This window comes from Myotis daubentonii, chromosome 5 (genome assembly GCF_963259705.1).
Source record: "Myotis daubentonii chromosome 5, mMyoDau2.1, whole genome shotgun sequence".
NCBI lineage: Eukaryota > Metazoa > Chordata > Mammalia > Chiroptera > Vespertilionidae > Myotis > Myotis daubentonii.
The window spans coordinates 107,953,042-108,094,041 of NC_081844.1; the positions used below are offsets into that span (position 1 = coordinate 107,953,042).

General features: G+C 50.6%; 5 protein-coding genes and 1 non-coding gene across 9 annotated transcripts; 3 read left to right on the plus strand and 3 right to left on the minus strand.

Annotated features, from left to right (window-relative positions):
* The first annotated feature begins 24,694 nt into the window (after positions 1–24,694).
* SIMC1 (SUMO interacting motifs containing 1) lies at positions 24,695–60,866 on the plus strand. Its single transcript, XM_059699256.1, is given in 12 exon segments — positions 24,695–24,995; positions 39,442–40,697; positions 40,812–41,481; positions 42,908–43,140; positions 43,904–43,973; positions 46,194–46,348; positions 51,315–51,467; positions 53,272–53,400; positions 55,225–55,381; positions 55,516–55,600; positions 58,857–59,096; positions 59,099–60,866. Coding segments are annotated over 12 exon segments (3,336 nt in total). The 5' UTR covers positions 24,695–24,866; the 3' UTR covers positions 59,158–60,866.
* LOC132236249 (U6 spliceosomal RNA) lies at positions 33,565–33,668 on the minus strand. The gene has a single exon (XR_009453210.1). It is a non-coding gene; the product is annotated as a U6 spliceosomal RNA (small nuclear RNA).
* On the minus strand, positions 59,768–72,112 carry KIAA1191 (KIAA1191 ortholog). 3 transcript variants are annotated; one of them, XM_059699282.1, is made up of 8 exons: positions 71,994–72,112; positions 71,652–71,737; positions 69,319–69,497; positions 65,779–65,905; positions 63,697–63,821; positions 61,537–61,643; positions 61,259–61,395; positions 59,768–61,156 (listed from the first exon to the last, which is right to left on the minus strand). In XM_059699282.1, the coding sequence occupies exons 2-8, from the start codon at positions 71,677–71,679 to the stop codon at positions 60,948–60,950; spliced, it is 912 nt and encodes a 303-aa protein (XP_059555265.1). In that variant the 5' UTR covers positions 71,680–71,737; positions 71,994–72,112; the 3' UTR covers positions 59,768–60,947. The 3 variants fall into 3 exon arrangements, 2 of the variants coding, with proteins under 2 accessions (XP_059555265.1, XP_059555268.1); XR_009453139.1 differs by having other exon boundaries at positions 61,018–61,156; positions 63,582–63,821; XM_059699285.1 differs by lacking the exon at positions 71,652–71,737 and having other exon boundaries at positions 71,994–72,109.
* A 5,557-nt stretch (positions 72,113–77,669) lies between these two features.
* On the plus strand, positions 77,670–86,703 carry ARL10 (ADP ribosylation factor like GTPase 10). Its single transcript, XM_059699286.1, has 4 exons — positions 77,670–77,960; positions 78,427–78,628; positions 81,862–82,037; positions 83,658–86,703. Exons 1-4 carry the CDS (start codon positions 77,778–77,780, stop codon positions 83,829–83,831), a joined length of 735 nt encoding a protein of 244 aa, XP_059555269.1. The 5' UTR covers positions 77,670–77,777; the 3' UTR covers positions 83,832–86,703.
* A 1,005-nt stretch (positions 86,704–87,708) lies between these two features.
* On the minus strand, positions 87,709–91,330 carry NOP16 (NOP16 nucleolar protein). Its single transcript, XM_059699288.1, has 5 exons — positions 91,132–91,330; positions 90,937–91,045; positions 89,967–90,033; positions 88,697–88,803; positions 87,709–88,165 (listed from the first exon to the last, which is right to left on the minus strand). Exons 1-5 carry the CDS (start codon positions 91,236–91,238, stop codon positions 88,022–88,024), a joined length of 534 nt encoding a protein of 177 aa, XP_059555271.1. The 5' UTR covers positions 91,239–91,330; the 3' UTR covers positions 87,709–88,021.
* Positions 91,331–92,311: 981 nt separating this feature from the next.
* Positions 92,312–103,350, plus strand: TMEM130 (transmembrane protein 130). Of its 2 annotated transcripts, none has more exons than XM_059699244.1 (8): positions 92,312–92,631; positions 95,414–95,719; positions 97,903–98,062; positions 98,772–98,929; positions 99,178–99,262; positions 100,344–100,546; positions 101,460–101,572; positions 101,989–103,350. In XM_059699244.1, exons 1-8 carry the CDS (start codon positions 92,547–92,549, stop codon positions 102,172–102,174), a joined length of 1,296 nt encoding a protein of 431 aa, XP_059555227.1. In that variant the 5' UTR covers positions 92,312–92,546; the 3' UTR covers positions 102,175–103,350. The 2 variants fall into 2 exon arrangements, with proteins under 2 accessions (XP_059555227.1, XP_059555228.1); XM_059699245.1 differs by having other exon boundaries at positions 92,314–92,631; positions 102,025–103,350.
* Positions 103,351–141,000: the final 37,650 nt, after the last annotated feature.

Genomic DNA, 141,000 nt, shown 5'->3' on the forward strand with positions numbered 1-141,000 from the left:
GGTTCGTTGAATTAAAAGTTGACGTGCCCAGCCGGTGTGGCTCAGTGGTTGAGCACCGACCTATGAACCAGGAAGTCAGGGTTTGATTCCCAGTCGGGTCACATGCCCGGGCTGTGGGCTGGATCCCTAGTGTGGGTTGTACAGGAGACAGCCGATCAATGATTCTCTCTCATCATTGATGTTTCTATCTCTAACTCTCTCCCTTCCTCTCTGAAATCAATAAAAATATATATTTTTTAATAAAAACACAAAAACAAACCTTCCCTTAAAAAAAAAAAAAGTTGGGGTAACCAAGATGGCGGCGTAAGGTACAGACCTGTGCATGCTTTCTCCCACAACAACATCGAGACTACCAACTATAAAAGAAACAGCTGTCATTCAGAACCATGGGAAAGCTGGCCCAGTGCAAGCTCTACAGCTGGAAGGAAAGAAAGAAGAGCATTGAGACTGAGTAGGTTGTGCAGAGGCTCCAAGAACGGAGGTACGGAGTCGCACGCCAGGCTGGCTGCAACTGGATGCGCTGTTTTTTTCAACCAGAAGGGGATGCGGACTATCAAATCCACTGAGCGTGGTTGGGGCGGGATACTAAGGTCCCAGACCCCTACGGGGGAAAGCGGGATGGCACTCGTAGAAGCGGAGATGCCATTGCCCTGGTGATTCCCGGGGACCCCGCCCTACTCAAATTACATCCCCAACCAAGCTGTGCTAGTGACACAAAGAGAACCACCGACGCTTTTGCAGCCCAGCCCAGCAGAATGCAGATTTCAACTCCTCGCATACATAAGGGACACAATAAAGAAGCAGAATCAGGTTCGGAGGAAGCCGGAGCCAGCCATGGCTGGGCCGGCGACGTGGAACCGCTGTACCAGCAAACGCACAGGCAGGCCCACCAGTTCCAGTCTCACATGGGACGCTGGGTGACGGCAGACAGGCAGTCTGTGCACTTGGTAGAAAACGAAATCCAAGCAAGCATACCAGATTTCAGCCACCAGGAACGCCTGGAGATTTTGTCCAGCAAGGAGCCGCCCAAGAAAGGACAGAATGCCAAACTTCATGTTGCTGAGACGGCCCCCATGAGGTCGAGGCGGCCCCCGTAGGTTGAGACGCCCCAGTGAGGTTGAAACAGCCCCAGTGAGGGTGAGACGGCCCCGGTGAGGTCGAGACGACTCCGGTGAGGTTGCAACTGCCCTGGTGAGGTTGAAACGGCCCCTGTGAGGCCGAGACGGCCCCTGTGAGGCTGAGACGGCCCCGGTGAGGCTGAGGCGGCACCGGCGAGGCTGGGATGGCCCCAGTGGGGGTGGGACGGCCCCAGTGAGGCCAATATGGTCCCGATGTGGTTGAAACGGCCCTGGTGAGGTTGAATCGGCCCCGGTGAGTTTGCACCTGCCCCGGTGAGGTCAAGACGGCCCTGGTGGGGTCGAAACGACCCCTGTGAGGTTGAAACGGCCCCTATGAGGCTGGGATGGCCCCTGTGAGGCTGAAACAGCCCCGTGAGGCTGGGACGGCCCCTGTGAGACTGAGAAAAATACCACATGAACTCACTCATTTATGGATAATAAGAAACATTATAGACTGATGAACAAAAATGGATACAGAGGCAGAGCAGCATTGAGCAGAATGTCAAACTACAGTGGGAACCCTGGGGAGGGTTGGGGGGAGTAGGAGATCAACCGAAAGACTTATATGCATGCATATGAGAATAACCAATGGACACAAGACACTGGGGGGCGGGGGAAGCCGGGGGAATGCCAAGGGGGAGAAAAAAGGAGACATGTGTAATACTCTTTGTAATACTTTAAGACATAAAAAAAAATAATAAATAAATAAATAAATAAATAAATAAATAAATAAAAAGGTTGACGTCATCTCATATTAGACTCATTCAAGCTCCTCTGGACTCACATGTCTACGGCCGACTGTACCAACTGCTTCTATATTATCTCCACATCAGGAAACTACCAAACAAAATGGCATGCCTCTCAGTAAATAGTTTACTTTTGGCCCAATTTGTCTTCAATATTTCTAGGGCACCACGCTTATCCTCCTCCTGTCCCTCCTTCCATCATCTCCTTGCAGCCAGGGAACCATGGTGTGTCCCTGGATTCACCTCAACTGTGGTCCTGCCTTGCTGCTTCACATTCTCAGGCTCGGCCTCACAAGAAGGGCTATGGCACCTGCATATATAGGCTTTAACCAGAGTGCGTGAAAATAGCAGGAGAGTAAGCCCATTACAGGAAAATCCCCTCACCACGCGAATTAAGGTCTTCCTTAGTTTCTTTCTCAGAGCTATTTTGCAGGATTTTGTGTACAGGTCTTGTACATATTGTGTTAAATTTATCCTTTAGTATTTCATATCTAATGATGCTATTGTATCAAGCCCGCAACCCAGGCATGTGCCCTGACCGGGAATCGAACCCATGACCTGGTTCATAGATCAACACTCAACCACTGAGGCACACCACCTGGCTTCCCTATTTTTGATCCCACTTCTAACTCAAGACTAACCAGAAAAAGACAAATATATAAGATGACCACCATATAAGATGCCCACTTCTAGTTTACCCTCCTCTAGCTCCCCTGTCCCAGTAGCCTCTAATCAGCGCATGACTGAAACCTTCCTTTATTTTTTTCATTATACGCTTTCCCACCCCCCTGCCTGACTTTGATCCTCTGCCAAATGCCAGTGCTAGTGGCTGGCTACCTGCTATAGAAAACTCTGAATAAACAGTCTCTGTTTTCATTTGGGTGGTCTTCATTTATTTCGACAAATTTGTGACTAAAGACAGTTTTACATCTTCCTTTTCAATTGGTGTGCCTTTCATTTCTTTTTTAACATTTATTTCTCAATTTCAGCTTACATTCTATATCATGTGTGCCTTTTATTTCTTTTCCTTACCTTCTTACTCTGGATAGGACCTCAAGGATGATGATTTAATAAAAGTGATGAAAGTAGACATCCCTATCTCTTTCCTTAGGATACTGAGGTATTTTTTAAATATGTTTTTATTTATTTCAGAGAGGAAGGGAGAGGGAGAGATAGAAACATCCATAATGAGAGAGAATCGTGGATCGGCTGCCTCCTGCACGCCCCCTACTGGGGATCGAGCCCACAACCCTGGCATGTGCCCTGATGGGTATCGAACCGTGACCTCCTGGTTCATAGGTTGATGCTCAACCACTGAGCTACGCCAGCCGGGCCTGAGGTATTTTTTTAAGTGAAATTAACTTGGTATGGTATTTAGATTTCTTTGGACACATTTAAAAGAACGGAGAAATAGTTTTATTTTTAAATGTCAATATATGCAGTATCTTAGTACATCTTCGGCAACTATTTAAACTTATGATGAAAAAGTTTAAAAGTCAACTAAAAATTGAGCAAGGAGGTATGCATATAAATGTTCAAAGTTCTTTTATAAGGCAACCAGCAAAGTTTGAAGCAGGCTCCAGCAAAGGCCATCACTGAATCTGGGGGAGCAACAGTGTCTACTTGGTCAGCAGAGGCCGACCAAGAGGACTGGGTCCAGCTGGCACTGGCTAGGAGGTGTCTGCCATTGTGCAGAATGAGGGTGCACAGTCAGAAATTAAAAAGGTACTAAAATAAAGAAAAGTGCACTTTATGCATACCTGAGGTGGTAACTGAATTTTAAATTCACACTGTGACTATAATAATAATAATGACGATTAGAAAGCTTCCTACGACAGATGCTGTGTTGGCTGGTTGGGGAAAATTACAAATCAGAAAGAACCTCTCTTTAGTTGGCACAATTCCTTCTCTCCTTGGGCATCACCCACTCACTGGAACTGAAGAGTCACATCTGTGATGCTAATACCTAGTCCCGGGGATGGCCCACGGTTGTCCCTCTGGCCTACTAACTGCCAAGAACTCAATTTCTAACTTCCCAAACAAAAAGCTACCCCAGTGTCAGCCACAGCTCCCCAAAGAGAAGAGGAGCAATGACCACCGGCTGGCGTCACCTAGAAGTGGGCCTGCCGGTTGCAGATAGAGCTCTAAGGAAATGCACGCGAAATAATCAGGGACAAAGCAGGGGAAATATCCAGCTCTGACCTTCCCCCAGGAAAACATGTCTTACCAAAATAAGGCACAATGTGCAAACTCGGAGAGCTGGGTGGCTCCTCCACAGGCCCCAGGAAGCTGGAGGAGGGGTTTGGAACAAGAGCCAGGAAACCCAGGTCCCCAGGGGACCTAGATCCTGGGAATGCTGAAGGATGGAGCCAGGACAAAGAGGTTGTTGTCCAGTTTCCGCCACTGAATCTTTCAGCATCTTAGCCCTTCCCCTGGCAGGAGGCTTCTCAGACTGTGCATTCCCAGCGCTGATGAAAAGCAGGATAAGATAAAGGGCTGTACCTCCTAACTGACTCGGCCCTGGCCCCAGGCCAGGATGAGCAGCGTGCAGACAGCTGGGGGTTCCTTACGACAGTAGAAATGGCAGCGGAAGCTGTCAGGACCAGAGCAGATGGCTTCCACGCGGACTAGCACCACCAGCACTAAGAACAAAGCAACACAGCTAAATAAACAAATTTAGTAGGATAGAAACCATTTCAGCAAGGTCACAGGATATAAGGTAAATATTTTAAAAAATGTTTTTTTATTTACTGACAATGAACATTCCAAAATGAAATTAAGAAAACAGTTTCATTTACAACATGTCAATAACATCAAATGCTTAGGAATAAATTTAACAAAGTATAAGACCTGTACACTTAAAACTACAAAATATTTGCTAAGAGAAATTAAAGATATATTTACTTTTAATCCTCACCCGAGGATATTTTTCCATTGATTTTTAGAGAGAATGGAAGAGAGAGGGAAAGACAGAGAGAAACATTGATGTGAGAGAAACACATCTATTGGTTGCCTCCTACACACACCCCAACCAGGGCCCAGGCCTGGGGAGGAGCCTGCAATGGAGGTATGTGCCCTTGACTGGAATCGAACCCGGGCCCTTCAGTCTGCAGGCTGGCGCCAAACCGGCTAGGGCAAAGATTTAAATAAATGGAGAGACATTTTATTTTCATGGACTAGAAGACTCAAACTTCTTAAAATAGCAATTCTCCCCAAATTGATCTATAGATTCAATATAATCCTATCAAAATCCCAACTGCCTATTTTTGCAGAAATTGACAAGTTGATTCTAAAATGCATATAAAAATGCAAAGGACCTAGAACAGTAAAAATACTTTTGAAAAAGAAGAACAAAGTTGGAGGACTTACAGTTCAAAATTTCAAAACAAATTATAAATCCACAGAAATCAAAGCAGGGTTCTGGAATAAAGATAGACATAGATCAATGGAACAAATTGAGAGACCAAAAATAAACTTACATTTATGGGCAGTTGATTTTCAACAAAGGTGCCAGAACAATTCCATGGAGAAAGAATATTATCTTCAACAAATGATTCAGGGACAATTGGCTATCCACATAACAAAAGATGAATTTAGGTACTTACTTCACACCATTTAATATAACTCAAAATGAATCATGGACTAAATGTAAGAGCTAAAATTACAAAATTTTTAGAAGTAAACATAAGAGAAAGTCCTTGTGACCCTAGTTAGACAAAGAGTCCTTAAATATAACATAAAAAGCACAATCCATAAAAGATAAATTGCATCAATACTAAAAATTTTTTAGTTTAAGAAGACATCATTTATAACAGAAAATAACAACCACAATGTTGTTGACCACAATGGGGAGAAATTGGAACCCTTGTGCACTGTTGCTGGGAATGTAAAATGGTGCAGCTGCTATGGTAACCAATATGGATGACTGCTCAAAAAAAAAAAATTAACTTCTGGAAATATACCTGAAGGAACCAAAAACAGTCTGTGAAAAAGATATCTGTGCTTCCCCCCTCCATGTTCATAGCCATAGTATTTACAATAACCAAGACACAGGAGAAACCTAAGTGTTCCTGAACGGATGAAGGGATACATTAAGTTGTAATACTAAGTGTATACACACAGTGGAATATTATTCAACAATGAAAAAGAAGGAAATCCTGCCATTTGTGACAACATGGGTGGACTTTGAGGACATTATTCTAAGCAAAATATGTCTGACAGAGAAAGACAAACACTATAGGATCTCACATATACATGAGAAAAAGAAACTTACAGAAAAACAAATCAGATTTGTGGTTTTCAGAGGAAGAGGATGCGGGGGGGTAGGAATTGGAAGACGGCAGTAAAAAGACACAAACTTCCAGTTATAAGATAAATAAGTAAGTACTAGGGATGTAATGTTCAGCAAGATAACTATAGTCAACCCTGCTGTATGGTGTATATGAAAGTTGTTAAGAGAGTAAATCCTAAGTGTTCTAATCACAAGGGGGCAAAACCCTTTTTAATATTTTCTTTATTGAATCTACATGAGATATAGACAATGTGGTAATTATTTCACAATATATATAAGTCAAATCAGTATGCTGTACACCTAAAAATGATGTAGTGTTATATGTCAATTATCTATAATAATAAAAGCATAATATGCTAATTAGACAGCACAGCCGAACTACCTTCCAGATGTCATTCTGGTCGTCCTCCGGGACGACCTTCCCAATGAAGCCATGGCGATGGGGGCTGAGGCAGAGGCGGTTAGTGGTGATCAGGCAGGCAGGCGAGAAGTTGGAGCAATAAGGCAGGCATGCAGAGTGGTTAGGGGCGATCAGGCTGGCAGGTGAGTGGTTAGGGGCAATCAGGCAGGCAGGTGAGTGGTTAGGAGCCAGCAGTCCTGGATTGTGAGAGGGTGCAGGCTGGGCTGAGGGCCCCCCCCACCCTCACCATGCACAAATTTTGTGCACTGGGCCTCTAGTATCTCAAGAAAACTGACAAAAAGAAAAGGTGTGAAATAAATAATTGTAGAGAGTGGGAAATCAAATTGATCAGAAACGTGGAGAATTACCCAAAAGTGTTGAGGGCTGATATGATGTTGATAATCATAGTCTGCTGGAAGTATTTTTTAAAAAGCCCTGGCCGGTATGGCCTAGTAGTTAGTTGGGCATCATCCCATGTACCTAAGGGCTGCTGGTTCGATTCCCAGTCAGGACACATGCCCGGGTTGCAGGTTGGATCCCTGGTAGGGGTTGTGATCAATGTTGTGCTCACACATGGATGCTTCTCCCTTCCTCTCTTTCTAAAAATCAATAACTATTCTAAAAACAAAACAAAAAAACAAAAAAACTCTGGAAAATGGAAAACAAATGGCATCAAATTGAAAGACAAAATCAGAACCTAAAATAAATCAGAAAAAAGACTGACTTGAAGGTTCTCCCACCCCAGAGGAAGTGGGCACGGGGAAATAGGAATGAGACCGGAGTAGGACAACTGATAAGATAACCAGCCCCGCTTCTGCCTCCAGGTAAGAGCAGTAAGTGGGAGGGTAAGCACCTGGGAGAGAGAGCCAGGCATCCCAGTGCCCATGGCAATAATGTGGTTGTCCCCAATCCCAGAAGACTAATAAACCACCCCCCATCCAGCAGCAAGTCTCTTTCCTAAAATTGCAGCAACAATATGCCATACACAGATCCTGCACTCACACGCGGGCTGATATGGAATTTCAAAAATTGAGATGAATGCCCAGCGCAAGAATGTCAAAACATTTGAGGAAAATTCTAACATCCAAAAGGAGAAACACCACATATCAAAAAAGAGGGAAATGCCCTGGCCGGTTTGGCTCAGTGGATAGAGTGTCGGCCTGAGGACCGAAGGGTCCTGGGTTCCATTCTGGTCAAGGGGCATGTACCTTGGTTGCGGGCTCGATCCCCAGTAGGGGGCATGCAGGAGGCAGCTGATTGATGTTTCTCTCTCATCGATGTTTCTGACTCTCTATCCCTTTCCCTTCTTCTCTGTAAAAATCAATAAAATATATTAAAAAATAAAAAGAGGGAAGTAACGCCTGAGGAAATAGAACTATCAGACCAAACAGAACATGTCGTGGTTCCCCTTGCCTCTGAGCGAGGGCGAAGAATCAGGCTCAGAATGCCTTACACTGAGCCTTGGCTTTGACATTCACGAGCCAAGAATTTGCCTCTATTGGATTCTGTGACAATGAGAAAGGGTTACATACTGGACAAAAACGCAGGGGTTTAAATATCAAAATATTTTCCCAGCATACCAAACAAAAGATTATGTTATAAATGTTACAATATTAAATGTAACAAACAGTAGAATTCAAGGTGAAAAGCACTAAGAAGGACAAATAGTGATATTTCATATCAATAAAAGAACAATTAACAAAGAAGTACTGAATTTTTACATATCTCACATCAGAGCCTATAAAGCAAAATCTAATATAAACATCAGACTTCTGAGTAAAGATGTATTTCCTCCTTCAATCCCTAACGAGATGAGCAATAAATGGTGACTACACACACACTGACACATCATTGTCAGCCAAGCTAGACTGGTGCCCAAGAAAATAACCAGATTTGTCCCGAGCCAATGGAGAGGTCCAACTTAGCTCAGATCCCGCCTTCCCCTCTATTCTCAGGAGCTTTACTGGTAAACTGATAAGATCCTGAGAAGTCTTGTTAATGCCATCAAACCAGGTGTGATCCAACCTGAACGAGAATCCTTATGTCTGACCTCTCCCGGCAAAGAGGTAGTACATATGGCTCAATTTTATGGCTTGTTTGATTCAAGATTCGAATGAGGTCTACACACAGCTATTTAAAGCAAGTAACAGGGCCTTACACATTAAAAACAAAAATATACGTATCCCTTGATCTAGTGAGCCTGTCCTAATAATCTAAGGATGAATCTGTCAGAATATGTATTGTGGCATTATTGGTAATAACCAAAACTTGAAAGCAACCTAAATGTCCATCAACGGGGGAAGATGAATAAATGTGTGTATCAAAGTATGGATAACTACGTTGCTATTAAAAAGTCAAGTTGGCCTCCCTGGTGTGGATAGACCCATGCAGGGGTTGTGGGCTTGGTCCCCAGTAGGGGGCGTGCAGAAGATAGTGGATCAATGATTCACTCTCGTTGATGTTTCTATCCCTCTTTCTCTCCCTTCCTCTCTCTGAAATCAATAAAAACATTTAAAAAAAAAAAAGTCAAGATGGGCTCTGGCCGGTTTGGCTCAGTGGATACAGCGTTGGCCTGCGGACTGAAGGGTCTCAGGTTCGATCCCGGTCAAGGGCATGTACCTTGGTTGCGGGCACATCCCCAGTAGGGGGCGTGCAGGAGGCAGCTGATCGATGTTTCTAACTTTCTATCCCTCTCCCTTCCTCGCTGTAAAAAATCAATAAAATATATTTTAAAAAATAAAAAATAAATCAATAAATAAAATAAAAAGTCAAGTTGGATCTCTAGCTAGTGGTCTGGAGGGTTCCCCTAATGAATTAAGCAAGAAAGAATAAAGTAACTGAGAAATACGATCTCACTTTTGCCTCTTTTCCTCCCTCCCTCCTCCCCAGAGGCGAGGGGAGCAAGGAGGAGCACCGCTGGGGGAGGATGGAGGGAGGGAAGGAGGCGCCGAGGAGGAGCCTGTAGCCAAGGTACGTGCCCTTGACCAGAATTGAACTCAGGACCCTTCAGTCCACAGGCTGACACTCTATCCACTGAGTCAACCAGCTAGGGGAATTTTATATATTTATTCATATGTGTATGTACATGTTTCTGAATACCTTTGTAGATATTTACATGATTATGGAGAAAAATTTGTGGGCTTACACACCTTTTCAAAGGACATTGGTTACATGATAGTGCATAAGGGAAGAGGAAATAAGAATAAAAGCAGAGTAGCAAAACAGAAAGTTATTTATGGTATGGGAAATGTAGAAATCAAAACTCTTGAAACTAATCATAGTGCATGCCAATTATAATTTTATAAAACCCTAGTCATAATATTGCTGCAAATATAGGAGAATGAATATGTAGTGACAAGGTTAAATAAAAACTCAAGTGTTAGATTTTTATCTTATACATTTTTCACAATAAAGAGTGGAAAAAAGAAAAAACAGATTAACATTATATATATGAGTGTGTATATATACACTCATAATGCTCAAATAAGTACATATTAGGACAATTAACAGCCAACCAATTTTTGTCTGTTTCATTTTGCCTATTGAAAATGCTAATGCAGAAAATGTCTGTTTGGAGAACTGTGTTGTACAAAATGGTGTTAGCAACTCCAGTTCTTTGCTAACACCAGGCAGACCTCATACTTGGTCCAAACTGCCCCCCACGCATTCCTGGGATGCCTGGTTTAGTGCAGTGTCACCAGAAACTCCTGTAAAACTCAGGCTGACATTGTGGCCCTTAATGCAATTTGGCCTGAAGTGTTCCTAGTCCAATTATTACTCAAGTCGGCAATGTAAAACTTCTCCACTCTACATTTTCTACTGCACTTACTGCTGCTGAACACGCTGTTAGGTACAAAGGCAGGATTGATGCCATTCACCCTCCCCCCAATCTTTGTCTACATTCCTCTGATTGAATGGATTGCTTTGTGCACAGATTCTTTTGAACTCTGCCTCCCCAGGCGTCCACCAGTCCCATAGGTGAGCTGGCTCAATTCTCCCACTCCTCCCCTCCATTCAATTTAAAGTCATAAGCTACCATAATGCCAACTGTTCTTCCAACAGTATGTACCAACTCAGACAATTGTAAACAGAAATATAAAACCAGTATTAACATTGCGTGGCCATAAAATGATTGCAAATGAGCGTTTAATTATTTTTTAACTACAGGCCTGGTGCACAGATTCGTGCAACAGGGGAGCGGGGGGCGGGGGGGGGGGTCCCTCAGCCTGGCCTACGGGGATAGGGCCAAAACTGGCTCTCCAACATCCCCTGAGGGGTCTCGGATTGCGGGTGGTTCTCAGATGACGCATCCCAGAATCAGGCTCCCTCCTCTCTGGTTCCGGGTGCCGTCACCTGAGAACCACAGCTGCCAAGTCACCCCAGAGCAGCAGCTCCTGCGTTGAGCAACTGTCCCCTGGTGGTCAGTGCGCGTCATAGCTGCCAATTGGAGCATTTGCTCCCAGGTGGCCATTGTATGTCATAGCGATCTGTCGGACAGTTGGATGGTCAGACGGTCACTTAGGGTTTTATATATAGAGATACTATTATTCACTTGAAAATTACAAAATTATTATTTTTCTTTTTTCCCCCCATAGAATTTTCAGACTCCAGGAGGTCTGAGTACCCAACCAGAGAGGGAGATTTAGGGTTTTCTGCACTTTTTTGATGAGAGCAGCTAGGATGGGAAATAACGACAATTGAGCCTGAGAGCTAAACTCTAACGTAAAGTCTATTGGCCTTGCAATTAGGAGCAACTATTAGTTCCTCCTTTATTCCTTCTCATTTTTCCCCTTGGACCATTCCCCCATTACACAAAACTGTTTTTAAAAGTTTGGCGAGAATTCCGCTTTAAATCAGCAATTCCACTTCTAGAAACCTAACTTAAAGAGATATTTGGTTCAGAGCACAAAGAAGTAAGTACAAGAATGTTTGAAACAGCAGTATGCTATTTAAGTATCCTACATGTTCATTATTAGGGACTAATTGAATAAATTATCCAAGCAAGGCAATACTTTGCTCAATAAATGTTAGCTATTCATACACATTCTACTAACAGCTATTGAAAAAAATGAACAGCCGAGGAGAAAAATAAATAAATGTGTATGAACAGACAATTAAAATAAAACTACAATTGTCCAATGAGCATTTAAAAAATATCCCAACTATATTCATAATAAATTAAATGCAAATTGGAACATGATAGCACTTTTTTTCATTGTTTTATTGCTTAAAATATTACAAAGAGTATTACATATGTCTCCTTTTTTTCCCGCCCTTGACAATCCCATGGCCTCCCCTACCCCCAAGTATCTTATGTCCATTGGTTATGCTTATATGCATGCATACAAGTCCTTCGGTTGATCTCTTACCCTCCCCTCCTGCCCCCCAACCCTCCCCGGCCTTCCCGCTGTAGTTTGACAGTCTGTTCGAGGCTGCTCTGCCTCTGTATCTATTTTTCTTCATAAGTTTATAATGGTCTTTATTATCCATAAATGAATGAGATCATGTGGTATTTTTCCTTCATTGACTGGCTTATTTCACTTATCATAATGCTCTCCAGTTTCATCCATGCTGTTGCAAATGGTAAGAATTCCTTCTTTTTTACAGCAGCATAGTATTCCATCGTGTAGATGTTCCACAGTTTTCTAATCCATTCATCTACTGATGGGCACTTAGGCTGTTTCCAGATCTTAGCTATGGTGAATTGTGCTGCTATGAACATAGGGGTGCATATATCCTTTCTGATTGGTGTTTCTGTTTAAGATAGCACTTTTAATTTATTTGATTGGCAACAACTAAAAAGATTGGTAACCAATGCTTGTGGAATTTTGGGAAACAAACATTCTCAACACTTTTGTTGGAATGTTATTTGACGCAACCTTTCTGGATGACAATTTGGTAATTTCTATCAACATATAAAACACATTTACCTTTGCCCTAAATGGTTTGGCTCAGTGGATAGAGCGCCAATCTGTGGACTGAAAGGTCCCAGGTTCGATTTTGGTCAAGGGTATGTACCTTGGTTGTGGGCACATCCCCAGTAGGGGGTGTGCAGGAGGCAGTTGATCGATGTTTCTCTCCCATTGATGATTCTAAATCTCTACCCCTCTCCCTTCCTCTCTTTAAAAAATCAATAAAAACAAACAAACAAACAAACAAAAACACATATACCCATTAACCCAGGCCCCAGGACTTAAGAATTTCTCTGTGGCTATGCTAGCAAGATTTGTTAAGATAAGCACAAAGATGCTCATATAGCCGTGACCGGTTTGGCACAGTGGATAGAGCGTCAGCCTGCAGACTCAAGGGTCCCAGGTTCAATTCCGGTCAGGGGCATGTACCTTGGCTGTGGGCATATCCCCTGTGGGGGGCGTGCAGGAGGCAGCTGATCGATGTTTCTCGCTCATCGATGTTTCTAACTCTCTATCCCTTTCCCTTCCTCTCTGTAAAAAATCAATAAAATATATTTTTTAAAAAAGATGCTCGTATAGCATTATTGATAATAGAAAAATAAAAACCACACAACAAACAAATATACAAAATCCTACGAACAAGCAGAATATCCATCATGGGGAACTCGTTAAATAAACTGCAGCACATTCTAACAAGTGACTTTTCATGCAGGGGTTTAAAAGAGAAAGATATATTTATCTTGTAGTTAGGGAATGGTTCCCAAGATATATTAAGTGGGGAAAAAGCAAAGTGAATAACTGTGTGTAGTGTGATCTTTTTTTTTCTGAAAACAAAGAGATAGAAAGAAATGCGTATAGATAGTAATTTCACATGTTTTGAAGGATTCACAAAAGCCCTATTGATTTAGGTAGTTAGCCTTGGGAAGAGCTAGGACAGGGAGGCTGACTTGCAGTTTTCACTTTTTATTTTGTAACTTCTTGCAGTGTGAATTTTCTAGTCTCATAGCTGTTTCTTTTACTTTTACAAACTGTTCATTGTAGGATATCAGGGATGGGAGAATGTGATAACTTTTGTTGGCTTCTTTGTGCTTTTCTATAAAAGAAGAGTAAATGTCATACTATTTTAAGAATATTTTTATGAGCCAATAACATGGATAATGTAGATCTATATTCACAGACACACAAAACTGTAAAGACATATTTCTCTTAATTTAAGAAAGCCAATTGCAGCCCTAACCGGTTTGGCACAGTGGATAGAGCGTTGGCCTGCAGACTGAAGGGTCCCAGGTTAGACTCCGGCCAAGGGCATGTGCCTTGGTTGCGGGCACATCCCCAGTGGGAGGTGTGCAGGAGGCAGCTGATCAATGTTCCTCTCTCATCGATGTTTCTAACTCTCTATCCCTCTCCCTTCCTCTCTGTGAAAAATCAATAAAATATATTTTTTTAAAAAAAAAAAAAGAAAGCCAATTGCAATACAACAGGCATAGTATGATCTCACTTCCATATAAAATGATGTACACACGTGCACCTGTGCAGACTGACCCTTCGGAGAGATCTGAAAAGGTGCTAGCGAAGTGTGATGTGTTTACACACGCTGCTTTGTAACCATCCTGAATTGCTTGAATTTCCTCAAAATTGGGATGATTCATCTTTGGATGTCGAAGATAAAGCGAAATTTTTACAAAGACTTTAACATCGACTTGAGAGCTTGGCAAACTAGAAGCTGGTAGGGGGATGGGGAAAGGAAAAGAAAGGAATTTATCTGAAATGATGTACACCGAGTGGCTCCCTACGAAAGCCGTCCAGAAACGCTGGTAGTGACGGGCAGTGGGAGATTCTACTGGAACCCGGCAGGGGACAGAGTGTTCCAGGGAAGGGGCGGGACTGAGCAGCCAGCTTCAGCAGAAAACAAAAGCGGGTCCACAGGCACCAACCTGCCATATAATGAAAAGAAGAAAATGAGAGAAAAAGACCTTTCTAAGATGCATATCTACTCAAAAAATCCCCATTAATTAGATAGGAACGCTTATTGCTTGGAACATTTTTACCGTAAATGATGGTTTCACATTTCTATACTAAAGCAGACTGAATCTTTGGATAAAGCAAAAAATATGTCATTTTGATAAGTACATATGAATACAGGTAAATATAAGAAAACTCTAGAAGAGCAAACACAGGAGCACTGAGGAGGGGGCATTGGATCCAGATGGAGGAGGTGGTCAAAGGGGCCTTTAACCTGTTCTATAATAATAAAAGCTTAATATGCTAATTAGACCGGACATCCTTCCGGATGACCTTCCAAATGAAGCCAGATGAAGCCTGGGTTCCAGGTGTCAGAGGGAAGGCGGTGCTGGCAGCCAGGGGACGGAAAGCCTACTCTTGCATGAATTTCGGGACTCTAGTTGTTTAATAAAAGGAAAGTAGTCACATATTTTTATTGCGTTAAAATGTAGATAAAACTTGCCATTATACCCATTTTAGGTGTACAATTCAGTGGCATTAGAACAGTCACAATATTGTACAGCCAGCACCGCTATCCATTTCCAGAACTTTCTTGTTGTTGTTGTTAGTCCTCATCCGAGGATATTCTTCCATCGATTTTTTTTAATTAAATCTTTATTGTTCAGATTATTACATTTGTTCCTTTTTTTTTCCCCCCATAACTCCCCTCCTCCCAGTTCCCGCCCCACCCTCCGCCCTCACTCCCCACCCACTGTCCTCATCCATAGGTGCACGATTTTTGTCCAGTCTCTTCCCACATCTCCCACGCCCCTTTCCCCCCCAAGAATAGTCAGTCCATTCCCTTTCTATGTCCCTGATTCTATTATAATCAACAGTTCATTCTGTTCATCAGATTATTTATTCACTTGATTCTTAGATTCACTTGTTGATAGATGCATATTTGTTGTTCATAATTTGTATCTTTACCTTTTTCTTCCTCTTCCTCTTCTTAAAGGATGCCTTTCAGCATTTCATATAATCCTGGTTTGGTGGTGATGAACTCCTTTAGCTTTTCCTTATCTGTGAAGCTCTTTATCTGACCTTCAATTCTGAATGATAGCTTTGCTGGATAAAGTAATCTTGGCTGTAGGTTCTTGGTATTCATCACTTTGAATATTTCTTGCCACTCCCTTCTGGCCTGCAAAGTTTCTGTTGAGAAATCAGCTGACAGTCGTATGGGTATTCCCTTGTAGGTAACTGAGTTTCTTTCTCTTGCTGTTTTTAAGATTCTCTCTTTATCTTTTGCTCTTGGCATTTTAATTATGATGTGTCTTGGTGTGGTCCTCTTTGGATTCCTTTTGTTTGGGGTTCTCCGAGCTTCTTGGACCTGTAAGTCCATTTCTTTCACCAGGTGGGGGAAGTTTTCTGTCATTATTTCTTCAAATAGGTTTTCAATATCTTGGTCTCTCTCATCTTCTGGCACCCCTATAATTCTGATGTTGGTATGCTTGAAGCTGTCCCAGAGGCTCCTTACACTATCCTCGCATTTTTGGATTCTTTTTTCATTTTGCTTTTCCGGTTGGATGTTTTTTGCTTCCTCGCATTTCAAATCATTGACTTGATTCTTGCGCTCCTCTGGTCTGCTGTCGGGCGTCTGTATAATATTCGTTATTTCAGTCTGTGTGTGCTTAATTTCTAGTTGGTTCCCCAATATAAGATCGAGGGTCTTATTAGTTTTCGTGTAGATCTCATTAAGTTTATCGGCAGCTTCTAAACAGTTCTTGAGAGACCTTAAAAGTGTGGTTCTGAACTCTATTTCTTCCATTGACAATTTTGTCCTGTTTCTTTGTCTCCGCATTTTGTTATGCTTCCTTGGTGCACCCCCTAGTGGTCTTTGTTCGCAGTCTTATAGATAAATCTTGATTGTTGTAGCTAATTCCAGGGAGGGTTTGACCTCCAGGCCAAGTGGCTATGAGAATCAGCTGTGTCAGCAGTGAGAGAACTTCTGTCCTCTAGGGAGGTGCTAATCTAGCCTTTGCCTGAGGCTATCCGGCAAATGCCTCTGTGCAGGGCTTGGGCGGGGCGGGTCGCACAGGATCAACAGGGTGGGCCGGAGAGAGCAGTTATGGCGGCTCTCAGTCCTGTCCCCAGGGGCTCTGCCTCTCTGAGTCCCAGCACCCGCTGCAAAGCTCGGAGAGAAAGCTGCACTCGCTCTGACCGAAGCCAGACAGTCCCGCTTCTCCCGTTTGAGTCTGGGTCCCTAAAGACTCGCCCGGATCTGGTGCTCAGAGTCTGCGACTCCCTCCCGATTGAAAACAACAACCGCGCCCTCCGCTGCCAGCCCGCTCCGCGCACTCCGCACCTCAGAATTTGACTTCAGCACTGCGCCTCCTCTGAGTGTCCGTATGCGTTTCTCTTTCCTCCTAGTTGTAGGACTTCCACTCAGCCAGCGTTCCTGTGGTTCTGGGTGATGTCCCTTCCGTTTTTTGGTTTCACTTTTGAAGTAGTTGTTCAAAGCAGCAAACTCCGGCGTTAACCTATGCTGCCATCTTGGTTCTCTCTCGGCCTCTCTTCCATCGATTTTTAGAGAGAGTGTGAGAGGGAGAGACAGAGAGAGAATATCGATGTGAGAGACACATCGGTTGGTTGCCTCCTGCACACGTCCCTACCAGGGACCGAGCCTGCAACTGAGGTACGTGCCCTTGACTGGAATCGAACCGGGGTCCCTTCAGCCCACAGGCCGATGCTCTAGCCACTGAGGGAAACTGGCCAGGCCATTTCCAGAACTTTTCATCATCCCAAATGGAAATAACTCTCCCTCCCTCCAATCCCTGATAACCTCTATTCTGTTTTCAGTCTCTATGAATTGCCTATTGTAGGTCCCTCCTATAAGAGAATCATGCAGTATGTGTCCTCTTGTGACTGGCTTATTTCCGTTAGGGACAACGTCCTTGAGTTTCACCCGTGTTGTGGCATCTGTATAATAAAAGCCCAGCGACCGTTATGGCGGAACAACCAGAACAACCGGTTGCCATGATGCACACTGACCACCATGGGGCCGATGCTCAATGCAGGAGCTGCCCCCTAGTGGTCAGTGCGCTCCGACAGTGGGAACACCGCTCAGCCAGAAGCCAGGCTCATGGCTGGCAAGCACAGCAGAGGTGGTGGCAGCTAAGTAGCAGCGAGCCTGCCCCAGCCAAGCGGCAAGGAGTGAGCAGGCAGGTGGTTAGGAGCGAGAGGTCCCCTCCCGCACGAATTTCATGCATTGGGCTTCTAGTATGTCATAATGTCCTTCCTTTTAAAGGCTGAAGAGAATTCCATTGTGCAGGTAGACCATGTTTTACTTATTCTTTCATCTGCTGATGGACACGGGTGACTTCCACCTTTTGACTATGATGAGTAATGCTGATATGAAGATTGGTAGATAAGTGTGTTTGCATCCTTGCTTTCAATGCTTTGGGGCAAATACCTAGGAGTAGCATTGCTGGGTCACATGGTAATTGTATGCCTGCCTTTTTGAGAACCTGCCAAACTATTCTCCACAGCAGCTGTACCATTTTACGTTCCCACCAACAATGCATGAGGGTTCTAATCTCCCCACATCATCACCAACACTTGTTTTCTGTTTTTTTAAATAGCCAATGGGTGCAAAATGGCAGCTCATTGTGGTTTCGATGTGCATTTTCACATATAATTTTCTCATGTATAAATTTTTAATTAAAATTATTTTAAAGCCTAGCTGGTTTTGCTCCGTGGATAGAGCATCAACCTGCAGACTGAAGGGTCCTAGGTTCGATTCTGTTTCAAGGGCATATGCCCAAGGTTTCAGGTTCCATCCTCAGTTAGGGGGGTGCAGAAGGCAGCCGGTCAGTGATTCTCTCTCATCATTGATGTTTCTATCTCTCTCTCCCTCTCCCTTCCTCTCTGAAATCAATAAAAATATATTACAAAAAATTACTTTAAAAAAGACAGTAAGGGATAAGGATTTGTTTTCTTCATTCACAAACAAGGATACCAGCTTCACTGCAAAGTTCTGTGAGGATAGAGGCCATGGCTGTCTTTCTCACTGTTACATCCTCAGCCTGAGCAAATCGCCTGGCACCCAGCAGGCACTCAATAAATCAATATTCATTGGATGAATAAATAACTGTGTTAGGCTCTCAGTTTACATGGGATTAATGTATGATGTGAAGGTAATAAGTCTATGAAGAAGACATGAAAAACACACACACAAATATTATTCAGCCATAGAAAAGAAGGAAATCCTACCATTTGCAACGACATGGACAGACCTTGTGGGCATTATGCTAAGTGAAATAATTCAGACAGAGAAAGACAAATACTGTATAGTCTCACTTATATGTGGAAACTAAAAACATCTAGCCCTGGCTGGTGATCTCAGTGGTTAGAGCATCGGCCCACACACCGAAGAGTTCAATGTATATGTGTACCAAAACATCACATTGTACACCTTAAACTTACACCATGTTATATGTTAATTATATCTCAATAAATCTGGAAAAAAATAAGTCATCCCCCAGAAAAAAAGAAAAGCAAAATACACATACATACTAATTTCTATAAAAGATACCATCATTTTGGAAGTCTAGAGTAAACAGCATATTTCAAGACAGATCCAGGATGGCCAAGAGGGCATAAGTGGCACTACTGACAGTTTTAAGACAAGCAACCTCAGGGCCGGTATTCATCCACCTGGGTTGCCAGATAAGGACAAGATACTTTTCAGGTGTACTCATATTTCACAACCAGGAACGCTGTCTTTCCTGAGTTTCAGGCAGGATGGCGGATGAAAATGATATATACAATCAAGCTATTGTACCCCTGACTTCATAACACTATTTTTATACTTGAAAGTCAGCAACTAATATTAATCACTTTATCATAAAATCTGCAAAAAAAGTAGATATTTGAATTGTTCTTTTTTTCAACCCTCACTTGAGGATATTTTTCCCATTGCTTTTTAGAGAGAGTGGAAGGGAGGGAGACACACATACACACACATGGGGAGAGAGAGAGAGAGAGAGAGAGAGAGAGAGAGAGAGAGAGAGAGAGAAAGAGAGAGATTGGTTGCTGGAGTATGTGCAACCCAGGTATGTGCCCTTGACTGAGAATCAAACTAGCTACCTTTCAGTGTGCAGGCCAACACTCCAACCACTGCCCAACGCTGCCCAGGGCTGAAATTTTCTTAATTAGTTCACCTCTCCATGGATGAACGTTACCTTTTATAGATGGCAACCATCCATTGCTTCTCTACAGCTGAAGAAGATGGGGACCATTCAACATGTTCCCCAGTCCCTTCTTCCACAAGTTTAAAGGGCAGCAAACAATTCCTCTCCCCACTCTGCAAGCTGAGAATTTGTCTGCAAGTCACTGAACCATTGACCTGGACAAGCCCCGATGCCCTTAGGGGTGAGGAAGGGAGAGGAGAGGTAGTTGGTGCTGAGAGAGGGGCACCAAGGTGGGAGCTGCCTGCATTTCCTTCTTGAATTGTGCATGGAACTCTCCAGGAGTCAGCTGGAGAACACAGAAGGCGTCAACTAGAGAGCACAGGAGGCGGCTGAGCCTTGAAGCTTCTGCTGGCACTCCCCAGGAAGCCCCTCCACACAGTGATCCCCAACAACAAGATTGCCCCTGGCAGGAACGGGTGAGGATGTCCAGGAGAAAGGGACTGAGGCTCACCTCTCCTGGGTTGAGAGTGCACAGGGGAGGCCCCAGAAAGCAATGATGTGTCCAAAATAAGAAAGCTGGCATCTGGACTCCTGACTCATTGGGAAATCTGTTACTGAAGTAGCAGTGAGAAGCAGAAAGAGAACAAACAACTCTTCATGGGCAGTCTTGCTGAGAACATTCTTTCCCCCTCCTCCTCATCCCTACTTGGGAGGAGCAAGAGCCAAGCGAAGAGGAAGGGAATGACATTACCACCCCCTCCACTAAAAGCTGCTGTAGCCAGGAGCCCACCTGCACCAGAATGAGAAGAGCTATGAATATGAAATTAAATATTTAAATGGGGCAGATGGGCAAGCCTAAGTCATCATACTTGGAATGAGACTGTAGTAGCTACTGAGAGTGACTGCACAGTTATGGGACCAGCGTAGGATATTTCTAAGGAAATCTGCTGTGCAGGGAGCAAGATGATTTGCTAGAGACAGTGGGGATGGTTAATGGAGAAAAAAAAATGAAATTGTTTCATATACTATATATATATCTCACAAGTTAAGGCATATAAAACTGGTTATATACTTATCATCTATATTATAAAGGGCCTGCGGCCATATACCATAATGCCGTAACGACCAATGATCGGACTCACCAGGTGCACTGATGGGTCCCGCGGCAGCAGTGGGAGGGAGTTTGGGGTCCTGCGGTGCGGTGCGGGGGGGGGGGGGGGGAGGGAGTCTGGGTCTTGCACAATTTCGCGCGCTGGGCCTCTAGTAATTTGTAAGTATTTACTAGTTTATTGTTTGTTTTTCTTATAAACTATCAGCACCATGGACCAGAGACCATGTCTATGTTGTTCACTATTATATCCCTTAAGAGGACAGCATATGTGCTCAAGCAGGATTTGTTAAAAGAATATTTCTTATCTTTTAAAGATACAAACTAAAATATCTACAGAATTAACAATGTGATGTCTAGGGTTCACTTTAAAATAACTCAGGAAGGCAGGGTTGAAAGAGTGGGTGGGAATATAAGTAGAACAGATTGATATTCTTGAAGCTGGATGTAGGGCACACAGGGTTCATCATAATCTTCTCTCTACTTTTTTTAACTTTTAAAGATTCTGACAAGATCATCATTAACTTTCTTAATTTAAAATTTTTTCTCAATGTAATATGAAAACATTCAAATATACGTAAAAGTTAAAAGTGAGCCCCCGTATAACCACCATGAAGACTTGACGATGCTAACATTTTGTTGTGTTTGCTTTATAGCTATCCATCTACACATTTATCCCTCTTATTTTTTGTGCATTTCAAAATAACTTGCAGACATCAGTACATTTCACCCCTTAACACTACAGCATGCATATCATGAGATTCACAATTTTTTTCCATTTCTTTAAGGTAAAATTTACTTACCACGAAATGATATATTTGCTGCATAGAAAAACATTCATTTGTGTAATCTACAAAAATACAAATATAGTCCTAGCCAGTCTGGCTGAGCGGATAGAGTGTCGACCCACGGACCGAAGGATTGCGGGTTTGATTCTGGTCAAGGGCACGTACATGGGTTGCAGACTCCATCCTCAGCCCCGGTCAGAGCCGGAGTGGGAGGCAACCAATCAATGTGTCTCTCTCACATCGATGTTTCCCTCTCTCTCTCTGACTCTTCCCCTCCCTTCCACTCTCTCTAAAAATCAATGGAAAAATATCCTCGGGAGGATATAGGGAGAAATCTGCAGCCCAAGAAGAGAGTCTTCACCAGGAACTGAACTGGCCAACACCTTGATCTTAAACTTTCCAGCTTCCAGAACTGTGAGAAAGTAAGTTTCTGTTGTTGAAACCAACAGTTTGTGATATTTTGTTATGGCAGCCTGAGCAGACTAAGACGTCGTGTTATTAGGAAGTCACCAAGGGGGATTGATTACATACTTTCTTAAAGATCACTTTGGCTGAGTGTGGAGAATGAAATGAAAGAGGGCAAGAATAGACTCAGGAAGACTGGACAGGAGGCTATTACAATAGACTGGGTCAGAGATGATCTTAGCTTATCTAGAATCAGCAGAAGCCAAAAGAACTGCATGGCTACAAGAAACATTTGGAGGTAAAACAGACAGGACTTGTTGATGAGAAAAAGATAGAAATAAGGCATAATGATCAGCTTTCTCACTTGAGCAATTGCCGGCTGGTGGTATCACCATTTACTGAGACAGGGATCACAGAAGGAGAAGCAAGCAGGCTTTGGTGGGGAAATTGGGGGGAGCACAGCGGGGGGAGTTCAGTTTTAAACATTCAACTTGAGATGCCTGTGAGATTCAACAGACATTTGGATATTTACATCTGGAGCTTTGAGGACAGACTGGGCTGGAAATAAACCTGTGGGAGTCATTGGCATAAAAATGGTCATTAAAGCCAGGGGAATAGTTGAGATTGTGTAGGGAGAAGTGTGTGAAGATGATCTATGACAGAACTCTGAGAGACATCAAGATTAACCCAAAAACGTATACACATATATGCATAACGCATAGACACAGACAATAGTGTGGTGAAGGCCTGGGGTGGGTGGTGCAGGCTACAAGAGTCACGGGGTGGGGGGCGGGGGGGCATCTGTAATATTTTCAACAATAAAGATAAATTTTAAAGAATATTTAAGAGGTGGGAAGAGGAGCAGCAGTCAAGTAAAGAGACGGAGAGAAGTTGTAAGAGTGGTGCAGATTCACCGAAGCCTAGAGAAGCAGGGAGTTAAATACACTGAGTGTTTCATGGCATTTGGTGAGGACAATGTAATGAATCCCTTCACAACAAGGATGATTTCAGCTGCTCGACTAGAACATCTGAAACCTGTAGGCCATAGATTCCCTGTCCACCAGACCTCTGGTTTTCAGCGTGTGGTCCCCAGAATAGCAGTAGAAACACCCACTGGGAACTTGTTTGAAGTGCAAATTTTGGGGGCCCCACCTCACAGTACTGAATTAAAACTCCAGGGTGGGGTCCAGAAACCTCTTTTTTTGTCCAGCTTCCTGGGTGATTCTGAAGCTCAGGAAAGTTTGGCAATCACAGCCGCAGACAGGGCTTAGCACCTGATCAGGACCCGACCCCCCTTCTAATAAACACACTTTCATTGGGATCTGTTAGTACATTTCACCTACTTGCTTGAGTCTAAGAGGCAGGACTTTGCCAAAACCCCCACATTTAGTGTAACACAGATCCCGTCCTGATTTTAATGATCCCAGCTTACAACCAACAAACCACCTCCCTTCTCCCTCTACTGGGTATATGTTTTTTCATTTTTGTAGCCTTGCTCATTCATAACATCTAACTAGTACCTCATGGGTTCTCTTTGTGCATTTTGTTTGTTTCCCTGATCCTACTACCAACTGAACAAGTCTCTACATCTCAGTTTATTTATTTTTTAACTAGAGGCTCGGTGCACAGATTCATGCACCAGTGGGGTCCCTCGGCCTGGGCTGCGGCCATCAGGCTGAAACTGGCTCTCTGACATTCCCCCAAGGGGTCCCAGGTTGTGAGAGGGCGGTTCTCGGGTGACACACCCTGGAATGGGGCTCCCTCCTCTCTGGTTCCAGGTACATTGCCCCAACACCGCAGCTGCTAAGTCACCGCAGCTCAGCAGCTCCTACATTGAGCGTCTAGCCCTGGTGGTCAGTGCACGTCATAGCTACCAGTTGGCTGGTCGCTTAGGCTTTTATATATATAGATATTTTCATTGATTTCAGAGAGGAAAGGAGAGAGAGAGAAATATCTATGATGAGAGAGAATCATTGACCAGCTGCCTCCTGCATGCCCCACACTGGGGATGGAGCTCCAACCCTGGGCATCGAACCGTGACCTCCTGGTTCATAGGTCCATGCTCAACCACTGAGCCACGCCAGCCAGGCTAAATCTCACAGTTTATATCTCTGAATTACATGGATTGTTGATGAAACTGCAAGTGAGTACAATTTAGAAGAGTAATTTGGCATCGTTTATTGAAACAACTAGGGCAGTGGTCGGCAAACTGCGGCCCCTTGAGTGTGGCTTTTCCACAAAATACCACGTGCGGGCACGCAGGTACAGTGCGATTGAAACTTCGTGGCCACACGCAGGGGACCAAAGAGCCGCATGTGGCTCGCGAGCCATGGTTTGCCGACCAAAGAGGAAATTCGCCTTTGACTCAGCAATTACACTTCTAAGAATTCCTCTTACAGATGTATTTGCACATGTGCAAAGAAGTGGGCCCCGACCCCCCTCAGTCCCGGGACTCAGCCCCACGCCAGGACCCCCGCCCTGGAGGCCCCCCCCCCGCCCCCGCCTCAGGCACAGGCCTGTTCACACCTCACTTCACACTGGAGTCCTGCAGCAGCAGCAGCGGAAGCCCTCGCACCTCACCACCGGCCCCGACCGGCTGCAACTTGACTTTCCTTCCTTTTTTCTTATCTTCGGTCAGGGAGGACGAGTGCCATCACCGAGCACGGTGACCACGGCCTTGACCCTGCCCGGGGCTGCCCGCGGCCTCGGGGACCGGGTCCAGGAGGGGCGGGGCTGGGAGCGGACTACGCGGGGAGGGGCGTGGTTAGGGGCGGGAAGGGGCGGGGCTTGGGCGGGAAGGGGCGGGGCCGCGGGGTGATGGCCTGGGTTGTCGCTGCCGCGGCTGCCGTCTCCTCAGCAGCAGGAACTGAAGTCCTCGCCGCCGCCGTCGCCCGGGTCGCCGCCGCCGCCGCCGCCGCCGCCTGGGTCGCCGGTCGCCCGCGCGCTGGCCCGGCCGGGGCCCGCAGCCATGGAGGACTTCATCGTGATCTCGGACGACAGCGGCTCCGAGAGCTCGGAGGGCACCCGCTCGGGCCGGGCGCGGAGGCTCCGCCGGGCCCTGTCCCGGACCCCGGGCGCGCTGCCCCGCCGGACCGTGGTGAGTGAGCGCGCTCCGCGGCCGCCGCACCGATCCGCGACCGTCCGCCCGGCCCCGGGTCCCCGCGTCCCCGCGTCCCCGGGTCCCCGGGTCCCCGCGTCCCCGCCGCCCGCTGGGTGGCGCCGCACAGCTGCAGGGGCTTCCCGCCTCGCCGCCTCCCGGCCCCGCGGAGCGCGGCGGGCCCGCACGGGGGCGGCCTGGCCTCCCGGCTCCGAGTTCAAGCCCGAGCGGCCGGGGGCTGGCGAGGGGCGGCCGAGCACATGGGCGACGTCCCACGGCCGGCGGGGGCGGGGGTCCCCGGGGCCCGGGGGCTGCCCCGACCGCGAGGCGGCCCGCGGGCGCGTGCGATTGTTTGGCTGCTGGTGGGTGCAGATGTGCGGGGCGGCCCCGGGAGCCGAGGCGGGCGGCGGGCGGCGGGCAGTCGGGCCTGGGCCGATGGGGCGGCGCTGCAGGCCCGGCGGCCGCGCGAGGGGCCGGGGTCGGAGCTGTGCGGGGGGCGACTCCTGTCCTGTTAGCAAACGTTCGCCGCGCCCCGGGGGGACCCCTGCCCGGTTTCTTTCCCCCTCGGCCTCCTCAGTCTTTGTCCTTCGTCCCGAGAAGGTGAATGAGACGTCTGCGGTCCCTGCTTTTCTAGAACCCTCCACAGAGACTTGTTGGACCCCCTCCCACGGGCCAGGTGTTCTCGGGGAGGGGGACACAATAGAGAGCACGACGTCCGGGTCCCGCTCCCAGGAGGTGGCAGAGCCAACAGGTGGCTCTGGAGTGCCCACGGGGTCGGCGGACAGGCTTCTATCCAAGGACGTCGGCCTCGGGCCTCCCCGCCTCCCGACGCCGCTCACCCCGAGGTAGAGGAAGGATCGCGCTCCTGTTTATCTTACGGGTCTCCCATGTGCCGTGCAAGGAAACCACCTTTCTTCACACGCCAATACCCCTTCCAGGCAGCTCTAGCCTCCACGCCTTCCTGCCCCTTCCCAGCAGCCAGTTTGACCCCTCGGCCGCCACGCGAGCCCCCTGTGACGGTCACTGGAGAACGAATGGCGTGCAAAACGAAGGGACGTACAGTGCTATGTTGCGTGGTTCAAGCCGGAGGGGTTCGCCTTAAATCTCAGTAAAGACTCTAGATGAGATGGACATACAAGAGGGTTTCACGGGAGAAGTGAGCCACGTGGGTAGGTGAATGGAAGTCCCCAGCACTGTGGCAGTGAGCGGGGCATCATAGGTCCACAATGCATTTTTTGTTTTGGTGGGGGGGAGCGGGGGGTGAAATAATGATTGAAGGAAAGGGAGAGCGAGTTCAAGGGTGGGAGCAGGCTTGATGTGGACGCGGTGCTGCATTCAGCGTGAACCTACTGGGCGCGAAGAGCAGCCGGGAAATGTACATGGAGGTGGCTGGCCCAGAGAAACCGGTCCGGAGAACCGGCAGAAGGGAGGGATTTGGTGGCCATCGTATAGAAAGCACCGAAGGCCTAAGAGTGACGGAGGAAAGAGGTGGGAGGAAAAAAACACGGCAGAATCACTCAGCTGCCCTCCCTCCTGGTTCTCCCTCTTTCCTGCTGCCCCTTCTCTCAGTCCCCCTTGGACTTGGTTCTTCCTGCCCGCTTCCCTCACCCTAGTCCGGCTTCCTTCTTCAAGCACACAGGTGGCACCTAACCCTAGGCCAGTGATGGTGAACCTTTTGAGCTCGGCGTGTCAGCATTTTGAAAAACCCTAACTTAACTCTGGTGCCGTGTCACATATAGAAATATTTTGATATTCGCAACCATAGTAAAACAAAGACATATTTTTGATATTTATTTTATATATTTAAAAGCCACTTAACAAAGAAAAATCAACCAAAAAAATGAGTTCGCGTGTCACCTGACACGCGTGTCATAGGTTCGCCATCACTGCCCTCGTCTGTTGTGTCTGTCGTGACTCTTCACACACACATGCGTCCACGCTCCGGCAAGAGCCTTTGGAGTTGAAGAGAAATGAAGGTCCAGTTCCGGAGAGTTATACCCAATTTAAATCTTGCTTCTCTGGATATTTTTTACTTCAGCTTTCTAAAAACTCCAAGCTTTTCTCCTTTTATCTTTCTTGCCAATTAGATAAGGGCAGTTGGATAACCGGATAAGGATAACCTGATAACTGTGTAAAAGACCAGGGGCATTGAGAGACTTGCAAGGTTTTAAAGCCTCAAGACCTTTTATCTCACTTTTCCTGAAGGCCCTGAGGTCAGAGAGACCTCAGCTGTGTGAGCTTTGGCCAGATCTGTCACCTCTCTCAGCTTTTGCTTTTGGGAACATGAATACCTTCCTGATAGAACCCTGAGAAGATTTGCAATGAGGCAATGCAAGGAAAATGCCCAGCATAGATGAGAACTTTTGCTACACTCTGTGTTGTTTCTCAGCCAGTCCTGACCTTCTCACACTTGGCAGGAATGAAATAAAAGGAACAAGTTTTACAATTATTTTTTCTTTTTTACAGTATGGACTGAGGGGAAGCAACGTGCTTAAATTCAGGAAATCAGAAAGCTATCTCCAATACTGTAGTTAATATTTTGAACTCCTGGTCTTCACCTGGGCTTTAGTGCTTCACTAAGTTGATGAAGTTTGTTTTTAATAATCTTTATTGCTTTTTCTTTTCCACGCAGAACATGTACAGATAGTCGATTAATTTTTGGTTGACCTATTACAAAAACATTTAGAAATGTATGTAAAGAAGAAAATTTAAATTGCCCTTAATCTCACTATCCACAGGTAATGAATGTTAACATTTTTTTTAATGTTAACATTTTGATGTTTGTCTTTCCAAACTTGGATCTGTAAATGTGCATGTATACTCGTACATACCCATGTATCCCCCAATATTTGTTTTTGCAAAAATGAAGTCTTGCTATATATGTGTGTTTTTTGTAGCTTGCCTTTTTCTATTTATGTACTTTGATCTCTTTCCACATTAATAAATACATGTCTTTACCAATATTTTTAATGTATTTTATTGTACAGATTTATAATTATATTTGTAATCTATTAATGGGTATCATGCTGGTTGTTTCTAAATTTTCTCTATTATAAATAACCCAGTGAGGAATTCCCTCATAAATAATCATTTCTTTGTTTCGGATAAGAGCCTCTTGGATGTGAGATTGCTGAGTCAAAAGGCATGTCCTCCTTTGAGAGCTTTTGACATATATTGCCTACAGAATTTCCTACAGAAATTGTGCATCAATTATAGTCTCATCATACCCCTTCCTTCACTGCCCAGTCACCCCTAGATATTGTCATTTTATTCAGTAAGTATTTATTGAATGCAGAGGGTCCAGCAATGAACAAACCAATTGAGATTTCCTTCTAGCTAACAACCAGCTAACAACCACACAAATGTAACATCGGGTTATATACAGAGTGTTAGGAAGAAAAATAAGGCCTTTTCATCTTTGCTGATTTGAGGCCCAGATTCTGTGAGCTATCATGGTTTTAATTTTTTTCCTTTGGTTGTGATTCACTCTTTCAATAAATATGTTCTCAAGGGGAAAGACAAGCAATACACAAATAAGTGAACAATATAATAGAGAGTACTTGGGTGGGATTGGATACATCAGATTGTATTTTCAAAGAATGCCTCTCTGAAGAGTTAATAATTGATCTGAGACCATAATGACAGAACAGATTTGTTATGAGAAGGTCTAGGAGAGTGGTCGCTAAACTCATTAGTCAACAGAGCCAAATATCAACAGTACAACGATTGAAATTTCTTTTGAGAGCCAAATTTTTTAAACTTAAACTATATAGGTAGGTACATTGTTATTAACTTAATTAGGGTACTCCTAAGGCTTAGGAAGAGCCCCACTCAAGGGGCCAAAGAGCCACATGTGGCTCGCTAGCCGCAGTTTGCCTCTAGGGGAATAAGGTAGGAGCAAAGGGTGCAGCAAAAATAAAGGCTTGGAGCCCGGCTGGTGTGGCTCAGTGGTTGAGCGTTTGACCTACTCTTTTGAAGGTTTCAAGACACCTGTGGGTTTGCCAACTGGAGATGCCAGGTGTGATGTTTGTACTGAGTTTATAGGACACGGAGGAAGTCCTCACTAGGGACACAAATTTGTTGTCATTAGCACATCACATAGATTATAGTGATTTGGATGTGATCGTCTAGGCTCAGAGGCCACAAGAAGAACATCCAGGGCGCCCTTGGCCTACGACCACAGTACTGCGCCCAGGTGAAGGCCAGGGGTGAAAGAACAGCTAATGAGGCTAGAGGTCAGAGAGTATGCTCAAGCAGGTTGCCTTTTCCTGGCCTGTTGGGGTGTAAATATTACGTACATATTAGATTCATTATGGGTTGAACTGGGTCCTCCCCAATTGAAGTCCTAACTTCTCACTACAGAATGTGGCCTTATTTGGAAATAGGGTCATTACAGATGTAATCAGTGAAGATAAAGGCATATGGAGTAGGGTGGTTCCCCTTTATCACCGTGTGAAGTCAGAGGAAGAACATCATGTGATGATGGAAGCAAAGATGGGAGTTATGCAGTAGCTGCACATTAAGGATTGCTGACAACACCAGAAGCTAAAAGAAAGGCATGGAACAGATTCTCCAATGAGCCTTTAAGAGAGCTTGCCCTTGCACACACCTTGATTTTGGGCTTCTAAACTTCCAGAACTGAGAGGATAAATTACTATTGTTTTAAGCCAGCCGGTTTGTGGTAATTTGTACTAAAAAACTGAATAATAACAGCCCTTTGTGTCGTACATGTTAACATTTTCCCCACAACTTTTGATTTTCTGTACAGGAGTTATATATATATATTTTTTCAATCCTCACCCGAGGACATGCTTAGAGAGAGGGAGGGAAAGAAAGACATCGATGTGAGAGAAACATTGACTGGTTGCCTTCCATACGTGCCTCAACCCGGGATCAAGCCCGCGACCCAGGTTTGTGCCCTGACTGCCAATCAAACCCTGAGTGGGAATCAAATCGGTAACCTTTCGTTGCACAGGATGATGCTCAACCAACGGAGTCACTCTGGCCAGGCACAACAATTACAAATTTTTGTGTAGTCAGTTCTGTCACTCTTTTCTATTATTTGATTTCTATCTTTGTTGTTATGCTTAGAAAGGCTTTCCTCACTCTTAAGGATATAAAAATATTCTTCACATTTAATTACTTCATTAATCTACCTGGAATTAGTTTTAAAAAAGGGATAAAATGGTAATCTAATACTTTTCTTCTAGATGGTTAGTTGTCTCCTCATCATTTATTGAATTATCCAACCTTTTACCCAGTGGCTTGAAATATTACTTTTATTAAATGGTAAAGTTTTACATATTTTTGTGTCCATTGTGGACTTTGTATTCTGGCCTTTTTACATGCTGTTTTAATAAAAAGTAGAAGAAACACTTCATTACTCTTCTTTTTTAGAATTTTTCTGTCGAGCTTTGCATATTTATTCTTTCAAAAGATAAATCATTTTGTCAACTTCTGAATAATTTGTACTTTTAAATTGGGATTACACTCAATTTAGAAATCTAGTGTGTGGTATTTTACTTAATAAAGCATAACATTTGTGTTTATGTATTGTACATCTTCTTTCTTTGCTTTATGTTTAGAAAAATCTTTCCTGTCCTGATTATTTTCCTGTTATTTTGCCATCTCTTTTTAATGCTTAGTCCTTTATTCATCTGAAATGTTTTATATGGCATGAAGTATGCCTAACGTTTAACATAGACTATATTGCCTTATTTCTAAGACAGCACTGAATGGAAGACTTGCCAATTTAAGAATAGCTTTTCAGGAAAAAAGGAACTACACACAAAATTTACACAATAACTATAAAATGCATCCTGATTGTAGACATATAGGGAAAACATTCTGGATATTAGAGTGTATGTTGTTAATCAAGTATGATGTTAATCAGTTATCCAGGAACAATTTTTTTTAATGTATTTTTATTGATATCACAGAGGAAGCGGGCAGGGGAGGGGGGGAGGAACATCAATGATGAGAGAGAATCATTGATCATCTGCTTCCTGCATGCCCCACTGGGGATAGAGCCAGAAGTCTGGGCTTGTGTCCTGACAGAATTGAACTGTGACCTCCTGGTTCATAGGTCAATGTTCAACCACTGAGCCACACTTTTGTGGGTTTTAAAATTTTATTTATTTTTGTGGTTTGATAATATTTTTGGTATCTAGGAGAGCAATTATCTGTCCTTCCTTCCTCTCCCCATCCACCCCCAAGATTTCTTGGCTATTGTGCCCACTTATTCCTCCAAATGAACTTTAGAATCATTTTGTCAAGGATTGAAATAGATTAGGGTTTCTTGGGCCAATAATTCTTTGTTGAGGCAGGCTGTCACATGTCCTGTGGGATTTTAGCAGCATCTTTGGTCTCTACAACTCGATGCAGTAGCAGCCCCCCACTTGTGACCACCAAGAATGTCTCTAGACATTGCCAAATGTCCCCTGGAGGACAAAGCAGCCACCAATTCAAAATCACTACATTAGATTTGTAAGCTAATTAAAGAATTAATATCTTTATAACATTGTCTTCCTAATTAGAAGCATAGAATAACTCAATTTAAAATATATATTTTTATTGATTTCAGAGAAGAAGGGAGAGGGAGAGAGATAAAAACAACAATGATAAGAGAGAATCATTGATCAGCTGCCTCCTGCACGCCCCCTACTGGGGATTGAGCCCACAACCTGGGCATGTGTCCTTGACCAGAATCGAACCCGGGACCCTTCAGTCTGCAGGCTGACTAGCCAAACCTACCAGGGCAGTATAACTCATTTTATGAGGTTTTCTTCTTGGCAATCAGACTTTGTTTGGGTCCAGGTCTTTCTTATCAAGGAGCTAGTGTTTTGATCCTGAATGACTATGTGTCACATAGGGTTGAATACGTTATCCGGATGAGCATCACCCCCACTATAGGTGGCATTCATGCCTCACACCTTGTTATGTGCTTTGAGTGGACTAACTCATGTAATCTTCACTACAGCGCCACGAGGTAAATACTGTTATTATCTCTATTTGGGGAAACTGAGGAAGCTTCAACCAGGTGCTAATAGGGAGAATAAGATTGAGACCAGTAGTCTCAATCTCAATATCCTGGGGTAAATTTGTGAACCTCTCACCAGGTTTCCAAGGGAACATCCTCTAGGGATGCTAGAAATGGTTGAGGGGGAGAATGCAAGTTGCAAACTACAATTTTTTTTGTTTTTAATCCTCACCTGAGAATATGTTTTTATTGATTTTAGAGAGAAAGGAAAGGGGAGAGAGAGAAAATTAATGTGAGAGAGAAACAGCGATTGGTTGCCCTCCATATGGGCCCCAACCAGTTGAACCCAAAACCTAGGTATGTGCCCTGATTGGGAATTGAACCCACAACCTTTTGGTGAACTCCAATCAACTGAGCCACCCAGAGCTATAATTCTGGTTTTTTAAATGTGTGTTTTTATAAGAATAGACAGACCAGGGTTTTTTAATTTAAAAATTACTTTTTAGCCGAAACCGGTTTGGCTCAGTGGATAGAGCGTCGGCCTGCGGACTGAAAGGTCCCAGGTTCGATTCCGGTCAAGGGCATGTACCTGGGTTGCGGGCACATCCCCAGTAGGAGATGTGCAGGAGGCAGCTGATCGATGTTTCTCTCTCATCGATGTTTCTAACTCTCTATCTCTCTCCCTTCCTCTCTGTAAAAAATCAATAAAATATATTTTTTTAAAAATTACTTTTTAAAACCCTAGCATTTATTTAAAATATATTTTTAAAAATCACTCTTCCCTGAAATAGTAAGTTCACTGCTGTACGCAGCCATATCCCCAATATCCACAGCAACTAGCTTATGCCTCAAATAGAGTGGGTGCTTAGTAACTATTTATTTAAGGAGAAACTGAATTCTTCTTGTTAGTATTCTAAGAAATCCTTTCTTTCTGATAAGTTATGTTATAACTAGAGGCCCGGTGCACAAAATTCATGCACAGGTAGGGTCCCCAGGCCTGGCCGGTGATCAGGGCTGATTGGGGCCTTCCTTCCCCACCTGCCGGCTGCCAGCCAGAGCCTTCCTTCATTCCACACTGCCTCCTGGGTGGTCAGCGCACATCATAGTGATCGATCAAACTCCCAGTCGAAATCCCAAGGGGACACTTTGCATATTAGCCTTTATATATATATACACTAGAGGCTCGATGCACAAAATTTGTGCAAGGGTAGGGCCCCTAGGCCTGGCCTGCGATTAGGGCCAATCTGCAGGGCGACCAGGGGGCCCCTGCTGGCACCCTCCTGGGCTGGCCTGGGGCCTGTGGGCTGGGGGCAGCTCCTGCATTGAGTGTCTGCGCCCTGGTGGTCAGTGGGCATCATAGCAACCGGTCATTCTGCGTTTCAGTCTGTTTGCATATTAGGCTTTAATTATATAGGATTATGTTAAAATACTCTCTGTGATGGGAGAGCCAAGGGATAAACACGGAATCTATCCCAGGCTAACTTATTTTTTTTAAAGATCAGGTGGGCGTCACAGAGAGCCTGGGCACGCCCAGAATGGGTCTCTGGAATGACTTCTCCAAGCCCAATATGAGGACACCAGTGCCCACCCAGGGCGATGGAACACTTCATGAATTTTCATGTCATCCTTGCACAGGGACCAAGCTAATCTCTGTACTGTTCCAATTTTAGTATATGTGCTGCCAAAGCAAGCACCAGGCTAATTTTTTTTATAAAGACTTTTTGGAATTAAAATATGGATATGTCATGAGTAGAAAGCAAAATTCACCTACATTTTGAATTTAAAACATCAAATGTCAAAATAATTTGGATCTTAAATCAAGGTCAGTTTCCCTTAAGGCTGAAAATGACTTCCTCATCTTCCATTAACAGCTTAATAGCTTTATTAAGATACTAGTGGCCCGGTGCACGGATTCATGCACATTGAAAGGAAATTAATTAGAAGAAATATTTTAATATCGCTATTCTCCCTTTCTCTATAATGGAAATGTCAATCAAATTAATGATCAACAATGACAGATAGAAACATGCATGTGATTGGTGCCAGTGAGAGCTTTATATGTATTGCGCATGCATGAGTCAACTTAGCCTTTTCTATATATAGAATAAACTTGCTTAATTAGACCTGCTTTCTGATTTAGCTAAAGTTTTTTCAGCCCAGGGAAGCACCCCAACTACTTTTTCAGGTAATTGTCAGCAACACAGCAATCAATATCAACATGAAGCAGATTATTATTGTAGATCACACAGGGAGAACAAAGGGTAAAATATTTAACTGCAGCAGTGTTGACTATATTCTGTGCAGTGAGAAAACCTGAAGTCATTGTCAGTGTCCACCATTTTTTACTTTTTTTCAGTTGGGTCAAGTTTCTAAGCTTTCTAAATCTCCGTTTTCCGGCTAATGAAAAGAAAATAGAATTCCACTGAGTCTCCTATCTACCTACTGCAGGACTTCTGTGAGGATCGAATGGGATGAGGCATGGGAAAACGCATCACAGACATTCAGTTAAAGTGTAAAATGTTTGCACCTGGCTATAAAGCAAGTCATGTTCCTGGACTGAAGAAACTGAAAGGAGGTTAGTCGCTAGGGAGAGGAAGCCGGGTTTTGCTACATGACATCATTACCGGACGGACACTTAGCATATTAGCCTTTTACATATAGATAGATAGATAGATAGATAGATAGATAGATAGATAGATAGATAGATAATTCCATACCAGATAAAATTCCCTGAGTTGTGCAACCACCACCACTATCACTTTAATAAATTTTTCTTTACTCCAAAAGGAAGTTCTGTACCCTCCAAGGATTCTCTGGGTTTTTTCTTTAAAGTACACAATCATATATTTTGAAAAAAATTTACCCATTTTAAATTATAAAAATTATAAACAGGAAAAAATTCAGGACATCAGTAAGAACCACCTCTGTTCATTCCCACTCTCCCAAGATAACTAACAGTTTTTGTGTATTGTTCCAGAACTTTTTTGTGTATGTACATAAAAATATATGTGTCTAATTTTTTCCCAGTGGAATTGTACTTTTTAAAAACCATTTAATATATTTTTGTCATTTAAAAAATATTAGGCCTGGCCGGTGTGGCTCAGTGGTTGAGTGTCGACCTTTGTACTAGGAGGTCACAGTTCGATTCCTGGTCAGAGCACATGCCCAGGTTGCAAGTTCGATCCCCAGTGTGGGGCATGCAGGAGACAGCTGACCAATGGTTCTCTCTTGTCATTGATGTTTCTGCTTCTCTCCCTTCCTTGCTGAAGTCAATTAAAAACTAAATAATAATAATTTATAAAAAATATCAGTATCATTCCTACTATTGTCCATTTTGCTCACAATGGTATTCCCAGTGCATAACATGGTGCCTGGCACAAATATTCATTCCATGCATATTTTATTAGCTGCATCTTATCTAATACTAGAGGCCCAGTCTACCCCCACCCTTCCCCCGGTCACCTGCTGCCGCAGCCACTGCCACCAGCCAGTGTACTCCCTCCCTTCCCTTGGCTTGCCCCACCCCCTGGTCAAACTCCCTGCTGAACTCCTGGTTGAGGGGACAGTTTGCATACTATGCTTTTATTATATAGGATTAAAAACAACTATTTAATCAGTCTCTTATTGAATTGAATTTTTCTTTTGTGTTTTAGATTATGATGTGATGAAGTCTTCATAAAAATATGTCTGTAGGATAGTTTCTTACAGTGGAATTTTGGAATTAAAGTCTAATGTGTATTTATAATTTTAATATATGCCACTGTTATGGACATACTGTTATTCTTTGTGGGATCCATTGGAATTTTGTCTAGATTTATAGATTAATTAGAGGAGAACCAATACTTTTTAAATTTTAAATGTTTTGTTTTAATAATCCTATAAATAGACAATCTGAATAGACCTATATCAAAGAAATTTAGTCATAATAACCTTCAGTATCATAAAGCACCTGGCCCAGGTGTATTCTACTAAACATTTTGTTTATTTTTCCATTGATTTTTTATTTATTCTATATATATATATATATATATATATATATATATATATGTATATATGTGTGTGTGTGTATATATATATATATATATATATGTATATATATATATAAAAGCCTAAGCGACTGTTTGACCGTTCAACCATTCATCGGTAACTATGATGTGTACTGACCACCATGGGGCAGACGCTCAACACACAGGCATGGAAACATGGAACAGACTGATGAATCTCAGAGGGAAGGGGAGAGTGGGGAGGGCGGGAAGAGATTAACCAAAGATCTTATATGCGTCCTGACCGGTTTGGCTCAGCGGATAGAGCGTCAGCCTGGGGACTGAAGGGTCCCAGGTTCGATTCCAGTCAAGGGCATGTACCTGGGTTGCTTGGCACATCCCCAGTAGGGGGCGTGCAGGAGGCAGCTGAATCGATGTTTCTAACTCTGTATCCCTCTCCCTCTCCCTTCCTCTCTGTAAAACATCAATAAAAATATATATATATGTATGTATGTATATATATATATAAAAGATCTTATATGCATACTAGAGGCCCAAAACCGGCAGGCCGACATCCCCTGAGGGGTCCTGGATTGAGAGAGGGCACAGGCCAGGCCGAGGGACCCCACTGGTGCATGAATCCATGCACCATGGCCTCTAGTTTAAGTATATTTTCATTGATTTTAGAGAGGAAGGGAGAGGGAGAGAGAGAGATACAAACATCAGTGATGAGAGAGAATTGCTGATTGGCTGCCTCCTGCATGCTCCACACTGGGGATCAAGCCCACAAACCAAGCATGTGCCCCTGACTAGAATTGAACCTGGGACCCTTCAGTCCACAGAGTCAAACCAGCTAGGGCTCTATTGATTTTTAGAGAGAGTAGAAGAGAGGGGGAGAGATAGAGAGAGAAACATCAGTGTGAGAATTCTCTTTTTAAAGTCACCTGGGTCTGGCATTTTTTGGAAGGAAAAAAATTTATTGATTTGGTTTATTAGTTAAAGGACTATTTTGACTTTATATTCTTGAGTCAATTTTAAAATATCTTTTTATTACGGAAAATTTCAAACATGGAAAAATGGAGCAAATCATGTAATGATCTCCCATATACTAGCACCCAGTTTCTTAAGTCAATTTTGCTAAGCTTTATTTTTCCAGAATTTATCTATTTCATCTAAATTCCCAAGTGTTTTTGACAAAGTTATTCATAATATCTTCTTTTTTTTCATCTTTTTTTTTACCTTGAAAACATCTATATTTTTGTCCCTTTTCATTCTTGATGTTGGTTACTTGTGCTTTCTCTTTGTTTCCTTAATTTTCTTATCAGATGTCTGACAATATTAAAAGTCTTACTTATTTGGGGGGGTTGGGGAAGGAGGCTGACCAGGAATCCAACTCCCAAATGTTTGTTTTACAGACGGATGCTACAAGCAACTAATCCAACTAGGGCTGGACTTTTATTGTTATTATTATTTTTAATTCTCACCCAAGGATTTTAAAATTGATTTTAGAGAAAGAAAGAGAGAGATACATCGATGTGTGAGAGAGAAACATCTATCTGTTGCCTCCTGTACACTCCCTGACCAGGAATCGAACTTGCAAACCTTCTGGTGTATGGGACGATGCTCCAACTAACTGAGCCACTGGCCAGGACTATTAATAATCTTTTAAAAGAACAAACCTTTGACATTGCTGCTCTTCTCTGCTGTGTTTGTTCTTTTGTTCATTTCTGCTTTCTTTGGGCCTGTTCTGTTCTTTTTCTGTTGTCTAAAGATGTGAATGTAGCACATTAATTTCCTTTCATTCTTCTTTTCTAGTTAAGTGTCTAAGTCTCTAAATTTTCTTCTAAATTGCTGCATGTCTCATTTTTGTTATTGTTTGGTTCTAAAGTTTTTCTAATTTCTATGATTTCTTCTTTGATCTATACGTTATTTGGTCATACTTCTAAATTTGCAGTTGTGTGGAGTTTTCCCTAGTTATTTTTTTTTTTTGTATTGATTTTTAACCTAATAGTATTTTGGTCTGAGTATTGTCAATCTTTTGACATTGACTAAGATGTATTTTGACTACTAGTATATGGTTAATTTTTGTAAATATTTCATTTGGTTGGGGATAATTGTTTTACCTGAGCAAAAGCTTGTTAAATATGTTCAAATTTTTATATACTTAGTAATTTTTTATTTTCATAATTGACCAAAAAAGATTTGTGAAAATTTCTCACAATGACTGGATAGTCTTTTTCTCCTTTTACTTTTATCTGGTTTTGCTTTATGAAAACTATGTTATTAGGTGTATAGTTTTTAAATTGTATCTTTTCGTTGAAGTCTATTTTATGTGATATTAATATAGCTACACTGGCTTTCTTTTGGTTGGTTTTTCCTTGTTATATCTTCTCCCATGTTTTTACATTTATATATTAATTCTAGCTTTTATTAGATTGGTTTATCAGAGTATCTAGTTCAGGGGTGGGCAAACTTTTTGACTCGAGGGCCACAATGGGTTCTTAAACTGGACCGGAGGGCCGGAACAAAAGCATGGATGGAGTGTCTGTGTGAACTAATATAAATTAAAAGTAAACATCATTACATAAACGGGTACGGTCTTTTTTTTTTTTTAGTTTTATTCATTTCAAACGGGCGGATCCGGCCCGCGGGCCGTAAGTTTGCACACGGCTGATCTAGTTAGTCCTTATGATGAGAAATGGAACTCTTTTAAAAAATATACTGCAGTTGATTTGCTAATATTTTAGAGAGGATATTGGCATTTCTATTCATGAGTGAGACTGGTTAGTAATTAGGATGACATTATTTATTATACACACCGATACACTTTTGAGAGTGAAAGGGAGTGCTGATAATAATTGCCCTAGGACAACAGACATAAACTAGGAACATCCAAGGCAAACAAGGAGCACCTTTCAATTTTTCTTTGCTTTTGATTGAATTTTATTGTATTATGTGAGGTTTGCAAAATGAAACAGGAAGCTTATGTGCCTTTTTACAATGATCTTGAATAGGATAAATAACTTAATATTTGTTTCTCTAAGTTTTGTAGAATTTGTTTTTTAAAAGTCATCTGAACACAAGAAGTAGGTAAGAGTGATTGTTTCCTAGGGAGTGTGACTGGGCTCAGAAAGAAAGTGTTTACCTTCCACCTTTTGTATTGTTTTAATTTTTCAAACCCTCTCTATGTTAGGGTTTGCACGTTTGTCTCTACTCGTTAGCTGTATAATCCTCAGGTAAGTGACCTCATGTCTCTGAACCTCAGTTTCCTCTCTGCACAATGGAGGTGATCATGCTTACCTGATAGGGTCATTGTGAAAATTAAAGGCATGTGAAAGCACTCAATGTGTTCTTAGCACACAGTAGAGTCTTTTATATTAGAGCCTCTTTTTCTGTAGCTTGTCTTTAAAAGCTAAGGTTTATCTTCTTAGATCAAGCTGAGACTATCTACTTGACCCTTTGTCTTCTCACAATCCTTTGACAGGACTTCATTGACTTAACCAGAGAAACCAGACCAAGGCCAAAGGATCGCAATGCAATCTGTGTGATTGACCTGACAAGAGCTGAGGAAGAAAGCAGACCTATTGCCACTCTTGACTTGACTCTAGAACCCATTGCTCCTTCTCAGAAGGAGTCAACCCATCTTCAAACATGTGCCAGCCTCTCCAGCAAAGAGGCGATGGAAGGGCGGGTAGGCAGAAGCTCTTGGCCTGCAGCACGGAGAATCATTAACAGCGACCCTGTGGATTTGGACCTTTTGGAGGAAGCCACATTTGAAGGCTCCCAACCCCCTGCACCCATCAGTGGGGACTCTGTTTATCCAGCACAGCCGAACTGTAGCTCAACTGCATTCAAAGATGATTTTAGCTTCCTGGCAGGCCTAGAGCTATCTTCAGATGTTCACTCCCTCTCTCCAATAAGCAATAATGGTCACAGCAGCAATCACAGGGTGCCCTTGCCATGCCCACAGCAAGATGTACCTTGCCCACCACAAGCCTTGCCATGCACACTGCAAGCCTTGCCATGTCCACCACGAGCATCCTCCTGCCCACCACGAGCCTTGTCGTGCCCATCACAACCTGTGCAGTGCCAACTACAAGCTTTGCCTAACCTGCCTCAAGAAATGCCATGCCCTCAGAATATGTCATGCCCTCAGCAAAATATGACAAGCCCACCTCAGGACTCATGGCATCCTCAACACTTACCATGCCCACCTCAGGACTCATGGCATCCTCAACGCTTACCATGCCCATCTCAGGACTCATGGCATCCTCAACATTTACCATGCCCACCTCAGGACTCACCATGGCATCCTCAACACTCACCAAGCCGACCTCAAAATACATCATGGCATCCTCAACACTCACCAAGCCGACCTCAGAACACATCATGGCATCCTCAACACTCACCAAGCCCATCTCAAGACTCACTCTGCCCGTCTCAAGACTCTCTGGGCCTACCTCAATGTGTATCTGGCCCACCTCAAAACATATCCTATCCACAAGATGTGGCACACCTGCAAGACATGCCACAGTTACTGGGAGACATGCCACAGCCACCAGATATGCCACAGTCATCAGGAGACATGTCACAGTCATTGCGAGATGCTCCACGGTCACCAAGAGATGCACCACAGACACCAAGCTATGCACCGCAATCACCAAGAGATATACCACAGTCACCAAGAGATATACCACAGTCACCAAGAGATATACTGCAGTCACCAAGAGATACACCACAGTCACCAAGAGATATACTGCAGTCACCAAGAGATATACTGCAGTCACCAAGAGATATACCACAGTCACCAAGAGATATACTGCAGTCACCAAGAGATACACCACAGTCACCAAGAGATATACTGCAGTCACCAAGAGATATACCACAGTCACCAAGAGATATACTGCAGTCACCAAGAGATATACCACAGTCACCAAGAGATATACCGCAGTCACCAAGAGATATACTGCAGTCACCAAGAGATATACCACAGTCACCAAGAGGTGTGCCACAGTCACCAAGAGATACACCACAGTCACCAAGAAGTACACCACGGTCACCAAGAGATATACTGCGGTCACCAAGAGGTGTGCCACAGTCACCAAGAGGTGTGCCACAGTCAACTGGAGAAGTCTCACATTTACCAGTTGTGCTGCGTTCACCTGGAGACATGCCACACTTGCCAGGAAACAGGCCTAACTCTCCTCCAAATGATGTACAGAACCATGACACTCCTATGGATGTCTCAGCTCCGTCTTCTCCAAGCTGCTCTCTCAGCCCACAGTCTCCACAGTCTAAAATTTCCTTAGAGAAAATTCCCTGGCTCTCTGTCCCAGAAACTCCAGCCAGAAAGGAGATAGCAATGTCAGAGCCTGCCAACCCCGGGTCTGCCCACATACAAGCACGAACACCACCAGGCGTGTTGTACCACAGGCCCTGCCTGCATAGACTGAAGTACTTCTTACGACCTCCGGTGCATCACCTCTTCTTCCAGACACTAATACCCGATAAAGACGTAAGAGAGGTGAGCTAACCCTGTGGTCGGCAAACTGCGGCTCGCGAGCCACATGCGGCTCTTTGGTCCCTTCAGTGTGGCTCTTCCTAAGCCTTAGGAGTACCCTAATTAAGTTAATAACAGTGTACCTACCTATATGGTTTAAGTTTAAAAAATGGCTCTCACCTGGGCCCCATGGTGTAATGGTTAGCACTCTGGACTCTAAAAAATGGCTCTCGAAAGAAATTTCAGTCGTTGTACTGTTGATATTTGGCTCTGTTGACTAATGCCGACCACTGAGCTAACCTATCTTCCCCTAGGGCTTAGATGCCCTCTGAACAGACCTAAAATAAGGTTAGTATGCTAGCAGGAATCCATGCATGAGAGAACATGCCCAATATGAACTTGACATTTTTATCTTTCCACTATTTGTGAAACCATTTAATGTATGACAAATGCTTACGTTCTGAATCTCAGTTTTTTAATCTATAAAGTAGGAATAATAATATGTATTTCTTTTTTTAAAATATATTTTTATTGATTTCAGAGAGGAAGGGGGAGAGAGAGAGAAACATCAATGATGAGAGAGAATCACTGATCAACGGCCTCCTGCATGCCCCCTACTGGGGATTAAGCCCGAAATCTGGGCATGTGCCCTTGACCGGAATTGAACCCGGGACCCTTTAGTCCACAGGCCAGTGCTCAGTCCACTGAGCCAAACCAGCCAGGGCAATAATAAGTATTTCTTAAGGTTGTTGTGAGAAATGAGGATAAGTTCAATGTACAAAAATTGTTTTATAATTATTGCTGTTATTCCCATATCAAACTTCTTAATGTTTGTTCTTCTTCTGGTTATGAAAATAATATATGTCTATTATGGAAAAATTGAAAATACGAAAGAGCATATACAGAAGAAAATCACTATAATTCCACTACCCAGATAATAGAAACCACTTTCACATTTTTCTCTCCCAGACTTTATATACATACTTTTTTGGGTGAGAAAACAACTTAATATTTACTAGCAACTCAAAAAAAGAAAAAAAGAAAAAGAAAAAATGGGATTCTTTTCCTAATAAAACATATTTAAAAATATATTTCTTCCTCTATTTCAGTACCTGATAAGCTATTATAACTACCCCTAAATATCTTATCACCCTCACCCCAAAATCAGCTTAGGCTAGCTCTTGACTCTTTTGTGCTTTTCTTTCTATGCTATATTTTAACACAGATGAAATCATGTTATATGTATAATACTGAATTCTTATTTTTTAACTTAATATAAGCATTTGCCCATGTCATTGAACATTCTTAGATAAGGCCTTCCAGTCTTTAAAAAAAAAAAATGAATATTTCAAATGCATGTAAAGCTTTGCTGTCTTCAACCTGTTTCAGAACCTCTTGTTTTTAAGTCTGTAGAAAACCCATCCTAATTTATTTCTCTTTATCTCTACAGAACAAGGGTCAAAAATTAGAACCCATCCCCCATCGAAGACTAAGAATGGTAACAAACACCATTGAAGAAAATTTTCCCCTGGGGACGGTGCAGTTTCTGATGGACTTCGTGTCACCCCAGCATTACCCACCCAGAGAAATTGTGGCTCACATCATCCAGAAAATCCTGCTCAGTGGCTCTGAGTCCGTGGACGTCCTAAAGGAGGCCTACATGCTTCTCATGAAAATTCAACAGTATGAATCTTAGATGTGGGCAAACCTTCTAGGGAGCCTAGAGTGGGGCATAGCTTTCTCTTGCCTAGGCTCTATTCAGCTAACCATTAGAGAGGGTGCCTTAGTATACTAGTGTTATTTGGATTACTAGTTGACAGGAAAGCCAGTCCAAACTGGCTTTAACAGGTAGTAAAAGAGAATTTAATGATGCATGTTACTAGAAACCTAGGAATAAAACGACTTAATTCAGTTCAAAAACAGTTACAAAGACTCATTTTTCAGCTCTGCTTTGCTCTGTTTTCAGGCGTCATGTGCTAGCCTTCTCAGTCTCTAGCTTTTATGACACTCTGAGTGGGAGAGGGAACCTGCTTCCTTTATGATCACACAAGAGTTCTGCGATGGAGTCTTACAGGATTTAATCGGCATAACCTACCACATGAGCCCATCTGTGAGACAGTCCCTGCAAGCTGAGGGGTAGAAGTTACTGGCTCAGTGCGCTTCATAGGCTTCATCCCAGGGTCCTTGGTAAAGCCAGGGGCTAACTAATGAAAGCTGATTTCCTCCGGGCAAGATTGGGCCACTAATGCCTCCAAAAGAGAAATGGACACTGGGTGGCAAAAAAAGAAAAAGAAATTCTACTACCTTCAGTTGACAGTAGTGTATCAAAGGGGGGTGGGCAAAAGCACTCAGGATAAGAGGAGGCTTCTTGCTTCTACCTTCTAGATCCCATCCCTTCTCCCACTAAGGTCTCCAGAACACTAACTTCATGTCACTTGACTTTCAGGCTCCATCCAGCTAACGCCAAGACCGTGGAGTGGGACTGGAAGCTGCTCACGTACGTCATGGAGGAAGAGGTAACGTCAACGTGTGTCTTTTGCAGAGGAAATTTTAACTAGAAACAAAAGTAACAACAAATCTGATAGTAAAGTCTTTGGCCATTATTTCCTTTATACTCTCATTTCCATCAGATAATTCCTACTGAAATGGTATGTGCTGGCTTCTAATTCAAGATTGAGGACATTCACTTATCCCTCTCTTTCTTGAGGTCCCATGAGCAATAATCGTAAATGAGTAGGGAAAGTTATAAATCCATGGCAATGAAAATAAGGACATTAGATCTGACTGAAGATGGGAAGAGGCAGAGAAAGGCAGAGGCTAGAGTACATACGGAAAGGGCTGCAGCCAAGGAGGGAGGAAACCTGCCCAAAGGACATGTATGCATGGCCAGTGGATACAGACCACAATGTGGTGAGGGCCAGAGGGGGGGGGGGGCGAACGGTCTGGGTGGAGGAGGGCAAACAGAGACATCGGGGACATGTGTAATGTCAACAATTAAAAAAATAATAATAAATAAAATGGTGATGGTGATGGTTGCAGAACTTGATATATTTATAACAAATCATTGAGTTGTACATTTAAAATGGATGAATTTTATGGTTTGTCAATAAGTTGTTTTTAAAAATACCAAAATAAATCAATTTGGGAAAGAAGGGTATTCTCAAAATTCAACACCGTTCTTGAGGAGGTGAAAGAAGTAAACTGATAATGTCAAGCAATGTGGAAAGGATATAAAAGAAGCTTTAAGAAAATAAAAAATCTTCACCAGAAACAAATGATTTTCTTAGAATACTATATGGATCTCCAGTGTAATAAATGATTTTAATATGGTCCTCACACTGTGAACACTATTTGGTTATCATGTTTAAAATCAATTTTTTACAAAGCATGGAAGACAATTTTATTAGTTTTGACAGTAGAAAATAGAAAAGTATAGAAGATAAAGGTTGGGAAGTGAAAAGAGATAGCATCTCTGAGAATAGTGGGGCTATTACAGTATCCTTATCTTACAGCATAGAGATAGAATGTATTATTTGTAGGTGTTGGAACATAAATTGAGGTAGTTATTTTAGGAAGAGAACTGGGATGTGGCATAAATGAGATAAATCCTCATCTAGCATAGCAGAAACCAATAGGTAATGTCTAAAGCTGATAAAAAAAAAAATAGTGTGATAAGAGCATTTTTTTAGAGATATTTAGGGTAACCTTCAGAAGAGTTCAGGCTCTTCCCTGCAGGGCACTGGAGGGGACAAGTGGCTATGGAGAGGTGTCACTGGAAGACTCTTATAAATCTAGCACACGTACTTGAGTTTTTCAAAAGCATTTATATCAATAAAGATTAGAGAAAAAAATTATACTTTAGAAGACAAAGGTATCCCATCCCCACATCCTCCAAAGAAAGAAAGAAATGGTAGATACTTAGAATGGTCATTCTTCTTCCTGTTGACCAAGAGTTTGGTTTCTAGGAAACATGCCTGCCCTGTGGTGTTTGAAAAGTCCCCACAGAGGCCAGAAATGGTTGAGTGCCCGCTCATTCTTTGAAATTTCAAAGCCTGAGTTCCCAGGCCTGGATCCCAGCACTTGTCTCCTAGGAAAGGGAAGCTGCTGACTGTGCGTGCCGCCTGCTGGGTGACAGGTACTGACATTGGCTTTGGTTAGAATGGGGACCACAGAAATCACAGGGACACTGAGACTCAGAGGCCTAAGCTAATAAGAGGATCAAACAAACAAAAATCCTAAATGAGGTCTGTGTGCCACCAAAGCCCACGCTCTCTACCTGCCCGGGTGGGCTTTCTCAGGGAGGGTCTTTTCACCTGTAACAGAAAACCCACCGCAGACTTGCTTACACAGTAAGGCTGCGCATCAGCTCACATTATAGAAGGTCAGCAGCCGGGGGGGTGTCCTGGTTGCTTGATCTAGCAGTTCAGCAGAGTTATTGGGGAGCCGGTTCCTGCCTCTCTGTTCTGAGAGCCATAGTTAAGGGTTTATTCTGAAACTGATAGATTTAGTGAGAGACTCACTTCCCATGGTCATCTCTTACCATCAGAAAGTCTGCACTCCTGAGCCTCCAGGAATGCCCTATTTGCCCTCTTTTGTAATGACCTAGTCTGCCTGCTCTCTCCCTTTCCGGTATAGACACACTGTTGACTCGTGGCCTTCCTTTGACTAAGTCTTTATGAGAGCCCAGTGCTCACTGTCACCCAGGAGATGAAATACTTCTCATTTCTCTCCCACAGGGACAACATCTGCCTGGGCGAGTCCTTTTCCTGCGCTATGTGGTCCAGACCCTGGAAGATGACTTCCAGCACACCCTGCGGAAGCAGCGCCAGCACCTGCAGCAGTCCATTGCCAACATGGTGCTGTCCTGTGACAAGCAGCCCCACAACGTCAGGTAACCGGCCCTGAGCACTGGGAGGGCCAGAGGCGGGGGGATAGGTAGACCAGGGAACACCAGATGGGCGAGACCATCCAGAGCGGGGTGGTGGGCCAGGGATAGTCACTGAAACTGTAGGCCGCCCTAAAACACATGCTCTCCGCACCAAGCGTATGCTGGGCACCAGAACTTGCATTTTTCTCTCAAGGCCATCAGACTTCCTTTGGTCTATTTCCCTATTGTCCAAACAACCTCAGGAGATCTAGGAGAAACCTCAACTCCTCTTAGTCAGTCTAGGGATAGAGAATTAGTAAGTAGAGAATCCTCAAGGAGCACAGGAGAGCGTAGTTGGGTTTTAAATTAGAAAATACCAGTTTGAATGAGGGAAGTTCTGCCAACTATTCTGCTGTGTGAATGTAAGGCATTGGATAGAGTAGGCAACGGGAGACAGGATCCCACTCTAGCCAATGTTGCCAGTCACTTTCATTCCCACCTCTCCTGATGTGAGCCTCTCACTCACTATACAGAGCGATTCTTGGGTTTAAAAATAGGCATTTGTGCCCTCAAAATGCAAACCAGGTCCTGCATTTGTGCTTTATCAGATGGGAAAACTAGCTGTCTTTGATTCAGTAAGAGATGGATATGAGATTAAGGTTGTGGCTACATGGATGTATGTATGTATTTATCAAAACTCATCACACAGAACCTGTATGCCATTTATTATATATAAATTATTCCTCACAGATAAGGTTTTAAAAGAGATGGTAAGTCAGTCTCCATATGACCCCTTTGTACGTGATTTTCTTTTCTAACTGTGCCCACAACGGGTAAATTAGTTCCATAGATTTTTTTTTAATATATTTTATTGATTTTTTACAGACAGGAAGGGAGAGAGATAGAGAGTTAGAAACATCGATGAGAGAGAAACATCGATCAGCTGCCTCCTGCACATCTCCTACTGGGGATGTGCCCGCAACCCAGGTACATGCCCTTGACCGGAATCAAACCTGGGACCTTTCAGTCCGCAGGCCGACACTCTATCCACTGAGCCAAACCGGTTTCGGCAAGTTCCATAAGATTTAAGAAATATACTAGTCCCCAGTCCCTTTACCTGCATTTTCCTTTCCCACAGTGGTAACTACTTTCAACTCTTTCATTTGATTCTTTGGATATTTACATCTGTGTGGCTAAATAACCTGCTGTGTTGCTAATTCTTGACTTCTTTATTACTAGCTACTATCAATTTCCCACATGAAAGATGAGGAGTTAGCTCTTTTTGCTCCCTACCTCCTTCCTCCATACACACATTTCCCAGCCCCCATACCATTAATATAGTTATATCATAATTTTGTATAGGTCAGTATTTGATGTTTCTATTACTATGGCTATGTAGCTAGTCAGAATTGAGTCAATACTAAACTATGATACCTTTTTGTTTTCCTTTGAGTTGATAATTGCCTTAGTTTTAGTTTCCTTGTATTCTTTGTGCATATTGGAAATCAATCCCAAATTCTTTACTATTTGGTCTGAACCTCCCCTCAGATTTTTATTTGCACTGGCTAGTCTTACCAGTTTCTTCTCAAATATCTATGGTGAAACATTTTGGCCTCCTTTAATCTGGATCGATTGTCCTCTTTGCCAATCCTTACTGTAATTGAGGGAGTTCCTTCTGCCTGTTCCTAGTGTTAGACTCTTGTTTATTTGCTCGACTTCTTCTCTTTCTTGGTTCACTCCCTCCTTTTGATGGACCAGTCACCAGTAGAATCTTAGAAAGGTATGTGGGAAGTAAAATTTTTTGAGATCTTGTATGTCTGAAATTATCTTCCCACAAATTGATTCATAACTGAGTGTAGACATTTAGATTAGAAATAACTTTCCTGAGAAACCAAGATGGTGGCATAGGTAAACACCGGAGTTTGCTGCCTCGAACAACCACTTCAAAAATACAACTAAAAGATGGAACGGACATCATCCAGAACCACAGGAAGGCTGGCTAAGTGGAAATTCTACAATTAGAAGGAAAGAGAAAAGCGTACCGAGACTCAGAGGAGGCACAGTGCGGAAGTAAAATACTAAGGTACAGAGGCGCACGCAGAGCGGGCTGGTGGCTGAGGGCGCGGTTGTCGTTTTCAGTCAGGAGGGAGTCTCAGGCTCTGAGCTCCAGTTCCGGCCGAGTCTCTGGGGACCCAGACTCATACGGGAGAAGCGGGACTGTCTGGCATCGGTCGGAACTCAAGGGCAGCTTTCTCTCGGAGGGGCTTGCAGCCATTGTCAGGACACTGAGAAGCAGGGCCTCTGAGAGCAGCCATAACTGCTTGCTTTGCCCTGTTGATCCCATGGGACCCGCCCCGCCCAAGCCCTGCAGGGAGACTTTTGCTGGATAGCTTCAGGCAGAGGCTAGATTAGCACCTCCCTAAAGATCCAGGAGCCAGTGTACCCAGAGGTCAGAGTGGGACCATCCAGTTTGCAGCTCCGTGGAACCATAAAGGACACACTCGGGGCAGATTCAGTGAGCACCAAAGCCCCATCGAAGCAAGTCTTGCCCCGGAGTGGTGTCTCCAGCACAGAAGTTCTCCCACTGCAGACACAGCTGATTCTCACAGCCAATTGGCCTGGAGGTCAATTCCTCCCAGTGATACCTACAACAATCAAGGCTTAACTACAACAAGACTGTGCACAAAGACCACAAGGGGGTGCACCAAGAGTGTCCTCCTCAGGTAATTGGGGAGGCTGAACCACTGGGCCCTAGAGGACACTTAGCACAGAAAACCACTTTATCAACATAGGAAAGCATAAAAAATGCGGAGACAAAGAAAAAGGACACAAATGACAGAAATGGAGGAAAGCAAACTACTAGATATAGAGTTCAAAACCACACTTTTAAGGTTTTTCAAGAATTTTCTAGAAACTGCTGATAAACTTAGAGGCCTACAAGAAATCTAATGAGACCCTTGAGGTTGTGATAAAGGACCAACTAGAAATTAAGCATACACTGACTGAAATAAAGAATATTATACAGACTCCCAACAGCAGACTAGAGGATCGCAAGAATCAAGTCAACGATTTGAAATACGAAGAAGCAAAAAACACCCAACCGGAAAAGCAAAATGAAAAAAGAATCCAAAAATATGAAGATAGTGTAAGGAGCCTCTGGGACAGCTTCAAGCGTACCAACATCCGAATTATAGGGATGCCAGAAGAAGAGAGAAAGCAAGATATTGAAAACCTATTTGAAGAAATGATGACAGAAAACTTCCCCTACCTGATGACCTGATGAAAGAAATAGACTTACAAGTCCAGGAAGCACAGAGAACCCCAAACAAAAGGAATCCAAAGAGGACCACACCAAGACACATCATAATTAAAATGCCAAGAGCAAAAGACAAAGACAAAGACAAAGTCTTAAAAGCAGCAAGAGAAAAACAGTCAGTTACCTACAAGGGAGTACCCATACAACTGTCAGCTGATTTCTCAACAGAAACTTTGCAGTCCAGAAGGGAGTGGCAAGAAATATTCAAAGTGATGAATACCAAGAACCTACAACCAAGATTACTTTACCCAGCAAAACTATCATTCAGAATTGAAGGTCAGATAAAGAGCTTCACAGATAAGAGAAAGCTAAAGGAGTTCATCACCACCAAACCAATATTATAGGAAGTGCTGAAAGGTATCCTTTAAAAAGAGGAAGAAGAAGAAAAAGGTAAAGATACAAATTATGAACAACAAATACACATCTATCAACAAGTGAATCTGAAAATCAAGTGAATAATCTGATGAACAGAATGAACTGGTGATTATAATAGAATTAGGGGCATAGAAAGGGAGTGGACTGACTATTCTTGCGGGGGAAAGGGATGAGGGGGATGCGGAAAGAGACTGGACAAAAATCGTGCACCTATGGATGAGGACAGTGGGTGGGGAGTGAGGGCGGAGGGTGGGGTGGGAACTGGGAAGAGGGGAGTTATGGGGGGAAAAAAGAGGAACAACTGTAATAATCTGAATAAAGACTGAATTAAAAAAAAAAAAAAGAAAACTTTCCTACAGAAAGTTGAAGGAAATCTTCCATTGTCTTCTAGCTTCCAGAATCACTGTTAAGAAGTTATAAGCTACTTTGATTACTTTTTTTATGTAGTTTTATTACATCTGCATGTGTTCCTACAAAGTATATATTTTTATTTTTAGCTATATATAAAAGGATATCATGCTATATGTAATCCGTTATTTAAAAAATCTTTTATTTTTCACTTAATATTACAGAATACTAAGATTTGTCCATATTGTTACCTAACACTGTAGCGTATCCATTTCCACTACTGTATAATATTCTGTTATGTGAATATACTTCATTTTCCTCCTGATTTCTAAAATTTCATGATTTGTTTTCACCTCTTTTTCTCATTCCTTGTAGATTTTTAAAAATGATTTACTGTAGTATTTATTAGTGGGATTTTTGAAAGATACAAAGTTAGCTGTGTGTGTTCAATCCACCATTTCTGCCTCGGTTACCTAAGTGATCATCAAAGGAATTTTGACTGTATAAGATGTTTTTGCCTTGCTGACCTTTAGAGCCTACACCCTGTGTAAAATATGACTCTACTGTACATACGTTAAACCTGGAGTGTTAGCATTAATAGATGACACCTAACAAATGAAAGCCAGCAAGGACTTCTGTGGTCATTCACTTCAGCTCACCACCTAGTCAAGGGATGTTTCTGGTCAGGAAGCCAGAAATAGTGCTCTTAGACTTTAGAGGTACCTTTCAATGATGGTAACTCAGTAAATGTTGGTATCTTAGTTACGTGTATAACCCTACTGCATTTAGTGTGTGGTTTCCAGTAGGCTTACGTACACTGAAAACAGCCTAAGGGCCTTCTGTTGCCATTGGGGAAACCTAGGGGTTTAGGAGCCCAGGTTAAGGCTGCAGTCTGAGCACCATACAATCAGACAAAAGTTTAAACGTTTTCTTATCTGTTTTCCCTTGCAGAGATGTGATCAAGTGGTTGGTTAAAGCGGTGACGGAAGGTGGATTAACTCAGCCCCCAAATGGGAGTCATACCTGTTCGGGAACAGGCACCATGAAGGCCAGCAGTAGCCACGCTTCTCCCCAGCCTCCTCTGACGAAGAACACCACTCAGGTGTAAGGGCAGAAGCTGCCTTTGCTGGGGATTGACTGTAGAAACAGCCCCACTCCCTAAGAGCAGTTCCCCCAAGTTAACAAGCCCTGAAACAGAATGATTCTCACTAAAGACTGTCTTGTTTGATCAAAGGCTAAATTTCTAATTCCAAAGGTAGAATAACAGCAGATGCTTTCCCCTAGATGGATAGGACTCCGTAAGTGAACACAAATTTATAAACTGAAGTGAAACAAAACACGAGGATACAGCCCTCCCTTTCCTGGACACCAAGAGACAGTGCAGTTACAGCTGCGCATCCTTCAGCTTCACTGACAGAAGAGAAGGGATGGGTAGTGGGCGATCGGCAGCCTCTAGTCCTCGAGGACCTGCGTCTCTCTCCTCCAGTCCTGGGAGGATCTGGCCGTTCTGCCTGCCGGTTCTACCAGGTTATAACAGCAGTGGTTCAGACCAGGCCGGTCCTAGGACCTCAGCACCGGAAAGAGATTCCTGGAGTTCTTTTATGGGGTTGAGAGTGGTCTAGGTATTTTTTGAGAGATGCCAAGATTTTAGCAGCTGGAGCTGCCCTTATACAAGTAACCCTCTATCCTGTGTCAATCATACTGTGAGAAATCAGTCACACTCGGCTTTTCAAACACAGCATCTGTGCTTAAATTCACAACGCTATATTACAATCTAATTGCACGGATTTTCATATAAGGCCTATGGGTTTTGACTAACTTAGGAGACAATCTCGTATCAAAATGGAGAATGTCTTGGAGCAAAAAAGCATTGACTTGGGCAGCCTTGAAGTAGGGTTATCCCAGAACCCCAGTTTACAGATCCAAGAGAGGCCCACATAGTTCCTTTAAGGGAAGCTAATCTCACATAAATAATAGTAATGAGAAATTGATTATAAGTGAATACTAATAGATCTTACCAACAATAATAGGCACTACTGTTTATCATTAATGACCGCCTGTCTGCCAAATGTCCCTCAGAGCACTCACAACTTTCTGAACTAGGCCTGTCAGTAATTTGTCAACAGGTGAACAGCTTGTCACTGCCGGCCCAGAATCTAAGGCCCATGCCTCTGGTCCACCTATTGTGTCACCGCCTACAGATTTTCTGCCAACAGCCCTCTCTTCCATCACAATAATAATGCATGTTAGAAAAGGTGGACTTTCTGAGAGGTTGTCCAGATTCCTTCTGCCATATCAGCTGGTGAGGTCTCATGGGAGAGGGCCTCGTTCCATCAGTTGAAGTTCTGAGAATGAACTGAGCAAAAGATTAATGTAAAGGAATCAGTAATAGGAGAAAACTATATGGTAAATATCTACAGGGGTGGGCAAAGCAGGTCTGCAGTTGGAAAAAGACATAATACAATAATTAATAAATAATACAATAAGCTCTGCGTTTCACAGCTGTTAGCCTACTTTTCCCCACCTCTGTGTCTCCCCCTGTATGAAAGAGATTCAAATACTTGGAAGCGGTTCTGGACCCATTTCTTCATCTGCATAGCAAAAGTTACAGGCTAGATGATCCTCAAAGTACTCTAGATCCTTATGATTGTATGTTTCTATCTTTGAATTTAAAAGCAGCTTGCTTTTGCAGCTCAACCCCAGGTTCTGAGAGGTTCAGATAGTATGATCTGGCAAAAGGGATCCAGGTAGGTGAAACTGCTGAACAAAAGCATGCTGGTGGCTTGAGTAGTTCTCCCTGACCTACTGTGTGCTTTACAAGACCCTGTAGAACGCTGGTGGGGCCTCCTCCCTGCCAGCAGGTGGCTCATTCCGACCTCCTGCTCACCCGTATCTGTTCTGGACTCAGGATTGTGTGCCAGCTGCAGAGGATGCTGTCCATAGCCGTGGAGGTGGACAGGACCCCCACCTGCAGCTCGAATAAAATTGCCGAGATGATGTTTGGGTTTGTGCTGGACATTCCGGAGAGGAGTCAGAGGTGAGTCTTAGTTCTGTTTTTCTTTTTTATGCCAGGAACATAATTTTGAAAGAAAATTCCAAACAGTAGTTAAATTGGGGAGGGGGAGGGGGGAGGTAGTTCCTGTTTCTATAACCTGTAAAAGAAGACAGTTTTCTTTTTTTAAATATATTTTATTGATTTTTTACAGAGAGGAAGGGAGAGGGGTAGAGAGTTAGAATCATCGATGAGAGAGAAACATCGATCAGCTGCCTCCCGCACACCCCCCACTGGGGATGTGCCTGCAACCAAGGTACATGCCCTTGACCAGAATCGAACCTGGGACCCTTCAGTCCGCAGGCCGATGCTCTATCCACTGAGCCAAACCAGTTAGGGCAAGAAGACAGTTTTCAATGAATTATTATTATTTGCAACGAAATCGTAATTTTGGGGGGAAAGTTGGGATACCTTAAATGGAACCTAAATTTTCCTACTTTACCCATTTAGTTAACAATCTTACTCATCCTTCAAGGTTCACCTGCTAAGCACAACCTTCTTCCTGAGCCTCAGCCATGGAGCCTGGCATAAATGTCCATGGGAGGCCTGAGAGGCGAATGAAACAGGCATGTCCAATATTAGAGATGATCAAGAATGAGCAGGGCTGGACCTGTAGCATGAGCCCAGAGAGTAAGAATAAGGAATTCCGGAATAAGCCAGAGACCAGAATAAGGAGGGGATAAAGAAAGAGAGTTCTTGGCTAGAACTAATGATTCTTTCTTTGAACCAGCAATTTTAGAATCCAGAGGAAGACAAACCGGAATGAATATGAATTCGTAAACACTTGCTGGTACAGGAAGTAACTATGGGAGAGCATTGGAGAAATTACCTCCCTCGGCTCTCTGCTTTTCACCCCCAACCCCGACGCTCCCAGTTGGCAGCCAAGAAATATTCTTCCACAGCTCTGGTTCCTCCATTAGAAGAAAATGTCCTACCAAATATTAGTCATAAAGATTTAATTAAAATACCCTGCTAAGATTAAGACAGGTGTTTATTGGGTCCCTACAATGTGCCAGGCATGGTCACATTCTCATATTTTCATGATACTAAAAGACGAGAAAAATACTAAATGTAGTGAAATAACTAATCCAGGGTTACACAGCTAATCAGATTCAGAATCCAAATTTAAACCCAGGACTTCTAAATCCCAGGTTCATTGTTCAAAGGAGGAGTCTGTGAGAGGTCAGAGAGGAGGTGTGCATAGATCTGTGCTCCCATTACCACTTCATTTGGGTCCAACTCATACCAGTCAACATTTAAGCCCAGATTCTGCTGAGAGGTGAGAAATCTAAGGACTACATAACTATAAGCAAATTTAGATTTAACATAGACAAAAATAATTTAAGTAAAACGTGGCCCTACTTTAAAACTCTCCCAGAAGGGGCAAATTGACATTCACCAAGTTATACTAGAAAATCCTTTATCTTAATGTTCCTTACTGAGACAAACAGTATCTAGCACACTGTGAACATCCGGAAATATTCTCAATATTAACTCTCTTAGTGAAGTAATTCTTCTTAATGTGTCCTAAATTGGTCTTTTCCAAATACCAAGGCTCTCCTATTTCTAGCAGTTGTTAGTTCATGAACAAATCTGTGTCAGCCCTGTCCACGGGGCTGGTGAGTGTGTAGACCTGCATCAGGTTCTGTGTCAGCCCTGTCCACGGGGCTGGTGAGTGTTAGGCCTCCATGAGGTTCTTTTGTAGCTGCCTGTTTTAGGGCAAATGTTAGCGCACCGAGGGGGAATTGTGGAACGTGTTCCTGGAATAAGAGCCGTGCCGGTAGCTGCCTCTTCACCTTCTCCATGCAGAGAGATGTTCTTTACCACCATGGAAAGCCACCTTCTGCGCTGCAAAGTGTTGGAGATCATATTCCTGCACAGCTGCGAGACGCCCACCCGCCTGCCCCTGTCTCTGGCCCAGGCCCTCTACTTCCTGAACCATTCCACGTCGCTGCTCAAGTGTCAGGTACCTGCCTCCCTGCTTCAGTTCAGGCCAGGACACCTTCCCCAACCTTTGAGCATCATGTCCAAGTGACCAGGAAACTGCATGAAACCTTTAACTGAGGGAGGCGGTTATTAGCAAGTGCTCTGTCTCCACAGTCGGACAAAACCCAGTGGCAGACGTGGGATGAGCTGGTCGAGCACCTGCAGTTTCTGTTATCCAGCTATCAACATGTTCTCAGAGGTAAGGAGCATTTGCGCTCAAGATGGTGTGGGAGTCTCATGGGGGACAGTGTTATGCATTAAAGTTACGCGGGGATTCCAGCCAGTTAGCATTGTTCCTTGGTTGTACCTGTAAGGACCAAGGAATGACATAGCTGGAATCACTGCTCTGAGACAGAAGAGCTCACCTGTTCGTGACAGTATGTAACACATAGGTCCTCACCAGTATGAGTGAGCAAGAGTCACCAAAACATGGGAGGTGCTCAGTCATTTCCTGACCAGCCCTGGCAACTGACCCAGCCCGTCACGGCCATGTCTTTGCTGGGTCGATTGCTCACTGACTATGGACATTATAAACATCGTCAGTATGATGCAAACACAGCGCGCATCAGTGGAAGGTGAAAGTGTACATCCTACAAAAGATAGCAGACATCCTAACGTCTGTCAGAGCGGCTCTGCTCAAATCCCAGGCGAAGCTGAGAAAGAGCTGCTTCAGATGAGAATGACTGGTTAGCCAAGGGTTAATGGGGCCCTTGGAAAAGTGATGTAATTAATTACAAAAGGAAAGATAGCAACTGCAGAAGAAAACTGGCATCCTCTTGAGGTGATGCCCGAGGACACCTCAGCCGTATGTATGTAATATTCTTGCCAAAGTCCATGACTCATCACAAGGAGGATCAGACAAACCCATTTTGAGGGATTTCACAGAACTGGCCTATACTCCTCAAAAGTGTCACTTTCTTCAAAACAACGGAGGAACGAGAAACTGCTCCATTTTAAAATGGAACTAAAGCACGTGAGTACTAAATGCAAAGCATGGCCCTAGAGGGGGTCCTGAACCAGGAAATAAGCTAGAAAGTACATTATTGGGACAATTGATGATATTTAAACAGATTATAGAACTGCATTAATATTAAATTTCCTATTTTTGATAATTATCCTGGCCTATGAAAGTAAATGTCCTTGATCTTAGGAGGTCTGTACTGAAGTATTGAGAGGTAGAAGGGCAGTATCTTATTCTCAAACAATAGGGAAAGTGTGTATATCAAATTTATCTGCATGATCTGTTGATGTTGATTTTAGCTCAGTAGAGGCACTTGGGAAGGTAAGAAAGTCTTTATACCCTCCCGGGCCTAGAACTGAGGCTGATGTTGTAGAGACAGAAAAAAAAGCTCTGGATTTAAGACAGAAGAGCAGGGTTTAAGTCCAACCCCAGCACTTACTCTGCGTTGTGCAGCTAACTTGGTCTCTAGACCCGTTTCTCCTTCTGCAGAATGGGGTTGGTAATATTTAACCTGCCAATGCCGCTTGCAAGTGGGTGTGAGGAAAGAGTAGGCATGGCTCAGGCATTGTAAGTGGACCTTGGTCTGCCTATTTGCCTAAACAGGGGTACGCTCCAAGGGTCTCCTGTTTCAAGTTCTTGTAACTAAACAGAGTGCATTGTTAAGGCCACAGCATATGCTTGCGTAGTGGGGCATTTTTAGCACTCTCAAAGCACAGTACATAGCCTACTCAGAACAAAGCCCCAAAGGCAAATTCCATGGGTGCTTAGCCTCACTGAGCTTTATGTAACTATTTCTTTTGGAGATCTAGCAGAAAGTTTAATATTAAAGCAGCTTGTTTTTGTTTAAAGTTCACCTTTAAAACGTCTTGTTCATTTCTGTTTTGCTTCCCAGGAAATACACCTGTGTCATGGGCAATAGTGACTTAACATAGACATGGATTAAAAAAACAAAACATAGACATGGATTCTGGTTTAATTACAGAATATTCTTACGCTTCAAATAAGAGAAAGGGCCCTAACTGGTTTGGCTCAGTGGATAGAGCGTCAGCCTGCGGACTCAAGGGTCCCAGGTGCGATTCTGGTCAAGGGCATGTACCTTGGTTGTGGGCACATCCCCAGTATGGAGTGTGCAGGAGGCAGCTGATCGATGTTTCTCTTCCATTGATGTTTCTAAGTCTCTATCCCTCTCCCTTCCTCTCTGTAAAAAATCAATAAAATATACTAAAATTAAAAAAACAAAAAAGGGAAAGGCAGGCCTCAGATCAGCATACAGGGGCAGCAAAAGTAAGCTTACAGTTGTAATACAAATAAAGAATACAATAATTAGTAAATAATACAAATATAAACTTTCAAGTACTCACAAATGTAAGCCTCCCTGTATTGAATAAATGGGCTGTGATGCAATGCTATTTTATCTTTGACATCCTCTCCAGCTTCAGTAGTTTGAAAGTGTCCTACCCTGAATGGCACCCTGAAATGGTCAGTATCCTGGTCAGTGAGGGCTCCCTAGTCATCTCTGCCTCTTCACACGGTCTGAGGACATTTGGAGCTCAGCCTGAGTTGTCAAAGGTGGGGGAGAAAAGGGAGAGGTTGAAAAGCCTCTTAACATGGAGAGAGGAAGGAAGATAAGCAAATTCACATACACTAGCTTATGTCATCCAATGACCTTGACAAAGTCATTGACCTTTTACAGATGGGGACACAGACTGAGGAGAAAGGAAAGGCAGAGCCAGGACTCACACTCAGGGCTGTTGCCAAAGTCTGTGCAGTGAAAACACTGGAAGGAATTACTTTCCTATGAAATCGCTAAATGAAATTAGAAAGTGAGAGTTTCTAAACTCCCTACCCATGATTAAATTACTTTCGTACAGACCCTTGACCTTGGGGAGAAGTATAACACGAACCTTCACATTTCACAAACATTCCCAGAGGCAAAGCAGCCCCACAAGACATGGGTGCTGGGCTGTCCGTTGAACGCATTCTCTGGCTAAAAGAAACAACGCCCCACACCCCCGTTTCTGAGCACAAATGTACTTACTCATTTGGCCTACCCTACAGTGCAGACGAAATGGTTTCACTTAAACAGTTACTATAATAAACCAACACCACAATAAACTTACTAAATATAAGTTCAATATTTCTTTGCCATTCTTCCATACTTAGGAAAAATCTACCTGAAGACACTCAAAATTCACTTGAATATTTTTCAAGTGGTTATGTTAATCTTAAATATAGTTTCATTGTTTAAATCAAGGGAAAATTAAAATGGAATAGAAATTTTTTTTAATATGAAAAACTTGAGTACCAGAGAGAACAAGAACAATGGACCTTTTGGAAATAGTTACCACAGGTACCCACTTGGCCGTTGACTTGTGTCCCAGTAACTAGGCGACAAGTCTTTGCCCAGACCCTGCTACTAAAATTGGACTTCAGTGTCTTCAATCAGTAAGGGATAAAAAGCAGTTCTTTTCAACTGACTTGTTCCCTCTTGCAGAGCATTTACGGAGTTCGGTGATCGATCGAAAAGACTTAATAATCAAAAGGATTAAGCCCAAGCCCCAGCAAGGCGATGACATCACAGTGCTGGACGTGGAGAAGCAGATCGAGGCCTTCCGCAGCCGCCTGGTCCAGATGCTGGGAGAGCCCCTGGTCCCCCAGCTCCGAGACAAAGTGCACTTGTTGAAGCTCCTGCTCTTCTACGCTGCGGACCTGAACCCCGACGCAGAGCCCTCCCCCAAGCCCTGGAGCAGCCCCTGAGGTCCTGCTATGCACTGAGCACCAAGAATACCTCTTGAACTGTATCGCCAACTACTTGCAAGTTCTGAAAGTATGGAAAGTAGTTCAAAGTCTTACAGGACCAAACCTATCTTATTTATCTGTAGGCTATAATAACTTTCTAACTCTTTAGTAATACCTTTTTAAAATAATCCAATCATAGCCTATTCTCAAATATGGCTTAAATATACAAGGTGTATATATTTTTTGATAAATTATTTATCTATACTTTTTGAAACAGGTAATACTGTATGCACTTACATGTTTAATATTTCCATTCAGGATGTGAAAAAAATCCCTCTGAACAAATCCTAGACATCAAATGTTACTCAAGGTACTGATGATCCGTTTCGAAAGAGACACATTCATTTCTCCCCAATGGATCACAAACATCAATATTAGACCTGTTATATTGCCTATGAATTTGATTTTGTGGCAAGTCTATTAAGATCTAATGTAACGGGGGAAGGATGGAAGGTTAGAAATAAGAGGATGCGTGTTATAAAAAATGTTAAAAGGATACAATAAAAAGGCAATGGTTTTTCAAAATACCAAGTTTACCTGCTTACCATGGCTATGAGTAAGCAGAATGCAATAACAACTCTTAACAGGACAAAAACAACAGCTATGCACATTTGAGAAAGTAGTAAGGAATTTTATTGTCAAAACAAGTAAGAGATACGAGCTTAACAGAAGACACAAATAAATTAATTGTTCTCATCCTTTGAGATGCAGGCCTCTCTGGGGAAGGCTCAGCCCAGCTCCCTATGTAGACACGACCCCTCCAAAGCAAGAACAGCAGAGTCTGAGACAGTTCAGGACAAGGACCGCCCACGGCCACGGTGGAGGATGAGCAGGTGCTTTCCCTGGCTCCTGTCCCCAGCACGCTCTGTGCTCACACAGGTCTGAGGCCCGTTTGGGGGCAACGGTTGCATGTAGAACCTTTTTTCATCCTTCCATGTGGCTCTTAGAAAAAGTTTCAGGTCCTGGTGACACTTGTTTCACATGAATGTCTGGACTAGAATCTACATATAGTTACCACCATCTTTATTTTAAAAAACCTTAACATCCATTAATCTACACCAAAGCAGTAGGCTGCATTTTCTCCCTTAGAAACTTTCCTACCAAATTGGAGTTACCTTAATCTCACTTTAAAGTGCAGCAGAGGATATGCAAGACTTGTGTTTGCTGACAGGTGAAGAGAAGCGCCGCCCAGCAGAACTGCCCTGGAGGCATCACAGTAGGAACTGGCTCTGCCCGAAAGCTAGAGCGAGGGCTCCGGTCTCCACGCAGGAGAAGGGTCCCTGCCAAGTCTGGCTTTTCTTCATGCTCAGATCTCAAACAGATCATAGGTCCTCACAGCCACAAGGATGGAGCCCACAGCACCAGCCACCAAGAGGGCCAGAGACTAGACAGTGAGCACCTCTACTCCCTGACTTACCCATGCCCTCGCTGACCCTGGTCTTTAAAGGAATCAAGAAGTCTTGGTTTGGGAACAACATAAGCATTATCTACCTCGTAAGCAATGATCAAGTTCTTGTCTAGGCTAAATAATGCAAAAACAGGTGATCAGGCCTCCATACGTCACTGCTGAGAGTATTCAGTCTAACTTCAAATTAAAGCAATGCACAATGGCTTCTTCCACACAGGACAGCTTTGCACTAATGTTTCTCAAAAACCAATAATGTCTCCAGTTCTATCCCCAGGTTAAGGTTTAAAAAAACAAAAACCAAACCATTCCTATGTCAGAACCAGGGTAATAAGGAAGTGGGTGCAAGACACCTCAATTCAGTCAATGGAAGAGAAAGCTCTAGAAGCCGGTGGGTGTGAGCACATTCAAGTCCCTGGGTTTGAGATTATGGGTCCGAGACGGTTGTTTCTTCCCTTCCATCACTGGGAGGTCCATCTTGGGCGGCTTGAAGGTGGCTGGATCGTCGGCCATCCGCGTGGCCTGCATGCGCATCAGTTCCATTGGAGAAGGCTTCTGGGCGCCTCTGTAGGGCTGGGTGGCAAAGCCTCCTGCAGAAGGAACCAGAGCAAACGATTTCAAAAGCAGCAAGCAGCTCCTGCCGCACACGGTAAATGCCGCACATGCTCTCTCTCTTGAGGGAGCTGGCTTACCCGAATCAGACTTCTGGAGGGATCTTGGTCCAAAGAGGCTCCATTTATCTGCCGAGTTTCTGTCTTTATCCCCAGAATCCATGGTGCTAAAATGTGGGCCAGGTAAGGCCGTGGAAGAGCCCGAAGAGAACCAGCCTCTGGCAGGGAAAGAACACAACAGCCCATAGATCTCTTCCCAGCCCCCGAGAAGTGCCTCGCGCGAGAGCCTGGGAACGGTCAGCTCCCCCTTCTCGCTCAGAAACCAGGCTTCAGCCCCGCGTCCGCACATGCAGGCTCACCTCGGCTTCTGCCTGGGGGAAGAGTGGGGGGTGCTGCTGGGGGTGGACTGGGCGGAGGCCGGCTGCTTCTCTTCCCTCGCTACCTCTCCACTCTGTAGCTTTAGTTTCTGTTCAGATGGGTAAGGAGAGACGTGAGCCAAGTTTGGGTATAAACATTCTGGTCCGCACCAACTTCAGGCAGAAGGAAGACATTAATAGGCAGAATTTTGGATCATAGAACAGATATTCCTTTGATTTTGTCATACTAGACAGACATCCATCTTTTAAAAAAATGATTAATTCTACAACACAGCTTCAGTATTTCTGCACTAAATACCATATTAGAGCTTTTAGTTTTCCCACCTCATCCAGCCAGTAAGTGCAAGAGCCAGAACTCAAGCTGCAGGCCTTCTGTGCCTTCTCAGTATGGCCTTGAACTCTTCCCTTATTGTCTCTCCTGCCACGGACAATCCGTCACGCCAGGCTCTCTAAGCCACGACTTGGGCATGCTACTCCTCCAGCTGCCTGCTTCCTCTGTGGAGCCTGCCCATCTGAACCTTTTCCTCCCGTAACCAGCCACCCTGGTTCCTTCCGCACTGTAAACATACCGCTGACATACAGGCAAGCGGCTGCCGGCGGGGAGAGTCTACTTCCCAGTTCTTCCGGGTCGAGGCTCTCTGACTGCCTCTGTGCTCCATGTCCGGAGTGCCAATGCCGAGCCCCAACCACATCCAAGCCAATGCCCCTGCCTGAACACTCAAACACTCCCCCTCACACTCTTCCCTCAAACACTCCACGGCAGCTTACGCAAGCGGCACCTCAGCTGGCTTCGTGTTCTAGTGCTGTGGCCAAGATGCAGAAAATGGCCCAAAGTCAACTCTGCCCTTATGCAGGGCGAATGGCTCAACTGGAACTCAGACACGGATCCTGGGAAGTTCTCCGAATCAGAGACCCACGTGCCCCTCTCCGGAAGCACCTGTCTTGTCTGACAGCTCACACTGGCCGGCCCAACTCTGATCCCCCACAGCAGTGGTTTTATACCCAGCGTGCAAACATCATCTGGGATGCTCATTAGGAAATGCGAGTCCACAGGTCCTACATCCCTCCCACAGGCCGCTCGCTGCACCTCTCTCTCCCATCTACACACTGTGGGCATGATCCTCCTTTGAGGCCTTCAAGAGCCAGGGTCTCTGACAACTTTGGAATATGGGGGAAACACCAAGAAATAGGGCATCAGGAGACTTGAGCTCAGATGCTGTGAGGGGTTAAGTCAGGGGTGGGCAAACTTTTTGACTCGAGGGCCACAATGGGTTCTTAAACTGGACCGGAGGGCCGGAACAAAAGCATGGATGGAGTGTCTGTGTGAACTAATATAAATTCAAAGTAAACATCATTACATAAAAGGGTACGGTCTTTTTTTTTTTTTTTAGTTTTATTCATTTCAAACGGGCCGGATCCGGCCCGCGGGCCGTAGTTTGCCCACGGCTGGGTTAAGTACATGAACTCGGACACCGGTCCCTGTATTGATAGGAAAGGAAGAACAGTTTCTACCTCAAAGGATTAACAAACACAACTAAGTGGGTGCGAGTGCCTCAGAAATCACTAGGCACTGCTAAGTGCAGAGTGGCGTTCCGTGAGCTAAAGCCGTTTGAAAGTATTTCATTCATCCAACTATTTGGTCATCATTAACCTTACCAAAAATTAGTCTTCATTCCAATTTCAGAATAAAGAGCAAAACCTCCCAAGTCTGCATTTGCTTTTAATTTTTTAAACACGGATCTGCCATTCTTTCCAGCAAGTGTTGTGCCCCTGGCATTGCCGATGCTCCTCTCCCCTCGGCGCCCATCGCTCTGGTACAAGAAGCGACCCACACGGCTTTACTGTTCCTGACGTGCTCACGCTCACACTCTCTCTCTCACACACACACACACACACCACACGCATGAGCACAGAGGTTCCTCTCCTGACCCCGCTTCATAGATAAGCAGAACCTTCCGGGTCAGAGCCCTGGACCGTAGGGCCCCTGTGCCACCACAGGTGGGCTCACACAGCTCTACATTCCTCACCTCTTCTCTTGGCATCATTCCCCGCAACCCCCACCTCGCTGAGCTGGTAACTTCTAAACCACAGCCACATCTCACGCTGAGTGATGACGGTGTCGTTTTTGTCAAACGAGCTTACGTGGAGTGCTTCTGCCACTCGAAGGTACTTGGTCTCCTCGGTGGTCAGGCCCTTGTGAGGTGTGTAGCCAGCATCTCTCAGCCCTGCCTGTTGCTCAAAACGCTGAATGCTCTCCTGGGTCTGTTCTGGGAACAGAGGAGATGACAGTCATGCCCACCCACTCTCCCATCACAGATGGGGAGCAGAGAGCAGATATCCGCTCTTCTCCCCAGAAGCAAGGGCCACACGGGCCGCCTGAGGAGGTTTCCCCAGACCAGCAGTAATTCCAACCCTCACACGAAGGTTCGAGAAGCAGAGGGAGCCTTCCCTCACACCAAGAACAGAAACCTCCAGGGAAACTCCTTACCTTCCTGCGATTCGTACACTGTGACATTCCCTTTGTGGTTAGAAAGGCAGCATGGAGAAGCCAGCTGGCATTCTCCAAATACAATTTCCTAAGAGGCTCACCACCCTCATGACCCACACAAGGACCTTCACCAAAGAGAAACGGGCCACATTTTGCCTAGATGGCACCAAGGTATCAATTCAATTCAAACCAGAGAACGTGCCTTGAACTAGTCCAGGTCTACCGAGCCAACGTTTCTGTGTGTCAAAGTGCCCCTCATGGCGCCTGGCACAGCAGACAGACAGATGTGATCGACTTATATTGTAAACAATAAGTCAGTTATGGGAGCATTTGAAACCCTGCTTCCTGGCATATGTTGGCAGTTTGGCTCAAATAAAGTCATAAAATTTCTCTAAAAGAATATGTAAATAAGTCATTTATCCCGTGGAATGAATGACAGCTGAGTTTTTTGCTTACTCTGGATACGACCTAATACAGCCCACGCACAGGAATGTGGCAGCTGTGGACCAAAAGTCCAGAGCCTAGAGTCCTCTATGACTCAGTCATTCCCCTTCACAGGAACTATTTTATTTCTATCAGAAATAAAAGCTCAGGAAAAAACCTAAATGTATGAAGATGTTTTACTGTCTTGTCTTACCAGGTAGTTACCTGAAAATTTAAAAAGTGGGAAAGGATTTAATGCATCACAGCACACCAACACCAGTACTTTGAATGTAGCTATTTTTTAACAATGTAAGACTAGAGCAACATCCAAAGAAGTTCATGGCAGTATTAACTGAAAGAAAGGTATGACTACATCTGCAATCATGTAAAAATATGCACACCGCGGAAGTGAATTAGCCGAGCATCTGCGTGACAGCGGCACCCTGGGGAGCTGGGACGCTCTGCTCCGGGGAAGCGCATCTTCCATAGGGAAGCCACTGTGCCGGGAGGAGAGGACCGAGCCTTCCTTCTAGCACAGCCAGAACATTCTCCAGCTTGCACAGGACAAGCAGTGGTTGCTGATGCAAATGGCGAGTTTCCATGTGAATGAGAGGACGTCCAAAGGCAGTTTGGACTTTTGGTTCTTGGGCGAGTTCTCAAGTAACTGCGCGAATAAACGATGCCTCCCAGAGCAGAGAAACAAGGACTTCAGACTCCAAAACTGAGCCAACCAGGAGAACCTCTACGCGCCCTGTCCCTGGCAGAGGCTGCTGCTGACAAGCAGAACTGAGTATCTAATGATTAACTGTTACCTTCCCACAGCAGAACCAAAGTTTAAAAAAAAAAATGCAAGCTCCCTGCTGCCAGTCTCATCAGGACCACAAATCACACATCCTTAAAAAATAAAAGAAGCTAAGGCAACAAACTTGCCTCAAGGCCCAGAAAGGGGAACATCTTTGAACCACTTAATTAAAAAAAGAAAAAAAAGAAAGACAGACAAGGCAGGTGGGACCCTCCTCCACCTGCCAGCCAGACTCCCCACTTCATTTAGGAGAGTCTTGCCAGTTCAGTCACTGGCCCCAGGCCATTCTGATGGACTTGGGCAAACAAGACGATAGGAGCAGAGCAGCAGGAATACACCTACATCAACTGGGATGCCTAGTATTTGGCAAATCTTCACCTCAATGGAGCTTCACTGGTGGGCTGGCACCTGTCACAGTCAGGACAGGCTAAGGCAGTATGTCTGCAGAACCCCATGCACGCTTCCTCTCCCAGCCCTCTTCCACTCTATTCTGAGGGTGCAGAGCGCTTACTTGTGATCAGAGAACTCATGATGACACGGGTGGCTTTAGCCTTCACCACTGGGACCTTGTCCATATTGTCAGTGGCCGATGACAGGGTCATGGCAGGGGAGGAGACACTGGCTTCTCCTTCCTCCACCTGTGCAAGAGAGGTAAGGAGGCACTTGAGCAGAGCAGGCGGGTCACACCTAAACTTTTCCCCTTTGGGGAGAAGTCACTGAAACACCTTGAATCTGATACGTGAGGAAATCTTTGAAGGGAGGGTTTTTGTGTCCTCCCGATTAGATAAATATCACCCATAGTGACAAGAGATAAAGACATAAATAACTTGAATTTATAAAAGTGGGAAAGCCGGAATGTGAAGCTGACGTCTCCTACTTCCCGTGTCTGTCCAATAGGCTGCTAGAACCCACTACTGCTCACTGACCACGTACCAGGCGTAACTACGTTGGCTTTGGCTTAACTCATCGCTGCATTCACTCAGTGTTGTCAGACTTCAGAGCATCAGGATGCCCTGCATGGCTTGTTAAACATCGCGGGGCCCCACCCCACAGTAGGCCTGGGGCGGGGGGCTCAAGAACTCATGTTTCTAACAAATTCCCAAGTGATACTGATGCTGCTGGTCCCCAAGACCGCGGCTCTAACCGTTCTTTTAAAACAAACCAAAACAACAACAAAAAGGCCCGTGTGGCTTAGTGGTTGATCAACCTATGAACCAGGAGGTCATGGGTTCGATTCCAGGTCAGGGCATATGCCCAGGTTGGATGCTGGATCCCCAATAGGGGATGTGCAGGAGACAGCCGATCAATGATTCTCTCTTATCACTGATATTTCTATCTCTCTCTCCCTCTCCCTTCCTCTCTGAAATCAATAAAAATATATTTTAAAAAATAAATAAAATAAAAAAAACTCTAGGTAGCTCCTAATCTTTAATGTAAGAGCTCGCCACCTTCTGTCACTCCAACCCGATGCCATGCTCAGGACGAGCAGGGAGGAGAAAATTGGGTTTATTTTTTGTTCTCTACTTCCCTAAAGGAACTAAGACAGTCAGAAAGGAAGGGAGAAGTATGAAGTGTGTTGTTACAAAACAGGGATTATAATTTTCAGCTGTGACCTCACTGGAGTAGAACGTAACCCTCTGCTTCCTTACTTGGAAGATGTGGGACAGGCAGGCCGAATGAAAGAATGCATGTGATGAGTCCAGCTGCGCTTCCCTATAAGAGCAGCTGTTCAAAACTGCAGCTGTTCCAGCTGAGGCACCACAGCAAATGGGAAGCCCATTCTCTGCCTTGGCAAACAGCAGCCTTTACAAATGGGTGGGTGTGCCGCCCTTGGGAGCACTGGCAGAGCCCGGCTTACCAGGGGCTCCAGTCCCAGAGGCCACTGCTGTCACTGCAGGCAGGCTGCCAGGGTCCGGCTCACCAGGACTGCCAGTCCTTTCTACACGGACGTTTACTCCCGGCAACTAACTGGGTCAGACATCGGTACATACGGACGGGGACTTTCCCCCAGAGCTGCAGGGGAAGCTTGTGATGAAAGGAGCTCCCTGTTCTGAGAGCTTAAGGGAAGGGGTGAGGAGGACCCATTAGAAAGGCATCAAATACAGCTCTACCGAGTCCAAGTTGGGCTGGGAGCCAGGAGTCAGTGTCACCTGCACACCTAATATGTGTCAAATCTTTCAATCATCTTTTATTTAATCCCACCACACCTCCATGGCAAAAGCATTCCTATTTCTCAAGCGGAGACACTCAGGCGTGAGGCTCTGTGCCCAAGGTCATTGCTAATATATAGACCATTATGGGACTCATACCCAGGTCTGCTATAGTAGACGAGGGGCCCAGTGCACAAATTCGTACACCTTGAAAGGAACTGTGGACTTCGAGGCTGCGGTGGGCACAGGGGCGGGTCTTGGCCCATCCTCTGTGCCCTCGCCCAGCCCCTCCCACCTGCCTGCAACCCCATTCTCCGCCACTGCCGCTCCCACATGCTGACGGCACCAGGCCGCCTGCACCCACTGAAGGCATGGAGCAATTGGGGCTGGTGCCAGCAGCAGGTGCGGGTGGGACTGGCACTGTCAGTGGGTGCAAGTGGCAGCTGCTGCCCTGATCACCCCTTAGGAGCAGGGGGAGGTGGAGAAGCCCTCAGAGGTGATCAAGGCTGGCAGCAGCCACTTGCACCTGCTGATGGTGCCGAGCGATTGGGAATGGCACCAGGCACCGGCAGCGGGTGCAAGCGGGGCTGTCACTGGCAGCGGGTGCAAGTGCCAGGTGGGACTGCGACACACGGGAGCAAGGAATTTTCAGTAACCACCAGAGGCTCGCCCTGATGACAGTGACCAGCGCCTCGCCTTGGTCTGGCATCCCCCCTCACCTGCCCCACCATCCCACCGTGGCCTACGCCTGCCATGTTTTGCGCATGCCCCCTGGTGGTCAGCGCACATCATAGCAACCAGTTGTTCGGTTGTTCCACCTTTTGGTCTATTTGCATATTTTCTTTTATTATATAGGATGCTCACTATGTACTTCCTGTCAGGCCCTGAGCTGTCACACAGCTCAAAGTTCAGTGAAACTAGCTGTAGATTAAATGGCCTCATCTGAACTTGGTAGGCCTCGTTTATTCAGGCAACAGAACCAAGCAGAAGTGACAGTGGCAGCCCCCACAGCCAGGAAGCACAGGCTTCGGCAACATGCCTGCCACGAGCACGTGAGAACCCCCGAAGCCTGCACGGAGGGGCTGTAGAGCAGGTCGCAGTGGGACGAGGTGTAGTGTTTGGGAGTGGGAGCAAGGCGTGAGGAAGAAGGCAGCTCTTATGTGGGAAAGGCATCTGCGGCAGGAGGAAGAGCATGACAAAAAGTACAGCTCGTGTTCAGGAAAGAGCCAACTGTTTCCCCCCAGTCACTCGGCATCTGCTTCACGCCAGGTCCTCTGCTTGGTCCCGCAGGTGGAGCACAAAACTGGCACGGCGTCTGCCCTGCAGAGCTAATGGGAGGTGGCAAGTAACGTAGGGCCTGTGACAGGGGCCTGTGGCACAGTGGCGCAGTGACAGTCTTATCAGGAGGAAAGTCCTTGCAGAAGAGATGTCTGTGTTAAGACTGAAAGGACACCGCTTGTCAGGCAGGGGGGAGCAGAGGGAAGAGGGAGGAGAACAGGACGGGATGTAAACATTCCAGGCAATGAAGTAGTGGAAGCAAAGACTTTGGCACCCAATGCCCTGGTGAGTGAAGGAAACCTTGGGTAACTTGCATGGTCAGATGACGGGGGAGCAGCAGACAGGAGCGGGTCATGCAGAGCCAGACTATGGAGCTAGCATTTTCAATGCTACGGCAGGTGAGATGGTTTGGACAGAGGAGTCTCGGGTAGGAGAACACATGGCCATTCTAGTTTGAATTAAAAAGAAAAGAAGGCCCACCAACTCCAGCTGAGGCCCGGAAAACACATGCAGGAACTGGTGGCGGCCAGATCCTGCGGGTGCCGGAGCCACGGAGGCTTCCGGAGCCGAGGAAGGAGAACGCAAGGCTGGGCTGGCCAGAAGCAATCGGCAGGGTCAGGTACCTTGGCGAGGTGCTGGTACTTGCGCTCTGGAATCACTGGCTTCCAGGGGAGGCTGCCCATGTCCGATGGAGGAGGAGTCATGGGCGTAGGGTCCTCCAGGGCATCATCATAGCTGAATGCCCGGCGGCTCATCCCGATGGGCAGGGACATCTTGCCTAGAGGCCCACTAGGCTCAAGAGCTAAGAACAGAGACACCTGTCAGGGTGGGTTCAGCAACTGAGCACGCGAACAGCTTTAAACTCATCTGTAGGCAGGAAACTCTGGGACACAGCAAGGAAAGCTTGTCTGGAAGAGCGAATCCATTCAAGGAAAGTAACCTGTAGTGCTAACCCCTGCCTTTATGCCTGGCACCTAGATGCTCCTCTGGACCCACTCAGCAGCCCTAATCCATTGACTTGGTTTAAACGACCTGAGCAAGGTCACACACTTCAGTAAGTCATCAAAGTCCAATCCTGTCTCACTCCAAAGCTTTTGCTCTTATGCCAGACTCTGCCCCACACACAGCACTACCACCGCCCTCAACTCACCGAGACTGAGGCTATGGCGTTCTTATTCCCATTTCACAGAGGAGGAAAGGCCGACAGGTAAAGTGATTTGCTCCAATTCACACAGCCAGCAGCCAGCTGGGGCTCGACTGCAAACCCTCTGCCTTCCCTACCGCACCACAGAAAACAAGAGCGCGGTGACGAGAAACGGTTAAAACACGCTGCCCGGCGCCACCGCCCCGCTCCGAGCGCTCTGCAGGATTTAAGCAGCAGCTCGACTGCCAGCCCAGAAACTGCTGACAACCCTGCTACCTCACAAAGCGCTGCCAGCTGATCCTGCCCTTCATCTGCGGGCCTGACCGGCGGAGGCCCCGCTGTGACACAGGCACCCGCCCCGCAGCCCTGCCAGCAGGGAGCAAAGTTCACTGAGCGTTTGTTTCAGGCAGAACTAATGTCCACATCCTGCCTTCACGTGACATTTTCCTGTTGCTAAAATTACACAATCACTCTCCAAAACATCAGCCTGTGTGGCACCAAGTCCAAAACGAGCAAAGACACGCCATTTAAACAGCAAGGGAACCAACTATCTACCATTATTATTATTGCTATTAACATCAATAATAATTACTAATAAATTCCTAAAAACAGAAGGAGGATTAGTGGTTGCCAAGGGCTGGTGGGGGTTAGAGAGTGGGGGAGGAATGGGTATGAGGTTTTCTTTTTGGAGTGATGAAGATGTTCTGAAATTAGATAGTGGCCACAGTTACACAAAACACTAAATTATTCATTTTAAATGGGTGAATTTGATGGTATGTAAATTACCTCAATAAAAATAAGCCAATAATAATTACCAAATGCCCTTCCTTAACAGGCACTTACATCCCTCATCTTACCTTATTCTCACCAAACAGATACCCTTCCCATTTTCCAGCTCAGGAAACTGAGGCATAGATCTTGGTGACACCCAGCTAGCAAGTGTGGGTGGGGCTAGAACACAGACCTAAGCCAGTGCTCACTCTACATGCAACACTCCATGCGCCCCACACTTCAAAGCATTCACATGACAAGTGCAGCATGATGGTCTGGGATGGTCACAGCAGAATTTATGCTAATCACGAGAGCAATGAAAGACAAACGGAAACGCAAGTTGATGAAGTCAAAACTAGAGAGGATCGATACCGGGATACATGGGAAGATCCCTATTACTCCTCTGAATTTGGGAGCGATTTCAAAAACATCTTAAGACTTCTCCCAACAGCCATCTCCATAGCTTTCCTAAATAATGATAAAGTCAGCTAATACTTACTAAGAAACATCCTATAGATTTCCTGGGCATTAAATGCATATCCATCACTAACTTTGACACATTTTCACATATTTTATGTTTAATCTTTACCGAAGCCCTAAGAGATAGGCACTATCATCTATACTTCGCTGATGACTCAAATTGAGTGATGCAAATTTTGATCACAAAATCACTGCCCCTCCCACTAAAATAGTCCAAGGTGGGACTAATGACTTCAGTAACCCAGAAATGATTGCTGTACAGAGACCCACGACTCATGAAATGACTGCTGTTTTTTCAGTTAGATTTTGGGTTCATTATCTTATTAACTACCCAGCCAGGTAGTTAATTAGTTAATAAGATAATGTCATTATCTACCAGGCTGGGTAGTTAATAAGATAATATTTAAGTGATGCCAATCTATTAAATCTAAATACTTTACTGGCAACCAAGAGTAACCATCAATATGTGGTTCAGAAAAAGTGGTTTCTGGCTAGCACCGTTGAGGACCAAACATGATTTCACCAAGAAGAACTGACTTTACCAAAAAGAATTAAGTTTACCAGGCACTTCTGATGGTCTCGAAGCCATTGAAAGACCGGATCCGGGTACTTTTTCTATATAGATTTCAGAGCTGAGTCCCTGCCACCTAATGAGAATAACAAAAAGCATTTTCTTACAGTGAACACCAAAGAATAGCTCCAGCGCTGTTCTTTTGACAGGCACACAAAGCGTGTTACGGCTTGTTTACAACGCTGAAACAACACACATAAATGAGCCAATGGGTGAGCAACATGCCAAGGCAAGAAAAAAAAGATAATGGCAACGATCTCACCACACCTGTGGCTGATCTTAACACCTATGATAGGACAGAAACACTACACCTGGTGAAAAGGTCACCTTACCCGAGCGAAATGATGTTTACGCGGCCAGAGAGAGATTAGTGAGGAGCATGGTCCAGACTCCAGCTGCTGCACGTGAGCTAAGTTCTCGGGAAGAGTCCATCCATTCCAGAGGTTCTAAGAACAACAAGCAAAGAGCATCGGGCCGGCCGGTCAGCACCTGCCAAACAGCCTCCTATACATCCAGGGGCTGCCCGCCCGGCAGAAGGGTTAGAAGTCTGGTTTGGTTTGGTTGTCAGTTAAGTTACGGCTCAGGGTTCCGCCGATAACTTGACCCCACGGCGAGGGGCTAGGTAGCACAGAGGGTAAATTCATCCTTTGTTGCTAACGCCGACTAATACTTATATGGGTTCTTATACAACACTTATCTTGTGTTTGAACCCTTGCAGAATCCCGCCAAGCGGGCATTGTTTATCCCCAACGTAAAGAAGAAGAAAACTGAAAACCAGGAGGCAAGTGATTTGTCCTGGGTCACCGATAAGCGGCCACCTGCAAGGCAGGCAGCGGCACCCCGTTCGCCGGGGAGTTCAAGCAAAGCCCCGAGAAAGCAGAGTTATTTGCTTTTCAACTCGCTACACGGCCCCTCTATCCCGACGCAGCTCAGAGGCAAACGACGTACGTTCTTCATTCAAGGGCACCGCAGGCACCAAAGTGCGGCCACCCCCCGGGTCCGGGCCCCTTCCGAGCAGACACGCCCCTGCCACCTCCGCCCCGTCCCCGACACCGGGCGCACGACCACGTCTCCGGGATCTGCAGGGCCGGGTCCGACGCAGCCCCTCTCCCACCCAGCGAGCAGGGAGAGACCACGGAGGGTGGGCCGGGGCCTGGCAGCCGGCGGCAGGGCAGTGGGAGCTTCAGAGGTGAGGGCGGGGCGGGGGGAGCTCCCGGGCACGTCCGGTCGGAGGAAGCAGAGGCGAGGCCCCGCGCGGAACAGCGTCAGAGGGAAGGCCCGCTCGGGACCCCAGAGCCTGGGGGAGGGGGAGGGGAGCGCTCCCCGCTGGCCGCGCGGAGGGTGGAGCCCCCGGGAGGGCCCGGCCCGGCCCACCTCCATACCTGCTTGGCCGCCGCGGAGCTGCCTACAGCCCGTGCTCCGGTACTAAACCGGCTCCGAGGACCCGCGTCTCTCTAGAGGTGGTGCCGCAGTCGGGATCCAAGCCATGGCGTGAGCGTTGTGGTGTCAATCGCGACTCAAAAGCCTCGGGAACCGACCAGGGAGCCTAAAATGCCGGCTGGACCGCCGCCTTCGTGATAAAGCCTCCCGAGCCGCTCAAGTCACGCGAGACTTGGTCCGGAAGACGCTCGGGGCATGCTGGGAGTTGTAGTCCACGATCGGAAAGGCCCCCCAAGATCCCGCTGTTCTTCTAAGTCTTAGATTCGAATCTAAGAGAAGCAATGAGCAGGGACCCTCTTCCATCAAGAACTGGGTTAGTCAGGGTTCATACTGGTAGCAAAACCAAAAAAGGGGGCAAACCCCATCCGCCTCCCCTAGACAAGGTGGTCCGAATGTCATTTCCCTGTTAAAACACTAACGAAAGTGACGCCTGAAGAGGTGCCCTCTCAAAGGTCACAACTTGAAGGAAGAAAGTTGTTTTCTCTGTAGGGCTTACAGACATGATAAAGCGACATGTTCCTACCCCACGTTCCAAGCTTGCCATCAAGCCTCATCTCGGAGGGCTGTGGTTGGCTGGGGAGTGTCATACTTAGATTTCAGCATTCATATTCAGGTATGCATAACCAGTGATCACAGACAATAGTGCGGGGAAGGCCTGGGGTGGGGCAGGGGCTGGGAGGAGAAGAGCATAAGGGTGGTGGAATGGGGGACATCTGTAATACTGTCAACAATAAAGTAAAATTAAATAAAATAAAAATAAAAAGATTTCAGCATTTGACACTTGCCAGGTCTACTGGCAGGACTGAGAGGCTTTCTCCAGACAACTTTAAACTTGAGTGTCATCACCAGCCCACCTCACCTGACTGCATCACACATTAAAGTCGTTCCTAAGTTTTAGAAGTAGCTTGTGAATAGCAACAATTACATTGCAATGTGGTGTGTGTGTGTTCAAAGTGTTACTTCGGAACTTTTAAAATAGTATATGCCATCCTTTTAACCCTCCGCGGGAGCAAAGCTCACACCTTGCCCTCCTCCATCAGCAGAACAGAGTGCACATCACGCCCCAGTCAGAAGCGAGGAAACAGCACTGTGCAGCCTTCTGTGAACCAGAAGGCAGGATCACCTTGTTTCATTCTTATCCTCAAATAAAAGACAACTGAAGCCTTTCCTGGAAGTTACTGACTCTGACTTAACTTTATCTCTGACTTTTGCAGTACTGACGTCTGAAACTATGGCATGATCGAGGCAGGTAGTAGCCATGTGCGAAAATTGCTGTTTTCCACAAAGAAATAGACGAACTATAAACTTTTAACCATCACACAATCTTATGGGACTCTCCCCTTTAAATGGGTATTGTATTTTTTTTTTTTAATTGGGGACCTTACTCATCTAAAGCCTGGACTCCCTTCAAAGCTTTCCATGCAAGTAAACTAGTTTTATTTATTTATTTATTTATTTATTTATTTATTTATTTATTGATTGATTGATTTCAGAGAGGAAGGGAGGGGGAGAGAGAAATACCAATGATGACAGAGAATCATTTATTGGCTGCCTCCTGCACGCCCTCTACTGAGGATCGAGCCTGCAGCCTAAGGTGCCTCCACTGGGAATCAAACCCGACCTCCTTGTTCATAGGTCGACGCTCAACCACTGAGCCACTCCAGCTGGGCTAAATGAGTTCAATAAGCGTCTTGGTTGCGTAGTTAAGGAGGATTCAGTCTGTCATGACTGAATCCACAAACCCAAGAAGGGTACCTTCTGAGCTGCCTAAAGTCAGGACATCGTCCTCAGCTCCTGCAGGGCTCTCTGGTGGCACTAGCAGTCCCGCCCTCCCCTCTTCTGTGCTTTTCTCCTGACTCTGGTTTTTGTCCCTAACCAAGCTGCTTCCAGTTCTGTGCACGGCCACCTTCCTTCCCCAAGGGCAGCAGCATCTTTGGGAAGTTCGATACGGTCTGGCTGCATGGTTCTCTTCCGGGGCCACACACTGGTCAGGGAGCCCTGCGTGTGGCTGACCAGGGAATATGGTTGCCTTTTTTATGTATAGTTACAACATACACTTATGAGGAAACTAATTTTCTAAATCAGTTTTGACCCTGAATTGTCTTTTTGTACTTCCTTGGGCATTTCATACTTTAGTAAACATGGAGCCTCGAAAACTAGAATTGACCAGGATCTCTCTTGCCTTCCACTTCATGGGGGAGGGGTCACCTGCCTCCCTGGAGACCTCTCCCCTCTCGGGCCAGGCCAAGCCTTCAGAAAGGCCTGTTCCCTAGACAGAGCTGCCAGACCCCTCGGCAGACAGGAACTGGGTTACTAGGAGGGTAGCAAGAGGGGGCATTTGCATTTCTCGAGACTGGGAGCTCTACCTGGAAGCCTGCCCCCTTTGTCATCATAGATGAGGCATCCACCTAGCAGTGCTCAGGGATTGTCCGTCTCCATTGCCCAATTGGCAGCTGAAGAAACTAATACTTTCAGGGGGACTTTGGCAAAGGTATCTCAGCCAGGAAGCCAGAGTTGAAATTCAAGCCCGAGACTGAGTAATCTACCCGAGAGTTTGGCTGCTGGCTGTCCTTGGCCTCAGCGCCTCCACTTTTTTTTTTTTTTTTTAGAAATATCAGTGAGAGAAACATCACTCATGGGCTGCCTTCCTGGCAACTACTTGGTGTACTGGACAAAGCTCAACCAACTGAGCCACACCAGCCAGGGCAGCCCTTCCACTTTTTAAAATCCCTGGGACAACAGGTACATTTCCAAAGGAAGAAAAAACTGGAAGCCACGTCTCCCTCTAGTGGTGAGGGGGGAGAAAGATTTCATTGTAGAGATTAAGGATGCTGGGCTAGAGACTCAATTGTCAGACTGTCCTTGCAAACCAACTTGCCCTGGCCAGATAGGTCAGTTGGTTAGAGCCGGCACCGGATACGCAGTTTTGGGTTTGACCCCCTGACCGGGCAAATAGAAGAACCAACCGATGAATGCATAAATAAGTGGAACAACAAATCTTCCTCACGTCCTCTCTCTCTCTAAAACCAATAAAATTAAAAATTTGCCTGGCCAGTGTGTGGCTCAGTTGGTTGATGTCGTCCCATGCACCAAAAGATTGCCGGTTTGGTTCCTGGTCAGGGCATATGCCCAGGTTGTGGGTTTGTCCCCCTAGTGGGGTGCATATGGGAGGCAGCTGATAGATGCTTCTCTCTCACATTGACATTTCTCTCTCTCTCCCTTCCTTCCTCTCTAAAATCAATAAAATCATATCTTTAGAAAAGGTTAAAAAAAATAAGAAACCAGCTCATCCAACCTAATATTACAGATGGTGCAACTAAGGTGCAGAGAGCAGAAGCAATCAGGCCAATGTCACACAGCTAGTCTGGAGCAGTTAGTTAGACAGAAATTGTGTTCCTGTGTCTTACTTTTTGCCAGGCACTATGCTGGGTGCTTGGGGTACACTGGGACGGAGGACACAGTCCTGTGTTGGGCTTAGTTGTGTCCTACCAATATTCATATGCTGAAGTCCCAGCCCCCAGCACCTCAGAATGTAAGTCTACAGGCTTTTTGGGGACCCACAAAAAAATCTCTGAATACTGAAAGTAAAATAATTGGCTCTAATATTTTTTAAAATCTGCATAATCAAAATTTAATTGAATGTCTGCACACAGATTATGTCGACTTCATTTATGACATTATATCATTTCCATAAAGATGGCATTTGAGCCCGGCCGGTGGTGGCTCAGTGGTTGAGCGTGGGCCTATGAACCAGGAGGTCACAGCTTGATTCCTGGTCAGGGCACAGGCCCGGGTTGCGGTCTCCATCCCCAGAGTGGGGAGTGCAGGAGGCAGCGGATCGATGATTCCCTATCATCATTAATGTTTCTATTTCTCTCTCCCTCTCTCTTTGAAATCAATAATATTTAAAAACAAAAAAAGATGGCATTTGAAAACAATTTGGGTTAGTTTTCTCCCTTTGAAATAAATTCCCAGTGAGCACCTTAGTGCTCCTGAAAAAGCCAGTCAACCACAAATTAGATGAGGTACTGTAGCCATTGCTCCCTGAGGTCTTTTTTTCTTTTATTTTTTTATTGATTTTAGAGAGGAAAGGAGAGAGAAACATCAATGGGGAGAGAATCATTGATTGGCTGCCTCCTGCACGCCCCCTACTGGGGGAAGTCGAGCCTGCAACCTGGGCACTGCCCTTGGCCAGAATCGAACCTGGGACCTTTTAGTCCACAGGCTGACGCTCTATCTATCCACTGAGCCAAACCGGCCAGGGTCTCCCTGAGGTCGTGAGGGAAGCTCAGGACGCAGGTCGCTGTACCGGGGTGAGACCTGGACCTCGGTTTTCCCTTCCGGGAGGCACCGTTTGCAGGGGTGACCGGGGCAGCCGGGAGCTAAGCCCTCGGCGCCAGGAAGAGCTGGGTGGAGGCCGATGGCACCGTCCCCTTCCGCCCGGCACCGCCTCGCTCCATTCCGCACCGGCAGAGGGGGCGGCGGTCCCCGCGCTCGGCCCGCGCCCCCACCCCCGCCCCCGGTCGCGCGGCCTGTCGGGCCGGCGGAGGTGCATTGTGGGGCTTGTAGTGTGGCGCCGGGTGGGTGGGTGGGTGGGCGCGGCCGCGGCAGTCGCAGCGGGGCCATCTTCGGCGGCCGCTGGTTCGGCCTGCGCCCCGCGCCCCGCGCCCGGCCCGATGGCGCCGCGCCCCCTGAGCCCCTTGGTGCTGGCGCTGGGCGGCGCCGCGGCCGTGCTGGGCTCGGTGCTCTTCGTTCTCTGGAAGAGCTACTTCGGCCGCGGACGGGAGCGGCGCTGGGACCGCGGCGAGGGCTGGTGGGGCGCGGAGCCCGCCCGCCTCCCCGAGTGGGACGAGTGGGACGTGAGTGCGGGGCCGGGCATCTCCGCGCGAGCGACGGGAGCGCCTGGGTCCAGGGCTTGGGGCCGCCGCCGCCGGCTCCGGGCGGGCAGCCGGGCCGTCGTGACCTGTGGATCCGAGGGATGGGGGGGCTTTGGGGGGGCGGCTTCCCCGCGGGCGCTGTGGGGGCTCGGCGCCTGCGCAGTGCGCGAGGCCCGGGGCTGTCGGGAGGCCCTCGGCCGGCTCCGCGAGCCGGTGGCCCCTTGGACCCGGGAGGGGGCGTAAGGAATTCGCCGAGGCCGCTCAGGGAGACCTGCAGAACGGGGCTGGGGATTCGGGATTCCAAGGGGCACGCTCGTCCCGTGGCACCAGGCTGTGCTTGCCTGCCCTTGACGGGGGGAGGGCGGGATGCGCGCCGTGGTGCCTCCGGTCTGCCCCCGGGACGGGCCAGGCTGGAGGGCGAGACTGCAGCCCGACCTGTGCCCCGCAGCCCGAAGACGAGGAGGACGACGAGCCGGCGCTGGAGGAGCTGGAGCAGCGCGAGGTGCTGGTGCTGGGGCTGGATGGCTCCGGCAAGAGCACGTTCCTGCGCGTGCTGTCCGGGAAGTCGCCGCTGGAAGGCCACATCCCCACCTGGGGCTTCAACTCCGTGCGGCTGCCCACCAGGGACTTCGAGGTGGACCTGCTAGAGAGTGAGCAGACTCCCCCCCCCCCCCCCCCCCCCCCGCACACACACACTGGCTCCCCATCACCTGAGGGGACCCAAGCCTGGGCTCTCTGCCCGGGGGTGGCTCCAAAATGCACACCTAAGCAGGTCGCGCCCCGGTATGAAATTCTTCCCCGTCCAGGGCACAGGATACAAAACTGTCTTCTGACGTGGGGGGTCTTCATGAACAGGCAGCTCCAGCTTGGTCCTCCTGACTGTGCCTCACTCCAGCCGAAGCCACATGCCTAACACAGATACTGACAGCTAGTTTTCTGTAAGCCAGTCATTGACAGGCACGTGGGCGGGATGCTGCCTGGGAAATGCCTCCTTAGGTGATCTTACCCTTGTGCGAGCATCATGGAGTTCCCTTGTACACCAGGACCACGGTACAGTCTGCTACACATCCAGGCTGTGCTGTAGCCTGTTGCTCTTAGGTACAAGCCTGTACAGCCTGTTCCTGTACTGAATGCTGTCGGCAACTGTCATGTGTTCTGCTACGATGTCACTAGGTCCGTGGCCGGCAAATTGCGGCTCGCGAGCCACATGCGGCTCTTTGGCCCCTTGAGTGTGGCTCTTCCACAAAAGGCCATGTGCGGGCATGCACATACAGTGCGATTGAAACTTCGTGGCCCATGCGCAGAAGTCGGTATTTTGTGGAAGAGCCACACTCAAGGGGCCAAAGAGCCGCATGTGGCTTGCAAGCTGTAGTTTGCCGACCACAGCACTAGGTGATGGGGATTTTCCAGCTCCATTCTAATCTAACGGGACCATTGCCATACATGTGGTTCGATATTGATCGAAATATCATATGGTGCATGACTGTACTTAATAAAATCCTCCCAGCAACTCCATGCAACTGGAAACAGTTATTACCTTCATTAAGAATGGGGAAACAGGCCCAGCAACGGTGACTCTCGATGAGCACCGTGCTCCATTGCTTGGCTCTGAAGGGGACTGACGTTTTCCTTCTTGCTTCAGTCCTTTGCAAGCACCGTTCCCTCGGTCTGGAAAGCCACCTTCCCTTGATAAACTAATACTCATCCTTCAAGATCTACATCAAACACGATGTCCTTGGGAAGCCTTCTCTGAGGCCCTTGCTAGGCTTAGGGCTCTCCCTCTGGGCGCACCTTCTGCTGTGTCTACCACATCCCAGCCTCTGAGACAGACGGGTCTGACCAAGCGCTGGCCCCAGGCCCAGCCCCAGGCAGGTATCTGGGAGAGCTTGTTGAGTGATCAGAGAGGGTCTGAGCTGCCCCCTGCCCGCGGTATTAGGCTTTTTGGGATCTTGGGAGAGCAGGACAGAGAGGGCAGCAATACTTAGCCACCTGTGTTCAGCCACAGACGGGATGGAGGGACAGTAGACTTCCTGTCAGCCACAGGACTCGGACCATAAAGACTGGGTGGCTTAGGTTGAGTGCTAGGTAGGGGCTCAGACTCTGAGGGCCTGGCTGTTGGCCTGACTGGGCCCAGTTCCTCTGATCTCAGGCACTTGCCTGTTGGTCTGATCTGGCTACATCTTTCCTCCCTGATTGTAGCAAACATTGATGTTCACCTGGAATTCGGTCCTTTCAGCAAGCTGTCCCCATCTCTCTCGTTGGTGCCAGGGACACAGACAGGTCAAGGGGGGTTCTGCCCTTGAGGCCCACCCTGTCAGGAGAGAAGGTGCCCCTCTCCTCCAGCCCTGGGAGGAGGGGTTCTGTGTTTTCATGTTCCCCAAGGGTCTGGCCAGTAACAGTGCACCTCCATAGGGTTCTTCAGCCTGGACTCAACCACAGATCTCCCGCTGAAGTCCTGGGGCTTTCGCCTCCCAGAACATGCACCTTGCGGTGGTCTCCTACAATGCCAGGCCTGGAACCCACCGAGAATGAGCCTCTGTGGGTCTTTGATAACGCTTCCCTTCCCCCACCTCTCATATCCATTTAATTAGCTTAGTCCTGTCCGCTTTATCCCTGTCTGTCCGGATTCTGGTCTGTCCACTTCTCCCCACCTCCACCACTGCCTGCCTAGTCCGACCCCAAATCATCTCAGTACAACAGCCTCCTTGCTGGTCTTTCTGCTTTCACGTCTGTCCCAGGTCAGCCAGTGGTATCTTTCAGATCAAGTCACTCTCAAAGCCCTTAGGGGGCTCCACAGCCCCACTCTGGCCTTCCAGACCCCGTGGTTCAGCCCTGGCCAGGCTGCTGGTCGTGGCTTCCCTCTCTCCCTCAGCCACTCTGGCTACCTTCTGCCCAGTGTGCTCTCCCCTCTGCCTGGAGTACTTTCTCTGCTTCTCCCATGGCTAGTTCCTTCTCATCAGCCCACATGCCACCTCCTAGACCCCCAATCCAAAGGCACCCCCACAGCCACTTCCACTTTTTCTGTTTTATTTCCTTCCTTTCTGAAATGTTGGTGTTGTTGCTGTGTCTGTCCTGATTGCGGAGGGAGCCCCATGAGAGCAGGGCCTCTGCCTGCCTCACTCACCTCTGTTTCCCCAGCACCCAGATCAGTGCTTGGCACCTAGTAAGCACTCAGTAAATACTTGTTGAGTGCCTGCTATGTGCCAGGCATTGTGCTGAGGGCTTTGGGGGGATCCAGAGGTAAACAGCTCTAACTCTCAAAGAGCTTAGAATCCACAAGGGTCAGAATTATAACCAGGAACACCAGGCTGCAGGGTGACCACTGGGGACTGTGCAGAGGTACAGAAGGAAAAGGAAGGCAACCCACATCAGGGGTGTATGTGGGCAGCCACGTGGTAGGACTGAATATGGCATTTCTGGGGGAAGAAAGTGGGGTGACCAGACTGAACAAAAGAAACTGAATGGAGAATGGCTGTGCACAAGCAGGGTAGGGAGTCCTGGCTTCTGACCACAGCTGCTGACCCAGGAGGAAGCTAGGAATTGGCAGGAGGCAAGGCAGCCCAGGAGGAAGAAGTGGAGAGTGCTATTTATTGAGCACCTACTGTACACCAGCCCTCAGAACAGAGCATTGTATATGTACCTTTGTGTTTTGCTGTTAGGTAAGTTTAGTAGGAGGAGACTAATATTTGAAGGTAGCAACTTGTCCAGGGAGAGCCAGCACTCAGGCAGAACTAAACCCAGGTCTGATTGGCTCTGGAACCTGTGGTCTTTTCCTTGTTCCTGGTGGGTGAAGCCTGGGGAAGCTGGATTAGGGTGGGGATGGGGCTGTCTGTAGAGAGCCGGGCCTAGGGAGGCTCTGAGCTGGCCCCTGGCTTCTCCTCAGTTGGTGGCAGCCAGAACCTGCGCTTCTACTGGAAGGAGTTTGTGAACGAGGTGGACGTGCTGGTGTTCATGGTGGACTCGGCTGACCGGCTGCGGCTGCCCTGGGCCCGGCAGGAGCTGCACAGGCTGCTGGACAAGGACCCTGACCTGCCTGTCGTGGTGGTGGCCAACAAGCAGGTGAGGGCCACAGGAGTCTGGCTCAGGTCAGACTTGATCCACAAGTGGCTGGGCTGGGTGGGCGCACTGGAGAGGGATTCAGGCCCAGGCCCATGACTAGAGCCCTGGCGGACAGCCTGTCCCCCACTCGTCTGCCTCTGCTCCTTCCTCACCCCATATCCCCGTCCTGTCTGCCTTCCCTGCTGCCTCCCTGTCATTTGTCATCCTGGAGAAATGAGAAACTAGGTGCCAGGTGTGGCTTTGACATTTTCATATTATGCTTCTCCTGACCCTCCAAGGTATGAAATACTAGTCCCATTTTACAAACAGGGCATCTGAGGCTCAGAGAGATTCTGTCATCTCCCCAAGGCTGTTCACACTGAAAACAGTGAAAGTGGGATATCAACTCCAAAACCTGCGCCTTTTCACTCTGCTATGTCCCTGCGACTTCTGGCTCTGATCAGAGAGCTAAAGCTGGGAAGGGAGGGGAGATTGACGAATAAGCCTAATAACGAGCACTTGTGTGCGCGCTCACGGTGCACCAGGCACAGCGCTAAGCACCTGACAACCATGACCTCACATCAGTCCCACAAAGCCCCACGACAGGCCTTGCTGTTGTCCCCAAGTGCCCCGAGTTCTAGTTGGTAAGCGGCAAAGCCAGGATCGTCCTCAGAGACTCTGTTAACCACTACACATACCTCTCCCAGGTGCCAGAGTGGTGCCTTGGGCCCAGCCGCCCTCGACCTAAAGTGCCATTCTCAGCAGCAGGTGAAACGGCCACAGTATGGAGTCCTGAAATATCTCCTATGGCCTGTGCCCATGTCCCTGCGTGTCATGGGACGTGTTTCCAACCTGTTTGGAGAGAAGCTTGCGTCTTTGACCTCAGATTCCCCCTGCCTATTGGGAAATACGTGACATATATAAACAGGTGACTATACAACTTCGTCTGCCTGGGACAATACCCATTTATGCCTGTTATTCTAGTATAATTATTGGTAGTACCCACTTTGAGTCTCAGAAACACCCCAGTTTGGACGATGAATTACATCATCATCCTACATATAAACTGTAATTTATAGCAATTTTGAACCTACAGGAGACAACACTGAAGGTCCCAGCATTCTATGAATTGCTCCAAGAAAAATCATTTTAATCTTAAGCCAGGCTTGAAATGACAATGTACCCTCAGCAGCCACGTTCTGCAGTGGCCCCTGACTTGTCTGGAAGTGAGCCCACTGTAAGGCCTCTCCACTCCTGTGTTGAGGACACAGCTGGGATTCCTGTAAGGTCCCAAGCTTGGGCAGCACACCAGCCTGAGTTTGAAATCTGGCTCTGCCAGTTGTTTCCTTGACAATGACTTCACCTTCTCTGAGCCAATTTCCTCATCAGTTGGTTTAAACTGTGAGAATTAAGACTTGGTACTCATCACAATGTCTGATGTATAGGAAGTGCTACTTCTAACCACAGTGGTTGATGATAATGAGATTAGTACAGAGGAAAGGCAGAGATGAGGAAAAGTTTAGACCAAGGGGTCCAGAGGTCACTCGGGGAACTTGGGCCCCAGGGTTCCCTGAGGTAGCTCAAGTTTATTTCCTGGAGGACGAGGCCGGGTGTTGGGAAACACTGTGGCTGTTTCACCAGGACCTGAGCGAGGCCATGAGCATGGTGGAGCTGCAGCAGGAGCTGGGTCTGCAGGTTGTCGACAGCCAGCGGGAGGTCTTCCTCTTGGGGGCCAGCATCGCCCCTGTGGGACCCGGATCTGAAGACCCTGGCACCGTGCACATCTGGAAACTACTCTTGCAGCTTCTCTCCTAGGCTGGCACCACCTGCTCACCCACCAGCCCTGGGAGCCCAGCTCTGCTGCTCCTGCTCTTCATCACTGCCTGGGCCTGGGCCTGGGGCAGGAGCTGCGTGGCAGCACGTCCCTTCTCTCCTTGCCCTCATCAGAGCCAAGAACCATGCAGAATCCTTCCTGGTGAGGTGGTGAGGTGGCCGTGGGGCTGAAGTGGGGTGGGCAGAGGGTGGGCTCAATGCTCCCCTCCCTGCAGGTACTGGTGGTTGAGGAAAGTAGTGTCAGGCTGTTCCCTCCTGGCAGTTTCATGCCCCTCACAGACACAGTGAGCCCTGGCTCTCCGTTCCACATGGTCCTCCAGCCCCAGCTCTGCCCATCTGGCTTGTGGCTTTGACCAGTCTCCTCCCCTCTGGCCCTGGGGCCATCATTTTAATAGGAAGGTGATTTCTGTGGGATTTTTTTTTCAAACTGAGAGATGCATTTCCCAGCATCGGAGATAAGTGTGAGGACAAACCTGGAGATCCTAGCAAGGGTCTGCAACCTCCCCACTTGCCCAAGCTGAGGCCCGGCCCCAGCCTCTCATGACCGCAGAGTAAGTGGTGTTCACCCCCCATCAGAAACACTGCATTTCCCACCACGTCTGCAGACAGAAGCTGCTGCTGTGTGTGAATGATGCGGGCACCAGGTTTCCGTAGTGGGGAGACCAGAGTCCCATCCTGAGAAGACTGAGGACTGCCCACCAGAGCTGGGCCTTCATCTAGAACTGCATTGTGATGATTGATTTATAAAAGGAACAGGCCAAAGATTTAGCCTCTGTTTCTAGGTGCTGCTATCAAAACCCTGGATGACTGTCATGGAACATCTGGATCTTTGAGGAAAATGGCTGGAATCATTAATGACAGTGATAAGTTATGCAGGTCAAGGAGCCAAGCTGTAGCTCCCCCGCCCTTTGGTAAAATGATACCAGGAGAGTTCGCACTGATCCACATGAACTGTACCTCCATCAGTATGTCAGATCCCTTCTGTGTAGATAGCAGAGGACTCTTTTAAAGGAAATTTCAATCGTGTAAATCCAGGTAAAGAGATGGGGTGTAGCGACCAGCCAGTGGGGTAGCCTGGGGCATGTCGCTCAGCCTCCCAGACCCGTGGGTGCCCAGCCACAGCAGAGCTGGACGGAATTTCTGGTGTTCTCGCCCGTGCGCATTTCATGATTCTCTTTCCAGTGACCAGCCAGTTAGGACCATTTTGTCTCTGCATTGACACTTCTCTTTCATGCAGGCAAGAGGAGGAGCCTTTTGTCTGTCAGGGTCACTGAATAACCAGTGGCCACAAATGGACTATTTTTTTTTTATCAGTTCTGTTTGCTTTTTCATTGAGAACAGAGGTTCCGTGCCTTCCTTTCATTTGTTTACTTTGTGCTCAATTCTTCAGCTGGTGTGAGAAGAGGGGAAGGAGGGAGGCAGAACTGAAGAGTAGCTCGCTCTGCTCTAGGGCTTCGGATTAACTTTCTGCATTAAGAAGGGACGTGTCTGTTTTTATTTTAAACAATTAAGGAGCGGCTTGGATTGTAGAGTAGCCTTTGGAACTTTCCTGACAACTTTTCACTCTGTGTTCTCTGAACCCACCTGGGTCCCAGTGCTTGAAAGTTACCTTTGGCACCAGTGCTGGTGAGGGAGCCTTTCTCCTCACTGAGATCTGCCTTTGGTCTGTTGAGTATCAGTCCCTATGTAGTACGATTGTTAAAGGCCCTAGTAGGGAGAGGTGAACTTGAATAGAGTTCAACTACATGTAGTTGAGGTACCTTTAAAGACCACTCGGAACCGATGGGTCCCAGTGGCATCAGAAGACACTGCAGAGGGGCGCTGAAGGGCCAGCCTGAGCACGCCTGTGGCTGACAGCTGTGCTCCTGTTGGGGATGCTGGGCCAGACTCGAGGCAGTGCCACCGGGCCCATGTGCTCCGATTTCCAGGACCTGATAGGGCAAAGCAGAACAGTAGCCTTTCTTCAGGACAGCTAGCTGCCCGGCCTTGTGACTGATTCAGGAGCCAAGTAAGTGCTTTTGGAAACCAGGCATTACTCGGAGCTATTCATCTCAGTGAGGTTCCTGACCTAGTCTGGGTGACACTGCTCCCACCACTGCCCTGGCTCTACGCTCCTGACCTGGCTACACATGGGAACAGGTAGGAGGTGTCCGGGCCAACCTGGCCCTGAGCTGGCACATATGGATGGTCTGGGCAAGAGGGCTATTAAGGCTGCCGGGACCACCACCTTGGATGGACTGCCCGTCCCAAGAAGCCTCTAGCACCTCTTGGTGCCCACAACTGCCGTTGGAAGCTTGCGCTGATGCAGTGGAACCGTGTAAGACTGGGGAGGGGGCGGAGTCAGTCCTCACTGCTCCCCTGCCCCAACCCTCCGCGGAAGTGCTGATGAAAACCTAACTCTGGCCTGTCTGCCCGAAGGAAGCGTCAGGTTCTCCATGAAACCTTTCCATTTGCCTTTGAAAAACTTTGTTCTTATGTAGTTTAGTAGCAACTGCCAACATCTCGCACCAGCTGCTGAAGCTCGCCTGTGGTGTGGTCCTCGCACAGCTGCCCAACCTCGGAGCAGGGGCACTGAGCCTCATGCTTGCTCTCTGCTCACACGTCCTCAGAGTCCTTTAGAAAGTAGCTCTGAAAAGAGACCCTCCAACTTCTTCTCATCTGCTGCCTCCAGGAGATGGGGCACTAAGGGACAAGGGGAGGTTTGCCCTCAAAGATCGGGAAGTAAAGGGCCTTGCTGTCCTGTGCCTTGCACCCAGGCCCACAGGTCACCAAGGGCGGACAGCAGAAGAGCTAGTGCTGGTGGTGTCTGAGGTACTACACAATAAATGCCAAAAACGGTGTGGTTTCATTGGAATTCTGGTTTTGAGGACTGTTGGGTGCTTACGGTCTCAGGGAGGGACAGCTGTAGAGGGTGGTTCCAGAACACTTGCTGTGATAGTTTGTCAACAAGTCCCAGTCCCTGGGCTCCACAGCCTACAACGGGTGGGTGGTAAGGAGCATCAGCATTGGTCTCAGTACCTTCTGGGAAGTATCCAAACCTTTCCCCCACTCCTGGCTCTGGGATGTCAGCCAGATGTGGAAATGGGAGCAAGGAGACCTGTCAGCCTCTGTGCCTAAGGTCAGAATGGAGGCCACTCCTCCAGCATTTACAGGCAAGGTCCCTGCACTCTAGTAGGGAACTGGGGGACGTCAGGCAGATTAAAAGGCAGCTATGCCAGGAAGATTGCTAACAGGAAGTCTGGGCATGGGGACTACAGGACACTTACCCAGCCCAGGGGGTAGGGGATGACAATAGGGAAGGCCTCCTAAAATTGGCACCTGAACTGTAAAGAAACAAGGTCAGGGGCCAGGCTAGTCTAAGGCCTGAACTTGGGATGCTGTGAAGGACTAAAGTTATGAGGTCAAATAACGAAGGCCCTCGAGCTCTGTCACAGACTAGATCAGCGGTTCTCAACCTGTGGGTCGCGACCCCTTTGGCGGTCATCGACCCTTTCACAGGGGTCGCCTAAGACCAATCTGCATATCAGATATTTACATGACGATTCATAACAGTAGCAATATTACAGTTATGAAGTGGCAACGAAAATAATGTTATGGTTGGGTCACAACATGAGAACTGTATTTAAAGGGCCAGAAGGTTGAGAACCACTGTACTAGATCCTAAAGGCCGTGCCTGTGGCCAGTCACTGCTGGAGTCTATGTGGCCTGAAGGTGGGTCAGGGGCTGCCTTCAGAGGCCAAGGGGGAGAAGCAAGTGAAAGCCGAGGCTCAGCAGTTGGAAAGACTTCGACCGCCCACCCCTAATGCCCATCAAGCCCCAGTTTCCTTACATGTAAGATGAAGATAAACCACACATCTCACAGCTTCATGTGAAATAATGTAAAAACCTTCTTCCCCAGAGCAGCAAGGAGAGACGTCTTAGGGGCTTGTAGGAGAAACCTCAGCAACAGGAGGGTTTCCTATGGCTCACAGCTGCAGACAGACAAGAAAACGCCCACCCACAGCCTGCCGGTGGTCCTGCTGGAGCGGAGACACTCATGGCGCCAAACCAGGCCGGCCTGGCCCGGGAATGGGGTTTGGCCAGCCTCTGTAGCCACACCCCCTCCTTGCCTTAAACCCTGGCTCCAGCTTCTCGGGTCCAGGAGGCTTCAGCCTGGGGCAGGCGTAAACCAGTCATGCAACCTCCATCGCATTCTTCTGCAAAGAATGAGTGAAGGCTTCCCACTCCGCTGGGTAAAAGCGCTTATAGACGTTGATCTTATTCCGAATCTGTTTCGGGGTATCTTGATAATAATTCTTCTCATCCCGGGCCATAGCCTAAGAAGGGAGAAAGGCTACGTGAGGGATGGATAGGCAAAGGTTCACATCCTAGCTCTGCTGGAGGTGGGCCACCACTTCCTGTCCCAGAGGTTCAGCTTCCTCACCTCAAAAGCCATGGTGTATGTGGGGAAACGGAGGCAGATGCCGCAGGGGCCAGCTGAGCAGCTCATGCTCCATCCACAGCCAACTAATCTCACTGGCATGGGAGGGGGGGGGGGAAGCCAGTGTAGCCCGATCTTTCCATGTTTAACAGAAGCTAAAAATATGGACTTTTATTTAAAACCTCCCATAACTAAAACAGCAAGTAGTTCAAGTTCTTTGTAAGTCCCATGCAAGCAAACCAACATATCTGGGACAGCCACACAGTCTGTCTCAGCCATTAGCACTGTCAGTAGGATCCACTGCCAGTCTGTCTGCCCTATTTCCACGCAGGAAAAGGCCCTAAGCAAGCAGATCAGACCACAAATGGTCTGCGGTATCTTCCCAATGGGCCCAAGTGGTGCTCTCCGCCGGGCCTGAGCCACTCACCTTGTAGTCCTCCCCATGGTTCTCCACCATGTAGCGTACGTAGTCTATGAGGTCCCGAGACAGCGTATTTCCTTTCTTTTCCGGGAGGCTGGCTTCTGCCTCGAGGTCTGGGGTGAGAAGCCAAGAGACAGGGAATGAGGTGTTGCTCCCTGCACAGGACGGGGCTCCCTACAGGCTCTAAACAGACCCTCTTTCCTTGAAGTGTTACAGTAACACATGAAATGGAAAGGTCCCAACAAATGAGAACTGGGGTCTAAGGCTGGGCCCAGGCACCTCTGTTCCACTGGAGAGAAAAAAGCCAAGCTGTGGAGCCAGCAATGGCTTTGCTTTTAAACTAGCTAGGCAAATACTCCCTATTTCTCATCTATGAAGGAAGGAAAATACTCACTGAAACCAGGTGGTCAGATCTTATCCAGAGTTAAGTGCTAAAACTGCTTATAGTAAAAAATTTTACCGTAATAAGTACACGATTTTATATATGCAATCCAATGCAGTACTTATGAGAATCACTGAGAAAAACTAAAGACAGGACCTCAAGGAATTCTATATCAAATGTCTGGCCATTCAAATCCTACAGTCACAACTATTAAAAGCCTCAGGCAGGTAAGCCCTGGCCAGTGTGGCTCAGTGGTTGAAGGTTCGATTCCTGGTCAAGAGCACGTCCCAGGGTTGCGGGGTTCACTCCTGGCCCCCGTCGGTGTGTGTGCAGGAGGCAACCAGTCAATGTGTCTCCCTCACACTGATGTTTCCCTCTCTCTCCTCCTCTCTCGCCCTCCCTCCCGCTCTCCATGGAAAAAATATCCTCGAGTGAGGATTAACAAAAAAACCAAAAAATCTCAGACAAGTAATAGGAAGGGTAGGTAGAGAATTCCAGAGTATTCTGCCTTCCCTGCAGAATTTATTTTCTATTTTAATATTCAGTTTCTGTGGCCTTTAGGAACATGAAACTGATTGGTCATTGGGAAGATTAAGAGGGTGAAATCTCTAAAAACCTGTTCATCCTTAAATTCAGGAGAAGCTGAAAGACGAGCCTGAGACTTAATGGGTTTCTTTTCTAACCTCTCGGGCACCTGGCTCATCCTCCCCGGACAGTTCTGACCTCACTTCACACACTTGAGTTTAGCCAGGAGACTGCAGGTCCCAGCCGGGTAGACGGCCCTAACAGTGAGCCCTGGAACAGCTTTTCTTCCCTCTGGTCCTGGCTTCTCTCCCTGCCCTTCCGGCCCTGACTCTGCTGGATGGTGACCCGAGCAATGTGGCCAGCACCCACCATTCAGCACATAGGGCTTCCGTATGAGCTGCCGTCTCTCGTCCACGTCCACCTCCATGGCCTGGACCTGCGGAGAACAAACAGTGAGACCAGCAGGTGAAGGAAGGATCCTGGGTGAAGAGAAACTTCTAGAGGCGCTTGCCCATCCCAGCGCCACGGCATGACCCCCCAGAATCCCTGCACAAGGTCAGGCAGGAACAGGTGACAAGGAGAACCAATGCCCTGGAGGTTTCCTGGTTCTCGAGAGACTCCGCAAGCCATTCACCTTCCTGCGCCTGTGAAGTGAAGTGGGCACAGTAAGCCTTGCCTGCCACTTTGTTGGAAGACAATCCATGAAACCCCACAATGAGGGGAGCCACCTGACAGCGCTGGGCTGCAGCCTCCCGTCTGTTCAAGAAACAGCAGCGCCGGTTCCCTCGCAGGAGCCAGGGGTACAAAGAAACTTGCCCAAAGGCAACGGGCCAAGTCAATCAGTAAATCCCTTTATTAGGTTAACTACTTACTGGATTTTGTTGGGGGAAGGAGATAAATAAATATACAACACACCACCAAGTGCTATGAATTAAAATAACGCGGGACAAAGTAAAAAATAAAATAACGCGGGACAGAGGTTCCTGAGTGGGAAAGGTGCTGTTTTTTAAAGGGGCGGCCCAGGAAATCCTTCCTCGGGAGAAACTGGTCCTAGGAGACGCCTCAGACCAAGGATAACTGGAGGACTTGGGGGGAAATGGAAGGGAATTAAGGGCAGGAAAAGATAAATTCGGGAAAATACCAGAGATGCCAAGGGACACAAGTTAATTTCAGAGGAAAAAAAAGTAGGTGGAGAAGCTCCAACCCGGGCCCAGTGTGTGCTGGGGGGAGGGAGGAAAGGGACCCGCAGCCGGTCAGTGAAGGCGCCGAGGGCTGTGGGGTCGCAACCCCGGGCAGGACGCGAGGGAGGCGACGGGCGGGGCGGGGGCCAAGCCAGTACCTTTCTCTTACGGAGGGGCACCGCCTTGTTGGGGTCCATAGCCAAGCCCATCTCGGCCAGGTTCTGCCGCACGGACTTGGTGTGGTCCCAGGCATGTCGGATGTGGGAGCTGCGGGAAAAGAGGGAGAGCGCGGAACTGTCAGCTCGCCGGCCGTGCCCGCCAGGCCCGCGGCCTCCTGAACCCGGGCCCCTCACCACTCGATCCGCGGGGCTGCCTTCCGTCGAGCACTCCGGTTCAGACGCTTCCGGTTAACACTGTAACCGAACTTCTGCCGCCGGGTCTTCCCCTTGGCCTTGGGCATCACGCCGACCACCGCTCAGGCAGTTCAGACTCGGCGCCTCTCGCTTCCAGAACCTCGTGTCGTGGTGTAGAGGACTCCTTCCCGACGCTGCGAGCACGGCGTGGCAGGCTTTTTGGGAAATGTAGTCCTCCCCGGAGCGACACAGTGCTCTTACTACAACTCCCAGAATGCAATGAGAAGTAGCGCATGCGGACAACACTCAACAAATCCCCCCGCCCCTTTCATGACCAGGAGGCGGGGCTTAACGTCCAGTTTTCTCTTCCCGCTGTTGCCTGGGACACCGCGTCTCCTGGCCACGTGACTCCCGAGGCATCCTTGGAACCATCGCAGCACCCCACCTAGCACCTTGGCAGCTAATTCTCCAGTTTGCAATGTTCTTTCCTCAGTGTCCCAAAGCTGGCTCCTCCCGCCTGGCAGGCCGTGCTTGACCTCAATTGTATGACCCCCTCCCTCTGGGCCCCATCCCTTGCCCAGGCCCAGAGTAAAGTCGAGCTGGACCCACGACCCAGCTGGTGTGCAGTCTTTAAGGCCAGCCAGGCCTGGCCACCCTCTAGGAGGAAAGACACGCTCTGCTTGGTTATGGCAGATGGGAGCGCCTGCTGAGGCCAAGGAATGTCCAGGGAGCAGTCTGGTCACTCCTCATCACCGTTGTCTGATCCTTGCACGGCCCTCCGTGACAGCGACGTCACCGGGGGCCAGGTTTGAGCACAAGCACCATTTTAAGCAGGCGCAGAGAGGGTAAACTGAGGAATAATGTCATTCCCTGAGCAGGGACCCTGAGCTCAAGCCCCTCTCTCTGGAGGGGGTGTTCAAGGCCCGTTGCCCAGCGCCTGGCATACGGTAGGCTCTCAGCGTTTCTCGAATGAAGAACCGCATCTCTAAATCGTGTGCGTCACAAGCGGAGCAGGCACCCGGAGAAGAACCCAAAGCGGCCTGATCCGGGCTCTGCAGCGGTGCGTGCGTCCCCGGGGACGCTGAGTCAGAGCGGGCACGCGCAGACCCGGGAGGGGAGGTGGCGCAGACCCGAGGCGCGCGGACTGGGGAGCGGTGGGGAGGATCGTGGGGAGAGGAGAGTGCGACAAGGGGAGGGGGGATGCGGGAGGGGGCCCTGAGCAGCTGACGTGGGCTGGGGTCGGTGCGGCTGGCTGTGGGAGGCGGCGGCGCGCAGCCACACTGTGTCCCCAGCGAGGACGAGCGAGCGCCGCGCCCGCACCTCCCCGCACTGCGCGCGCCTTGCGCTCGGTGGAGAGGCCGCCGTCGCGAAGTCGAGTCGCATCCTCTCCAGCTCTTGCTGCTCCTGGAGCCGCCATGGCCCCGACCCTCTGGCTGCGCGTCAGCCACATCCTCCGGCTCGCCTGTCTCCTGCACTTGGCCCCAGCTGTGGTGGCCGCAGGTAAGGCGCTGCGCGGGCCGGCACCCGCCCTCCCCGAGCCGCCGCGCGCCCAGGGCCTTGCCGGGAGCCTGGGCTGCGGAGCTGGCGCCGTGCGCCCTGCGTGCACCACCTCCCCTCCACCCACCGTGAGTCCCTCTACTCTCTCCCTTCCTTCACCGTTGTCCCCAAAAGTCGCCTCGCCACTTGAGGGGGCTCCCCGCGCCCCTCACTTTGTGCTGCCACCCATGGATGGGCCCTGCGCTGCCCTCAGAACAGTGCGCGGTAACCCGCGAATCCAGCCCGATGCTTGCGGACCTAGTAGCCGATGGAGGTGGGGGGATGGTGCGGGGAGACGGGCTATGTGCGGGGTTCGCCATCACGTCACAGCCCCCCAGGGAACGCAGCCAGGCTGCCCGCGGTGCCGCAGTTTTTGCTGTGAAACGTCTCCTTATCTGGAGAGCCTTTCACCCGATTTGTGTTGGTTTGCGGGGAGGGATGCGATTTAAAAGCCCAGCCTCCATTTCCTCTCTGGGAATATTTCCAAAATGGACCCCGGGTAGGTTCCGCGGGTCCCACCCCACGTCCCTGGTCGCTCCTCTACCATCTACAACAGACCCCCCCCCCCCAAGTCAGCACCAAATTTTCGAACTCATTTTTGCGACAAAAAAGGATTGTCCAGATTAGAGAGTTGTTGGGAACAGTTGGGACGGTTTTGGGAGGGGATGTTAAATATTACCTAACATTTTCATTCACTTCCCCCACCCCCCACCCCCACCGCAGCCCCACACACAATTTAAAAGAATGGGAGAGAGGAAGGCAATTCCGTGCAATGAAAGCCATAAAGTAAAATAAGAACTTGCATCTCAGGGATGAAACAAGGGAATTCTGTGCTTGGTCAGGATCACCTGCCTCCCCCCAGAGATTCAGATAGAAATGGGATCTCGTCTCCATTAGGTTTATGGTCCAGAAATGATCAATGTGGCCCAAATCACACAAAAAAAAGTGAATTAATTATTTGGAAGTCATGTGTGGTTCCCAGGCTGGCCTATTGTACCCATGATATGGTCAAAATAGCTGGGAATGGGGTTGGGAGAACCCACAGGGGAAAAATAGAGGCTCGGACACCCATTCCACCCTCCTGGGGTCTGGGTCAGTCGCATGGTGTTGGTCCTACACCAGGGGTTGAAGTCAGAAGTCTGTGCCCTGGACGTCACTGTGTTCTCCAGACTTCAGAGGTGCCCAGAAGTGTTTGGGGCTGTCTACATGTGCACGGTGAAAGGCTGATGTAGCCATATTCTAGAATGTTCAGGGCTCCACACACTGTGTTGTCAGAGAAAACGTGTTGCTCCCGGGGCTTGCTGGTGGGTGTTGCTTTGTGGAGTTACCACTTGGCCTTCTGCTTTGGCCCTTTCAGCTTGAGGTCTCTAGGGACACCTCTGGCGCCCTTTTAGCCAGGCCTTGGCTGCTCTGTCACGCGGACTCTCAAACTTGCAAAGAGATTTTGATGGGTAGGGTACCGGGACCTGAGCCTGGTTCCTTCAGCCAAGCCTTCATGGTCCATTTCAGCCTGAATGTCCTGGAGACTCCCCAGAGCCCCCAGGAAGAGGGCAGCATCGCCCAGGAACTGTGAAACTTCTGCTTTAAATGCTTAATGTCGGCCCTCAGACGGAAGGGTCAAGGACCTATCGCCATGGCAGGCTCCATCCCTGGCCTGTGTGTGTGCAGGAGGCAACCAATGGATGTGTCTCTCTCACAGGATGTTTCTTTCTCTTTGACTCTCCCCTTTCCTTCCACTCTCTCTAAAAAAAAATAAATGAAAAATATCCTCTGGTGAGGATGAACAGCAACAACAAAATGCTTAAGAAAAAATGCCCTCGGAGGCTTTTTGTGTCTACACAGGTAGGGGTCTCCCAGGAGCTGTTCCAGGGTCTGCCACAATTTTGCTGTAGGCACAGCCCCATCCTTCCTCCCAGCTGAGTCTGCCCTCCTGATTCCATTTCCATGGCAACGGATCTGCGCCTTGGTGCTGACATGCGCTGTGACATGTGCCTGTCCCTGCAGATGCTGGATGGCCCTTAACGTTTGCAGCCAGCCAAACGTCCCTGCCGCCTGCCAGCCTTGCTCTGGCCCACACTCCTGCCTGGGGGTGGGCAGCAGCATGAGGATGAAGGGGGGGGATCGTTTCTTATCTGAGCACCTCTTTTTGCGCAGTCCAGCCGCCTCCCAGCCAGAGGGAGAGGGACTGGAACTCAGCCTGTTCTGCTGTTCTGCTCCCTGAGCACAGGGAGTGGTGTGATCCCAGGGGGCTCAGGGTCCCTCATTGTAAAATACACCCCGTATCTTCTTGGGGCAGCTTCTGCCACAGCATCTGGAACCTCCCCCCGCCCCCCCCCCCGGGCCATGGACGAGGGGCATTTCATTGGACATGTGCGAGTCCAAAGGAGTGGACAGCGATGGGCACTTCTCAGCAGCGGCTGCCGGGGTTCCTCCTGCGACATGGGCAGGCAGTCTCTTCTCATAGCTGAGATGCAAGTCCAGGAGGGTCAGGCCCAGGCCACGCACAGGCTCTGTGAGATACTAGTACGTCTGGGACACTGGAAAGACCACGTGATTTGGAGTCAGTCAGGCCCGGGTTGGAATCCCAGCTTGACAATGAGCTCTTGGGCGAGTCAGGTGAGCGGCCTGGGCCTCAGTTTCCCCACCGGTCAAGTAGAATAATAGAAGGCACCCAGCCCAGAGGGTGGCAGTGTTGTTGCTTGCCATGTCCCCTCCTGAAACGCAGTTTTTGTTTCTGGGCTCCTAGGCCTGTATGAACTTCACCTCGTCACCGATAGCCCTGCCACCACGGGGGCAGAGGTGAACATCACGGCGAGCCTAGTGGCCAGCGACAACGGCACCCTGGCTCTGCCCACCGACCCGCACTCCTACCGCTTCCACTGGGTCCACAGCCCGCTGCTGCTCAAGGGGAAGACGGAGGAGGCGTTCAGATCCACCATCCGCGCCGTGGGCAACGTGCCTGGGGACTTCCCCATCTCCGTGTGGGTCACCTCCGCCGACTGCCAGATGTGCCAGCCGGTGGCGAGGAGCCGCCTCGTCCTCTCCATCACAGGTGGGGACCTTTCCTGTTTGCTAATTGGCCTTCAGACTCTGGGTGCAGGGAAACATCCGGCCTGGCTGGCAATGACAGAAATGCACACTAGCCCCCTGACTCCTCCGTGGTCAGCTGAGTTAACGAAGCATCAGCCTGGCCCACGTGGCTCAGTGGTTGAGTGTCGACCTACGAACCAGGAGGTCATGGTTCCATGCCAGTCAGGGCACATGCCCGGGTTGTGGGCTCCATCCCCAGTGTAGGAGGCAGCCAGTCAATGATTCTCTCTCATCATTGATGTTTCTCTCTCTCCCCCTCGCTCTTTGAAATCAATAAAAACATGTTAAAAACAAAACAAAAACGAAGGGTCAGAAAATGGTAGTACCCACTGCTGGCAGGGCTGTGCTGAAACGGGCACTTAAAAACACCTGTTGCCGAAACCGGTTTGGCTCAGTGGATAGAGCGTTGGCCTGCGGACTGAAAGGTCCCAGGTTCGATTCCGGTCAAGGGCATGTACCTGGGTTGCGGGCACATCCCCAGTGGGAGATGTGCAGGAGGCAGCTGATCGATGTTTCTCTCTCATCGATGTTTCTAACTTTCTATCTCTCTCCCTTCCTCTCTGTGAAAAATCAATAAAATATATTTAAAAAAAAAAAAGAATAAAATTAAAAAAAAAAACAAACAAAAAAAAACACCTGTTGCTCCTGGGGGTATAAATGAATACAACCCCTTGGAGAGCAGCGGGTCAACATAGAAACATTACTGTTCATTTTCATTCTCTCCTTCTCCCCCACCGCCTTCCCGCCTTCCAAAAGGTCCCCGCTCTCTTGGAATTCACAATCTCTTAAATAACTTATCGTCAGGAAGTAACCCTCCATTTGTGTGATGCTTTATGCACAGAGGTGTTCATTGCAGTGGTGTTCACAATAGTAGAAGATATAAGCAAGCTAAGTATGCAACCATGAGGGGAATGGTTAAGTATATTGACATATTTTGAGTAATGAATAATAATGACCTTTATATTGAGTTCGTAATGTCCTGGGAGAACACTCATGCTTGTAAATTTTTATTTATTTATTTTAAAATATATTTTTATTGATTTCAGAGAGGAAGGGAGAGGGAGAGATAGAAACATCAATGATGAGAGAGAATCATTGATCGGCTGCCTGCAGCAACACCCCCATTGGGGACCGAGCCAGCAACCTGGTCGTATGCCCTTGACCGGAATCAAACCTGGGACCCTTCAGTCCCCAGGCCGGCGCTCTATCCACTGAGCCACACCATCTAGGGCCTTATAAAATTTTAAAAAGCAACACAGCCCAGATGGTGTGGCTCAATGGTCGACCTAGGAACCAGGAGGTCATGGTTCAGTTTTCCGTCAGGGCACATGTTGGGGTTGTGAGTTTGATCTCCAGTAGAGGGAGGGCAGGAGGCAGCTGATCAATGATTCTTTCTCATCATTGATATTTCTCTCCCTCTCTCCCTCTCCTTTCCTCCTGAAATCAATAAAAATATGTTTTAAAAAAGCAAAACATAACCAGTTTGATCTACTGTGTTTAATACGGATATACACACGCACACACAAATATGTCGCAATTCTTCAAAAACGCCAACAATGGTTGTGTGAGAGTGATAAGAATTTTCTTTTCATTCTACTTTTCAGCATTTTCCAAATAAGCACCATGAGCACACTTTACTCTTTGCTTTTGTGCTTGGGAAAAAAATCAGCTCTTCAATTTTTGTTTTTTTTTTAGAGAAGGACACAGAATGGAGGTCCCACCCAGCCCAGCACATTGGGTGTAGGGATGCGATCAGTAGAGCTGCTCATTCTTTAAGGCTCCTCTAATACCGTGAAGCATGTCCCAGAAGTCACTCTCGAAGCCTGTGCATTTCCTTCTGATTCTGGGCATCTTTTGGGCCAGAAAGTTCAGGGCCCTGTTGAAAGGGGTGCAGGCGGAAGCTATGCACGTCCCACCTGCTGTGGGTCTTCAACGCCGTCTACACAGCAGGCGCCATGACTCGGGGGACGTGCGCCTCTGTGTGCAGTGACCGGCAGGGTCCCCTCTCGACACCCCCCAGCTCTGACAGCTGGAAGGTCAGGTAGGGGGGTGACTGCTCTGCCTGCAGGCCCCTGAGGTCACTCCTGGCTCCGCCCTCCTGACACCTCCGTGGGCCCACCCTCCCTTGGTCTCTCTCTCCCCCAGAGAACATCGTGGGGAAGCTCGTCATCACGCAGAACGCGTCCCTGCCCTGGCCCAGCACCTATTTCACCAAGACACTCCTTAAAACTTCCTTCCTCCTCCACGACCCAAGCAACTTCTTCAAGACCGCCTCCTTTCTCTACAGCTGGGACTTCGGAGACGGGTATGTCCTTGTCCCCTGGGTGCCCCAAAGCCTTGGCCCCTGGTGGTGGCCCCACTGTCCCACGCAGGGGGCCCTGGACTGTCCCACCTTCACGCACTCACTCTCTCACACTCCAAACTTGCCCTGAGCACCCGCTCGCTGACAAGCTTGGGGTGCGTGGGGACCTTGGTGAGTCTCCTGGGACCGGCCTCGAGGTGCTGGCAACCTAGTAGAGGAGGTCACTGGCGCCCCAAACAGTTCTTTGAGGAAAGCCAAGGTCGGCAGGACTTTCCTCCATTTGACTTTGGGGGGACCTGTTCCGGCTTCATTTCTCCATACTCCTCCTCTCCCAACAAGCCAGCTCCAGGGGGCAGGTTGGGGAGTGAGCCCGGCAGCCCATAGGCACCCCAAGTTCATGCAAGCCTGGTGCTCAGGGGAGACCCCTCGCCCACTTGAGTCCCCCGAACCCCTGAGCCTGTGAGTCCCATGGGGCCTGGAGGGTGGGTGGGGAGGGCTCCTGAGCCTTCGATGAACCTGGAAAGCAGCATGCGCGCTCTGAGGTCTGATGGCCTCAGCCTAACAAACACCTGTCCGTGAGCAATGCTGAGGTTTGGAGGCGGCTGCCGTGGTGACAGGTTGGCTCGTGAGGCCTGTCACTGTACAGCCACCCTGCCTCTAAGAAGTCACGTGGGTCACTTCTGTCATCTCTCTCCTCCCTGTCACCTGACAGCACCCAGATGGTGACGGAAGACTCTACTGTCTATTATAACCGTTCGATCATGGGGACCTTCACCGTGAAGCTCAAAGTGGTGGCGGAGTGGGAACAGGCTGCCGGGAAGGGCATCGTGCAGAAGACGGGGCACTTCTCGGGCTCGCTGAAGCTGCAGGGTGAGTCCGGGAGGTGTGTGTGTGTGGGGGGGGTGGTGCAGGTTCAGTGCTTCTTGTTCCCCAGCCTCATCGGCCTCTGGTCAAGGGCACGAGGCGCACTGGACTGCCTCAGTCTAGCGCATGGGGAGGAAACACCGAAACGCGCTCTCCCCGGCTTTGGCAAGAGGGGCGCTCACACAGCCCGGGCCCGGGAGCCCCGAGACATCTGTCCTTAGCCACCAGGTTTAACGGGGCCCTCTGCCTTTCAGAAACCCTTCGAGGCATCCAGGTCATGGGGCCCACTGAAATTCAGGCCTTCCAGGAGATGACAGTGACCTTGAACTTCCTGGGGAGGTGAGTGAACCCCAGAGTGCACTGTGTGACCTGTGGCCCTGCCGCTCTCTCCCACAGATGTCCTGAGCCTGCTCCATATCCTGAGGGGCCCCATGTCTGGGGGCTCTTGGAGGGCCAGGGCCACCCAGCCCCTTGGCTGTGCCATGGGAGAGCTGTGGGCACAGCTCCATTCTCAGGGTGCAGGGGAGAGGGCACTGGCCTTTCGGGCTGTCTGCAGTGTGGGCATCAGGGCAAAGGCCGATGAGGGACCCCTTCATGAAAGGCCCTCCGTATGTGACTCCAGCCCCCGGAAAGCAAGTCTTCCTGGGTAGGATGGGTCCCAGCTCTTGGCAAGAAAGCATTAAGCTGAGAGTGTAGTAAGCCACAAGACAGGGAGAGGCCGGGGTGTTTGCCCACAGGGTGGACAGAGCTGCAGAGGGCAGCAGCCAGGGCTCTCCTGGGGAAGACCACTTCCCTCCCCCATGGGACAGGTCAGGGGGAGGCAGGGCTGGAGGGAGAATGAGCGAAGGAGGGGGACACGCCGTGGGGCTGGAGGGGGCTTGTGAGGCCTTCAGGGGGCTGTGGGGCTTGAACCTGGAGAACGGGCTGGGAAGCCAGGGGCTTGGCAGCCTGATGCTCGTGTGTGTGTTGTACACGAGCCTGGGGTTGTGTGAGATGGGAATTCTCACTGGGCGTTCCTTAGACCTGCGTTTCCCAGCTCGGAGCCTGTGCTGCGCAGGCAAATGGCATGAAATGCCCTTGTCCCCTTTAAGCCAATCACAGGCCTACTTACCCTTTCAGATCCTCCTCAGTGCCATCTCCTCCAGGAGGCTTGCCCAGCGCGCCCGCGCATCACTGGGGCGTTCATTCGGCCTCCGCCAGCAGTCCGCGCAGGCTGCTTGCCTCACGGCCTGGAATCCCCTGGGGGTCCCCACCTCTATCCACTGCTGCTCCCCAGTCTGGAAGGTGTGAGGCCAGGACCGCTGGGGGTTCTGTCTGGAAAGGACATGGAGTTCATGGCCGCCTGGCCTTTCTTGGCCTTGGTCTGTGCCCACACTCTTTGCTGAGCCTTTTCTGAAACGCGGCCCACATTTCCCTGCAGCCCCCCTCTGACCATGTGCTGGCGCATCAAGTCCGAGTGCCTCCCGCTGGAGGAACACGAGTGTCGCCCGGTGTCCGTGGCCAGCACAGTTTACAACGTGACCACCATCATCATGGACCCTGGGGACTACTGCTTCAGCATCCGGGCCGAGAATGTCATCAGCAAGACACATCAGTACCACAGGGTCCAGGTGTGGCCCTCCAGTAAGTGACACCTCCCTTCTGCTTCAGAGCCACACAGGCAGCAAGACCCAGCCACCCCTGCCACCAGCCCATGCTGCTCATGCCATCAGCAGCCAGTCCCTCCAACACTAGAATCACCAATAACCCTACTGATCAACCAATACCATTGACGACTGCCCGTACCCCCTCCCACCAAACTGTACCAGCGCCACCAACAGCCAGCTCTAGCACCGTCCATTCTAGATGGTGCTTCCCTCTGACCTGTCCCCGTGGGGGTGGGGGGCCGGTCTTCCCCAGGAGAGCCCTTGGAGGGCCGGGCGTTGGCTGCTGACCTCTGCAGCTCCGTCCACCCTTGTGGGACAACGCCACCCTTGACATCACCACCAGCAGTAACAACAGCCAGCTCCGCACCACCAGCCCAGCTGACCAGCACCGCTACCACATGCACTGCCGACACCTCCCAGCAATGCCCAGAACCAGCGAACAGCTCTGTAATTGCTGCTCCCTTCAGCACTGCCATTAACACCCCTCCTGCCAGGCCCATGCCACTTGGACCAAGGCCACCACTGCCATGGCGCCCCAGCGTCTCAGCTCTCTAGCTGCCACCACCATTGTCACCAATGTCCCTTCCACGCTACCAATGCCACACATGCCCCCAACATGAACACGCCCACATGAAATGCGCCACCATAATCCCCATCTCCCGTTTATCCCCATCTCCCTAGCACGTGACCTCTGTCACGACACTGTTGCCACATGCAACTTGGTTTTTGTGAAATCCTGGATTTTCCTTTTGAAGTTGCCTAGTTGGGATGCATGTACATAAGAAAAAGGCTCCGGTGGGGTTAATTTTTCTCTCCTGCTGCGGCCTCCTGAGAGTTAGCATTCAACACTGACTACCTGGGTCCATGACTTCACCCTTTCTCACTCCCAGGAATCCAGCCAGCTGTCTTTGCTTTCCCCTGTGCCACAATTATCACCATGATGCTGGCCTTTATCATGTACATGATCCTGAGGAATACTACTCAGCAGAAGGACATGGTGGAGGTGGGTGCTAAGGAGGGTGGGAGGTTGGACCTCTAGGCCCTGAGAGGATGATGATGGAGAGGTTGTATGGAGAGACATGAGGGCAAGGCCAGAGGGCTTAGAAGGGTCTGGATCCAGTGTCCTGGGGCTGGGAGAGATGTGCCCATGAGGCATCCACAGACCAGGCAAAATTGTTGATTTGGCTTCTTCCCATCTGACTTAGCTCTTGCCTGGCAGCTGTGCCCAGGAGCTAGTAAGGGAGAGGGACACTGAAAGAGGGAACCCCAGGAAGCAGAAAAGCCCAGGACACAGTGGCATGCTGTGCGGTGCCAGAAAGGTTTTTGTGCATGCTGCCAGTAGGCAGCTGAGCTCGTAAGGCCACCTAATGGGGCTCCTGGTGGGTGGGTGATTGACCCATGGGGTTTTGTTCATCATAGGTGGCTGATTTTGACTTTCCCCCCATGTCTGACAAGAACCCAGAGCCACCCACTGAGGCCAAGTGCTGCCAGATGTGCTGCGTGCCCTTCCTGCTGGAGACCCCGTCTGAGTACCTGGAGGTCGTCCGTGAGAACCACGGGCTGCTGCCACCCCTCTATAAGCCTGTCAAAACTTACACGGTGTGAGCACTCCCCACCCAGCCTCCGCTTTAACTAACTGCCAACTCCACGCTTTCGGCAGGTGGTGCATGCCACCCAGCAGGAGGGGTTCATGTGTGCGGAGCCATCTGCCCTGGCCAGCTGTCCATCTGTACAGTCCAGCTGCTGCCACAAGCCCCCTCAGTCACCATCCCCCAGCCATCTGCCCATCTGTCAACCCAGCCACCGCTGTAAGCCCCTCTCAAGTCAGCCCCACCCCCTCACCTTTGAAAAGGCTGGGTACCTCCTCTCTCCAGGTGTGCTTGGCTGTCCCTACCTGATCCTCCCATGTTGGCATGTCTGCTGGCCACGTGTGGTTTGAGCTTTCCTCCCCCAAGCACCCCTGTCTGGGTCAGAGACCTAGGAGAAAGGTCACAAACGATTAGGAATACATCACAAAAGGTCATGCATAGAGACAAGCACGTGCGTGTGCGCACACACACACACACGCGCGCACACACACACACACACAGGTCACACATATCTCAGGTGATCTTCGTATTCAATCAGTTGCTGGGATGTACCCTGAATTAGAACCAAGATGAAATCTGACCTCCACTTGGCCCCAATAGCTCCTGGGCCTGGTCCGTCCCTTTGTGAGTGGTTTCTGCAGCTACCTGGTCCCATTCGAAGGATGCCGCGTCCCCTGCCTGCTTACCGAGGGCTGGGAAGGGGCAGGGCTAATACTGGGTGAGTGGGAAGTGCTTCAGAAAAGCACTTTCTTTTGCTGAGATCCTGTTAACGCCCATTGAGGAAAAGGCCTTGAAACAAAAGAGAAGTCGAGTGGGTGGGGACTTGGGATCCCTGGAGGGGAAGGCGGTGTTGCCGCCCAGATGCCCCCAGAGGGGCCTTGAGAAGGAAAAGGCAGGACTGGACACCAAGCCCCGGCCTCTCCCCTGCAGCCCGGTGGCTGGGGCCGGCAGAGAAGAGGGAGGGAGCAGGTGATGGGTGCAGAGGAGAGTCACGAGGCCCCAGCCCACCGTGCAGGGGTGCCAGGAGCAACCTGGGCCTGTTTGGCGGGGGGAGGGCAGGGCGTGGGGGCCGGGCTCTGTTGCTGTAATTGTTTGCTCTCAGACTTTGCACAGAAAACACAGTCGTGCAGCTCATCCTCATGAAACACTGCCATTGTTGCTGAATAAAGCTCGTGTGCTGTGAGTATAACCACCCATGTGCTGGGAGGCCGAGCGCTTTCTTTCCCACGCGTGACGTGGGAGTGGTCCTTGGCCGCGGCGGGATGTCCCTGGCGTGTTCTCTGGTGAAGTGGTCTGGAAGGAGCTGCCGTCTGGGGCCTCGGGACCGGGCCAGTGATTCTCAAACTGCTGCTCGGGCCCCATCATGATGACGGTCTGATGAGGGCCTCTCGGAGGTGGGTCCAGGCGCCCTCGGGTGACCAATGTGCAGCCGAGTCTGGTGCTCCGGGCAGGTCCAGATCCGAGTGGGAATGTGCCACGCCTGGGCCCTTGTTGAAAATGCACATCCTTGGGCCCTGCCCACACCTGGTTCAGCACCTGGGAGGGGCAGCCACCTGTGTTTCCACAGCCCTCGGGGTTCCAGGGCATCAAGTGTGAGAACCCCCGTCTCCTGCAGGCTTCTTGAACTTGGAGGTACATGACAGTCACGGGAGGGCTTGTTCAATGACATGTTCTCATTCGGGACGGATGTGGGGGCGGGGGAGTGAGGCTTGCGATGCTGCATTTCTAACGTGATTCCTGCTGACGCTGCTGGACCCAGGACCACACCGACTGGAAAACCTCTGGGTGGGCCCACACCCTCCCTAACTTTCTCTTTTGTCTTCATTGCCTCTGCTCTCCCGCCAGCACCTAGCGGGTATCCCCCAAGCTGGGCGCGGGTGGGAATGGACCCTCCCCTGCCCCCTGCTGTACCACTCTGGGAAACCCCACTTTGAGTGAGCAAAGCCATTGAGAGAACTTCCTGGGACCTCAGCATTCTTGGCACATGCACCCTTCCCCTGACCCACACTTGGTGGTCAGCTGTCAGCCCCCAGAAGCTGGGAGAGGCAGGAGGCAGACTCGTGTACAGGCACACGGCGCTTTACTGAGCTTCACAAATGGCGTGGTTTTTACAAATGGAAGGCAAGACCCTTCGCCAGCAGAAAGATGACGGCTGGCTTTATTGTGGTGTTCTGGAGCTAGACCCACACACTCTCCGAGGTGTGCCTCTGGTGTTAGTCGGATCAGGCTGCCACAACGGACACAGACTGGGTGACTTAACAGAAATCTATTTAGTTCTGGAGGCCGAAATCCAAGATCAAGGTGCCAGCAGAGTGGGTTCCTCTGAGGCATCTCTCCTTGGCTGATAGAAGGCCGCCTTTTCCCCGTGTCCTCTCATGGTCGCCCCTCTGTGTGTCTGGGTTCTAATCTCTTCTTCTCATAAGGCCCCCAGTCAGATCGGGTTAGGACCACCCCAAAGGCCTGGTTTTGACCGAGTCGCTGCGTTAGAGGCCCCGTCTCCGTGTTCTGAGGAGCTGGGGGTGAGGGCTTCACAGATAAATGTTGGAAGGACACTTCGGCTCACAGCACCTCAGCTTCAGATGTCTGGCTCCAGAACTGGGAGGGAATAGGGTTGTGTTGTTTGATGCCTCCCAGTCTGTGGTATTTGTTTCGGCGGCTACAGGAAACACGTACGCTTTCCCCGTGTCCATTTTGGCAGCTCTGTCTGTCACAGTCCCACCCGTCCAACAGGAAGTCCTTCTAACCAGACCCTGCATCCAACCACTTCTCCTGTCTCCGCTGCCCTGTCCACCCCCCACAGAACCTTCCCGCTCCACGTCCCCTCGCCCGGCCCGGAGCGGCCTCAGAACCACACCAGGCCCGTGTCCTCCTCCGCCCAAAGCCCTGATCCTCTCCCAGCTCAGGGTCCTTCCAGTGGCCCCAGGGCCTGCGTGACCTGACCTCTGACCTTGAGGACCTTGACCCGCATTGCACCCCTGACTCCATCTTCCTCAGGGCTTTGCTCTGGCTCCTTCCTCACCTTCTTCACATCTGCTCAGTGTGGCCCCCTCAGTGAGGCTGACCCAGCACTCCTGCCGCCCGCATCGTACACCCTGACCCCTAAAAGCACGGGCCACCTCCTAACATTCTGTTACTTTTACTAATTTATTTGTTTCATCCGTCTCCTTCTGTGAAAGAGAAACTCCAAGAGGCAGGGCCTTTGCCTACTGTGCTCACTATTCTAGTTTCAGCACCTAGAACAATGCCTGGCACCAAGTAGGTGCCCATTAAATATCACCAAGGAAAGGAGGGTGGGACACGCACCCCCCCCCCAACCAAGAGAAACTCATGTCCTCACCATGTCTAGAATTCAAAAGAAAGGGGATATTCTAAAGAAAGGACCCAGTGTCTCCCCAGATTGTCCAAAGAGGAAGCCCTAGTTTGGATCTTCTCTCCTGTATCCTGGAGAGAGGGACTGTTGTCTGGGGGAGTGTGTGTGTGGGGGGTCCTTCCCTGCCTGGAGGACTTGGAGCTGCCCTAAGGTATGGTGGTGTTTGAGGAATCAGCTCTGCTGCCTGTCCATCATCAGAGCAGGAAGCCACGGGACTGGTTTCTGAGGATGATGCCTTGTTCCGTACTGAGGAGGGGGGATCAGAAGGGGTGGGGGAGGCAGCTGGAGTGTGGAGGGTGTGCCAGGGCCAGAGAAGCAAGTGGGGCTGGGACCTGCTTGGCCAGAGAGCTGGGGAGGAGCTGGGGCCACCAGGCAGGGTCTGGTCATTGGCTCTTAACCTGGGGTGCCCGACACCCGAGGGATCCATGGGGAGAATTCATGAACTTTCACGGGAGAAATTACATCTTGAATGTCACAAGCCTTTAATCACATCGTGCACTTCCTTTCACCGTAAATACAGGCAAAGATCGGTGGTGGTGGTAGCAGCCGCTGCGCCTTTGCCGTCTGTAGAAATCTCACACGCTTGCACATCACAGTCGGATTGCTGGGGATCTCACAAGGTCATCTGTGCTGATGGTGTCTTCAAAATCAGCCGCTACTGTCCTGCCGCTGATCTTATTTCACTGAGCAGATCCATTACAATCACCGTTTTGATGTCCATATTTCAGTATAACTGGTTTCCTTTGAAATCCTATTATTTTATATGCTTTTAAAACATTATTCTGAGGGCTTGGTGGGACTAGAGGGGGCTTATGGTGCCCAGAGGCTATCAGGCCCCTGTAGCTGTTCCCCTAGAGACGCTCACAGGGACACAGGGGCGCCTGGGGGCCCTGCTTTCTTCCAGCCATAGGAAAGGATACATCTGGGGGTCCTAAGGCCGCCCCCAGGAATCTGATCCAGGAGCCCAGGCGCCAGCCCGGACAGGCTGGTTGCCTGCAGTGCTCAGTGTGAACAGCAGGTGGCAGCCCTGCCCGGCCATGCTTCCTGCAGTCTCTTCCCAGAGGGAGCAGGTGGGCGCTACAGGGGGACAGCGGGGACAAGGATGGCAAGCACGTCGGGGACATTTCAGTCATGAGAGTCATGTGACGAGTCAGTATTTTGGAGACTGTGGTCGGCAAACGGGAATGGGGGCTTTGTTTTTTCTTTTCATTTTCTTCTCCCAAATGCTCCGATGTGCTTCCAGGAATGGACAGCAGGGGGCGCTACAAACTCTCCTGAGAGGAAACCAGCCGCAGAGCAAAGACTGGAAGGCCAGGCCTCCCCTTCCAGAATCAGTGGCTCCCACTTTGGCTGTAGTTTCTGACCAGTCCCTACAGTGACCCTGAGGGGCCACTCCCAGGTCCCCCAGGAGCATCTGACTGGGGCCAGGCCACTCCTAGCCCGATCCCAGGGGCGGCTGGTGCGGGATGGGTCTGTGGCAGGTGCTGCATCTTCTCTCAAACAGAAACCGCGGCCTCTGACCCCCAACAGAGGTCAGATCAGCTCGCTCTCCTGCTCACAGCCCTCAACGCCTCCGTGTAACCTTGAGCACCACGTCCAAACTCTCCGCTTGGCATTCGAGGGACTCCCACGTGCACCCCAGCCTTCTGTGCTAGTACTCACCCTGGGCCAGGACCCTCAGGGCTCACCCTTCATTCATTCATTCATTCATTCATTCAGCAAATGTCACTGTGCCAAGTGCTGGGATGTGCAGCCACGAACAAAGCCAGGCCCGGCCCCTTGGGCTTCCCGTCCCGTGGACGACCAAGCAACACCGAGCCAAGAGCCACCGACATAGCCACCAACCGTCAGGGGCCGCTGCCCGTGCCGCTCCGGCGCCTCTCCTTCGCGTTCTGCCCAGGAAACTTCCTGAAATCTGGCCGGGGCCCAGCAGGCGGCCTGGTGCCCGAGAGGCTGAGAGTCCCGACTCCGGCCCCGGGCACCGCCATGAGCGTTCTGGAGTCGAGCGTGGCTTTTCTGGCAGAAAACCACGAGGCTTCCCCAGGCTCGGGCTTCCCATGGAGTCGCTCGCTCTCGGATTCTGAGCTCCAGGGGCCGAAAACAGCAACCAATACCCGGCAGGTGCCTAAGGACGCCGCCAGCACCAACTCCACACGTGCGATGCGCGCCCTTCCCCAGGTGTGACCGCTGCGAGGAAAGGGCAATGCCGTGGCCTACTTGTTCTCAGACCCACTGCGGACACCGTGGGCGTTCTTGCTGTTTTCAGATTCAAACCCCTTCGCGAGAACGGTGGCACCTGCGCCCTGTGCTCCTTTGCGTGCTGGGAAATGGCTGGCTGCAGAGCCGCCTCGCTCAGCGACTTCTCCTGCAGGATTTCGCTGCCTGGCTGTGGGCTCCCACCTGGCTCTGCTGGCTCCTCCCGCCTTCAGAGGGGCCCCCCTGTCCCGGGCGTGACCAGGACCGAAGCTGAGCTGCAGCGGCCGCTCTGACCACCAGGGGGCGGCTGGGCCCCAAGAATGGCGAGCCGATAGGCCCAAAAGCAGGGCTGAGAGCAGTTCAAGCCCTGTCTCCCCCTTTCTTCCTTGCCCCCCAAGACGCGAACAGCCGAGCCCAGTCCCGAAGGGCAGAGACTAGCCCCGAGAGCCTAGCAAAGCCCTGAAAGGTGTAGCCCAGCCCCGAATGAATAGCCCGGCCAAGAACTAAGAGCCGAATCTAGACCCAAATGGCGGACACTAGTTCCGAGGAGCCAGCCTGGACCCTAAGACCCCCACCTCATCCCGAATAGCAAAGCCCCTCTCTCTTGAGCCCTCCCCACAGCCCTCAAGGTGAGCCGGGCAGGGCTGCCTGGGCTCCAACCCTTGCAAGCTGTGTGCCCTGGGACCAGTCTCACTTCCCTGGTCTCAACTGAGGAACCACGGAGACAGAAAGAGCCGAGGGCGTGAGTCCTGCTCGGCCACATGCAGCCACCGACCTCTCTGAGCCTCGGTTTCCCCCGGGGTGAGGCCTTGAAAGTGGTTGGGAATTAGGTGTGGGGATGTGTCCCCAGGGACACTGGCCCCACCTTGGGGTTCCTGGAGGACAGGGACCAGGTCTGAGGTCTTGTTCCCCCGGTGTGCGGTGACTACACCCCAAATGCAGGCAGCCATGCCCATGGGGGCCCGGAGGTGAGGGTGGATCGGTCAAAACAGCCGTCTGTGGGCGTCCGAGGAGGGCCCTGGAGGGGAAGGGTGTGGGGCAGTGGGGGGCATGGGCGAAGCTATGGCATCTCCTTTCGGAAAGTGTGAAGCTCCGAGTGTGGCGGGAGCCAGCAGCGTCCTGGACAAGGGACCCGGGCTTAGGGGTCACGACGCCCTTGTCTGAAGGGACCAGGCTCGGGATGCTGTGGAGGATGGGGGCCACCTGTGCGCCCCTGGGCAGGACGGAGCTGAGTTCCGGAAGTCACACCCAGGACCCTGCCTCTGATGGGCTGTCCTGTGGGCCGGGAGGAGCCCAGCCCTGCGTGTTGCCCTTGGGGCCGGGTGACCTTCAGGAGCTGCTCTGTGATTTTCCTCCCAGCCTGGCCTGCAGCTCCAACTTTAAAAATAGTTGCAAAAGGCCCATTGCTTATTCAATGAGCTCTTTTGTTAAAAAAAAAAAGAAATACCCTGCAGCTTGGGTTTGTTTAGTTCATAAAAGGCCGACTCCGATTATTAAAGAGGCGGCTCATTAAAGAAAAATGAGATGCTGGGAGGGAGTGGGGGAGGGCAGGGGTGGAGAGGGTGGGGACCAGGCGGGCTGTGGGTGCTGGAGGGGCTGGAGAACGGGCTCCAATCTCAGGCCCCTCTGAAAACTGGGCCATTGGCACACACCCCCCCCCCCGCCCCCCTTGAAGCCTTAATCTTATCTGTCTGTTGGGGGTAATAATAATGATGACACTGGGCCTGGGAGTCAGAGCTGAACGGGACCCCCACCTCCCTCCACTTAACCCCTCCACCTCCCCTCCCCAGCCCAACTCCGGAAGGAAGTGCACCCACTCAGGCCTCCCTCCCTCTCCCCTCTGCTCAGCAGCTGCTCTTCCCAAGGTTGTCAGTCCCTTCGTTTGTCAGGCGCCTCCTGTGCACCCTGCAGCTTTCGGCTCTCACCTTGCTGCTCAGCGCGGCAGCCTTCTCCTGGGCAGCAGCCCATCCTCCCCGAACCTGCAGGCCCCAGCTCTCCCCGGAGCCTGTGCCCTCCCTCCCTTTCCTGACTGTCCTCCATGGAGGTGGTAGTTGCTTGCCCAAACCCTGTCCTTTCTGTTTTCGTTAGGACGGTGGTCCCCGTTTGCTCTGAACCACCATGAGCCCAACTAAGTGACTTTCCCAGCGCCCTGTGCAGCGGGCGGGGGGGGGGGGCTGATGAGAAGAAACACAGAAGTTTGGGGTGAAGCGCCAGCAATGGCCCCTTAAAAAGGAGACAGACGGCTACTCTCTATCCCTGCAGCCACCATCCTAATCAAAGCCACTGGCATTGATAACAACGGCTTTCCAACTGGTGTCCTGCTGGCCCGTTCTCCTCAAAGCTGCCAGAGGGATCCTTTCGAGGCATAAATGCCTGACCCTGTCACTGACCTGCGCAAGCACCTGCTGTGGCTCCCCACTACCCAGGAAGAAGTTCAAATTCTGTATTGAGCCAACAAGCCCTCCCTGCCCACTGCATACCTCTCAGCTCACTGCCCATCCCCTCTCCCTCCCTCTAGGAGGCCCTAGTCCAGGGGTGGGCAAACTTTTTGACTCAAGGGCCACAATGGGTTCTTAAACTGGACCGGAGGGCCAGAACAAAAGCATGGATGGAGTGTTTGTGTGAACTAATATAAATTCAAAGTAAACATCATTACATAAAAGGGTACGGTCTTTTATTTCAATAGTTTTATTCATTTCAAACGGGCCGGATCCGGCCTGCGGGCCGTAGTTTGCCCACGGCTGCTCTAGGCCCTAGTCCAACACTGTCCCATAGAAAAAAATTCCAGCCATGTGTATCATTTAAAAGTTTCTAATGTTCACCTTCAAAAAGAAAAGGAACAGGCCAGGTTATTTTAATAATATCTCTAGCGCAGCATAACCAAAATGTCACCGTTCAACATGTAAGCAATATAAATTTAACTCATGGGATGATGCACCTTCGTTTTTTCCTGCTACGCCTGCGCCATCTGGCGTGTGTATCTCCTCTCACGGCATATTTTAACTTTAGATTTCACGAAATGTACAGTTGGAAAAATAGATGCACATACCCGCCTTGTTCCAAATATGATTAAAAGTCTTCCCATGACTGAATGAAAGGCCTGGTTTTCCATTTTAACTGAAATGAAATAAATCTGAGATTCAGTTCCTCGGTGGCACCAACTGTATTTCCAATGCTTGGCGACCACATGTGGCTGACGGCTGCCGCCACGGACAGCACAGCCTGGGGTCCGGCCCCGCTGACGGACAGCTGCCCACGAAGATGGAAATGTGACGACCCTGCCCACTGAGGCGGTGGCTGTGGAGTGCTGAGGAGCTGCGTCCGGGTTCTGTTTCATTTTCAGTGATTGAAATGGAAAAGCCACACGTGACCAGCGATTCCTCCAGGGAAGCTGCTGTCATCCCCAGGCCTCTCGGCTCCCAGCCTTGGCCTTGCCTGCCGCTGCCTCCGCCTGAAACCCCCTTGGCTCCCCGCTGGCTGGGTCGTAAACATCAGCTCGTTGTTAGGTTGCTGCCCTCCTCTGCGGTCCTCATTACCCTCTTTCGTTCTCCATCCCAATAGTGACCTTTAAAAATATATGTATTTTTATTGATTTCAGAGAGGGAGGGGGAGGGAGAGAGAATCATTGATGGGCTGCCTCCTGCACACCCCCTACTGAGGACTGAGTCCACAACCCAGGCATGCGCCCTGACCGGGAATCGAATGGTGACCTCCTGGTTCATAGGTCAACGCTCAACCACTGAACTACACTGGTCGGGCCCAGTAATGACATTTTTATCACAATTAATTGTGTTAGTTTTCTTCCCAGGTGGGGGGTGAGCTCCAGGTGGGTACAGGCCATATCTATCTTGCTTGTCACTCTATGCGCAGTGTCCTGAAACTAGTACATGGTGAGCGTTCCGTAACACTTACGAATGAATGAATGAATGAACATTCCAGAAAGAATGAAGTGTCCCAGTGCCTGGAATTCCACTATTAGATCGTTGTTTGCTTTGTGGTTAAGCTTTGTCTTCTTTCTCTTCGTATACACCTTCCTTTCCAGGTCAACACATTCAGGAGACCTGGGCTCCACATTCTCTGGGATCACTAAGTCCTGGCATGGCTCAGGCCTCCTGGTTCTCTGACCTCAGTTTCCCCTCTGAAGGGGAGGGGTTTCCAATAGGTTGCCCAGACACACACGCCTGGATTCTCACCGCCCGAGCTCAAGGTCGGGGCTTCTAGAAAGACCAGAGGATGGACTTCCTTGAGAAGGGCTAGGAGAGTCCCCCAGAGCCGGCTGGGAGGGACACAGTCCTGGCCCACGTGGTACCCCAGGCCTGAAGACCTGCTAGATTCCATGTGGGGTGGGGAGGGGCTGTCTTTGTTTAGCAACCGCCTGCTGGGGCGTTCTGACGACAGCAGCCTTGGCACGTCTGGACAGGGGCAGGGAGGTCCTCTGGCCAGGACAGCTCTCGGAAGCAGAATTGGTCATGGCCTTGGGCCAGGGCTGCCTTGTTTCAGTTTAAAGACAGCAGAGGCTGCGATGGAGCCGGAAAGAGCCGCCTCCACAGCGAGTCCCTGAGCTCTGCAGTGTGACGCCTGGAGAAGGGACGGCTGGCACAGGACGACGCATCCTGAGGCAGATGGAGGATTTAGCCAAAGCCGGAACTCGGCCTGCAGAGGATCCCCAGGGAGTGGCGTGAGGCTGGCGTCCCTCCCAGGCCCTGGACAGGGGCCAAGGCCCATGCTGCTGAAATGTAACAGGACAAGGTGACTGCAGCGGCTGGCGGGCGTGGGGCGAGGGGAGAGGCTGGGAGAAAGCCCGTGCTGTGGTTCCGGCTGAGTTCCCCACGCTCACCCACCTGCTCACCCACCTGGGCAGGTGCCACACTGTGCGGTGTGCGCCCAGCCGGCACGCCCGCAGACGCGCGCAGACACACGCAGGGCAGGCTTACCTCCCCACCCCCGGGTTTACCGCCCACGCCTTCTGTTCCTAGAGGTGTGATGCCCTAGAAATCCCTTTCCATTCAAGGATTTCTTGGGTGTGCAGCCAATTTGCATCCCTGCCATGGAGTTCCTCCGCAGACCCTGCCAGCAGCGTCGCCTGTTCGTTTATTTCGGGAGCCGGAGAGGCAGTGAGAGGAAGAGCCCTGCAGACGCCTGGAGTATTTCCAGCCACAGGCGGCCTCCGGAGCACGAGCCCCGGAAGCCAGGGCCTGGCTCCAGCACCCGGCCGTCCTCTCTCCGGAATGGTGGGGCCGGAGCCCCTCCCTGGCAGGCAAGGAAGCGGGCGGTCTGCCCTCATGGCTCCAGCACCTGGCACAGTGCCCGGCCCACAGAGGGGACGAAGTGCAGTCTGCCCATCATCAGATGTCAAGCCAGGATTCCATTTGGGGAAATGCCTGGTGGAGGGTGGGAGCGTGCCCCTCCCCCCAAATCCATGTCCTCTCAGGCCTCAGGATGTGACTTATTTGGGGGTCTGTGAGACACACTTCGGTAAGGACCTCCAGAGGAAGCCATCCTGGCGTTAGGAGGACTCGAAGCTGTCCCATTAGAAGAGGAGAGGACACGGAGACACGGGGGGAGTGTGACGACGACGACGGAGGAGAGGCTGGAGGGGTGCGGCCGTGAGCCAAGGAAACCAGGACTTGGGGAACTCACTGAGCGGGGTCAGACCCGTGGAGGTTTATTCCAGCAAAGGAGACAGATTTGAGTCAGCCACGGGCAGAGACACAGGGGGAGAGTCCAGGAGGCTCCACGTGCCCGGCTTCCCCCTGCCCCTCCCTCCAGGGGTGCCTCGGGCAGCACTCACAGCTCCTGGCAGCGACCCAGGGTAGTGCTCACCCGGAAAGTCCCCTGAGCCGTGGTGTCGAGTCTTCACTGGAGCTCCATCACAGACACGGTTAACTGTCCACGTGGCTGACCTCAGCCCCTCGGAGGTCAAGCTGACAGGCCATGACCCAAAGTCCCACCCTCACTCGCATTGTTAGACTTCCTGGCAGGCAAACAGTCACTCTTACCAGACAGGACATCCCCAGGGCTTAGAGAGCCCTCCCGGGACGGTTGATTCTTTAGTAGACACCCGTGACCGGACCTTGGACAAGACACTAAACCTCTTGGGACTTCAGTTTTCACACCTGCAAAATGGGTATGTGGGTGCCTTCCTCCCAGCATTGCCAGGAGGACTATGGGAGGTGGCACCTATGCACACAGCTGGTCCTCAGGAGGAGGAGGCTGCGCTGGCTCAGTCGGATGCCTGACTCACACGTGACTCATCCCCAGCTTCCGGACGCCAAGATCTAAGGGCCGTGTCCGGGGTGTGGGGTTCCTAAGGTGAGCTGACAGCCCGGCTGCAGAGGCAGAGCCGAGCTCATTATGTGTGACCTTTTTGAGGAATGATAAAGAGCTGGAGCCACATGCTGAGCTTGGGGAGGGAGGGAGGCGAGGCAGGCAGATGGGAAGGAGAGGGATTCTGGTTCTGTCCCAGGAGAGCGGTACCTTCGCGCAGAGCGGCCGAGCAGGCTCAGGGCTGAGAGGTGCAGAGCCAGGGGACAGGGGGCCCATCGAGGAGAAGGCGGCAGGACCAGGTGCCTTACAGGGGACGCTGCTGTGTCACTCGCTGGCTGGCGTGAGGAGCCACGCTGACGGCTCCCTGAGGTTTCTGCAGCAGCGGGAGGCCCTGGCCTTCGGGCGGGTGCTCCACAGGGCAGCCCTCCCTGCAGAGGACGCTCAGGAGGCAGAGGGGGTGGGCTGTGGTCCTGGGTGTCCCACTCCCCTGCCTTTCACTCCTCTTCCTGTCTCTTGAAATGGGTTCCCAACGGGCCTGGGTGAAGCCCAGGTTTCTTTTCCGCTTTGGTCCCCACACCCTGCTCCTCCCGGCCTCCCCACTTCATTTGATGTCAACTCCATCCTCCGGGGTTTCAGGCCAAACCTCGGGGGGCGCCCTGAACCCCTCTCTCTTTTTCAAACACCACATGTATCTGTCAATAAGTCCCTTTGGCAACTTGGTGATTTATCCAGAATTTGCTTGTTTCTTCCCACTTCTACAGCTCCCAGCCTGGCTCAAGTCACCACCACCTGGTCCCTGGATCATTGCCGTCAGCCCTGTGCTGTCTCCTGTTTAAACCTACGCTGATTATGCCTTGCCCCTGCCCCAAACCCTGCAAGTCTCCTGATCTTGCTCAGAGTCCCCGACCTGCTCCCTCTGGACTCCCTGTACTGCAGCAGGGGGCCTCAGTGGGCAGCAGGGGGTCAAGGGTGTGTGTGTGTGGGGGGGGGGTTACCCAGGCCCTCTCAGTGGTGGAAACACCCATCCTGTGGTCAGGTATCAGAGTAGCACCCGGGTCCCAGGAGGTGAGATGGTACCACCTGGGTCTTCACCTCTATAACCTCCACCAGGGGGAAAACACCCCATGACTAGCAGCATCTGCCCCTGGGAAGTATGCTGGCTGTCCTTCTGTTTCATAATGGCAGCCAGAATCCCAAAGAAAACGCTCTAAATAGTGTACATGTTTGTGTACACACACACACACACACACACACACACACACACACAGGCACACACACACACAGGCACACACAGCCCTCAGCTCCAAATTCTTGATGTGATTTGAATCATTTAATCCACAGGACAGCCCACGAGACAGGCTGCTGCTGTTGTCTCCAGATGTTGCTGCCACTGTCTCCAGATGTGTGGGTTTCACTCTATTCCCTTTAGGAGCCTCGACAGTATTGTCAACACCAGCTAATTACTTGGAAACTCTTCCCGGAACAGGCAACGCCGCCTCCCTCACCGCCAGGCCTCACCACGGCGCCATCGCGATGACGGTGCTGACCCTGACGTGCGCTCTGGCCGTTGCTGAATGCTTCGTGCGCTCTGGCTGCCTTCATCCCAACAGGCCCTAGCAGCGTGGGGGTGGGGGTGGGCGTGTAGGGCGACATCCATTTCCCAGATGAGGGGACCAAGGTTCAGAGAGGCCACCCCAAGAGCTCGAGCCACTGAACAGTGAAGCTGCAGAGCCAGCCCCAAGCCTGGGGGGGGCTCACTCTGACCCCCACTGGCCCTCATCTCCAGGGCAGGGCTGGGAACATGCGAGCTCTTCTCACATCTCACCTCTCTTCCCCTCCACATTGTTCTCAACCTGCCACGCCTGTGCCCCAAGGGCCACCGTCACCGTGTTCCAGCCGCCTGTCCACCCCTTATCCAGACTCTCCAGGCTCTACCCAGGGACCAGTTTCCAAAAATACACATCGGCTCCAGCGCATGGCTGAAGGGCAGGGCAGCTGGGGACTGGCGGGGCGGGGGTATGTGTGAAGGGGTGGGGGGAGGGAGGAGACACTGTGAGAGTCAGCTGGAGGCTCCCTGGGATGGAAAATTTTACCCAAACTCCTGGAGATGTGTGTGTGTGGGGGGACCACAGCACCCCCGCGGCCTCCGGGGGAGTCCCGGGTCCTCAGCAGCCTGGCCGGCCTGCCCGGAAAGCCTGCTTCATCGTCCACGTGGCCGCCAGGCAGCCAGCACCCATGCCCTGTGGGCCCCAGGCTTGTCGGTCTGGAAACTCGAAGTTGCCTTTTTTTTAAAACTTCTGCTGACAGCCTGAGAACCCTGTGATGTATACGATTAATATGAGGAGCAACATCATTATCCCCTTAATATATTATTCATCTCACTAGTGATCTATTCTCTCGCACCGAGCTCTGAGAGTCGATTCCCCCCTCCCTGCTATTTTAATAGAGCCGCCTTGTAAACGGCGAGAACGGCGCATTAAACATGTATAAGATGTAATCTCATTCTGAGCCCGCTCTTCCAGCGGAAAAGACAACAATGCCGCCTGGTCTTTCTGGGACGTGGGGCGGGCGAGAGCCGTCGGCTCTAACGAAGGAATAGTTACACTTCGATGGCGCCTTCGGCTCCGGGGCCGGGCGAGCCCGCTCTGCCCCCGGCCGCGCCTGCAGCTCCGCTGTCCTTCCCGCGACCCTTCCAGCTCACTCTCTTGTGGCTTGCTCAGCAAACCTGCAGGAGGGGCCCGAGCACCCCCATTCCAGCGGAGGGGCCGCACCCCAAAGTTCCCACTGCCCTGGCCCCTCCCCCACCCGAGGCCCAGGACAGAGGGGGTCGTGCCCAGCCGGCATTCGTCTCCCCGTCCTCCGGTGCCCACAGACCTGTGCGCGGTGCGGGCTGCGTGGCCTCCAGCCGCCTCCCCAGGTGGATGTGTGACTCCCACCGATGGCCCAGCCGCCCTCTGTGCCCAGCGGCCGAGTGGACGACGACGCTGTTCTAGAATCAGCAGGTCCTGTGCTCAAAGGCCCGCTCTCCCTCTTTCGAGTTCTGCAGCCCCTCTCTCACCAGCCCTTACCAGGTGGGACATGAGAGAAATGTCACCCACAGTGAGCAGGTGGCGACAGCCCTCACCTACAGCTCACCTACAGGCTGTGGGTGTGCAGACAGCTCGGGCCTCCTGCGGGTGGGCTCCGCCCCATTTTCAGAGGGTCAGGCTCGAGGCCACGGGCAGAGGAAACACCACGGGGTGTGGTAACGAGGTGGGCACCGGCCAGCCTGGGAGCCTGGCTGCCCGGGTGCTGTGAAGCCGGTAGCTGACTCACCAACACCACGTGGGTGCCCAGGGCGGATCTGGGGGGTGGGTGGGTCGTCCTCTGCTGGGCCCAGGCCACGTCAGGGCTCCTGTGTGGTCCAGCCTCCTCGGAGCCGAGCCCCACACCTGCCCTGTCCCCCAAACGCTGGTGAGCAGGGAGGGGCTCGCGGGCTGGGATGGGCTCTTCTACGCTGCCTTCCTGCCTCCCATGTGGACCCACTGCAAGATCCCGGGCAAGTCTCAAAGCTCCCTGCACCCCAGGGAACGAGCCGCTGCTCTGAACCTCATGATCCAGAGCCTCCCCGGCTGCCCATCGCCGCTAAAGGCTGCGTCTGCGGGGCCCGCCTGGAGCGCTGGTCTCGGGAGCTCGGCCTCTAGCGTTCAGTAAGTGGCAGGAGAGACCCCTCCGCCCCTCGCAGCCCTCAGCTGGTCCCCAGGCTGTGCTGCGACTCTCCCTCCACCTCCTCTCTCTCCCTCTCCTTTTCTCCCCACGCTCCCCCGCCCCGCCCTGCCACCCCCTCTGCACCCCGTTAATGAGTCCCGAGGAGAGGTCTTGTGCCAGCATCGCTTCCCGTTGGCAGGCGCGAGGCCCTGAGAGCCCCTGGCATGCTTGGCTCTGTGGAGTGTGGCCCTGACTCACGGTTTCCATGGCGATGGCACTCGCTCTCAGCCTTGGCTGGTTACCAGGGCCGATGACAACCATGACAGCCGGTCAGATGCGTCCAGCTGCGCTCGCAGCCAGAGGGGCCGGGAGCTGAGTGGGGGCAGTTCTCCTGCCTCTGTCCACGGGGGTCCAGCCTGGAGCGCTGAGCCCAGGAGGCCCACCCTCTTGCTTGGACAACTCCAGCAGGGATGGTAGGGTGCAGGAGGAGCCCGGGATGGGGACCAGGACCGAGGAGCACGCCAGACCATGCCGCTGCCCTGCTGGGCATGACTGTGTCCCCTCTGGGCCTCTGCTAAAGGCACTACAGGGCCCCCGGCGACTTTCCTGGGAGCAGATGCTGTTTGGCCTGGAGGGAGCACCTCCTCTTGGTGAGGGTGGGAGCACTGTCCCTGCCTGCACCCTTCCCCTTCTACTGGGCATGGGCTCTGGGCCCTGCCCTGTGGCCCCAAGAGGGTGTGGGCCCAGGTGACGGGGCTCAGTGGCCTGCCTGACGCTGCTGGCTCCCGACAAGGGGGGGAGGGAAGCTCTCCGCAGAGAAGGCTCACTGCTGCTCTGTCCCAGCCCAGTGTCCCCGCACACCCTCATCAGAAGGGCCAGCTACCGGGTCACACAGCGGCCCCCAAGCTCGCAGCATCCTCGGCCCTGCTGCCTCCAACAGGCCCACACTGTCAGCTGCAAATACCTCGGAAGGCACGGGGGGCGGGGGGGGGGGGCGGTGGTTGGAAGCGGGCGCCTCCTGCCCCCGCGCCTCGCTGGGGTGGGCGCTCACACACCGCTGACATTTCACATGGGATTTTTTTGCAGATTTCAGCCCCGAGGGAAGCAGAGCGTGAATCACGGCTGCTTCGCTCACTCATTCCCGCAGAACAGACTGCTCCAGCAGCTGCCCTGTCGTCCCTCTCATCCCGGGGCTGGCTGGGCTCAGGGAGCAGCTCCTCCAGCCCCCCTATAGCCTCGCAGGTATTGCCATCTGTTGGGGGGCGGGGGGTCACCCATGGGACACTGGGGCATCTCCCTGCTCCGTGTAGTGCCTGCTTCTGCCTCTCCGTGCATCGTCCTGACCCCCCACAGGTGAGCGCGTGGCCTCGGCTTCTCGCAGTCGCTTAAAGGAACGGCGTGGCTCCGTGGCTGAGCGTCGACCTATGAACCAGGAGGTCACGGTTTGATTCCTGGTCAGGGAATCAAGAAAACGATATTTAAAAAAAATCCTGACTCTGAATTAGTGGCATGTGACCGCCGGTTCCCTCACCTGTAAAATGGAGAGGTATCGTTACATTTGCTGGGGCTGCCACAGCCAATGAGCGCTTAGTGGCCTAAAATGGTAGAGACGCGTTCTCCCCGGATCTGGAATAGGGAAGGCCCTGGCACTACAGCCTTCTGTAGGTCCCAGGGGGGCTGCCATGGGGACCCCTCTAGTCCTGTTCCCTCCAGACTCCGCCCCCCTGGAGTGCTCTGCCGAATGCGAAAGGTGCCCGGGCCTGCCTCTGTCCCGGCCATGACCTGCCTCACGTGAACCGGGGACCCCACCCTGCTGAGGCGCCCACATAGGGAAGCACCTGCCTCTCTCCTCTCCTTCCTTGGCCGCGGCCTCTGAGAAGCCACGGGAAGCCCTGGCCCCAGCTGCCTCCCCCCCGGGCCCCAAGGCTCCTCTGTGTGGCCTGTGACCGGCTTTCCTTCCCTTTAATGTCTGAACGATAGTCCACTGCACGATGGACCACGCTCTGTGTCTCCGTTCACCTGTGGATGGGCACGGGGCCTGCTTCCTCAGGACATGTCTGTGGAGGCCCTGCTTTCAATTACTTGGGGTGTAAACCGGAACTGGGGTTCCTGGATCTCAGGGTGGCTCTATTTTTAATTTTTTGAAGAATTCATCCACTTCTGACAGGCACCGCCGCCTAGGAACCTGCAGGAGAGCCAGGTTCCCGCAGGGAAAAGCCGAGCATCTCCTCCCACAGGCGGCGGCAGCGTGGCCGTGGAGGTGGGCGAGGCCGGGCCGCCGTCTCGCCTTTCTCCGGGCATCGCAGGCGAAAGCTGGCACTTGGATCTCATCAAGGGAGAGAAGAAAGGCGCTTCGATGGGGAGGCCACACGCGCAGAGGCTCCTCTGGAGAAATCTCACCGTCTGGGGAGCGCGAGTCGGCGGGCGGTGCCTCTGTTCCACTCCACACCCCTCAGGTCCTGATGCTTCGCTTCGCCCCACACACTGGCTGGCAGCCGCTGCGATCCACCCGGCAGGACAGGAAGAGAAGTGATTCCCTTGTTCCAAAGCGTGGCTGCATCAGGGCGGGAGCCCAGGGACGAGCGCCGGAGCCAATGCCGATGACAGCACCGCAGCCCCTGACGCACGGGCAGCATCCTGCGAAGCGCACGTCACACTGTCCAGACTCGAAATGACCGTGGGGGCCTGGGAAGGGGCTGGTCATGGTGCTGCCCGAGAGGAGACACTGTCCCTCAGCCCGAGGCCCGGGTGAGGAGACTGGAGAATCATGTGACCGGCGGGCGAGCCTGGTCAGTGGCTGCCCTGCTGGGCCTGGGAGGAGGGAGGGAGGACCCAGCCCCCTGGCCCTGGGGTGGGAGGCGGACACGGAGAGGGAAGGTGTGATGCTGGATGGAAAAGCCACGGCCAAGGCCAGCGCAGCATGTGGCCACCTGGGCTCAGCATCCCGGGCCCAGGGCGGGTCTCAGGGGCCTGCAACTCCCCGGAGGCTGCCTCGACGGTGCGTGTGCACGAGAAAGAGCGCACGTGTGCGCGTCGCTGTGTGCACCTCACGGAGGAGAGGGTCCGTGGTTGTCTTCAGGCTGCGAGAGTGGGTCCGTCACCGCCCTGCTCCACCCTCAGAAGCTCAGAATCGCTGCCTGAATCCTCCACCGCCCCCTCACCCCCCCCCCTCCACTGGGACCTCAAGGGTGGTTTCTCTGGTCCCTCCGAGGCAGAATAGCAAGTCCCTAGGAAGATCCCTGGGCAGGTGGAAGGGGGAAACGGAGAGACAATGACTGAACAGGGCCAAACAATATGCGCAACCTGCAGACAGCTAGAGCTTCGCAAGCCCTCATCTTCCCTGAGGGCGCTTGAGAGCCAATGGTTTACGCCTCTCCTCCCTAAGCAGAGAACAGACAGCTGAAGGCACCCTGGTCTGGGAGATAGAGGGCAGAGACCCAATGAACGCCATTCGTGCCGGCCAAACCCAAGGACGGCTGAAGTCAGGGGAACAAGTAGCAGGGTGAGAGCCGGACGGACCCAGGATAAAGAAGTGAAGCAGTGAAGCCGACCAGAGGATGCCCCCAGACTCCCCAGTGTGCTCACTGTGATGCATCCGCATATTAAAAACGCCCTTGGAAAGCGGGTGACTAGTCTGAGATTCTCGCCCAAAGAAGAGAGATAAAACCCCCAAGACAAAGGATACCCCGTGGGCTCTCTCTGGCCACGCCCAGGCCTTTTCTCGGACGTGAACTTTTTACTTGCTTTCCCTTAAACTCTGAGGGTCCCCACGAGACTTGCAACCAGGGGAGCAGTGGGCAGTGGCAGCTTGTCCCAGGTTCCTCCCCCCACCCCCATCCTGTCTCCAGGGCCCCCTTTTCTCTGACTTCCCAGTGAGCGGACAGCAGGCCAGCCCCGGCTCACCTCTTCCCTAGACATTTCCAGAGAGCCAAGCAGAGCCTCCCGTAGGCTCCCCTGTGGCTTCTCCACCCCAATGCTTCCTTCGTTTCACGGTCCCAGCTTTAATAAACGTGCCCTCAACACCTCCCGCTGTGAAATCTTCCCTGCACGAGGTCAAGAACCCACAAGACACCAGCCGGCCCGAGGCAGACTCGCTCCGCAGTCCCCGTCAATGACACCTCCTGCCCACAAGCTCCATGGCCCACCGCCGGCACGGGGTCCCGGGAAAGGTCGCAGACTTCGCCACGCCACCTCCTGCATGGGGCTCCCCCACACTCGCCCTTCTCTAAGACCTGCACCTCCTTCCACAGCCAGCAAGACCCCCCATCATCCTGCCCCTTCTCAGTTTCTCCCCCGCTTTGCCCTGCACGCTCCACTCCAGCCACAAACAAATTCCCTGGGTGCCCCGTCTCAGGGGACTGACTGTCTGAGGACAGGCCCAGGCAAACCTGGACAGCTGGTCACCCTGGTCCAGCCTCTTCCCAGCTGGTCAGCCCTGCCCCCTCCTCATTACTGACCACCGCCCCACCCCCACCGAGTTAGGGGCCCTCACCTGGGCTTCCACAGGGCCCCATACTTTCTGTCCTCACACCCACCCTGCTGACGGGCACTGCTTACTTCATCCCCCCTCTTCCTGCTGCCTGACTCATGGCAGCGTCCCCGTCCCTGCACCAAGCCTGCGTTCCAGACGAGCTGAGTAACGTGTGTGGTCAGGCCAGAGGCAGGATGACTTCACACTGAGCAACCCTGATGCGCAGTGAGGTTCCGCCCCCTCCCTCCTGCCTGGAGACCTCCCTGACAAGGGGCAGCTCTGGTTTTGGCATTGGATTGGCATTCAGGATCTTTTGATTGCCAGTAACAGGAAAAAAAATAAATCTGATAGAGTCATTCCCCCATATTAGGGGGGTCTGGGGTACCTCACAGAGTTGAAGGGGAGGCAGGAGGGAGGGAGGTTCCCAGAGGAAAGTCGCCCACCTGGGGGGTCGGGGGTGTGGGGGAGTATGGCAGGGCCATGGGATCCGGATTCAGGGAGGGGCATCAGATCAGCACCCTGGCCAGAGCAGGTGAGAGGGTTGTGACCAAATACCACACCCTGGCAGAGTGACTCAGTTGGTGGGAGCATCGTCCCAGACAAAAGGTTGCAGGTTTGCTCCCCAGTCAGGGCACATACCGAGGCTGCAGGTTCAATCCCCAGTTGGGGTGTGTACAGGAGGCAACCTATTGATGTTTCTCTCTCTCTCTTTCTTTCCTCCTTCCTCTCTCTCTAAAAAATCAATAAAAAATATCCTCAGGTGAGGATTAAAAAAACAAACAAACACAAAAACAAGACACAAACTGAGTGGCTTAAATCCCAGAAAACACATTGTTGAGTCAGAGTTCTGGAGGCTAGAAGTCCAAGGTCAGGTGTCCACGCTCCCCTGCAGGCTTTAGGGCAGCCCCGTTCCAGGCCTCTCTCAGGGCTTCTGATAGCGTCTTGGCTGGTGGCAGCCTCACTCCTGTCTCCACATGGCATTGTGTGTGTGTGTGCATGCTTGTGTGCATGTGTGTCCATGTGTGTGTGTGTGTGTGTGTGTGTGTGTGTGTGTGTGAGTGCCTGTGTCCGAAGTTCCCCTTTTCACAGGGACGCCACTCATACTGGATTCGGGCCCCGACCACTCCATTATGCTCATTTTAACTAAATCCATCTGCAGTGACCCTGTTCCCAAGTCAGGTCACACGCTGCAGTCCTGGCGTTAGCAGTTCAACATATGAATGTGGGGGGCGGAGACACAATTCAACCCATGACACCCACCAAGACAGAATCCAAGGGGAGAGGTGCCTCTCAAAACAAAGCAAGGGTGTCACCCCCCGAGGAAGGCAGAATGAACGCCGGGCAGTTCAACAGCAGTTGCCCTCGGGGCCTCCAGAGGGACTCACCAGGGGACCCGGGGTGGCCGAGGGCCGCTCGGTAAACGAACCACTTGCTTTCTCCCGAGTTGCCCTCCTCAGGCTGAAAGAACGCAGGCTCCGGGCGGCCCACCCTGCACCCACTGGCAGGTGTGAGTGGAGCACCTTCAGCTGCCCTGCCCTCAGGGGCTACCACCTCCCCTCCCCTCCTCTCCCCGTGTCTTTCTCCGTCTCAGGAACGGAAACAGGAGGGAGTTTATCAGACACAATGGCTCGAGGACCTCATTCATTTCGTGCAGTAATTAAAATAAAAGCTGTTTGGAAATATGATTATAGATTGGCCCATCAAAGCAAATTAAATCTTCGAAGAGTAATGGCCTAATTAGCTCCCAGATTCTGTCATTTAAAAAACCCAAACGCCCTGTTGTCCCCGAACCAGGAAATGTCGGGGGCCCAGCTGTGAAAGGGGCAGGTCAGGTGACTTGGGGTTCTGAGCGGGGAGGGGCTGCAGGTGCAGACCATTCAGCCAGGTTAACCTGGCCGGACTCCGGGTCCTGAGTTATTCACCTGCTTCACAGGGTCCTTTTAGGGGACATTTGTGTATAAACCATCCACTCGGGGCTTCTGGGCTCCAGACCCTGGCGGGACCCCACCCCTCACTCACGCCCTTCCTGTCCCAGGCCCAGGACTCAACCCCAAACATCTGCCCCCTGTTTCCTCAAGACCAAGCCGGTCTCTGCGACAGTCTCCCCCACCCCGACTCTGCTCACCTCCAGTTTTCCCACTGACCTGGGAGACAAGGTGGGTGAGCTTCTGGAAAGTTCTGGAACGTGCAGGGATGGCTCCGGTCCTGTCCCTGTCTGCGCCCTGACCCTGTGAGGACGCCCGTGGCCTTGGGCTCCCCTCTGCTCAGCGCCGCCCTGCCTGTGGTCATTCCGTTCCCTTCTTAGAAACGGTACCCAGGTCTTCCCGCAGGGAGCGCCCCTCCACTGTGGGCCCAGGTGCCTTGTGCTGGTTAACCCTACCCCTGGCCCAAGAACAGACACGCGATCCAGGTCTGGCCAATCAGAACCCTTGATTCCCTCGCCTAAGTGATTGGCGACCCCAGCCGGCCAATGGGAAACAGTGGGGCCAGGTGGGCTTTTCTACAGAGTTGCTCAGAGGGATCGCCCTCTTGCTGCTGGAGGGGTGAGCCCCCTCAGCTGTCCAACCCCGAGGACAGCAGAGCCCAGGGCGGCTGGAGGCCTGGCCCTGCCTGGGCTGGGAGTGAGACCCCCTGGACCCTCAGTCACGGCACCAGCCTTTCCGTGTCCTGCGTTGGCCAGTGGAGTTGGAGCGCTGGGCTTGCAAATGCCCTAATCCTGCCAGCTCCCAGGAGGCCTGGTTACCAGAGTCATGGGGCTCCCGCCAGAGCCCCCCGTCTCCAGTCTTCACTACCCAGGGGAGTGACCATTGGGACCTCATCCCTACAGGTCCCTTCAAAAGCAGATAGGGCCCTGGCCGGGTTGGCTCAGTGGGTAGAGCGTCAGCCTGTGGACTGAAAGGTCAGTGGTTCGATTCTGGTCAAGGGCACAGGCCCGGGTTGTGGGCTCGATCTCCAGTAGGGGGCGTGCAGGAGGCAGCCGGTCAATGATTCTCTCGCATCATTGATGTTTCTCTCTCTCTCCCTCTCCCTTCCTCTCTGAAATCAATAAAAAAATATATTTTTTAAAAAAGCAGATAGGACTCCTTGGCACCCCTGAGAAGTGGATGCTAAAACTGTGTTAGAATTTTATTAGGAGAAACGCCCGTGGGGGAAATGGGGAGGGAGTCAGGAAGGACTGGGACCATAAGCCCATGATGCAAGGTGGACCCCCCCCCCCAGAGGAGGGGTGAAGGTGGGAGAGGAGGTTGGGTGGAGTGTCCTGGACGCCATGGAGTCCAAGGGCGGCCTGGAGCCCTGACTCCAAAGCCCAGCTCCCTTCATGGTGATGGGGGACTAACAAAGACACGTCCTGGAGATAATCAGACTGGACATGGGTGGGCCTACTACATGCGTGTGTGTGTGTGTGTGTGTGTGGGGGGGGTGATCTCCTGTCAGCTCACGCCAAGCCAACCAGGCACGAGTGGTACTGTACCCATTTTGCAGGTAGGGACATTGACCACAGAGAGGTCAAGCAACTTGCCCAAGGTCACACAGCTGGCAGGAGGTGGAGCCAAGACCGGGACCTCTGCTCTCACCTTCACTGTACTGCCAGGAGTGTTAGCCCTGGGGCTGCCACCCAGGACCCTCTGTTCCTGGAGACCTTCCTTTCCCTCTCCAGGCTCAGCTGCCTCACCGGAAGCGAGGGAGTTGGACTCCAGCAGGTCCGTAAGCAAGGCATGTCCCAGAAGCAGCCGGAGGACTTCTGATGAATCCACTGGGCCTCATCCTGTGAGCAAGACCGGGGGCATTCGTGGACGTCCCCTGGGTGACACTCCCAGGCGGCGTCTTGAGAACCCCCACCCAGGAGAACCCTCGGATCCCCCCATTACTCCACCTCCCTCCCGGCGACAGCTGGAGCCCAGGAGGCTTGATGGATTCCTGTTCATTACTGGTGCGCTCTGCAGAGCTGCGGGGAGGACGGGCTGGCGGGCCGGGTTGCAAATGAAAACCAAACACATTCTAAATTATGAAACGCACACGAAGCCCAGGAAACCAGGCGCTTCCGTTCAGATCCAGAGAACGCGATTCCGTCGCCGTGGCAACACAGTTTGTGCGCATCGGCCAAGAACCCAGCCTTACTTATGTTGGGCTCCTGGTCTCTGACAGGCAGGCGTCCTGGGCGCTGACCCGTGGGAGCGGTGCTGGGGGTGGTGGGGAAGGCTCCACGGCCCACGGCCCACGGAGAAGGCAGATTTGATGCACAAAGAAGTGTGAGGTGGGTGGAGGGACACAGGGAAAGAGGAGCAGTCAGACCCGGCAAGGAACCCAGGTGCCCACTGGGGGCGCACCCTCCAGGGGTGAGGTGCTGCTACAGCTTCCGCTCTGGCAGGACGCCTCCCATCACTGTATGTATGGGTGGACCGGGCGGGTTCCGGTCCACAGGCCACGAGGTAACGGTGCATCGAGGAATGGGTGCAGCGGGGAGAAAGGGGAGGAAGCTGGGAGTAAAACAGCGGTGACTCCAGGTGCCGCGTATGGAGCGCTGTTGGGAAGGGGCAGTCCCTGGGTCCCTGCTCGGCCACCTGCACGCAGCTGTGCTGGGGTACCTTCCCGTTCCCGCCCGTGTGCTGCTTTGTTCTGCTCACGTGTGAGGGTCGGAAGCCCCAGCTTTCTGTATTTCAGGCCCCACCGGGGAGGTCGGAGTCCCTCCACTCAGCAGGAGGTGGGGGGTGCAGCGGGGACCGGCTCCCCTCTGACCAAGGACAGCGGTGGCCTCCGGGGCAGAGCGTGCGTTGTCCTTAGGGGTGTCTTTAAGCCAGAAGAGGCGGCCGTGGGGTAGGGGTGTCCCATCTACCAGGCCCGGGAGGCGCAGGGTCCTTGGGCCGTTGGCTTTTCGAAGGCGGAGAAAACATTTGAAATCTGGAAAAAAGTAATTTTGGGCTGTGAAATATGAACAACATTACAAAACCATAATCGATAGAAGTCTAATTAAACATCTACAGAATGTCATGCTATGGCTGCTGGGCAGCAGGGACGCGGTCCGACTCCCGTGTTGTTGGCTGTAAACGGTATTTAATGAGGGACGCGGGGCGCTTGACGGTGCTGGGTGAGGGGGAATGGGCTGTATTGGTTCCCTGGAGCCGCCCTGACAAATGACCAGGAACCGGGGGGCTGGAAACAACAGAAATGTATCCTTTTACAGCTGTGAAGGCCAGACGTCCAAAGTGAAGGTGTGGGCAGGGCCGCACTCCCTCCGGAGGCTCTGGGAGGACCCCTCCCGCCTCCTCCAGCTCCTGGTGGTGGCCGCCACCCTCCGTGTCCCTTGGCTGGTGGTGGCATCTCTCCAATCCCCACCTCTCTCTTCCCATGTCCTCCTCCTCTGGTGCATCCTCTGTGTCCTCTCCTCTTCTCAGAGGGACACCAGCCACTGGGTTTAGGGCCCCTCTCACCTAGTGTGACCTCCACTCGCTGACTCTGCAAAGGCCCTATTTCTGAATCAGGTCACAGTCTCAGGTTCGGGGTGAATGTGAATTTCAGGAATGCTTATTCGACATACCACAGGTAACAGTGTCTGGGGCCAGGAAGGCCTCAGGTGGTCTTAGGGGAGGGACTGTCCCTTGAAGCTCTGAGAAGTGAGGGAAGGGATGGCCCTGACCAGGAGCCGGATCCCAGCGGGCTGACCTTGGGCCTGGATGCGGGGGCGGGGGATGGGAGAAGGATGAAGCAGGGAGGTGATCTGAGCGGTTTGCAGGGAGGGACAGTGGGGACAGAGAGACGGGGCATATTTGAGTGACGAAGTGCTAATATTAATAACAATATAACAAGAGTCAATGCTTTTTGAGTATTTCCTGTGGACCAGGCACAGCTCTGAGCCGTCCCAAGTTTTAAGCCGTTGAGTTCTCGCGCAGCCGTAGGAAGAAGGAACGGCTGTCACCACTCCCGTTTTGTAGACGAGGACACGGGCTCAGAGAAATGAGCTTGCTCAGGGTTCTGTAGTAAGGGGGAGAGTTGGGATTTGAACCCAGAATCCCTGCAGCCTGTACCCATCCTCACAACCCCAAGCCGACTTTGCATGGGTGATGCGGAGGGAGCAGGTAGGAAGGGGGTGGGGGGGAGGGGGGCATGCCTTCCTGAGATGGGGAGTGGTGGGAGGAGCGAGTTTGGGGGGAATCAGGGGCTCATATTGGAAACGTGGAGGAGGAGGGGCCTGTGGGATGGGCCTTGGGACACCAGGGCCGCGGCGAGGTCCGTGGGCAGGCCCCGGGGACAGTGAAGGATTTGGACGGTTTGCCGGGAGCCTGGAGACCAAGAATCTGAGTAAGCAGAACAGCAGCCCCTCCCCCAGCGCCCACCCACCCGTAGGCCCTCTCAGCGGACTCCGCGGACTCCCCCCTCTTCTGCTTTATTGAAACTCCCTTGACAACGTGCCTCCCTCTGCGCGCGTGGACACGGCAGCACACGGCGCCTATTTCAGGATGTGCCTCACCTCCACGCCGTTCCTTCTCCCACAGGTTCTATTCGCATCGCTTGTTTGGCACAAGGTTTTGAATGGCTGGTGTGTGCGCTAAGTTCATTTCCCAGAAATGTCAAGCATCGCCAAGCCGAGAGCGGCCACACCTTGTTCTCCGTCCTTTGTTCTGAGGCTCCTGTTTCATGCACAAAAGCAGTGCTTCCTTTGGCTGAGCTGGGACCTCTCTCTCTCTCTATCCTGGATTGAGCGGAGAGCGGGGCCTGCCTATCACGCACCAGGCTGCCTCCTGTTCCACTGGCCCCTGAAAGGATCGCTTAAAGGGAAGGGGCGGGCGGCCAAGGTTCTCAAACCCCAAATGAATTGCGGAGCCAAGGCACTCACTCCTGGGTGGAGCTGGACAGACACTGGCCCACGCTCCCTGAGAAAGTGGTGCTGGGTCTGTGCGCGGCCAGTGTTGAAGGAGACCGCTCCTCTCTGTCCTTCTCCGAGGGTGTCCCTGGCAGACCTCAGAGCCTGGGGACAGTGCCAGCCTTCTACTCCGATCCCTGAGAGCCCTGAGAGCTGCCAACTCAGCACCCACACTTCACGGACATTTCCTTTTTTTGTTCATCCTCACCCAAGTATATTTTCCCATCGATGTTTAGAGAGAGTGGAAGGAAGAGACAGAGAGAGAAACATCAATGTGAGAGAGACACGTCGACTGGTTGCCTCCCACACATGCCCCCATCAGGGCCAGGGATCGAGCCTGCAACTCAGGTATGTGCCCTTGACTGGAATCAAACCCACACCCCTTCAGTCCCTGAGTGGATGCTCTGTCCCCTGAGCCAAACCGGCCAGGCTCGTGGACATTTCTCGAAGCTAAAGCCTGTGTACAGGTGTAAGTGTCGTGAAGGATCTGGAGGGTGGAGACTCCGTGATCACGTGGCCGATGGAGTTGGAGGCCGCTGGCATCTGACAGAGACAGCGTCTGTCCTCGCGGCCCTGGGAGTGTCTTCCTCAGCTTCTCATTTTCTCTTCGGTGGTTTGGGCTGCTCCTGAGCTGGAGGGCACAGAACCAGGACTGTCACTTTGGGACGTGGCCCTGGTGACCTGGCAGGCAGCCATGACTGAGGGTGGGGTGAAAAGTGACAGGTAGGTGCCCCATTGGGATGGCATCTGCTCAGGGGTGAGCACTGGGGTATTCCTGAGAGCGGAGGCCATGCCACAGTAAATAATAATAATAATAATAATAATAACAACAACAACAGTTACGAACTCCATCTGTGGTTCATGCTCTATGTGTCTGAATAATTAATCCTCACAGCAGCCCCGCTGGCTGCCAGCAATGCCCTGTGTCAGCCAGGGTCGTAGGCAGGGGTTCTGTAGGCAGGATGCTGAGCCCTAACCCCGGACCCATGGATGTGACCTCATTTGGAAACAGGGTCTTTGCAGGTGGTCAGGTGAAGAGGAGGTCACTAGAATGTGCCTAAGCCAATGTGTCTGGTGTCCTTATAAGGAGGGGACATTCGTACACAGAAACACCCACAGAGGGAAGGCCACGTGACGACAGGGAGAAGACGGCATCCACAGCGAAGGAGAGAGCTCTCGGAGGGAACCAACCCTGCTGACACCCTGCCCTTAGGTTCCCAGCCCAGGGCTGGACGATGCATTTCTGTTCGGCTGCTGGCCTCTGGCACTTGGTTGTGGCAGCAAGGGCCTCACTAGGGAGGTCTCCCCTGGGTGATGGGGAGGAAGTGGGGGAAGCAGGGCAGGGGATGGTAAGATGCCAGCAATGGGGGGGAGTGGAGAGTCTTGTTGGGGGGAAGGGGCGTGGGAGGTGGGGCCATAGAAACAACCTGTGGCTCATTTTTGTGATATGAATGATCTTAACAGACATTAAATTATATAAATTAATTGTGACCAGAGCACGTTATTCACTGCTTATAATGGACCAGGCTTGCCCATTAAAGAAGCTTGTGGGGGGAGGGCTGGCCATCCTGGTCAGTGGTTGAGCGTCGACCTATGAACAAGGGGGTCACGGTTTAGTTCCTGGTCAGGGCACATGCCTGGGTTACAGGCTCAATCCTCAGTGTGGGACGTGCAAGAGGCAGCTGATCGATGACTCTCTCTCATCATTGATGTTTCTCTCTCTCTCTCTTCCTTCCTTTCTGAAGTCAATAAAAATATATTTTTAAAAAAACAAACAAATCAAAAGGAAGCTTCAGGGATTAAAACACACTTGGGTCAACTATTTAAAAAAATTCTCTTCTATCTGGTTATGTTATCAGTTTGATATAAAGTATGGCCCATTTATGTATGTTCATAATCATTCTTAAGCCACCCCTCCCAAAATAATGTTGAGTTAATTTTTTGATACAGAAGTGAAAACGATACAAAAAAGGTATCGTCGGAGAAGCCCCCCATCCACCCTGTGGGCGGCCAATGGCACTAATTCTGGGCATATCCTCCGTGTTCCTGTTTGCAAAAACCAGCGGATACATATGTTTGTGCAGTTATATTCCCTCCTTACACAAAAAACAACCCTGCCATAATGCTTTTTCATACCTTGCTGTTTTCACTTTACAATACATCCTGGAAAACACTCTGTATTAGTACATAGAGATCTTCATTTCTTAGAACAACCGCGCAGTCTCCACCCCGTGGCTGCGCTCCGGTGTAGAAGTGTTTATGGCAGGTGATGCCGCAATAACTCAGCTGTGTGTCGGCAGGCTTGTTGAAGGGGTGTTTTCAGGCTCGGTTCCTGGAAATGGGATTGCTGGGCTGGGGAAAAAGCATGAGGCTTTGTGGGCTCTGATCCCATTTCCCTCCCTGGGAAGGTGGCTCCATTTTGTCCTCCCACCAGCAATGTATGAAAATGCCTGATTTTATTTTGCAGGGACCCTAACAGACAGATCAACATAGAGCCTCATTGCGCGATGCCTGGATGGTGTTCCTCCAGCAGCAGGGACATCCACCAGGGGCCAGGACGGCAAGGGGACGGAGGGACATGCCTTTGTCTGCGAGATGTTTTCTGCTTTAATTAGAAAGGGCTGGGGTCGGGGGGCTCGAGAAAAGATGGCAGTCAAGCCACCCTCTAATTCCCTGAACAAGAGAGCCTGTTCCTTAGAGAGCTGTCCTGGGAACACCTCCCCCACTCACCCTGTCTGCTCTCCCCTACTTTTATATGTCTAATAAAAACATATTAAAAAAATACTTCACATCATCATGACTTGGGCTTTGGCCTCTGGGTGGACATGGCCAAGTGCCAGAGCAGGGGCCAGGGTGCCTGCCAGGCCAGGGATGACCCCCCTTATAACTGAGGGATCAAGAGAAGGTTGGGGAGTCCCAGGGGAGTTGCTGGGGTGGCCAGGACAGCAGAGACACTGAGAGAGCTTGGAGCAGAGACCATCTAGCATGACATATTCCAGTACATTGACAACCTGCGGAGCACACGGACTACTGCAGTTATCTGCTGCTGCACGTGTATCAGTTACCTACTGCTACATAACAAATCGCCCCAAAATTTACCAGCTTAAAATAATAAGCGTCATCTCACACCGTTTCTGAGAGCCAGGCATCTGGGAGTGGCATCGCTCCTGGGAGTGGCATCGCTCCTGGGAGTGGCATAGCTGGGTGACTTGACTCAGGGTCTCTTGTGAGGATGCCGTCAAGATGTTGGTGGGGTCTGCCGCCTCCGGAGGGTTGGACTGAGACTGGTGACCTGGTCTCAGAAGCCGCACACCGCTATTTTTGCCGTATGCTGTCGACTAGAAGTGAGTCACAAAGTCCAGCCCCGACACGGCAAAGGAGTAGCAGACTCCATTTTTTAAAAAATTTTTTTAGGGAATGTCAAACCGTGTATGGACATATTTTAATCCACTACACTGTGTAACGCACCACCCAGACTCTGGGGGCTTAAAACAACGGACATGTATTTATTCTGTTACCTGGGCTGGGCTCACCTAGACAGACCTTCTGCTGGGCTCCTGGGGGACCCCCTGAGGCCATGAAGAGCCAGCAGCCCTGGGCCCCAGCCAGGCCCCTTGAATGAGTGACAGGGAGGAGGCCAGGCCCCCAGGCGCGGGCACTGTGAATGAGGAGGTGCCCTGGGGGTGGGGGAGGGGCGCTCCCACTGTGGAGCTGTGGGCACTACCGTGACCCGCCTTCCTGGGCCCAGGACCCGCCCACGTTTTCTAGATTTGGAACGTTTTCTGGACCCGACGGGAAGACGCTGCCATCGTGTAACGCGCCGGGATCTGGATTTAAGGTGTAGCCCCTATCCTTTCATGTCTAAGCGTTATTGAGCATTACTTCTTCAATAAAAATAACGACCCATCTGCAACTTCTGAACAAAGAACAATGAAAGTGACAGATCTTGGCGCACCGTACACAGACTGTCACTTCGGATTTACCGCCCCCCAGCCTCTCCCGGCGGGTCGCACTACATTCACACCTCGGGTCTCCATCCATCACTCTATCTTCTCATGCAGCGTCTAATCTCGCCGGCGCTCTTCCTCTGTCGCGGCTCCTCGAGGTGCCTGGGGGGGGGGGGGGGCGGGGCTGATTTTTATCGTGCGGAATGTGTTGGAGACGAGGCGCTGGCTATAAAACCGGAGCCTTTCTTGGGATGCTTGAAAAGTTGCCTGACACACAGTAAATTTAGTGCCTTGGATTCATCCTGGGCCATCCGACAGCAGGGAGAGAACGGAGTCCGCTTTGAACTCAGGCTGGGAGACTCGTCCCTTCAAGGTGAAAACCAGGGCAGGGGCCCCGGAAGCCCCGCCCGGGGCTGGGAGGAAGCCTGGGGAGGCTCCCGGGCACCCTGCGCTCCGCTGCTGGAAAGGAGGCCACCCCAGCCTGGGAATTCCTCCCAGAAGCCACACGACCGAAATGACGGGGGTACATGACTCCCAGCATCGTTACCAGCAAGCCATTCGGGGAACATAAATTTCACAAGAAATTAGTCACTCTAAATGGCTTTATTTGGTTTTAACTTAGAATAGCGCCTGGATTATTCAGCGAGGGAGGGGGAGGGAGGGGGCCGGAGCAGGTTGCCAGGCCCCCCATCAGCCTGCAGGCGGCACGGGCAGTGGAGCAGGACAGCTGTCTGGGGGTGGCCCGTGTAGCCCGTGGGACGCCTGGATTCCTTCTGCGTTTGGTAAAAACCCCGGGATGTGTGACGCGCACGCACGACTTTGCATCAGGAATGAGCCTGTTTCCTTTGATTGCAGGGCCTGTGCATTCACGGGGGGGTGGGGGGGGGTGGGTGGGGGGAGAGAGGTGTTCCTGCCTCTGAGAACCCCCCCGCCCCCCCGCCAAGTCCCAGCTCCCCTCTGCAACACAACTCCACACCCCAACCCCCAACCTCAGCCCCACTCCAACTCTGCCCTCCCTTCCTCTCTTAATCCCGTGGCAGTAGGTGTGCCCACACTGCTCAGGAGCCACCCGAAGCCAGGACCTCCCTGCCCCGAAACCCAACAGCCGCTCTCAGCCTCAGCCCGTACCCAGCTCCCTCCGAGCTGCAGCCCGGCCTCCTGGGAAAACTCCCTTCCCTCGGTTTCCTGGACCCACCTCTCCTGCTCACCTCCGGCCTCCAAGGCTGGTTTCTCTCTCCACCAGCCCCCCTCCCCCCTCATCTCCTAGCTGGGTCCCAGGGCTGGGACCTGGGCTCTTCCTCTGACCACACCCCCTCCCCCGTGGGCCTGAAAGCCACCCCTTCACCAGTGAGCCCTGGATGTGTCCCTGCGGGCCAGGCCCCCGCTTTTGCTGCAGACTCACATCCGATTGCCTGTTGGCCTCTTCACTTGGGTGCCTACTTAGAAAGTACACGCCCCCCCAGACTAACTCCCAGTACCCCCCACCCCCTCCCCAAGGACCTCTCTGTCTCAGTAATAGCAGCCCCGTGTCTGTGGCTCAGGCCCAGTGCCTGGCAACCTCCTTGGTGTCCCCCTTTCCCTCATGTTCCCCCCTAACCCACCGGCAAGTCCCACTGGCTCCCCCTTCAGGACATGTGCAGATCCAACCTCCTCTGCCCCCACCCTCATCGGAGCCGCCATGTCTGCAGGTGCCCAGCAAGCAAGCCCAGCCTGCACACAGTAGGTACAGAGCAAGCAAGAAGAGATATGTCCTCAGACAAGGCGAGTTGTTGTTAAAAACACCCAGAACACACTCCCCCCTCCCTGCGCCCTGGGCCCAGAGGGAACTCATTCTGCGCAGGAGTCTGGGGCGCATTTCCTGGCTAAATTGAGAGAGTGGGGATCCCAGCAGGCTCAGAGCCCCAGGCGGGCGCCACGGGAGAGTCAGGCTCCAGACAGAGGACGGCACTCCCTGCAGAGGCCGGAGCAGGCTCAGGGAGCTCCCCCTGGATGGCCCACCCGCTGTGAGTTTGGGAAGGAGGGGAAAGAGCTGGCAGTGCCCACCAGGGGCAGGTAGGCGCTATGGAGCCGACCGGCTGACATTTCACATCCACCCCATTACATTCCGTTCCCAGGATGTTGGGGCAGCTGCTTTCCCTCCTGAGCCACAGGCTTGAGACGCAGAAGGCTTCCGAGCAGGCCATGGCCTTCCAGTGGCCTACACGGGGCAAAGCCAGCCCCCGACCCAGGCCCCGGGACTGGATGCTGCAAGCCCAGGCCCCCCTCAGCTGGCTCCACCCGAAGCCTTTGCCCCCACTGGCCCCTACCCAGCCTCCTCCTGCTCGGTCCCACCCCTGTGCCCCTCAGCGGGCGCCCTGCCCACTGCCCACACTGTGGCCATGCCTCCTGTGCCCCTCCCTGGGCTCTGCACACCGTGCGGCTGCCCCCACAGACCAGGACCCCAGGTCGTTCAACAGACCCCCACTGCTCGCCTAGTGCCCGGAGCTGCCCCAGGTGCTGCCAGTGGCAGAGAGAAAAACAGACGCCCCTGCTCCCAGGGACCTCCAACCCCGAGTGAGGATGCAGAGAGGGCCCGGGGCCCCCGGGCGGTGCTGAGTGCCCGTGCGGGAAGGAGGGCAGTGTCGGGGCGGTCAGGGAAGGCCCTTTCGAGGAGGGGACAGTTATGGGCTGAACTGTGCCCCCCACCCTCATGTTTTGAAGTCCTTGCCCAGCCTCCGCTTCCTCACAGGACGTTGAGCAAAGTAAGGGGGAGGATGGACATAGCGTGCCCAGCCTGGGGCAGACCCTCGGCCACAACAGCGATGATGGTGATGATGATGGTGATGATGATGATGACAACAGCTGCAGGATCCCTCCCGTGGCCCTGTGCTGTCTCCTTGTGCAATCTCCCCACCCCCTCCAACCCCAGAGCGGAGCAGCTGCTGAGCTGGCCCCCGGGGCCCGAGGCTGCCCTTGACCCAGCACCGGCGGCTGCCAGTTCGTTTGTTTTCTCCGAATGACAGATTGTTTTCCAGCCGATCCCCGTGCCGCGGGGTAGCTTCATCCCCGTCACCTTGGGGGACCTGCTGTGAGACTCGCTCCCTCGTCACAGCACGTCCTCGGGACTCAGAGCCTTTGGGAGGCGCCCAGGAGCCTGACTCAGAGGCACGGTTGCTGGTGGGAAGTGGGTCGCCTGGTTCACCTTCCGTTAGGCAGGAGCCCACAGTTTGCCGAGAGGTAAATGAGTGCGGGCGCCGAAAGGGCAGAGTTAAAGGCTCTTCAACTCTGTATTATGAACAGATGTGCAACTCCGGGCCACTCCAAGCTGCCGCCTGCAGAGTGAGGGTCAGCTGGGTGTGCGCTTTGCATAATGAGAAGGACTAAGAGCAGGACCCACCCAGGGGGTGTGCCCTCAGAATATACCCACCGGGACCCTCTAAATCACCCGCAAAACAGGCCCGCAGAGAGAGTAGGTGGGGGAGAGAATGACCATATTGCGGAGTAAGGACCGGACTTCCGGTTGAATCACACCTCCTTGCTGCTGTGCCTCCAGGCACGTCCGAGCCCAGGTGCAGGCTGGCCGCCTGGTGCTCCCCGCTCTGTACCCAGATCGCTCTGACATTACAGACACCCGCTTCCCTCCTGCTGGCAGCTGGCAGGCCCCTCATTACATGACTTATGCTGGGAAGAGGGCTGCTGAGAAGGTATTAAAACAGCTTTTGGAAGCGCCATCTGCAGCAATGCCCCTGATGGAAGCCTGGGCCTCAGTGTCTGACGGAGGCCGGCCTCTCCAGGGGCCAGGATAGGATGCTTGAAGGCACAGGGTCTTGTAGGAGAGACAATTCCGCCGTAGGACTGTGGCCACCACCACAGGCGGCCGTGACACCGGCTGGATGCTGCTGGGTTATGGGTTCAATGGTGTGTCCCCCTAAATTTACATGTTGGAGTCCTGAGCCCCCTACTCAGAGTGTGACCTTAGTTGTAAATAGGGTCTTTATAGAGTTCAAAGGAGGTTATTAGGGTGGGCCCTCATCCAATATGACTGGTGTCCTTGTATAAAGGGGAAAATTTGGACACAGGTGCGCGCGCGCACACGCGCACATGCACACGCACGCACACACGCACACCCGACCCCAGGCTGCAGGGCGGAGCTGACCTGCTGTGTAAAACAGCCTCCACGCGGTCTCCACTTTCGGTCCTCGGGTGTCAGAGTTCTCTCCTGCGAGTCTTCCGTTGCTCATTCAGGAAGTTTTTTCTGGGTCTTGGTTGTCATTCCAGTTTGTTCCTGGGAGCATGTCCGTGCGGCGTCCACGTTCCCTGCCAGCATCCATGCTCGCTGTGTAAAATAAAACTGCAAAAAGCCGAGGGAAAGGGTAACGTCATTAAGAACCAGTTTCTGGGATGAGTGTGGCTGCTCCCCCTGTGAACGCCAGACCCCTTCTCTCAGGCCCCGTGTCAGCCAGACCAAGGCGTGCCCCTCCCCAAGCACCCCTTCCCCAGGGAGGAGGCCCCCGCGGACCTTGGCTGCAGCCCCGGCCAGGAAGGGCCGCTGCTGGGGCTCCTGGTTGGAGCAGGTGCCCTCGCTGTGAGGGCTTGGACACTGCATCAGCCTCAAAAGTGACAGGTGACCCCACACCACAGGGACATCCACGTCCACTTAAAGGGGTTCCTGTGTGGGCCTTGCCCCAGATGCCCTGCCTGACTCCACAGAGACCCACAGGAGAGCCCCACTGAAACCATCTCAGGGAGTGGGTGCCCCCGGGGGAGCCCGAGGGCAGAGCTGGTGGGTCTCCTCTTGGTTCCTGGGCACAGAGCAGGTTCCAGCTGGGAGCACGTGGGCTGATCTGGGGGCCTAGGGGAGATGGGCTTGGTCTCTCTGGGCATGTCTGCTGGGTCAGCCCAGAGCTGACACCCAACGAGGCATAGTTAGTTCTTTCTGGGGGGAAGGAATTCACCCCTCACCCCCAAAGAGGGGTCTGGCCCTGTCCCTGCTCCTGGGACATAATGTCCAAGCACTTGGGATTTCCCCAGTGATAGAAGGGTCCCTGTTAGTCACGGGGGTCACCAGACCACACCTGATTGTTGATGCTGACAAGGTGACTCATGGTGGACCCCTGGACAGTGGAGGGGTGGCTCAGGGTGAAGCCTGGTGATCAGAGGCTGTGGCTGAGCCATGTAACGTCAGCCTGGCCTCCGGGGAGGGGCGGGGTCTGGAGAGTGAGTTCCACTGCACAGTTCCGTCAATCACACCCTCAAAATGAAACCCCAGTAAAGGCTGTGGACACGGAGGCCCAAAGGAGCTTCCCTCGTTGTCAATAGACTCTGAGTCTTGTCCTACCTCCCAGGCAGGAGGGGGGATGCCACCCAGGACCACGGGGAGAGGGTGACAGGCGCTCCACATCTGGACCCGCCCAAGCCTTCCTTGGTTCTCACTGAACCCTCTGCTCTCATAACATGCCGTGGGAAGCGCCGTGCTTTCCCGAGTCCCGCAAATGATCAAATTCGAGATCGGTTTGGGGATCCTCTCTCCGCCCCTCAACTAGAAGTTGGCCAACTTGCCCTTGAGTTTGGCTAACTCCGGGTTCAACCCCACACCAGCAGGGGGCAGTGGGGAGTGAGTGGGGCTGGCTGGGGGTGGGGGTGGGGGATGAGCCCCCTCCTGGAAGAAATCCATGGGCACACACACCCCAAATGAGAGGGAGGGACCAAGACCTCTCATCCCTTCGCCTGCTTTTTCTGAGTTGAAGAAATAGAAACCCACACAGGAGCCCCTGGCGGCGAGGCCCATCTCCCCATCGCCGGCTCTGCCCCCTCCCGCCTCTTCAATTCTTCTTGTACAATATTGATGGAGGGGTGTTCTAGGCTCCAAGCGTAATTTAGACCTCACGCTGCCCTCATGCTGGGATCAGTCACTGCACAGCAGAGACCAGTTGGCGTTGGTGAAACCCACACTGTGGTCATCAAGGCATGGGTTTGGAGGAGAAGAATGTCTCGTTTTCTCTCCCCAGCATGGTCTGGACTGTGGACGGGGACACAGGACAATTCTCTCTTATCGCATCCACGCCGCCTGCAGCCTCCCACAACCGTGCAGTCACTCAAATATCACGGAAGACGAATCATTCCCCCCAAAACCGCCGCCTCGGAAAATGAATTTCTCTCATGGCTTGAAAACAATGTTCCAAGTGTTTCTCTGTCAATTTGGAGCTGGCCTACGTCCTTGGTTGGTTTCCTTTCATCTTGACTCAGATGATGGATTCTTCTGCGGCTCCCACTTTGGAAACGTAATTGACCATCTACAACACAAAGGCGGCTGATGGCTGGGAGAGCGAGTGTGTATGTACCATATTTGATGGGCTCATTCTGCCACGTTTTAATTACAAGACTGGGTGGCATTATAAATTGGTGTTCAATTAGGCTCAAGCCATCAACTGCTGAATACATTATACGTTTTGTTCCATCAGCCCCGCTGACGCTGACGTTACAAGCGCCACTGTAATAGCAAGCAGAGCTCCTGTTCCCAGATCAGCTTAACCCTCCCATCCCCATTCAGACCTCTGAGTGTGGTCAGACAGTTGGTTAAATAAAGAAAGAACAGCCTGATCGTGGACGTGAGCGGGGACACACCGTCAAAGCATACAGCGCACAGCCGAGTCCACAGCAGGTCTGGAATGCTCGCTGCCTGCAGTTCCACAAAGGACAGAAATGGAGGGGTCAATGGGGCAGAAAGAGGGAGGCTAGAAAGGTTCAGATGGGATCTCTGCAAATCTGCACCCCCCCGCCCCCGCCCCCGCCCCCAACTGCAGCAATTTTGAATGAGGTGCACCGTTGGCTAAATATTCCAGCAGGAAAAGGAAATGGGGTAAGGACCCAGGTGGACATCCCAAGGGGTCCCCGGTGTCCCGCTCCCCTCTCCCTCACCACCCACGGAAGCCGCTCTCTTGCCATCAGGCCCAGCTGTGGGACCAGCTCCAGCCAATGATGCACCAGAAGTAGCAGAGCCGCTTCTTCCATCTGAATCCAGCCCAGTTCTGCATCTCCACAGCCTCCGCCTCCCAGACCCACCTGAGCTCCTGGATCAGGTCCTGGAGACGACACCTGTCCCGTCGTTTTAAAAGCTTCCCCAGGCACCTGGGTGAGGCCAAGGCGTGCACTCTCCACCTCTCCCTCAGGCCCGTCCCTCCCACCTTCAATGCCAAGGTGGTGGGAGTTTCTGGGGACTTTCCTGGGAGCTATGGCGGGCCGGCCACGCTTCCTGGAGTGACCATCTCTCCTCGGGCAACCGCTCAGCCCTGCTGTGCACGGTCACAGCCTCTCTGGAGGGGCACCTGTCTTTACAGCCCCCAGGAAGCCCAGTGCAGCGCTGAGAGCAGCTCCGCGGGGGTGTCGGTGGGAAGCTGGTGCAGACGTCCAGGCGGGAAGCATGAGGCTGGTGGAGGGTCCCTCTGCCTCCTCCCTGCCTCCAGGCATCCAGCATCCAAGTCGCTGCTGCCAGGGGAAGCCACAGGCTGTCCCTAAGTCCCAGCGGCTGACCGGACAGCGTTATGTTGCCCCGGGGTGTCCACAGCAGCTGCAGGTTGACTGGCCTACAGCTCATCCTCACCACGACCTCCTGCACTTCAACACCACCCTGAGGTCACCACAAAGGATGGTCTGAAATTAAACTTGAACTAAAAGCAGTTGTGGTGGGTAGTCACCTCCCAGGCCGGTATCTTCCCAGACAAGGTCACCTTTACCTTAACTGAGCCTATTGTCTTTTTGCATCTACGATAACATACCCTTGAAATGTCAGGGTAACTTGTAGCTTTCCTTTTTCCCGGACCCCTCAGGGCACAACCAAATGTCCTGGGCGCCAGGACAGAGACACAAATCCCTTCACGGTTACTGTGACCATGTTAATTGTTGGCTGTTAACTATCCTGCACCCACCTCAGTAAAAGAGGTCTGTGTCTCCCATTTTACTTTTTACCCAATCCCAGAGGTCCCCCCTCCCCTTTCCCCGCGTTGCTTTCTCCCGCCTCTCTAATCCATCCCCAGTGGATTTCATGTAACCCACCCACACCCCCTCCT

Coding starts and splice junctions, on each gene's coding strand:
- KIAA1191 (XM_059699282.1), bottom strand. CDS start 71,679: ATGGCTTCGAGACCATCAGAAGTGCCTG. Junction 61,644..63,696: donor GAGTGGCAGAAGCACTCCAC/GTAAGCTCGTTT, acceptor CCATCTGAACAG/AAACTAAAGCTACAGAGTGG. Junction 61,157..61,258: donor CCTCCAGAAGTCTGATTCGG/GTAAGCCAGCTC, acceptor TTCCTTCTGCAG/GAGGCTTTGCCACCCAGCCC.
- ARL10 (XM_059699286.1), top strand. CDS start 77,778: ATGGCGCCGCGCCCCCTGAGCCCCTTGGTGCTGGCGCTGGGCGGCGCC. Junction 78,629..81,861: donor CGAGGTGGACCTGCTAGAGA/GTGAGCAGACTC, acceptor GCTTCTCCTCAG/TTGGTGGCAGCCAGAACCTG. Junction 82,038..83,657: donor TGGTGGTGGCCAACAAGCAG/GTGAGGGCCACA, acceptor CTGTTTCACCAG/GACCTGAGCGAGGCCATGAG.
- TMEM130 (XM_059699244.1), top strand. CDS start 92,547: ATGGCCCCGACCCTCTGGCTGCGCGTCAGCCACATCCTCCGGCTCGCC. Junction 92,632..95,413: donor CCCAGCTGTGGTGGCCGCAG/GTAAGGCGCTGC, acceptor CTGGGCTCCTAG/GCCTGTATGAACTTCACCTC. Junction 98,063..98,771: donor AGCTGGGACTTCGGAGACGG/GTATGTCCTTGT, acceptor GTCACCTGACAG/CACCCAGATGGTGACGGAAG.
- NOP16 (XM_059699288.1), bottom strand. CDS start 91,238: ATGCCCAAGGCCAAGGGGAAGACCCGGCGGCAGAAGTTCGGTTACAGT. Junction 90,034..90,936: donor TGCCCCTCCGTAAGAGAAAG/GTACTGGCTTGG, acceptor TGTTCTCCGCAG/GTCCAGGCCATGGAGGTGGA. Junction 88,804..89,966: donor GAAGCCCTATGTGCTGAATG/GTGGGTGCTGGC, acceptor TTCTCACCCCAG/ACCTCGAGGCAGAAGCCAGC.